Here is a 144,179-nt window from a genome sequence, read left to right on the forward strand (position 1 = left end):
GGTCTGAGGGCGGACTCCCATTCAAACATAGCACCTCACCAAAGTGGAATCAGTGCAGCTTAGGGAAAATGCTAGGCATTAGGCCAAGTAAAGCTGAAACCCTGGGGCTATGGGAGTAATAGGAACTAAGAATTAAGCTTGTTCTCTCTCTCTACCTCAGAATCATTTTTACCTTGTGGAAACCAATGTGATCTATACTGGACCAGAAGAAAGAACAAAGAACTAACTAGGAGCCAAAGAACATTACTGGCTCCACCACCAACAGTGAGTACTTGTACTTGGCATGGTGCACATAAACAAGCAAGGCTGTCAAGAGTGCTAATGGCAGGTCCTTCCTCTGTCATTGCTGGTATTCTACTTCTTATGTTAATGATCTTTGTAACCAGCACTTTCTGAATTCCAACAACAATCTTTAAAATTTACTTTTTCTTTACATTATATTCATCGGTTGTACTCTGAACTTCAACTATTTTAAAGTTTGTCATCTTCCATTAATGATTTATCTAAGGACTATTTTTTTTTCAAATGACATATTACTGCAAGTTCTAAACACACTAAACTCAGTTTTGTTTTGTTTTCCAAGTAGGTGATTATTTTCATTTAGGCTGTTTTTTCGTTTGTTTGTATTGTATCTTCTTTTTTGTATTATATCTTCTTTTGGCTTCAAAAGTGTATTAAAGATAATACACATCTAGAGATTGTATTGAAAATTCCAATAATTCTATACTCACTGAATTTCTGCCCTAAGTAAAGTTGTGAAGTATTTGCTTTGGACTCATCATTTTATTACTTCTTCACATCCAGGACTCTCAATCCGATATCTGGTTGCTCTGTCCTACCCTCCACTGCACAAATGATAGACTTCCTTGAGTCTGCCATATTTGGGCAGGTAGAAAAGAGGAAAAAAAAATCATTCTTTTATTTTTCATATTAAACTCAAATGTGGTAAAATAAGTGGTTTTAGGTACATTTATTTATTTATTATTTTTTTGAAGATTTAATTTATTTGAGAGAGAGAAAGAACAGAGTGAGGTCGGGGGAGGAGGGGCATAAGAGAAGGAGATGCAGACTTCCCACTGAGCAGAGAGCCTGATGCAAGCCTCAATTCCAGGACCCTGGGATTATGACTTCAGCCCAAGGCAGGCGTTTAACTCGATGAGCCACCTAGGTGTTCCTATGGTACTATTTTTTATTTGCTTTTTTTGGAAAATGGAAAATATGAATAATAGAGAAATAATGTTGTTATTTTGTAGTAGTGCTGAATAATAGAGAAATAATGTTCCAAGACTTATTTAAAATGTTACTGAAGAAAAAACAACTTTGTCTACTGAAAACAGAAAACAGGAATTGCCTGAATGTTAGATCTGTTTTCTCAGGATCTCAGATGAGCCCTAGCTGCCTGCCTTTGCTGATTCTATGTTTTGAGTTCTTATACTTTGATATCCTACACTTATCTCCATGCAGCACCTAGTTTTCTGAAGTTGCTTGAAACTTAAGGTTCACATAAAGGCAGTTCTTTCCTCTAGATAGAGAGATTGGTAGTTACAATACAACAATATGGCTCAGGTGAGGAGTGCAAACCTTAGACTTATCAGCTAGTTAGACTTATCAGCTAGGTTCAAATCTCTGCTTTGCTACATATTTGCTTTGTAAATATGCATAAGTTACTAACTGCCACAGACATTTTATTGTCAACAAAATATAAAATGTAAAAAAAGTCAACTGTGAAGTTTGGAAATAGTATATATAAAACACCTGGGAAATTTATAATGGAAGAAAAGGGTTCTACTTCCCTTTACTGCTAGCCATATGCATTTTTCTTCCACATTTCTTTTGCTAGGCACAGAGTCACTTCTGGTCTCTTGGATCACTTCTCAGCTTGTCCCAAATTGAGCTATAATTCTCATTCAATGTAAGTCAGGTGTATAACCCCCTTTACCCATGGTATATATTTATATGAGAATCTTGAGATATAAATATTTATTTAATGGATATCCTTAAATAAATTAATGTCATCTAAAATCTAAAACTATTGCATATAATACATATTTATATATTGATAAATTTTCCATTTCTAAAGTGATAGATTTAATCTTATACTTTAAAAGTATGATAAAAATCACTATACATAATGATCAATAGTATATGAGTTAACGTTGAATTACATAATTTTACTAGCCATGTGGCCTTGGGTAATTTACTTAAATTTTCTAGGCTTTAGAATCTTTATTTGTAAAACTGACAAACAGTAGCATCTGGCATATAAAGCTATTGTGACAATTAAATAATATAACACAAGCAAAGCACTTACCATGCTGCTTAACACAAAGCAAGCATGGTAACAAATATTAACACTGAAATCAAAGGTTAATAACATGATTAAGAGGGGACTGACATGTCAAGCTCCCTGCATGGAGCCTGCTTTTCCCTCTACCTGTGCCTGTGTCTCTGCCTCTCTCTCTCTGTGTCTCTCATGAATAAATAAATAAATAAAATATATATATTTTTAAAAGAGATGGAGAACTAGAGAAACTGTTTCTATTTTTCCCCAATAAACATATATCATGTAGTAACAATGACATACTAAAAATTAGAAATCAAAAGTAGATATTAATTTTGTTATCATTAGTTGTCTTAATTTTTCTTTGTTAATGAAGGGAATGACTATGATTCATGTTCTCCATGTGGCATCATTTTTTCCTCTAGGTCTGTGGAAGAAAGCTAATGATCTCTCTTTAATGCATTATCTAGTCATTATTCACCTTAACTAGTGAAGGGACTAAACAGATTCCACAGTGATAACCCTGATGGAAAGGCAATGCTTCTACATCTCTCTCTCTTATTATTATTTTTTGCTTTTAAGCATGAGAATTTGGATGCCAATATCTGAGAATACTGAGAGTCAATCAATTATATCAAAGATACATGTATGCTACAACTATGGCCATGAAGAAACAGCCCAGAGAACTTAGGGACATTTGTCCCAATAAACTTTGATACTGGGGGATCCCTGGGTGGCTCAGTGGTTCAGCGCCTGCCTTTGGTCAGGGGCATGATCCTGGAGTCCCGGGATCGAGTCCCATGTCGGGCTCCCGGCATGGAGCCTGCTTCTCCCTCTGCCTGTGTCTCTGCCTCTCTCTCTCTCTCTCTATCATGAATAAATAAATAAATAAAAATCTTAGAAAAAAACCCTTTGATACTGCATCTTTTAATTTATAAGAGAGCTACTAACAATTGACTGGAGCTTACATAATATATAGTCCCTGTTCATAAACCAGCAGAAATCCATGTTCAAGAAATCTTGTTTTTTTTTTTTTTTAATGGAAAGGATAAGAGGGGGAAGACCCTTGGTAAAGATCAAGTCCTTCTACAGCACATACATAAGCACACACATACACACACACACACACACACAAACACACAGAGATTGCAGGCAAATTATTCTGACTCTTAATTCAACAATTCTTGTGATGGATATTTTAAAAATGTAATCCTTTTATTAATATAAACCAATAGCATTTGATGATGAAGCCAAAGAGCTGGAAAAATTTTAAAATATCTATTTATAGATAGACTCATTTCAAATTGTTTTCCAAATAGGTTCAGTTTGTAGAATACATAAAAATAATGTAGGGTTTATAGCAATGAAAGCTGTTCTATCAGTACCATGTGGACATTTTTAGCAGTTTGTAAGAAAAGTTGATAATATATTCTGTATTGTCACAGAGGATTTGTTATGCAATGCAGAATGTATATATATAAGTTTCCAGAGTTATAATTTTGCAACTTTTTAAACATCTAAGAACTCCCAATTTAAAATTGAGATGGTTTAATAAAAAGATCTTAGTATTGGAGCATGCAGTGTCTCAAGAAACCACTTTATCTCCTCCCATGAAAAAAAGACTCTGAAAATAAATTTTAAGTCACTTCTCTTTTTCTAATAAGTATATAGGATATGCAATCATGTCCTATTAGTACTAGAATATAAAAGATTCATAAGTAAAGACATTCTTTCTTTTTTTTTTTAAAGATTTATCTATTCATTCATGAGAGACACAAGGGAGAGAGAGGCAGAGACACAGGCAGAGGGAGAAGCAGGCCTCCCACAAGGATGCAGGACTTGATCCTGGATTCCAGGATCACACCCTGAGTTAAAGGCAGACGCTCAACTACTGAGCAACCAGGCACCCTCTTATTTTGTTTAATGCATACTTAGAACTTAGCAAAAGGATCCTACAACTTCTGGATCTTTAGTAAATATCTATTGATCATGAGGATACTTGGCTGAGGCAATGAATCATATTACTGATAAAGAGTCAGAGATGCCAAGATGTTACACAATTTATACACACTTCAGGTCCATTTTCAACTATAATGTTAATAAACAGTTGTTTCTGATCACCAACGTTCATATATATCATCAATGTTCATCATCATCTGAAGTGAGATTATAAATGGTATTTGTCTCAAATGAAGGGGTAACATATTTGATTCTAACTATATGCCAACTATATCCATTATTTTTCAAAGAAAAGATACCATAATACACAGTACAAATTTAATTCAGATTAAAAAGGAAAAAGATAAATGTTCATTCACCTCTACAACCAAAAAAAAAAATACAAAGAATAAATTCTATGGGTTTGAATCACAAATGTAATCCCCAAGTTGTATTTCTAGGTGTCTTTTTAATGGGTATTTTGGGGTGGGGGTGACTGGAAGATCCAATATTTTGAACTAAAAGGCCACCAAACCAACACACACAACTATGCTCCTAGGATACTACTAGAGAATTACTCTCTAAAGAAATGGAACAAACTATTCAAAGAAGCCAGAGTGATTTCATGCATTATTCCTGTCTAGATTAAGGAGATGCTTATTCTGACATTTGTGAAGTAGGGTGACTTAGGCTGTCTGCATATTGTGTATTCACACCCAGGTGATGACTGTCAGTCTAAGTAACCTGAACATTCATGCCCATGTCATACAGTAAAATCTCAAGTCAGAGAGAAACTATAAGAAAACTATAATCAGCCTAGTCATAGGATCACTAGATATTTAAAGAACCAACAATACACACATGTACACACAAAGGAAAGGATGAGGATTGAGAAAAAAACTGATGTTAGGGATTCCTGGGTGGCGCTGCAGTTTGGCGCCTGCCTTTGGCCCAGGGCGCGATCCTGGAGACCCGGGATCGAATCCCACGTCGGGCTCCCGGTGCATGGAGCCTGCTTCTCCCTCTGCCTGTGTCTCTGCCTCTCTCTCTCTCTCTCTCTCTCTCTCTGTGACTATCGTAAATAAATTTAAAAAAAAATTAAAAAAAAAAACTGATGTTAAGGCAAACAGGTATTTCATAAAACACAAAAATATCTTAAAATTCTATTTAGATAGAGAATGATTCTGAATACATAAAAGAGAACACTGTCTTAATAAATGACTTTTTGTGGACTCAAAAAGATCTTAGTAAATATTAAAAATATGATAGCTAAAATAAAAGATTTAGTAGAATTGGCAAGAAAAGTCAAAGAAATTTTCTGAAAGAAGAGAGAAAAGAAAAAGAAAAAGTAAGGAAAAAAGATATGTATCACTGGTCAATTATTTCTTCAACTATTGTGTCTCCTTTTAGAACTCCAATTAACTACATATTGGTCAACTCATTTTTATCCTATTTATCTTAATTTGTCTTTCTCATTTTCAATTTCTATATGATGTGTTTGAGTCATCTCTTTAGACATCTATCTTCCAATTCTCTCTTCTGCTCTACTTTAATATCTATTGTGTTTTAATGACCATATTTTCCATTACTGTACATTTACTTTCTTTTGCAAACCCAACTATTCTTATTCCATAATGTCCTCCTTTGCCTTATGAAAAATCTGTAGACATTTACAAGTATTTCTTTCAGAATATCTCTATTATCTGCAATTCTCTGTGTATGAATTCTACCATTTTTGTATCTGCTGTTCTCTTGGCTGTTTATAAACTGTTACTGAACTCATCTTCAGAGCATTTACAGCGGGATTTATAGATTCTCTGGAATAGGAAGGAACTCCTATGATGTGGTTTTACATCGCCTTTTTCAATTTCGAACATGTTTCACTTTGGGAAAAGTGGTATTTTTATGATTATTGATGTTAATTACTCAGTTTTAGGTTACTCTATTGAATGAATCGTCTGGGCTATGAGTCCAGTTTTTTTTCTGGATGAGTAATTCTTTCCAGATATGCCTCAAATACAAAGTAAGCTCTCTTCCTATTTCTTGTAGCATCTTGACACTATCAGGTAAAGATTTTCTGACTTCTATTTCATGGAAAATAGGCTCTTACCTTTATGTAGGGTACTTAGGTTTAGCTCCTATTCATAGATTGGGCAAAAGCCTTATATCTAGGCTGCATGTATATACATTCAATCTAAATCAGGACTATTATCTTCCACAACTCAAGAGCCAGAACTTACGTTTGTTCACACTAGGCATTACGGAAGCACTGCTCAAGACTGTACTTTGAATACCTGATTTCAATATACTGTGGGATATTTGGCTTTAAGTGTTTCTCATTGTTTGGTTTTTACTCTCCCTTTCCTTTCTGCAATCTAGGACTTTCATGTTCTTAACTTCTTTTTTTTTTTTTTAAAGATTTGATTTATTTATTCATGAGAGACACACAGAGAGACACGGGTAGAGGGAGAAGCAGGCTCCATGCAGGGAGCAGATGTGGGACTCGATCCCAGGACTCCAGGTTCACAAGCTATATGTAGCTTACATATAAATGCTGAAGGTGGCACTAAACCACTGAGCCACCCGGGCTGCCCCATGTTCTTAACTTCTAACTCAAGTGAGTACTTTTTAAAATTTGGTTATGTTTCATCTGACATTTCTTTATGTTTAGAATAGTAGGGCAGATTTCCCTAATCATGTCATAGTCTGCGGGATCATGTTACATGACACATTTTTAAATGGTAAAACAAAATACTTTCCCACATTTAATTTTTCTGTGATTTTTATCTTTGACATGCAGTAATAAAGTACTAAGGTTTCCTTCATGAATATTAAATCATTTTTCTTGTACTATAGTTTATTTTATAAGTAGAATTAAGAATAAGTTTTACTTTGAATTAAGGGGGAAAGGTTAGACATGCTGTATTACACTTACCTGGCAAGGTGATAGTTTCTATTAGCTCACAGAATAGCCAAAACTACTCAGTCTCCTCATTGATCAAAATGTTTTATTCTCCCTATATCTAGTCAATATGGAATATGTAGGAAATTATAATCCTGAAGTAACTTAGAGACATATTTCAATTTTACCCTTAAAAATATTAGTCTTAAAAAAAATATTAGTCTTGTCTAGAGCTGCATATAAATAAGTATAATAAACAAAAATAAAACAAAATAGCCATAGTTTTAAGTAAATAATCTTATTACTATAAAACAGTTTACTTATTAAATAGATTCTACTTCTATCAAATATGCAACCCAAGAAGATTTTCTTCAATTTTTAGTCACAATTCAATTATGTTCGGTGTCAAATTTATGCATATAAAATATAAGTGCCCATTTACTGTTATTATAATTTTGGAAAAGTTTCTATTGCTTTCTGTAAATATTTATTTGCTCCTGAAAGTGATACAAGCCTATTTATTAATTATTAACATTATTAATTCTGTTAAAATATAATAAAATGTACACTTTTAATCATGTGTTAATGTATTCGTAGTTACATAATGTTTAAAAGAGAACACATTTTATTCCTCAATATGTTAGATCTAAGTTTATTATTTCCTACCATGTTCCTAATAGTAGTAAATAATTATATGATTAGATTACAAATAGGAGCATTTATTCTTATCAAAGTACTTTGACACATTTTTGTGATTGTCATAAAACCCTGAAATGTATTTACCACTTTCCCAATTTTGCCCATGAGGACATAAAGAGCTTGGAAAGGTCAAGTTTCCTGCCCAAGATCACAATGCTAGCAAATTACAAAGTCAGGTCCCTAATGCACATCTTCTGTCTCCAATGCCCACACTCTTACAGTAGAGTGGAATTCCTCTCAAGTTCTCCAATTAAAAATATTATGGTTTGATGAAATCACATTTTATATTCTCTTGTCTTACATAAATTATAAGTCATAGTTGTAATTCAACTAATACAGTTATGCCACTGGTCACAAGAAACCAAAGTTACTTTGAGTAGTGGATGACATTTGTTAAAAGTGAGATTTTTTTTTTATTGTCATAATGTTTTCTGGCTATTGTTACAGGATGATAAATTATCAAGATTACATCTTGTATTTGGGAAAGAAAAACCAGCAATAAATTGAAAACTTGGAGTATGAGCCTACAGCTGTGCAGGGTGACTAAAGGAGATAAGGTCAAGTCAGTGGAAAACCTGCCTCATTCCCTCTAACAGATGCAAACTTATTGCAGTGATCTAGTAATAATGGGACGTTTCTCTGTGGACCAGATTTTTTTTTTTTTTTGATAAGTGTAACCTACTGCTAAAAATTCTTCATATGCATATTTCCTTTCACTGGGAACTCAATGACACAATGAAATGCTTCAAAAATTATAAACTGAATTTTTACATTTTAGATGTATCATTATTTCTCTGTTGCCATAAGTGAATCACAAGACCTTATAGCTCACTTGGTCTTGCAGTACTAGATTCAAATGATTCTGAGGTTTTTGTTTGTTTGTTTGTTTGTTTTTAATGAGGTGCTAAACTTTTTGGGCTTTTAGAATCCTTCTCCATTATCACTCATCTTCTTAAACTCCAGACTAAAATACGATGTTCAAATTGAAATTGAACCAAAACAATCATGGTACCCAGGACTCACCTTCCTTTCCAGAATTTCATTCTAGAGGTATTTCAAGGGGAAAACACTTGCATTACATAGCACCTATATGCCAAGTGCTGACAAAAGTGTTTTACTTACTTTTATTTAATTACTCCAACAAACCAATAAGGGAGATAGACCACAGCAAAAGATACTGAGGCTCAGAAAGCTAATAAGCCATGCATGATCACAAAGGTAGTTAATGGAGGAAATGAATTCTAAAGCACAACAAAAATAATTCCATGTCTGCATTCTGCTAAGCTTCTACTATCTGTTTTCCAAATGTTAAACAGAGTTCACTACAATGTCTTGGACATCATCCAAAATAAACTCAATAGTGTGCTCTGATACTTTCCAGTGGTTATTCCCCTGAAATTTGCTTTCCTTTTGGAATAGACTTTGTCTTCTCTTTGGGAAGAGAAAGAGAGAGGCCCCTAAGTTGAAAAAATGTATTCTCCCACCCATAAGACGACCCAAGTCTACTCATGTCTCCTCGTCTCCTTGGACAACATTTCCCTTTGCCTTGTCACTCAGGCCAAGTCATCCGCTATTCTCTGGACACTTGAAGGCTTGCACTTGCTTCTACTCTATTAGTGCTTTCTCTTCATATCTCTCCTGTCATTAAAAACTAGCAAAACAAAAAAACTAAACCAATAAAACATAAAGATCTCGGAAAGGTCAAGTTTGCAAGAATAATAAAATTATTTGTTCTCATATACACCTTTAATTATTGCCTTCTCTTTTTACTTAGCTTCTTCTTTATTAAGAAATATATGTACTTCAGCTTGCTTTTCATCCATTCATCCTACTTAACGCTATTATTCCCTCTATTATTATCAGTGAAAACTATTCTCACTAAGGTTACCAATAGCCTTACTACTTACTACTATGAAGGGAAGGATTTGTCTTCCTCTTCTCATCTACAACACTTGATGTTGTCATTTAACTGTTCCTTCTTTGATTTTTATTATAGTAGTACCCTCTGAACTTCCTACCAGTTATCTTGCTATTTATTCAGTCAAAAATACTTGAAACTTAATATTATAAATTAAATTACAGTAAATGAGACATAGAAAGTTTCTTGATGATATAATCTTCATGATTATAATTGAGTGCTATATTAAATGAAGTACCAGATATTATGGGAGCACAAAGAGGTATTCCTAATTCAGGCTTTCCCTGATGGCCATATGCATCTCCTTTAACTTTCACTGTTTCAAAGAATGATGATTTCCAGTCTTTTTCTTCAGCTCAGATCTATCTCTGGAGTACACACCTATATGCCCATTTGTCCACTAGACAGCTCCAGTTTTACATCCCACAGACACTTCAAATTCAACATGTCCCACCCAAATTGACTTCAACATATTCCCTGTCAAAACAAACTATTCCTTGATTAGTGGCATCTTTGATCTTCAGAATTTGCCAAATATAAAACCTACATTATCCTTGGTTCCTTTCTCTCACTTATATATCACATAAATAAATATCTCACATCAACTCATTTTGATCCAGCCACTTCTTTTGTGCCATTTCTTTTCATTCCCATGGCTACCACTATTGTTCTCTCATTTAGGTAAATTCAAGAATATCATAACTGCTGTCCCTTCCTTTAAACCAGGAGTTAACAAACTACAGCTTATGGGCAAACTGTCTATGTATTTGTGTAAACAAAGTTTTATTAAAATACAGTTACCCCCATCATTTACTTACTATACATGTCAGCTTTCATACTACAACAACAGAGTTTAGTAACTGTCAGGGACCATATGTCACATAAAACCAAAAAGATTTACCATCTGGCCCTCTATAGAAAAATTTTGTTGATCCTGATATAAATTGACCCTCTTTAATCTCTCTTCCATACTGGTGTTAAAACATTTTTCCTAAACAGCAAATATGATCATTATACTCCTCCCATTTAAGATTAGGAAAGTTCTCTCTATATCAGAGTGTTAGAAGTCTTCTTCCAATTTGGGATAATTATTGCTCTGGTTAGTCTAGGATTAACAGGAACCCTCCACTATTGCTGGATTCTTAGAAGTGGAATTTCTGGATCAAGTGGTAAAGGTATATGTAACTTTATTAAATATTTTCAAATGTTTTACCTCTTTTATTTTGTTTTATATCTTTTTATATCCTTACCTAAAATGTATGTCTTATTTTCTCACAGTCTTATCAACAGTATATGTGTTCACTATCAAGAATTTTTGCACTATCTAAGGGCACCTGGGTGGCTCAGTTGGCGATAAAGCCCCATGTCAGACTCCAGATTGCTTAAGATTCTTTCTCTCTCTCTTTCCACCCTTCCCCTCTCTCTTTCTTTAAATAAATAAATAAATAAATAAATAAATAAATAAATAAATAATAAATAGATAAATAAATAAATAAAAAAAGTAAAATAAAATGGAATTTTTGCCCTATCTTGCCAATACTAATGCCATCAGCTCAAATAAGGTGATAAAAATGGGCCTTGGAGCCTTCTAACAGGTTGAAACTGGAGTTCTAATTTTTTTAAGTGCAATATAGGGATTTTTTATAGTAAAAGACTCATATAATACTACCTCACACAATACTTGCTCTCAAGTTGAGATATATAATGCTTTCTTCTCCAAGGAGGACATGATCCTGAAAGCAGTTTGTCTAGACCTGAAATAATAACACCATAAAATTCATCTTTTATTTAGCTTCCCTTTGTTCTTTCAGTAAGGGGATGGTGGAAGTAATAAGACACATGAAGAGCTGAAGTTTTATAAGTTTGGTCATATCATAATTTAAGATTTTGGACCCTATAGATATACATACACTAGCAGAGTTGCATATCAGCTCTCACATCAAATTCATTAACTAGCATAGAATAAAATTTCAAGTCACTCTGTGGTTGATGAAGCTCCTACCTAATTTTCAGTTCAAATTTCTTATGTTTGTAATACATTTCTTCCTCTTCTTTACATGGCCAATTAATTCCTTCATATTCTTGAGAACTCTTTTGCAGCACTCCTCTATCCGTCACACCAAACCCGGGATAGAATGCATTCCCTTTGTACTATCAGAGTACTCTGCATATGCCTAGCATTTATTTCAAATCATTCTAAATGTGTGCATAATTCCTTGTAATACATTCTATATATTATATTATACACATTATAGGTTATAGACAATAAAAGGTGGGTCTACTCACCACAATTCCAGATCTGTTATTTACAGTAGTTACTCAATAAATATTAATTGAAAGAATAAATGTCTATGAAATTACTAGTATAAAAAACTGAGTCTGTGATTATGGGCACTTTAGCATCATGGCAATGTGAAAGTACTTTTGATGAAAACAGGTCACCAGTGTCAAAGTATAAGCATATACTATTTATTAATTACTAATTTACTAATTCATGTGGAAAATACTTATTAAATGCCAATGATGTTCTAGATCAAAAATATGCTGGGGATATACAGAACTAAGAAAAATCATACAAGACTACTGTTCTTCATTCATGGAGCTTATGACTGGGAGGTAGATAATTAAAAATTGGGTTTATAGTTAGAACTTGAGATGAGTTATATGAAGGGAAGGAACATTGTTTTATAAGAATGAATAAAAAAAAGGAGCCTGCTAGATCCTAGGGTCAAGGATGCTGCCTTGAAGTAGTAACTTTAAACTAAGTTCTTAATGATAAATAGCAGTTAATCAGGCAAAAGGGGGAGAGATGGAGAGCTTTCTAATCTGAACACTGGAGAGTGAAAATATGCCATTTTGAGGAACTGAAGAAGGAGTATGGTTGGAGCAGAGAATGAGCAGGCTCCTGGTGGCACCGAAGCTGGAAAATTAGTTAGAAGAAGAATGTACAACATCTTTTTTTTTTTTCATTTTAAGGATTAATTTCTTACCCCCTAGGAGTAATAGATAGATAACATTGAAGATAAGAGTTCCAGTACCAGAGGGGGCTATTCTCAGATTGGGACATATTTATCCTTTGGCCCAGAAATCTTATCTCTAAGAATCTTACTCCCAATGACACACTGGCAAGGACACAATGAGCTGAATACATAAAACTACTGATTTTTCATTATTTGAAATAGCTAAAGACTGGAAACAAATATGTCTATCAATGGGGAACTGGTTGGGTGAACTGTGGTTTTTCTACATAAGGAGTACTATGCAGCTAAATAAACGAGAAGTATATTAGACAGGGTTCTCCAGAAAACAGAACCAAAAGGAAATATATGTATATATACATATATATGAGAGGATATCTATTATAGGAATTGACCTATGGGATTATGGAGGCTGAGCAGCATCACGTTCTGCTGTCTAAAACGGAATAACCAGTGGTGCTTATCCAGTCCAACTCCAAAGGCCTGAGAACCAAGGGAAGCAGCTGTCTGAAGGCGGTCGGTCTATAGGTCTGAATGTTAAGCGCTTCCAGGAATACCCTCAAAGACAAACCCAGAAATAATGTTTTACCAGATAGCTGGGTATTCTTTAGCCTAGGCAAGTTGACATACGAAATTAAGGGATCACATCATAAGCATTATCTTCATATACTCTATTGAGTGATTTCCAATGTCTTATAGTAAGAGGAAGATTATATGTACACACACACACACTTATATACAAATACACACACATACACACACAGATACACCACTTAGTAAAGCAAGGAAAAAAACTGAGAAAATTAGAACATCACTGTTTCCAAGCCCTAATGAACTAATGGATCCAAACAGTGATTACAAATTACTGCTAACATCAATACAACAAAGACTCTCAAACATTATGTAACTCAAGTGCAAGTAAAAAGTAGTTTTGTCAAACCTGTATCTGATAAAGCCATTTAGAGCTTATTATCAATTCACAGGAAATAGTGGGAACAAAGAAATACCATGAAGAAGCAAAAAAATCCAGACTAAGGGACATCTCATTCAATTTCTTCAACAAATAATTGCAGGGCAGAGGGGGAGAGAGAAAGGGGAAAAGGTGATGGGGAGACTGAGGGAGGGAGAGAGGGAGAGAGATGGAGAAAGGAGAAACAGAGAGATGCTGAGGGGGGACCTATAGATTAAAAGATTAAAGACATATATAAACCAATAGTACAACAGTAAAATATGGAACTGATTTGGATCCAGTCTCAAACCAATCAACTTTTGAAAATAAATTATGAAACAACCAGGAGAATTTGAACACTAATAAGACACTTGGTGACATTAAGGAAATACTATTAATTTATTTAGGCTAATATCAATATTCTTGTGGTTGTGTTTTTTTTAAGTCTTTGTATTTAGAGAAACAATTTGAAATATTTATGGATGAAATGATTTCTTGTTTGAGAGTACTTTTTCAAGGTAATATGGAGGAAAGATTGGCTATGAGTTGATTGTTGTGAAAGCTACATAACTGGGAATTCATTATATAATTGTTCTATTGCAGATATGGTTGAAATTTGCATAATAGACAATTACAAAACAAAAAGAATAAAATAATTTGATTGCCTATTATAAGCCTATTTTTGGATCCAGTGTAATGAATGCATTGAAAAGAGGCTGGGTGTATGGGAAGAGTAGCAGAGGTGTGGGAGACTTAGTTGATAGACTATTGACTAATCAATACACATTATCCCCTGCTCACATTATGTCTTAGCACATGCATTTCACTTTTTCTCTAGATCTGTATAATGTAGCCATCAGGCATAAGGATTCTGGAGTTAAATAAGACTTGGGTTCACATTCTAGCTCTGAAACTTAATAGCTGTGTGGCAGCTGCCTCATGGCAGGAACTGAAGGTAATGCAGTTATGTGGTTATGTGGTTAAACCAATAAATAACTTTTACCCTAAGAGCCTAGACACAGTATATAACAGGAAACCAGAGTTTCCTTTTTAAAAAGAACCAGGTCCATTTCATTAAGATGAGTAATTTTAAATGCTGTATCCTGAACTTAAATATATACATATATAATATATACATACATACATTACTTAAACTTTTTTTCTAAAAGATACAGACTTGACATTTTAAGCTGTCAAGTGGTTTACAGAATTTTAGATATCACTAAAGACCTTCTACTTCACTTCTCATTATTTCAGAGCCAAGTGAGTACCCTAGGTGATGGTAATGGCCAAGAATATAACTTATTCCTTAGTTCTGATTACTACAGCAGCTCATTTTGCAATTCCATCTTCTGCCACTGATCCCAGATTTCTTCATTTGTTTTTAAAAAAGTAAATATCTGGAAAGTACAGGAGAGTAAGATTTTTTTCTTTATAAATTTGGCAAATAAAATATCAGGAAAGCCAAAGAAAAAAGTCTGTCAGAAATATTTTCTTCTCAATTTCATTGATGACATTTCTGTCAGGTTTTTGGAAAGGCCCTAACATGCAGATGTTAAATGCTTAGTCGGAATTGAAAACTCATGTCCATTTCTTGTGGTCAGGAGTGAATCAAGCAGTCTGTCTGCAGCTCTTGCCCCGATTTTTATGAAACTGACCATACTGAATTTTACATTAAGGAGATTGAGCTATAAATAAGGTTAGCATCACCAGTACTTTGCTGCAAAATAACTCCCAACATTGCTTTGTATAGCTCGACAAGAACCAGTTTTTAATGTCTGGTTCAGTTAGAGACTGATGTGGAAAAATAATCCATGGCTCTATAATGGGAAATAAAAATTACTGCTAATTGTATCAGACAGATTGCTGAAATCAGACAAGGACACTGTCTTAATATATTTCAAAAAGTGGCAAGTACACTGATTGCACATACGAAAACTCCTGAAAAAAGATCTAAAAAAGGAATAAATCACAGAATTCAAGGCTACACTTTAAGCAGTGCCATTCTTAATATCTACCTAGTGATTTCAACCAATATAGAGAGCAAAAAAAGTGCATGCCTCACTGTAGCGTTCTTTAGTCTGATGTAAAAGGCTCCAATGTTCTGCATGTGTTCAAACTTACTCTTATCCACTTTGAACATCCTTGGATGGAGAAGTTGATACTTTCCTTCTTTCCTGAACTTATTCACAATAAATGAATCCTTCAAGGGTAATTTTTCTATGATGATTCAGTCAGAACTCTCAACTTTTGCTTCTGTAACTATTTGTATAAAGTTAACCTCCATCAGGTCTAGTCAGAGACTGGCCATCTCAACATCTGCACTAGATATCATGGCAATTCATCCCATCTCTCTGGGCAACCTTGGGCTATGCTCTGCACCTTATCCTCACTCTTCAAGCATTCTGCTTCTTCAACACTGAGCGATCATTCTTTGGCTCTATCCGCCCTATCAGGCACCTAGGACTCTGTTAAAGGAAATTTTTTCAGAAATATCAGTTGTTTCTAGAAACTACCATGTATCAGAACTGTCCTGAATGTTCTCATTTTTCAATTTCCCACATAAAAATAAAATTTATACAAATGGTGCTACTACTAAGTTTAGTGGTGAAATAAAAAATAAATGATTAATTCTGCTTATATAGGTCAGGAAATTCTTCACTGAGAGAAAAGTGATCTTAATTTTGATGAGAAGATAATCCTGAGTCTTACATAGGAAAGAAAAAAGTCAAGAGAGAGGGAGAAAGTTGCTTTCTTTATGTATTATTATGTACCACTCCACAAAACTTCACTAACAGGTCTCAATTCATTGTCTTCTGGCATTTATCTGGACAAAATCACCTTAAGAAGAGATAACTGGAAGAAAGATCTTCCATAGATCTATGACAATGAGGGTAAAACATCATCTACCAGAAACACATTAAGTTGGCATTTCGAAAATGCAACAAGATGAACTGCGGGGTATATAATTTATTTAAATTCCAGAAAGGTACAATCATCCAGTATTGCTGGTAGAAAGTTCTCTCCAAGAGTTGAAATATAAAAATCAGTGTGACATATATTAACTGATCATCATAAAGCTATGAGTAAAGAAGTAAAAATTTAATTCTAGACAGCCAACATTTTTATGGAGATAATAAGTACATACCTTGGATGCTTCAATAAAACATCTTTAAATTTTTTTTCAAATATGTTTTGATAAGGTAGATTTATGGACAACAATGTATAAAAGGTTTAATTCTAGAGTTGAAATGATAAGCATCGATATAATTATATTTTTTTCAATAAACATTTACAATCTAGTACTATAACTAATGAGGAATTAAAATTGATACTTGGCTCTTATGAATTTGAAATGAACATTTTAATGCAATCAATAAAAATATTTCATGGCTTGCATGTAGGAGGAGGAGAAAAAAATATATAATACATATATATATACACACAATATATACATTTCCATTAAATTCTTATAAATGGATCATTCTTCATATCTTAAAATACAGGTGAGTAGGAGACAAGAGTATAAAGATATTTCACTTGATGAATATTTCAAGTGAATTCATTTTCTTCAAGAAAATGAATGATAAAAAACCCCCAGATAATTATATAAATTCATTCAACCCACGCAACAAATATTATGGGTCAATTATCTTATATATTAGTTACGATTAAGTTTGGTTGTTAGAGAACTCCACCCTGCTCCAGCATACAAAAGAGCAATATAACTTTTTTACTTCTCTTTATAGAAAAGTTTGTGTAGGCATTCAGGAGTTGTATAGCACTTTTATGGCATGTTCCTCCAGGCACTTCTTCTGTTCTCTATCTCACCTCATCTTGTACCAAAACATATATATTTCTTATATAAATAGGTAGCTCCCTGTCCTCCATTGTGATGCTCTTTCCTGTTAAGGGCACATCTCTGTAGTTATCACTTCACTGTGTTTTTATCCCTTTGACACAAAATAGTTCCTAGGCCACATCCAGTTGCAAGGAAGAGTGGGAAACACAGTCATTTTTTTTTTCTCATCTGCCATGTGCAGAGATACTCTTCCTCCCAGGTTAATCTGCCTCACCAGGCTATTTGTGCAAAACACAGCAATCGATACAATCTTAGTAGTCCCTTCTGTCATGGAATTTGTAGTCAGTAAGTTGGAAAACATTTATATTATTGAACTCATACGATGTATTAGCTTCCAGGGACTGCTATACAAGTCATTACAAATTAGTGGCTTGAAACAACAAAAATTTATTTTCTCAGTCTGGGGGCCAGAAGTTCAAAATCAAGGCATCAGCAGGCCCACACTCCATTTATAGACTCAGGGGAAAAATCTGATCTTTGCCTTTTTCAGCTTCTGCTGGCAGTTGGCATTCCTTGGCTTGTGGTGATGTCCCTCTGCTCTGCCTCAGTCTTCACATCGATTTCCCATGTCTGTGCCTTTTCTTTTTCTGTCTGTCATAAATCTCCTTCTGCTTTTCTGAGGACATTCAAGATTAAATTTAGGGCCCACCAGGGTAATCTCAGCTCAAGGTGTTTAATTACACTGCAATGACACTTTTTCCTGGAATATTCAGAGGTTCCAGGGATTAGGATGTGCTCATATATTTAGGGGAAGTACTACATATGAAAACTTGGTACATATGAAAAAAAGCAATCACATTAAAAGTTTACTTACACTTCAAGCAAAAAGCTGCCCATTAAAATTCTTTTTCATGGGGAAATGTACACTTTTCCTGTGTCTCATGATATGCAGAAAGTAATTATATTGATGTTTCCCCTAAGATATATATATATATGTTAATAAATGAAAAATCATGAAAAAGTACGTTTAGAATTTTAAAATATTTTACCATTTAATTATATAGCTTCCTTTCAATTTTCTTCAATAACTTCAAACTATAGGGAGTTACAAAGGAAAGACCATGGTTCTACAGCTGGGTGTAGAATGTAATGTGTTTACTTCCTTGGTCTCCCTCAAATGTATTCTCTGATTTATTAAGCATTATTTTGGGGAAGCTTCTGGCTTGCTAAACCTAGATATATTAGATCCTAGCACATAACAGGAAGTAATACATAGAGTGCATTCAACCAATAATGCTGATTATTTTTAGTTGAGAAAGAAAAACCTTGAATCTACTCAGTAAAGCAAAATAAATTAAAGCTATTTGGTGTTGAGACTAGGGAAGAATGGAAGAGGGAGAAAAGAGATATATGAAGCAAAAAATCCTAATTTGTTTGGTGAGGATAAGATGAAATTAAGAAAACCATAAGAATCTAAACAAAAATTCTCATTTTATAAGCAAATGAGACAAATGATTCATATAACAGAAACTGACATGGTGTTTTATTTCAAATTGCCCTTCATGTGGTAGGTACTATTATATAATAGTATAGTAATCATATTATATGAGGGTAAAAGGGGAAAAAAAGAACAAATGCATTTTTAAATAATAATTCTATAATTTTATATAAATTACTTTGTTAGATTTAATATTATAAACTTTATATGATGTTATGTAAAGTATAAGAAATGCAGACCATTATATAAAAAATAAGAGCTATACTCAATTCAACTAATTATTAACATTTTTAAACTAAGGTTGAGAGTGAATTTCTTTAGATCTATATACCATAAATTTAACCTGCCATGACAGCAGATTCTGAAGTTAAATTATTCTTCATGGGAATGGTCAGGTTATGAGTTGGTGAACTCATCCTTGGACAGAAAAGAAATGACTGATAACATATTGGGGTAATTGTAATGGAGATTTGTAACAAATATAAGATTCTATGATTCTTAGAAAATAGATGTAAATGTATAAAGTATGCAGAATTTGCCTTGGACTAAAAATAATATATACATTTGAAATGAAATTTTTTTGAGAGAGAGCGAGAGCATGCAAGCAGGAAGGGCAAAGGGAGAGGGAACACCTTGCATTTTTTAAAGATTTATTTATTTATTTGAGAAAGAGAAAGAAAGATAGTATGCAGTAGGGAGGGACAGAGAGAAAGGAGAGACAGACCCAAGCAGACTCTGCACTGAACAGGGAGCCTGATGTGGGGCTCGGTCTTAGAACCCTGACATCATAATCTGAGTCGAAATCAAGAGTCAGAAGCTTAACAGACTGAGCCACCCAAGCACCCTTCAAAATGAGTAATTTAAACCAAAGGATAATGAAGAAAATCTTTGTGGAACACTAATACCTCTGTTATCTGCAGGTGTAGGATGCTGTAGGTTATTCCATCTGATACAACCCAAGAATTCTACACTACGTCTCCACTGTTGTATTCAGGGAATATTAGATACATTTAATGATCTAATTTAAAGTTAACTTGAAAGGTGCATATTCTGTATGAACTTATAGTAGGCTTATGAATGTTAAATACCTAGAAATATCCATTGTTTAAGAATATCAGCCACTTCATGACCTCCATAGGGTAATTAAGGTTTGACTGTAGTTTTATAACTCTTTATCTGTAAAAGGTTTTGCTTTTGACAGGTCCTTTAACAGTCATGTGGAATGCAGCTGTTGAATACATAACTGAAACAGAGATATGGGATATAAATAAAACTCAGAGTAACTTTCCAAAATGCAAATCACTGATATCCTACAGCTACCATGGAATAAAAATCCTAGCAAGAAAGTTGCACAGGAAGTTTCAGAAAGAAAATTTAAAAAACAGATTTGCTCTCTTTCTGTCTGTTTCTCTGTTAGTGATTTTCCAGATACAATGTAGAGGTTCTGGTTTGAAATAGCCTTAGGCACGACTTCAGAGAGGTTTTATTTCATAAAAAGCACACTATTTCTATTAAAATCCACACTGAAAGATAAAGAATATGTCATTCGTTCAAGGGAGCAACACTCATAAATCCTAGTAACATAAACAATTCTAAAATAAAATCAATTGAAATACAGAACCATTTGGGGGCTGCTTTTATATATATTTTTGAGAAGTCAAAGATTTCTTCTAAAATAGGACTGCATTTTCAGCCTACACAATATCTCACAGCAGTAACACCTGTTATTAATCTTTACTTTCTCAAAGTGATGTGTAAAGCATAAAGTCATCTGAATGACCCACTAAGGCACCCTCAGAAGTTTTGTGATAACATAAGTAGACCAATAAATGATTGTCCATGTGAAAGAGTAATGAACATCTCTTCATCAAGCTGCTTCATCTCTGTAATTTTTCAGACTCTGAAAATGGAATGTAATTTATAATTCTATGTATTTCATTGCTTCAGATTTTCATTTTTCTCTAATCACAGCTATGAAAGTAGAATTCTGAGGTTCCTTCTCAGTTTTTCTCTTAACCAAATAAATGAACGCATAAATAAACACTGCTAAAACTTTTGTATGTTTGGTGTCCCCAAAGAGCAAAATGGTTGGCTTGGAATTAAAGAGAAATGTAATGTTTTTTGATATGTTGAATGATAATTAAAAGATTGTATACAACAGTACACAGTGTGGTAAAACACACACACACACACACACACACACACACACAAAGTAGCTATTTTCTTTCTTTCTTTCTTTCTTTCTTTCTTTCTTTCTTTCTTTCTTTCTTTTTTTTTTGAAAGTAGTATTTTCAATATCGACATTTTCCCTTGGGTTTTGCATTTAGCAAAGAGAAATCCTTTGTGGATGTTTTGAAGGGTTTTTTAAAAGATTTTTTTAAAATTTATTTGAGAGACACAGAGTGTGAGAGAGATCACAAGCGGGATGAGGGGCAGAGGGAGAAGCAGACTCCTGCTGAGCAGGGAGCCTGATGCAGGATTCGATCCTGGAACTCCAGGATTATGGCCTGAGCCAAAGGCAGATGTTTAACTGACTGAGCCATCCAGGTGCCCTGGATGAGAGAGAAATATGTTTCTTCAGCCTCCAACTGGCATGTCTATTCATTCCTTACAAATAACACGAAGCCTAGAGATTGCTGTAGTCAATATATGAACTGGGAAACTTTCCAATGTTGGGGTTTCTTCATCAAGCAATCACCATCTTCTCCCTCTACTTTTTGCAGAATAAGTACCAACACTGCAGGAATTTAACAGAATTCCACAGCTGGAAATAAACAGAATGATTTGACAGTTGTGACTCGTATTTTTGGAAGGAAAAGATTTTATGGCTTTTCATTAGAAGGTAGACTAAAGTTTAAAGCTTAAAGAAACTGTAGTTACTTTGGTTGGGGCATTATTGACTGGACATATGACATGAGGCTTTGTTCTTCCTCACCCTGTGGCCATGCAGAGGGGTTGGGGGCTAACTGTAGGTAGCTAAATCCTTGAGTGGAAGTGGGAATTGTTTTCCTATCAGGTAGTCATTTGGCAAATATGCTGAAATTACTACAGTCCCTTACTTTAAAGGGACAATGTCACATCTTAAACTGAATAACGAGTTTGATTTCCACTATCTAAAAAAGTATTTAAATAAATGTCTAATTTTTTGTAATATAACCATAAAATGTGGTTTATCTAATATTCATAAAATGATATTAAACACAATATCCCAAAAAATAACTTGCAAGTGTATCTTATATTTTAGTAAGAAGTGTGCACAAGTATATAACAGATAAAATGTACTTAAAAAACATAAAGGACAATAGAACATCTCTTTTTTAAAGATTTTATTGATTTATTCATGAGAGACACACACAGAGAGAGAGAGAGAGAGAGAGAGAGGCAGAGACACAGGAGGAGGGAGAAGCAGGCTCCATGCAGGAAGCCTGACGTGGGACTCGATCCCAGGACTCCAGGATCACGCCCTGGGCCGAAGGCAGTGCTAAACCGATGAGCCACCCGGGCTGCCCTAGAACATGTTTTAAAATTAAGATTTGAAGCAATATGTTACTAAGGCCCAAAATACTTGGGGAAACTAACTTAGTAGAAAACTTAGTAGAAACTAACTTAATCTAAATATAGGAAACTCCAGTACACTTGCTTTGATCTAGCATCTCTGTCTTAGCTATGACTGAATAATCCTTTAATTGGTCCACTCTTTAGCTGACAAATATATACAATGACTGAATTATATTAAATGATCTTAAAGTTTCCTTCTATCTCTAAAATGTGAGTTTTAAGTCAATAAAAATAAAATATAATTTAAAATACAACTGTTCACTATTTGAGCAATTTATACAGCAAGCTAAATACATGAAAATTTTCACAGAGATTACAGAAACATCTCAATACCACCACAGATTGTCATCATCAGTCCAATTATTTATTTATTCTGCCCAGACACTTGGTAATATAGGAGGAATCCTATAATTCAATCAGTAGACATCTTATAAATAATTATAAGCAGTGTAGAATGGTTACACTATACAGTGATACAGTAGAGGCAGTTTAGTGATTAAGAACACAGACTCTGGATTCTTTCAGTCCCTGTATCTGTTAGCTACTGAGTATGATTTTGATCAAGTTACTGTACTTCTCCAAACCTCTGTTTCCCTAAAGAAAGACAATAATGAAGATTAACGGAGATATTGCATTATATTGTTCTTAGTAAAACTCAGTGTCTACTGAGCTCAATCACGCTCTTAGATGTGCTACTGGAACACAGAAGTAAAAAAGTTAATTCATGTCTGGTTAACTCCAGGAAGTGTAGGTCAAAGGAAATGTGATATTTGCTCCCGGTTTGAAAGAAATAGAGTTGAGGGATCCCTGGGTGGCGCAGCGGTTTAGCGCCTGCCTTTGGCCCAGGGCGTGATCCTGGAGACCTGGGATCGAATCCCACGTCGGGCTCCTGGTGCATGGAGCCTGCTTCTCCCTCTGCCTGTGTCTCTGCCTTTCTCTCTCTCTCTGTGTGACTGTAATAAATAAATTAAAAAAAAAAAAAAGAAAGAAATAGAGTTGTAAAGACTGGAGGCAAGGGAAACACATTCTAGAGAGAAGAAAAAATATGCACAGTCATTGAGTTGATAAGAAGTATGGCAAATTAAAGGAATGCAAATAGTTTCCTGGCTGAAGAAGTATGTGAGTGTATGTGTGTACTCATGCACATACAAATGCACACATGTGTACAAGTGTCCATGTATGCTGATATAAGGAGAGATTGGGAATTGAGTAGAGCTAATGCTTAAACAATACATGTGAAATGCCATGAGATGGATTGTGTGCATAGGATTTGGAGCTTAGTCCTTCAGTGAAATACCCAAGGGTTTCCCCCCCCCCCCCAAGGGTCTTAAGTAATAAGATAGTATAAATAGACTTACTGATGTAGAAAGGTCATGTTCAAAGAAGTATGGCAAATCAATGGATGAAATGAGACTGATAACAGTGAGGCACCAGTTAGGGTCATCCCAGGCAAGAGTTGATAAAAACAAAAAATAAGGAGAAACTGAAAATGGAAGGAAGAGATACAGATTTGAGAGAAAGATCTAGGCAGAAAGGTACATGTATTAGTGCAGGTTCTACAGAGAAACAGAACTGATAGGATGTGTGTGCATCCTAATATACCTAATATATATACCATATATATATAAAGTTATTTTAAGGGCTCTAATATACTATATATATATATATATATATATATATATATATATATGGGAATTGGTTCATGTGGTTATGGAGTCTGAAAAGTCTAAAATCTGCAGGGTGGACCAGTGGGCTGGAGAAACAAAAAGCCTACGCTGCAGTACAAGTCCAAAAGCTACCTGCCGACAAAATTATCCCTTGCTTGTGGAGGTCAGATATTTGTTCTGTTCAGGCCTTCAACTAATTGGATGAGGTTCATCCATATTATAGAAGGTAATCTGTTTAGTCAAAGTCCACCAATTTAAATATTAATCTCTTCCAAAAACACTGTCACAGAAACACCCAGAATAACATTTGACCACATACCTGGCACCATGACTTACATAAAATTAACTACCACAGGTATGTAATGAAGAATGAGGAAAGCAAGAAGCTGAGGATAAATAAGTTTTTCCCCTTGGTGCAGAAGGTAGCATTATCAGAAGTAAGAGAAAAAAAGAGGAGATAGACTGTGAATGGAAGAGATAGAGCTGAATAATTTTTTTAAGGATTTTATTAATCACACACACACACACACACACACACACACACAGAGGCAGAGACAGATGCAGAGGCAGAGGGAGAAGCAGGTTCCCCATGGGGAGCCTGATGTGTGACTTGATCCCGGGACCGCAGGATCACACGCTGAGCTGAAGGCAGATGCTCAACTGCTGAGCCACCCAGGCCTTCCTGAGCTGATTAATTTTTGATAAGTAGGTAGAATTTGAAGTAACTGGGTAATTAACGTGAAGATGTTTCTTAAAAGATATGAAAAAAAAAGAAAAAAAAGAAAAAAAAAGAAGATATGAAGTATGAGTCTGAAGCTCAGGATCAGAATACTCAGAAATCACTGGCCTATCTGACTAGATAATACATGAAGGTAGGGATTTTCAAACCTAAAGTTCATGAAGAATCATCTGTGAAGTAATTTAAAAAATAGATGTTGGTCTCCACCCCAAAAATACATGGACTCAGAAGCTTCAGAACTGGATAGGGGAACCCGCAAAAATATACATCAGTAAGTCGGAAAGGAGTAAAGCTGTAAAAGCCAAAGAAAAATAATTTTAAGGAGAATTGGATCAACAGTGTCAAACGGAACAATGATGTTAGTAAAGATAAGGAATGCAAAAATAAAAGATATTCAACTTAGTTTTCCTCAATTAAAACCTATGTGATCTACTGATAGCAAAAGGAATGTTCAAGTTTTAGAAGTAGTAAGCTCCATTTGTAGTGCTCAGTCCCACTTACAGGGTTCCAGAGCCAAAAGCAGCTGTTTCATTAGATGGCAGCTTGCCAGGACATTTTTTCTTCCACTGGGCTAGGATGCAAGACAGGCACAAAACAAGATACAAATTCAAAGAAAAAGACTAAATAAAATAAATGATATCATAGACATTGGCTGGACCTTGATGTTTTGAAACCAGCAGGATGACATGCAAAAGTCACTATATATATATCTTCCAGCTGGAAAACATTTCTAACTAAAGAAGAGGCCAGAGAATTTTCAAAAAGAATTGTTGAGACTATGAATTGTAAAAGGAATATAACAAATCCTACCTCAATGTCACTACAACAAATGTCAAGTTTTATCTCAAAAAAGCCCTGTGTTCATCTTAACTCATACTGAAGTTTGCATGAGCGCCAAGTTCTAAAAGAAGATGCTATAGAACCACAGCTAGAATCAAAACGTCTTTTAAAGCTTATGTCCATGTAACTAAACCTCTCAAAACAGCTAACTCAGAAAACAGACCTTTGTTCACCACCCCCCCCCCCACCGCAGACCCCATAGGGGAACAATCATTCATAACATTTTGTAATCATCCAGGTAGGCCAGTAGTGAAGTGCTTCAGTTGGGAAATGAGTGAGAATTCCCTGGAACTGAACACAAATTTGGGCCCTAATATACCAGGTTCTAACTCACTGAGGTAACCAATACATTCAAAAATTACTGACAGTAAACTATTCAAGCTATAGTGTGTGTGTATGTATGTGTGTGTGTGTGTGTGTGTAAAATACTATTATTAAAATTTAGAAAATTTTTAATTTGCTAACTTCAGTACATATATTATCACAGGTGTATATATTGAGAAATATCTTGCTTGAAAAATGAGCGAGGATAACCAATCCTATTTCCATCTTTTGTAATAATTCATTATACTCAAAACATTTGTTGGTTTGGAAGATCAACTGAAACAAAATGTAATAATTAATAATAGATTAAGGACAAAACTTAGCTGTTTTTAATACCTAAGATTACCATAACTGCCAATATTTTCCATTGTATTAGTCAAATTCAATAGTCTTGGAAAGCATTATTAGCCTACCATTTCAGTATTTCCCTCAGCCCAAAGTCTATTTTTTTTCCAATTCAATTCTTCTACTAAATGCTAGAGGTCTTACTGCTAAATTGTACACCAGGAGTTTAATCAAACAAGCAACATTCAGGTTTCCATTTGAAAACCAAAATCTTGTCTCACATCCTGAGTCTCGTCCTCCCAGTACCACAATTATGCCATTCACATTCTATATTCTCATAAAATCACTAAGAATAAGACCCATACCAATGGGTACACCCCAACACAGTCTGTCTGTATTACTCCCTGCTGATTCTCATAATTACAACCCACCAGATTGCTACTGCAGATTAAAACTGAAAGCAAAGGGGCTTGAGTGTCTAATTCAAATTTTCTTAATTCACAGAGGCAGAATTGGAGAACTGGAGAAAGAAGTAACTTAACCAACATCCTACAACCAGTGAAAGATAGAATCAGGACTTGAACTCAGATATGCTCCTTTTTTATTATGTCAGGATACTTAGAATAGTTTTCAAAGCAATTTATTTTTTTAATTATTTATTTATTCATGAGAGAGAGAGAGAGAGAGGCAGAGACACAGGCAGAGGAAGAAGCAGGATCCCTGCAAGGAGCCCTATGTGGAACTTGATCCTGGATCCTGGGATCAGGCCTTGAGCCAAAGGCAGACGCTCAACCGCGAGCCACCCAGGCATCCCTCAAAGCAATTTATAAGTTGAGAGCTCCTCCATGTCTGACAAGTCCACATTGCCGCAACTAGTCTATATTTTTTTCCTTCCTGTGCCTTTCCTTAGCATCTGCCTTTTCATTTGGTCCCTCTGGCAGATCCGTTCTCCATCTTTTCATTGTGATTTATTTGTTCCTTGGTATGTCTGAACATGTTTACATTTCTATACTGAACTTCAACCCTGAAGTTGTCAAGAAAAAGTGTTTTGGCTGGCTCTTCTCCCAAGGGCAGATCAGATCTATAAGGGTCTGAACTTAGTTATACTCTGGAGTAACCCTAGTCTCTAGGAAAAGCATATATCCTATCATAGTCTTTGGGATATGAAAATCTTAGTGGTATAATGGAAAGATCTGAGAAAATTGAGAATTTATAATAGATTTTATATATTTCACCTTATTCCAAACAGGAGAACCATGTTATATTTAAAGTGTTACTATATAAAATAGTTGTTCATTTCTTTATATTAATGTATATTACATATTAGCAGTTATTTGTGTTGCTCTGACAGATGTTCTTCTGATCCTAAAACTTTAAGAAAGTGAATATGAGATAAGCAGTTGCTCATTTCATAAATCCCAGAAAAAAATTTATGTACAGGACAGAGTTCTGTTGAGGTGCAAGAGACAACAGAAACACATACATGGGGGTGCCTGCATGGCTCAGTTGGATAAGTATCTGCCTTTGGCTTAGGTCACGACCTCAGGGGCCTGGGATTGAACCCCATGTCAGTATCCCTGCTCACTGGGGAATCTGCTTCTCCCTCTTCCTCTGCTACTCCCCCTGCCTATGTTCTCTCTCTCTCTCTCTCTCAAATAAATAAATAAAATCTTAAACACACACACACACACACACACTATGATTCTTCCAGATACAAAAAATAAGAAATAACATACCTTTATGTGATTCAATCATAAAGGCCTTTGTGTTAATTTTATATCAACCAGCCAGAAATAGCCAAAGTATTTTCACTAAATTCCTAATTTTAATTATTGAATAATTAAAACTTTGTAAACTGAGGTTCATGTCTTTACACTATTTTATTCCTGTATCTATTTAGGAAATAATAAGTGACAGACTACTGAATGTCCGAGAACCCTACATTACCTACAGCTGACCAAAGATAGGAAATCTGTTAAGGTGGTCTACTAGATCAAGATTGCTGAGATTAAAATAAATATTTTTTTAAGAGGGTAGGTCTTTACATTCAATAAAATCCCACTTATAAAATTTTATTCATTCAAGATTCTCATGGGATCGTTTCATGTGTAAATCCATCACACTTTCACTAGATACCTGATGAGAGGAGAAAAACTGTACCAGCAAAAAGAGGCCATTGTACAACCTGGAAAGCTGTTTTTCACTGGCTTTGATTGATGGTGACAGTTCAAATCTACCTCAGTCTCTCTCATCACATTCTTAATGCTAAAGAACTGCTTACTATGTTCCTTCAACCCAGCTATACTGAATTTATCGGTATGGACACAGGGCAAGCAGGAAAAAGAAAAGACTAGCAGTCTTGGAAAAATGTAAAGAGTACAATTGCATACACAGCTTTAACAAGCACAGAAAAATATTTCTATTTATCTGACAGGTGGAAGCCCACACTGAGCAAGATAGACATACAGATAAAGAAGACTAACCACAACAGGGCTGTGTGGGAAATGCACTTAGGGTGGTCATCCAATGGTCTTCCATGGTCAAATATAAAAGTAAGCCCAATACATGATCAGTGGTGGCCTTGATCCCTGACTTTCTCTAGTGAGACGTTCCCTGAGACCTTAGTCTACTGGCATTCAAAACTTTGCTTTTGAAAGTAAATTACCACTTAAATGAAAACATCAAAGAAGCATTAGTATGACAGAGGGAAAAGACCCATTATGTCATCCAGTTCACTTCCTTGCCAGTAATGAATTCTGCCCTCAATTCTCTTTTCTAAGAGTTAGTCTAGCCCTATTTTTAAAGACTCAAAGATGGGCATCCATCCTCTCCCTAAGAGAATATTTGTTCCACATTTTAATAGATTTCACAATTAGGAAACTTTCCCTGAAAGTCTGTCCAATTTTTCTTTGCTTAATTTCTTTCCTTGGCATTTAGTAATGGCTAAGAGTTCTGAAAATCATTCAAAGGCAGTTGATCTGGAAAAGTGTAGCTGCAAATATTCATGATGCCTGTCAAATAGTGAGAGCTTTAGAAATTGGTGGAAGTATGCCTATCATAGACATCTGAATCACTTTGATTTCCTCTATGAATTCCATTTATGTTTGCTTTATGACATATGATTTATATTACCATGAATTTAAGTCAGCAGAAATCATCCGAAACCTTCAATGGCATATTTTTTTAGCTTAACAGAAATCAACACAGGTCACAGAATACCACTAGAGAAAAGATCAGTTACTTGTAGAGAACTTCACCAAGGCTGTGGTCCTGATTTTTTCCAATATGGTAGGCCAAGCCTGGTTAAGAGCATCAAGGGCATAAGTTTCTCAAAGGAATAATTTCCTCCTCAAAAAACCTCCAAATGCCCAATTCAAGGAAATCAAATTTGGTCATCCAATGAGAAAAAAATACATATATTTTGAAGAAGCAGCTAACTTATCTCTATTTTCTTAGATTTTATCTCCTCAAGCCTTTAATTTCTCATACCTTGCAACAAACTAAAGACAATAATAACAGCGAAAACTGAAAACAAATAAACAAAAAGACATAGTTTAAACAAGCATTTCTGGTAATTTCTAAAACTATACAATTCATAGAATATAAATTGCAGATCAAGTTTTATATTTTACATTGCTTTAGTTTATTTTTTGACAAATACTCATCTAGTAATAGGAAACATATCCAATACATTAAGCTATGTAGTATCTTTATCTAGAGAGCATATGCTTACTTTCCAAATTAGGATTTTTTCTAAACAGTGTGATTTGATATAAAATATGTTTTAACCAAAACTCAAGTTCTTAATTTAAATATTCCTTTGGATTCATGTACATAAAACAAGTTTTAATGCAACTTTGAGTAGTTCCCTTGTAAAACATCTAAAACATAATGGAACTTTCATTAACAGCAATATCAGGATCTGTAGTTTTCTCTTCCAAATATATGATGAAGTCTATTCATAATGACTTCAGATACCAAGAATTTTTCTTTATCCTTTGGTGGCCTTTATTATCACCTTTCTGCTGTTTGTCAATAGCTTTTTCTAGTCTCATAGAATCCCTACAAATAAGAGATTAATACCGGTGAAATATTTCATGCTCTTAAGAATGCTAATATGCAAACAGTATCGAGTTATACTGTTGTTGTTGCTAGAGATGGCAGGTCACTGTGCAAACTAGAAAGAGATTCTTTCCTGTGGCACAAATGGGAAACATTGAAAAGAGTTGCCCCCTCTGAGCATGTCAATTAGGGAAAGTATATTTTCTTTTCTTCGGACCTAAGGCAGTTTCCCAGACTGGATAGAGGCGGGACACAGAGCGTGGCAAGGAGAATGCTCCCTGGGTTTTAGCAATCATGCTTGTCTGGCTAAGTGCCCCTATGTAAAACACAGGAGAAACTACCATATTCAGTGACTCTGGATTCTGCATGTCATTACCTGGGCTACCAGTCAATATGATGATAGACAATAAGGAAATGCCTACCAAAGACCTCCAGTTCCCATATTACTTGGACCCTGTTTTCTAAAATAAGATCTAGTTTCATTCACTGTGACTTGAAAAATGTGATATTTAAACTAAAATAAGCAGAAACAACCCCTTCTTGGAGAGGCTTTCATCAGCATGAAATACTAAAGAAAAAAAATTAGAGAGTTAGGCAGATCTAGAATCATGTTTTAGTATCTACTGGTGGTATCACTAGTCAAATTATTTAAACTCTCAAACTTCCCTGATCCATATAATGGAGGTAATAATGGCTGACGGGAAGACTAAATGAAATAACCATGAAATGCTTATTAAATAGTCTATAGAAAATAGTTGCATACAGTATCTGGCTTTAATTCTACATGGAAAGAAGACAGGGATATATAATAATCTGGCACAGTAAGTTGGCTGTTCCTTTCATTAAAGCTTGATTCTGTGTATGAGTTAGTGTGTGGTTGCTATGGAAATCGCCGAATAGTAAAGGTGATTACTTTAACAAATTCTTCTGTAGCATATTCACTGCAAAATACTTCTGTTTCTGAGTAGCCTGAGGTATGTGGTTTCTTTTGGAACATTCTCTAAGAAGTTTGTCCTTAAGTATTTGAATTCTTTCTCCCTTCTCCTCAATCCCCATATGGGATATGATATTTATGAGTAAAAAAATAAATAAGATACCCTTAGAAATTTACTGAAAAGACTAAACAAACTTTGTCGTTTTATATGCATGTTTAATTCTGGACAAACTGCCTATTACCTTGATCCTGTTTATTACATATTTTGCAACAGTTTAACATTCTATGACTTCTTAGCCAACTCTGTACAGAGAACTTTAAGTGGAGGGGGTTGAAATGGGTAAACACCCTAGGATAACTATTTTCTGGAGGAAACTGGTCTAGCTGAATACACAATACTAGATAGGCATTTCTGTCTTCCTTTTATGATTTAGTTTTATTGCTACCTTTCAAATAAGACACTTGTTCTTTAAAATGGAAATTATGATATTGTTATTGTATAAACATTTATACAATTGAACAGCATTTAAAGGGCTTCATGGGAAAATAACTATATTAACCTAATATCATATATTTAACAAATATGTCTGTTTAAATGCTTCATATATCCTTACATTAAATAGTTTAATTATTTAAAAAAATCTAATAGAGGAAAACCCTATGGTAAGGCTGGCCTTGGGGTTAGATTAGCAATAGGAGGATCCTGAGAAAGCTATAAGGAAAGAGAAGCATTTTATTACCTAAATTTCTTGTCCTGTAACAATCGGTTCTGCTATATGGCAGTCATTATGTTCTAAGCATTATAAATGATCATATCTAAAGTTAGCATTCATGAAGACTCACTTTTCCTAATGCTTTACTTTAAAATTACAAGAAAATCTAGATATTATTGTTATTCTCTAGGAGCCTTTCAAATTATGTCAATGTAATTAGACTATGGAACTTTAGTAGACAATTATAGTACATGTTTAATAGTCTCATCCAAGATCCATTATCCTCAGGATCCTAAAAGAAATTGTATAATTCCCAGATAAAAAAGAATAATGAAACTTGGGTTAATTTCATTCACTCACTCGACAATATTTATGGAGTGTCTACTCACATTGCACTGTGACATAGTGCTGGAGGTACATGTTAAGCAAAATAATCATGCTGAGTTCTTGTTCTTATGGAGCTTTTGATCAATCAGGGAGATGTTCATTAATTACATGATCACACAGAAATGTAAAATTGCAACTGTGTGAAATACTCTGAGGGAATGCTATGCTATAGAGCCCAATGAGTCTGCACAAAGGGGTTTTAGCATAGTGTGGTCAAAAAAGGGCTCAGTAAAAAAAATTAACACTGGACTAATATCTGAAGTAACCAGAAGAAGGAAAGGAAATTAGGGCTCTCCTGTCCAAAAGCCTTGAGGAGAGAAAAGTATAAGGAACTCAAAAAAACACAGTGCGACAAATCCTAGAGAGCAGAGCTTTAGAAAAAAGGTTAAGGTTTTGGTATTCAACCTGAAAGAGATAGAAAGACACTGGGATTTTTAAAGCAGCAGAAACATTATTAGATTTGTGTTTGAAAAAGTAATTCTGACTGCAAAGTGGAGAATGGATTAGAGATAGAGAAAGTAGAGGCTAATGCAGCAATGCAGAGGAGAGACAACCAAGCTTTAGTCTGCACACATCTCCATAAGAACTCTTTTTAAGGTCATGGGTGACCCCACATTGACTAATCACATACTCAAGTATCACTAACTTTATCTAACTGCCTAGCAGCATTTGATATTGAGAACTCCCTTCTTTTTAAAATATTTTTCTGCCAATGCTTTATTTTCCTCCTCCTCAGTCTCCTTGACTGGTTCTTCCTAGCCCCCTAGCAAGCTGCAATACTCCTGAGCTTTTTCCATGGACTACTCTCTCTATACTTCCTTCCTGGGTGATCACATCTAATCCCATGACTTCAAATATATCTACATGGTGACAACCTGTAAACTTATACCTTCATTTCTAACCTTATGTACTGAATTTTTATTATCTGTCAACATGCCTTTAATCTGGCCTCCACTGCTGACACCCTGTTTTAGACCATCACAAATAACTTTTTTACATTGTCTCTTGGCCTTTACCCAAGCCTCCTAAAATATAAACCAAATAATGCCACTCTTGCTCAATCCCTCTGAAGTCTTTCAGTCTTAAGAGTAAAATCCAAAATTTTTCTCATGATCTACAAAGTCCTAAATGATCTGAAATCTACTGTCCTTCTACCCTTTCTTTTCTTCCACCCTTTCTATTCTCTTTCTTGCAGACTTCATTCCAGCTGGCTTCCTTGCTGGTCCTAAAAATGCACTGAAAGCTCAGGGATCAATCCTTTACTATTTGCCCTACTTAGAAAGCACTCTCTGCCCAATATTAGAAGGCCAACTCCCAGAGTTCTCTCAGGTCTTTCCTCAAATATGTCTACAGGTAAACATTTTTGTCACCCTCTATAAAATAATACCCAATTTGAATCTCTCCTTTTTACTCCTACTGGCTTTGTTTTTCTTCATGAAATTTATCACATAATTTCTCTACATAGAATTTATACCTCACATTTATATGTACCTATTAGTTTATTGTAAGCCAACCTCTCCAAAGACTTTGAGTTCTGTGAGACCTGGAAGTTTGTTCTGGTTATTACTTTATGAGACAATGTACATGGTAGGGATCCAATAAACACCTGTTGAATAATAAATAAATTCATAAAATTAGATTAAAAGTAAATTAGATGCTGAGAATTTGAACTAAAGTGACTTACATACAGTGGACATTCAAAAATCACGGTTATCAATAATTATTCACATATATTATTATATTTATCCTCAGAAATCCCCAAGAGGTAAAAACTGTTAGTCGTATTAGGCAGATAAGAATATTGAGGGTCAAAAAAAAATCGGAATTTTGCCCAAGATTCCACAGTCAGTACATGTTTGAATAAGAAGTCTAATCTAAGTCTTGTAATTCCTTTTCACTGTCTCCTATAAACAACCTGGGTATTGCAAACACAGTTTATCTTTGTATATTCAGGTAGTTACTTGAAAGAAAAAGAAAGAAAGAGAAAGAAAGAAAGAAAGAAAGAAAGAAAGAAAGAAAGAAAGAAAGAAAGAAGAAAGAAAGAAAGAAAGAAAGAAAGAAAGAAAGAAAGAAAGAAAGAAAGAGAAGGAAGGAAGGAAGGCCTAAGAATTCGGACCTAACGCAAACCACATCCCGACACTACCCTCCCTCCCTCCGCCCTCCCTCCTCCTTCCTTCCTCCTTCCTTCCTTCCTGCCTCCTTCCTTCCTCCCTCACCTCCCTGCCTTCCCTCCCTCCCTCCCTCCCTCCCCCCTCCCCTCCCCCCCCCCTCCCTCCCTCCCTCCCTCCTCCCCTCCCCTCCCTCCCTCCCTCCCTCCCTCCCTCCCCTCCCTCCCCCTCCCTCCCCCTCCTCCCTCCCTCCCTCCCCCCCTCCCTCCCTCCCCCCTCCCTCCCAAGAAAGAAAGAAAGAAAAACCTTGGCACAAAAATAAGGTAACAGCTTGTGGAATACGATAGGGAAAAAGAGTCAGAAAAAAGTACATGTCAAACTCTGGCTCAGGCAATAACCCAGGTTATGACCTTAAACACACTCTTCACCTCTCAACTTTAATATTTGCCTCCATAAACTGATAATCTTAAAACTTGCATAGTACACAGTGGGATACCAATGATTAATAGTTACTGCCTGCAAAGAATTATCTAAGTGCTAAATAATATTATCATTACTAACAGACTTGGAATTTTGGTTCAGAACATTTGGCTGCTTATTCAAACCTTATCTAAACTATCTTAAAGTCTTAAGTCTTTAAAACTGGTCTTGCTAAAGCTTTCTCACTGCTTACCGTCTAAAGTGATTTATTTAGAAAAGTTTATCCTGTGAATCTTGTGAAATTTTAAAATTTCTGCTTTTAAATTTATTCCTCAAAAGGAAGTAAAGAAATATCTATTAGGAAAGCAAAAACAACCTGCTAGAGAAGCGATTCCTTTTGAACTTGCCATTTGGTCTCAGCATCCTGCGGTGGATGCTGCTAATTTTCTGAATCTGTGAGCCAAATTTCACAATGGGAATGGAATTCTTGAACACTTCCTGCCCAAAGTGATATAAAATCCAGGTACAACAAGCAAGAGGAGAACCACTAACTGGAAAATGGGACATTAAAAAAAAAAATCAGTGTAGCCATTCAGTAACTTTCCTTGATAAAAATTTTAGATAATTCAGGGATGCCTGGGTGCCTCAGTGGTTGAACATCTGCCTTTGGCTCAGGGCATGATCCTGGAGTTCTGGGATCCAGTCCTGCATCGGGCTCCCTGCAGGGAGGCTACTTCTCCCTCTGCCTCTGTTTCTGCTTCTGTGTTTCTCATGAATAAATAAAATCTTAAAAAAAAAAAAAAGAATTTTAGATAATTCAAAGTAGTACCAGTTTAAGTGTTATTTTTCACAATGCGTAAGCATTATTTTGACAATCTTATATCACATTTTCCATATATGTTGTTTACTTAGATATTTATTGATTATTTAATGGATAATAAGGTTTTTATTAGAACTGGAAATGTAGAAATATAGTCACAGCCACTAACATTAGAAAAAATGCTAATGAAAATGAACACAGGAGATTTTATGAAAGGCTCTAATTTAAAGTTAGGATATATAGCACCTATGGCTTTTAAGCAACATAGTATAGTGGTTAAAGCAGTAGACTCAAGCCAAATTCCTGGTTACATTCCAACTCTGCTTCTTATTAGCTGTGTGACTTTGGGAAAGTTATTGAATTTCTATGTACCTTGTTTCTCCATTGTGAAATGGAGATATTAATGGAAGCTACCTCATAGAACTACTGTGAAGATTAAATTAGTTAATATATTTCCCGTAAGATGAACACAGTTATTGTAAGAAACAATCAATTAAAACAATCAATTAAACAATCAATTAAACAATCAATTAAAACAATCAATTAAAAACAAACATTTTATCAAATCTATAGTGGAATATATATATATATATATATATATATATATATATATATATACCAGGTGACAGCTAATGAATAGTATGATCTTTTTTGGAGTGTGTTGGACAAGCTCTTTTGGGTAGACATCAGTCTTTTGAATTTATATAGCACCTACTGACTAGCCTGAAGCCCTTTACAAGCTGTGACAGGGGATGATTTAAAGCAGTAACAAGGAAAAGAAAAACAAAATAAGGAGCGGAAGGAAAGAGCATGCTACTTTGCAGAATTTCACAATCTGGACAATGGCCTACTTAAATCTTAAGAGCTATACTTGAAGCTGCTGAGTCTTGTTTAAACAGTTAACTCTAAGTCCCAAAGAAGTTAGAGAATCAATGTCTATCAATATAACTTTTTACCATAACTTATATGAATCTTCTATAATGACCAGCAAATATATTTGGGGGAGATCATTTTGATTATGTACGTACTGGCAAGGTGTAACAAAAGCCCTTCATCTTCTCACAAATGGAGTTATTTTCATGTAAAGCTTAGGAGGTTAAAAAATCATCACTTCCTACATTGCTGTGTGTAAAAACCATGGTTCTGTCTATAGTCCCATCCACCCAACTCTCCCATTTTTTCTAAACTTTTAAATTATTCTTAACATCCTCCTCAGCCCCCAACATACACTGGCCTACCTCCCACTCATTTCTAAGAGGAAATGGTATTTCAATGTCTGTACACACTGAATATATTCAGAGAAGATTTCACCCTTGTTAAGGCCAGGATGATAGGAAATTTCCTACTGTTACAGCAGATAAACCAGCCTTTATTTACTCAGCATGCTTGATGACAGACTTCTCATGCTGGAATGGACATTCTTGGGGTGGCCTGGCTCAGAATCTAAGGCAGAATAGTTTCTGTGGGGCCGCACAAATCCTGCAAAATTGTGTGTGGTTTCCTCTTAAAAATTGTTTATTAAAAGCGTTACCAATAGTTAGGAGTATCCCAGAGATGTTGGCAAGGAAATTCCACTTGTACAAATCATGTAAATATGTGTTTTTAGGTTTTTTTTAAAATAATAAACTAAACCTGGTTTATATTGTGGTTGCATTTACACTTACTAAAAAATAAGGTAATCAAGTCCTCCTTATTTTTACACAGTCAACAAAAGTTTTGACCAAACTGGTTTTGAATCAGACAATATGGGAATTGCATATATCCCTATGTCTAAGATAAGCCTCTAAAAATTCATGAGTATAGAAACAACTAATCCTTGATCTGCTTCTCTTGTCTCTTTGGATTGTGACTGCTTGGATGAAAACAGAACAGCAGTTATAGAGTCTGCCTCCAGTTTAAGAAAACTGTGGGAGTTAACACAAAAATAGTAATATATAGATATATAGAAACACACACACAAACATATATATATATATGTGTGTGTGTATATAAGTATGTATATTAATATAATATATACACATATACTTTCCTGATTCTTCAGTTTCTACAAACTCCTAATTTGAAGTAAACCACCACCAAAAACAACAATAACAAAAAACAGGTAACTCTGTACTCCTGGCTAAATATTTTTGTCTACTCACAAGATCATTTTATTAGTGGTAACCCACATATTCCTGCTTGATAAAATAATATATTCCAGACAGCCCCTGGGTGACTTAATGAAATCAGTTAGAAATAACCTAGTAGATGTGTGCAAAAATATTCAAGATAATGTTTAAAGGCAAACAGTGTTTCTTAGTAATAGAAAAGTGGCTTTGAAAAAGAGATGGAACATATTACTTTGGAAAATGTAGCTTTAAAATACTAAATTCAAGCTACTCTTATGGAAGATATACAGTTTAAAAGATTAAGGCTCACATCAAGCAACGCAAAAACTGCCCTGCTAATAAACAGCTGCATATAAAGTGAACTTTCAGAATTTGAATATTTAAATGTATGGTATCTAAAGAATTGTATGGGACTCTTCTTTAAACGAAGAGCTTTCTTGCTGTCTTTGTTTTGTCATTTTCTGTGATAATTTTCTGACAATATATTTTTTAAAGATCTTATTTGTCTGACAGAGAGAAAGCAAGCACAAGTAAGGGGAACGGCAGAGGGAGAGAGAGAGAAGCAGGCTCTGGATCTAGCAGGGAGCCTGATGCCAGGCTCCATACCAGGGTCCTGGGATCATGACCGGAGCTGCCTACCAACTAGGCCGCCCAACCACCATTTTTTTTTAAGAGAAAGAGAGAATAGGCATGTGTGAGCAGGGAGGAGAGGGGCAGGGGTTGGGGGGGGCGGTAGATAATCCCAAGCAGGCTCCACACCCAGCATGGAGCCCATGTGGGACTTGATCTCAAGACCCTGAGATCATGACAGGAACCAAAATAAAAAATCAGACACTTAAACAACTGAGCCACCCAGGCAACCCTGACAGAATTTTTTAAAGCAAAGCACACTTATTTTCAAACATGAAAAACAGGGAAATCCATGTTGTGACAATTGTAACCGATCAATTAAGTGATTATTAACAGAGCTATCTAAAATTGAAAATGGCTGGAAAAAATTTCTTTGAACTTCTATCTCATAGAAATCTCCATTTTATTTCACAGCCATTTTCAAGTTGATGTACTTTTGCTATCTACAGGCAGCTCCCACTTCTGATTGTCCTCAAACTGCTTTCTTCCTAATGACAGACCTAATGGAAGGGCCTCAGAAAATGATTGCTGAAACCACTAATGTTGAATCTCCCAAAATAAGGGACATAACAGTTATTCTCACCTGCTTGCAAAGAGATATTAATCTAAAGTATTAGATTAATAGTATTAATCTTGAATAAAGACCCAGTACAATTGCATTTAAAATAAACCAGTCTCATGGGGAGTATATGGAAAAACACATTTTTCAACACTGGCGATGTTATTGTTACTTAGATCTTTTTTTCAAAAAGAGACAGAATGTACCTTTCTTCCAAGAAGGGATCATAAAAGTGAAATAGGAACAAAGAAAGGAGAAACACTGCACCTTTCTCAGGGTGCAGCTTTTATAAGGTTCTGTACACTAGGTTATTTAACCACTTTGTCTAGAGCAGTACTTCCCTTCCTCCCAGCAATTTGGACCAGAAAGACTGTAGCAGCAATTGGAATATGAGTCACAGGATGCACTTTAGGTCAAGATAGCACTTAAGGAAGACCAAGTCAATACTTTTTTTAAATTGTGGAAGTTTGGGGATTTTTCTTCTCTCTTTCTCTCTCTCTCTTCATTTGTTTGCTTTCTTCCTTTTTTTTTTTTTTTTTCTTTTTTAAAGTATTGATTTTATGTTTTGGCCTAGAAGAACTTTAGGAGCTAGAAATGGAGCTAACTTTAAAATGAAATGGAGCTAACTTTAAAAAAAAAAATCAGAATTTTTTTGATGGTATTACTGCAGTTACTTTTAAATAATTTTAGGGAATTCTGTTCTATGTGGATAGATTAGATTGCCTAGTCTTTCCTGATCAAAAGTCCCGATCTAAAGTTATCCTGATCTGAAGTTCAAGATAAAAAATATTTCCAATGAAAGCACATTTAAGTTACTGTGGCTGTAGCATATTTCATGGAATAAAACATATTCAGCAGTTTCATGTTACTTAAATTATATTTCTAGAGATTCTTTTATTGAAACCTTACTTTGAAAGTCAGAATTCCTGGGATCAGGAAGCTTTTTTTTTTTTTAACTCACTGGACTGACTGATGAATGTGCAAGGAGCATTCATGGTAACTGTCAGGACGTGTATTAAGCTTAGAGACAAGTGTTGATAAGATATATTGTTGGCACCACAAGTGATCCGTGGGGGCGGGGAAGGAAGAAGGAGAAAACACTGCATCTGGCAACAGTCTCTTAATTTCCAAGACACCTATCACTATGATGATGAGATCTGTAAACAGACATACTAACTTAAAATCAGTACATAATGTGCTAAATTCTTTATACTCTGTTGTAGGAGGCAGGGGCAGGGAAGGAAAGAAAGGAGACTATGTCATAGATTTAGTATGATTTCAAGGAAGTATGATTAAGAGTAAACACTTTCCTCAGGCCTTGGCAGTACCATGAGGACACGTTTTCCCTAAACAACTTGGTTTTGTTTTTTGGAAGACATTGGGTCTGGGCAGTGGGATAGAGATGTAATCAGAACACATACGGACTGGGGAATTCTCCTAAGTGCACTTAGTAAATTTTATTGCTATTGGGGTAGATAGCATATTTGTTTCTCAACAGTTCACTTATGATGGAACTGGGTAAACTGGAATACACAGAATATTAAGTAAATTTCAATAGATGACAACACAGTTGATTTAATTCTCTAAAATTTAATTTTTAGAGAAAAATGAGCCACTTCCACGTGGTGTTCAGTAGAAATCTAGGGTATGTTATAAAATCCGTATCATATAATATGGATTAGAGAGTAATAATGCATAATGGCCCCTATCTTAAAGAGCTCTGGTTAGTAGTTCATCAATGAAATTTTATGGTGGACAAAATCAAGAGTTATATTTGAATAAATAATGATCTCAGACTATTGTTTTTCTTTCTTCATAAGGAAGAAAATAAAATTGGTCTGCTATTATCTGCTAATCATAATTGATTGCTAAATTGTATCCATTTTCATTCTTCATTATGTCTCAGGACACGTGAAAGGCATTGTACCTTGAAGGTTGCACTGTAAGGAAGAAATATTCTTTCAGAAATTAATTACCTAAAGTAAACCCATTGAATTTCTCCCCATCCTGACCCATAGAGAGGTATGGCTCCATCTTAGATTTTTCCTTATTGATATGGGGAACAAAGGTAAAAGGGAAATGTAGATAAAATTAAATTTCCTACAACCTGCAGCCTGTTGACAAATACTTGAGTCAGGCAGAGTATATAACATTTCTCCAGAATCTCCCAACTGTCTTACCCTTAATGCTTTGCTAGAGGGAAAAACCACCATAGCTTGATGATATCTAGGCCTCCAGGATCCTGTGAGTCTTCTTTAACATGTGAAAGTCCTTTAGGAAATTTCCCTTTGTCTTTAGCCCCCTCCCCAACTCCCAAGTATTTAATAACCATTCTGCACAACCCCAGTGCAGCTCTTTCCTGCCCATGGGTCCTGTCCCCAAGCCTTAATAAAAACACCGTTTTGCACCAAAGACCACTCAAGAATTCCTTCTTGGCTGTTGGCTCTGAATCTCACCACTTCAAACCATATCACTTATTATCTTATTCTCAAAAATAAACTTTCTTAATTCCCATGAATCCAAAATATAATGAATACTGACCTTTGTTTCAAGTGGAACATGAATTTAAATGCTGCTTTTGGTTTTATTCAGCATTCCCAAAAGCAGGGAAAACTTTTCTGTATTCCTTACTGTGTTCATACCTCTCATTCATAGAAAGATGGGAATTGAGGAAATTCATTATCTTCCACAAAATTTATTCTCAAGTTAATAAGACACCTACTCAGGGACTTCTAAAAGCCTTAATTCACTGACTATAAACCTTCCCTGAGCGTCCCTCAGTTTCTTCGGTTCCACTTAAAACAAAAAGAACCTGCTCATAATATTGGCCTAACTAGAGTAATACTGGGAATTTACTCATTATTATGGAATATGCTGGGAATATTGCTCATTGTATTTCTATTTAATCTGCCTTTAAAAATTCTTCTCTAAAAAAAATCGTTTCCAAAAAAAAAAAAAAATAAAAAAATAAAAAAATAAAAAAAATAAAAAAAATCGTTTCCCTTATAAGACATAATGCAAACTTTCTATTTTAAAATTAATACAAATTCAAAATAAAAAATTGAGGAAAGAATAGTGGGAAAAAATGTGTAAACCAAACTACTCTACCTAGAGGCAAAGTTTCAATTTGTATATTTGGTGCATTTTTTTAAAGAGGAAAATGAAAATATTGGATTGATACAAAATGTGTGACAATTTTGCATCTTTCATCTTTTCAATTTTTTCTATGTTGTTAAATATTGTTAGAAAATATCATTTTTAAATGAAAATAAGACAACGTTGCTTAGATGCAGCACACTTTTAATAAAAGCTTGGATGATTCTATTTTTCCATTTTATTGTTAAATATATTTGAGATGTATTTTGTTTTATAGTGATGTGAGAATCTAACATGATCTTTAAAAAAAATAATTTCCTATCAGTTTTTCTTTTGAATAATATAGTCTTTCTCGCCAGTTTCATGTTTTCCTTAGTTTTGTGACTGATATCCTCAAGTCTGCTGTCATTCTCTTTTAATACATGATATAAACAGAGTGATCTTTTTTAAAACCTAAATCTGATTACTACATTGTCTGAACAACTCATGGGATGTTGGAAGACTGCAGGAGAGGTAGATTTTGAGTGAAAGTAAACCAGTGTATCAGTTTCTAAAATTTGAGTTTACTCATTAGATATATGTATAAGATGTTGAGCTTGGAGTTTAGGGATGGACAACATGAATTTTTAGGGCATACTATTGGATTGAAATTAGTACAAAGAATTTCAAAGTTTGAGCTCTGAATCACTCCATTGTTTAGAGGTAAAGTAGTTCTTAGAAGTAAAGTAAGCCAGGAACTAAAATTCTCAAGAATTGAGGGAATAGTGTCAATCATCTGAACTGTGTCTTTTAAGAGGTTGTTGAAACTTCTTCTTTAGGTATGTTTGCAATTTTTTGTTGGTTCCTGTCTCTTTCCTTAATTTCCATAAACTACCTTATCATTTCACATCTTTGTCACTTTTCAATTAATTCCATTAATTCCTAAGTTTCTTAGGTTTGTTCTCCATCCTGCCAAATTTCTGTAATGTCATGTAAGTTTTTTATGACCTCAAATGGAGATCTTCATTTTCTTCACATTGTCACTTCAATGGGTTCTCAAATTATACTTTCCTGTTCTTACTTTAAAGTCCAGGCCTTCTCATATCATATTGAAAATGCAGAACATCTTCCAAAATGTTATACTGGTTTTGTAGTAAATCTTTTCTTTTCTTTTCCCCAAGAGATATGCTTTGCCTTGGATCTTTGGATGATGATGTTTCTTTTCCTTTCTTCTCTAGGATTTCTTCAAAGGCTCTAAGTTTGTTTTTCGTTTTTGTTTTTCACCAGCCTGTCCTCACATAAAGACTTCAAGTCCAGTTTTGCCAACAGGATAGTGAAAATTATCCTTGACTGTACTTGGTGGCTAAATGAATCTGTCTCATTGAATGTTATTTGAATCATCTTCTTATTAGCTTGATCAAAAGCTGTTATGTGTTGCTCCAACTGGCACTTTAAGGAAGTTTTCTTAGTAAGTACATGAAAAGGGTCCCTGGGTGGCGCAGCGGTTTGGTGCCTGCCTTTGGCCCAGGGCGCGATCCTGGAGACCCGGGATCGAATCCCACATCGGGCTCCCGGTGCATGGAGCCTGCTTCTCCCTCTGCCTGTGTCTCTGCCTCTCTCTCTCTGTAACTATCATAAATAAAAAAATATAAAATAAAATAAAAAAGTACATGAAAAAATGTTCAATGTCAATTAAGGAATGCAATTTTAAAAATGAGATATCACTTTACACTCAGCTGTATGCTATAATAAAATAGAGGGCCAATTAACAAGTGATGAGGATGTAGAGATCACACATCGATGGTGGGAAAGTAAAATGATGTAATCTCTCTGGCTTTTGATAATTTGACTATAATGTGTCTTAGTATGGATCTCTTTAAATGTATCCCACCTGGAGTTTTTTGTGCTTCTTGTATGTGTAGATTTACATATTTCTTCAAATAAATAATGTTTTGATCATTATTTTTTCAAACATTCATTCTGCTCCTTTCTTTCCTCTAGCACTGGGATTCCCATATGCATATGTTGATCCAACTAATAGTGTCCCATAGATCTCTTAGACTGTTCATTTTTCTTCAGCCTTTTCTGTTTTGGCTTCTCAGACTGGATAATCTAAATTTCTTTTTTCTGCTCAAATCTGCTGTTGCAATCCTCTACTGACTAACCTTTCATTTCAGTTATTGTATGTTTAGGCTCCAGTTGTTTATTTGGCTCTTTAAAAAGAAAAAATTCTACCTCTTTGTAGAGAACAAAATGGAGCTCTCAAGTCAAGCAGGAGACTATGTCACACAGGGGCCTGTGTCAAGCAGTGATGCAAGTAGTGAATGTACTGAAGCTAGGAGATATTGCTGGGACCAACAGCAGCTGACACCCCAGAACTGATAACAAGCAGAACCACAGGAGGTCTGCAAGGACCCAAAACCAATTAAATTCCTTTAAAAAGGGAAGGATGTTGGCAGCAAAGTATCAGACTCTTCAGACATGACCCCTCTATGTCAGACCACTTAAAAAAGGCAACTGTTTTCAAAGGCTCTGTCTGATTGATCTCCAAACAGAACTGAGATCCTTCACTGCTTGATCATAAGAAGCAGTAAGTGTTGAGAGCTGACCCACACCAGACCAAGGCCTTATCTCAACTGCGTGCCCACAAACTGACTGCGTTTGGTTTGTTCACTTCCTGCAACTGTTATCTTGTATATTGTGTGGTTTGTCTTCTGTCCTGCTTGGCATGCTAGCAAGACAAGGGCAACAGGGCAAGATTTTTTTTGTTAAGATCTTATTTATTCATGAGAGACAGACAGAGAGAGAGAGAAAGAGAGAGAGAGAGAGGCAGAGACACAGGCAGAGGGAGAAGCAGGCTCCATGTAGCGAGCCCGACATGGGACTCAATCCCAGGTCTCCATGATCATACCCTGGGTTGAAGGTGGTGTTAAACCACTGAGCCACCTGGGCTGCCCCAAGGGCAAGTTTAATCACATGGTGAAATACCATTGAGTTTAGAATCCTGCACCTGTTTTGTACTTGTGATTTAACTTTCCTGTATAATTGAATAAAGTTGACACTGTGGAAAGACACAACTCGTGTGTGTGCCTTCATAGTGTGGTCATGACACTCGATTAACATTTTCTGTTTGGTGAGACATTATTCTGGTTTCCTTTCATTCTATGTCCATAGTTTCACAGGACTCCTTGAGTATATTTAAAATGGTAAAAAAAAAAATAAAAATAAAAAAAAATAAAATGGTGACTTAAAATTTTTGTCTAGTTAGTCCAATACCCAGGATATTCCAGGGACATTTTCTTTTAATGTCTCCTCCCACCTATGAATAGGTCATACTTTCTTTTTTCTTTGCATGTCTTCTAATTTTTTGTTGAAAACTGGGCATTTTGAATATTATTATGTAATAGCTCTAGAAATCAGATTCTCACTCCCCAGTGTTGTTGCTGTTTATTGTGAGTTGTTTTTTTTATTTGTTTAGTGACTTTTCTAAACTATTTTTGTAAAGTCTATATTCTTTGTTATGTATGAGCACTGAAATCTGTGTTCTGCTAACTTTGTGGTCAGCTAGTGTTTAATAGAGTTCCCTTCAACCTTTGGAACCAAAAAAAAAAAAAAAAAAAAGAGGGGAGGCGAGGAAGATGCCCTCTGTCTTTACACATTGTCTCTGTTTTGGGGCACTGTTCAACAACTTAACCAGACTATTTACAACTCTGCCTTGGCCCTTACTTGTGCTTGGTGTAAAGCCTGAAGATGAGCCAAAGATAACAGCTTAAGGTTCTCTTAGGCCTTTTCTGAGCATGTGTCCAGCCCTGAGCATGTACAAGGCCTCTTTGATTATTTGACACAAGCAGGAGCTTTTAAAAGCTCTCATTCCCTCACATATCTCCTTTCCCAGCCTTTTTGATCTGTCCTTTGTCTTGACTATAAACCCTTGCCCCAGGCTGCTGTGGCCAGTACTTTTGCCTTTGTATATTTTCTACAAACACCTTCCCGGAAGCCACCCTAGCCCTGGGAATATTCCAAAGCAGGCAGAACAATGGCAAACCCTTGTGCTGGTCCTACAAGCAGCAGCCAAACAGGTTGAAATCCACAGCCACAATTATTTGAAAATAAGGTCTATATTGCTTTGGCACCAGCAACCTTTGGCACCAGCAACCATTTCAGGCTGCCATCCCCACAGCCACCACTGATGTAGGAGTGAGGACAATGAGCAAGAACTTAAAATGCTGGAGCACTCCTGCTGCAGTGCAGCAAGTTGCTTCTTCATTAAACTTTCCCGTTGGAGAAGTTTCCAGAGTTTTAAAAAAGTTAATTATGACCATTTTTGCTAGTTCATTAGTTGCTTTTGCAGAATTACAAAGTTTTGGAATTCTCTAATCTGCTTAATCAGTGATGTCACCATATTAGTATAGTCACTTTTTAAAAACAGTTTGAGTCGCCTCAAAAAACTTAACATGTTACTATATGACCCAGTAATTTCTATTCCAGGTATATACCTGAGAGAAATGAAAGCACAAGACCACAAAAACTTATACGTGAATGTTCACAGTAGCATTATCCAAAATAGTACCCTCTCTCAAATGGAAACAATCCAAATGTCCATCACTAATGAAATGGATAAGCAAAATGTGATATATCTACACAATAAATACTATTCAACCATAAAAAAGAATGCAGTACTGATACATGCTAAAGCATAAGTGAATACTGAAAACATGCTAAATGAAAGAAATCAGACAAAAAAAAGGACACATATTGCATGATTCCATTTCTATGAAATGTCTAGAAAAGTCAAATCCATAGAGACACAAAGCAGATTAGTGGGTGCCAGGGGTTTGGGAGAAGGAAGTATGGGGAGTGACTGCTAATATGTATGGAGTTCCACTTACGGGAGATGTAATGTTCTGGAAATGGGTAATAGCAATGTTTGTACAAGTTTGTGAATATACTAAAAGTCTCTGAATTGTATACTTTAAAATATTGAATTTTATGGTATATGAATTATATACCAATTTTTTTCTTATAAGTAGTAGTGTCTTATCCAAATTATTTCTTCTGGATATATTATAGAGCTCTTAGATACCATAAGTGGGATGGAGATAGATGATGATAGATAGATAGATAGATAGATAGATAGATAGATAGATAGATAATCTCCCAAGGTATTTCCTGAGTGATAGTGTTATTTATAAGGAATATATTCCAAGGATGTATTTTCAAGGTGAGACTAGTTCGTGTGCATTTTGTTTTCTTTTTCAGGAACCAACAATTTTTCTTATGCCCAAGTTAATATCCTAAAATATATTGCACCATTCAAACATATGGAATTAGATAATTTATAAATACAAAAAAATTGAATCTAATAACTAATCATCATATTTATATAAAACAAGCCAAAGAAGCTGTTCCTATGATAATAACATTGTATTTTTATACCTATGAGGTATTTTATTTGTTGATGGACTTGCTATAATATATTTTAACATTGGATTTTTTTATACCACATATTAACAAATCATCTTTATGTTTAACACTAAGAACATTGGAAACTTTCCCTCTCACATAAAATTAAATTATTTACCTTATGGTAAATAATATGGTAAATAGAAGTACTCAGTCCCAATATTTTTTCACATGCTAATTACACTGTGTACCAAACAGAGTGTGGACTTTACACCAGAATGTCTACCAAAAGTTTCAGCACCTTTTGTAACCTCTTTCATAAGAACTAAATAAATAGAAAATGAAGATAGGTCATTCTTGACTAACACCACATGGATTTTTTTGAGTCTAGAAATGAAACAAGGACTAAATTATAGAAAAGTATACTTTTTAGAGTGAAATCTTTGATTCTAGTACTACAGTAAGTGAATCATTTGCCCTAAAACACTACTAACAAATTACTACTATGAGTATTTGTAACAAAGATTTAGAGAGAAAACAAACAACATTTACTGTAAAGAAAAATAATGGCTCTTATACAAGAAATATGAAAGAAATAAGAAAAATGCTCTAACATTATGACTTTTTATTAAGCACCCTGAAGATTACTATATTTTGGAAGCCTATTCTCATTGATAAATTATTTCTAATCTTTACATTCCTATCAAATATACATATATGTGCTGTCATGAATTGAATGTTTCTGCCCCCAAGATCTTATGTTGACAATTTAATGCCCAATGTGATGGAATTAAGAGATGGGGCCTTTGGGAGGTAATTAGAATTAGATAAGGTCATAGGCTGGAGCCATCATCATGGGATTAGTGCCCTTTTAAGAAGAGATAAAGAGAGAGTTTGCCTGATGCATTCCATGTAGACAGACAACTCTAGCAGGCATAAGCAGGTGGTATTTGTGACATCTAGTAGGATTAATTAAAGGAAAGATCAATTTACACATGAACTGAATAAAGCTTCTTACTAAACCTGCAAAATGCCTTATAACAATTTGACTAATATTTCTTTACAAGGCACCTATACCTAATGATGTACTTGTTACTGTGTCCATAGTTACTGTAGAAGACTCTGAATTCCTCTTAAAAGATGTCTTAGGAGACTCTTATTAGAGCAATTAATACTACTTATTGTATATCTCACAGTGTTTAAAATCATGTTGTAATTACTTAGTGGTTTGAAATTGGTAAATTCAGGGTTAATTTTTAAACAAATACTCAGTGACAAAAAGAAAGCAGGTTTATTTTAGAGCAAGCATTCAAGTTTTTGATAATACAGTCTTTTGGTTCTGTCAGAGTTTGCCTGATGCATTCATTCCATGTAGACAGACAACTCTAGCAGGCATAAGCAGGTGGTATTTGTGACATCTAGTAGGATTAATTCTTTGTAGTTTAACAAGCACAAGCCATATTATGCATTAAATCCACTCAATGTCAGGCTCCTAAAGAATTATTTAGCTTATATAAGACATAATCTGTTGCTAACAGAGATAAAATAATAATTATTATTAGGCAGGAAAGTGTTGTAACCTTCTGACCAAGACCTTGTTGACATTTTAGCTTCTTACATGAATTGAACTTGTCAAGTTTATATAGTCAGTGTTTACACTGATTTCATTTCACATGTGTTATTGCAAAGCTTAGGTTGTATTTTTCCAACAAAGTGTAAAAAAGCCTGTCAAATAATATGGAAAATCCTGGAAGGACATGTTCTGGATACTCATGACAGACAGGTCAAAATAATAGTTTGTCTTGGTCTCATCTTAGTACTGCAAAATTTAGGACCAAAGGAAAGGCTTTTTATAATAGTATTTAAAACTATCTTTTGTCTAGCTTTGACTGATATTAAGGATTCAACATATTTGAGAAAGAAGCCACACAGTACATTCTGTAGCTTTACTGAGCCAGCAGTATGCTCAGAATATTTCTCTTGTGTAAAAACATAGCAAATATAGATACTGATTGTGATTGAATTAAAGTCTGACAGACCTGCAGTCTTCAAGAACATGTGATTGACCACTACTTACCTTTGGTATATTACATACAGAATATGTTTCAAGTACTGTTTAAATGAAGAGAAATCTCCCAGTGTACAACGGTGTTATATTTAATACAAATCCTCTAGGGTAGAGGCTAAGCAATTGGATCACTATCAAGAACAGAATGTTTTTAGTTTTGATGAATGTTCTGACCAAGTGTAGGATCTCAAACGAAACCCAAGATATTGGATAGGACTGACCAGCAAAAAAAAAATGAATTCTCTATCAAAACCAGGAATTAATTAAGTGAATGAATAAGAAATAGCTTTAAAGATTAAGGATTTCATTTAAAAAGACTTCTTACTAATAGGCACAATGCAATTGATAGTTTCCATACATTAATTATCCTTCTATGTAGTTATGCCAAATAACTAAATGGTCTTGTGATTTTGAAAATGCTACTGGTTATACTCTTGTCATAATCAGAAGCTATACTATTTTCCTATTAAATTCTATACACATTCTTTGTAACCATAATACTAAGTGTGTTTTCCAATTATTTAAGGATTTGTTCTTCACTTTGATTTACCATTGTGTCTCATCTTTTCTGTTGATTTACAGTTGTCAGAGTTGAACTACAAAGCAGCTAGGACATCATGATAAATGAGAATATGCATGCAATAAATAGCAGACTAAAATGATGCATCTGTTTTAGAGATCTACTCTACCACTTGGCTAGTTTCATTTCCTGAGTAAATAACTATAATTTTCTTATTATAAACCTTACTGAACTCATGTTCAGGCAGCTGTGAATTTCTAGAGTTGCTCCACTGAGGGATGGTTTATTAACCATTTAATATGCCTTCTGTACTAAATTTCTATGGCCATAGAAAAAGTTCTAACGACACAACTATTACTATAATGTTCAAGTTTTAAAACTCAATTCTGAAGGCAGTCACGTGAGTTTGCTGTTCTAAAATTGTTAACATTTGTCCTTAGCTTGATTTTGAATTATATAGGTCATCTTTAAATATTCACTAATTTTTCTGAATAATAAAATTTAAGGTTAATCTAGTTTGTATACAGTATTCTTATATACTCCCATCTGTAATGTGGAATTGATAGGTAAATGAAAACAGGATAGGATTTAAAAATGGTACATATGTGTTATACTCCTACTTATGAATGCTGCCCAAAAGATTGGAGTGGGTCTTCTTTTTTTTCTAACTTGTAATTTTTTTTCACGTAAGAAAATGTGTATGCAGATATTCATGTATGTGTTATATCTCAGGTGCTTGCATCCTATTAGAAAACTGAATTTGAATAAAATTATTAAGTACTTATTAAATATGTTTGCAATTATGACAAATTTCATGTACCATGCAGATAGTATGCAAGCCAAGAGCATCTTTATTATGAACACCAGAGGATTTTAGAAATAATTTATGCCTTCAATTAGTGACTTATGTGTGTTAATAGTTCAATTTCCTCTTCATACTAATTTCCATCAATTGTCACACTTATTCAAAGATTTAATCAGGAAGAGTCCAGTCATCCTAGTACTCTGCTTTTCCTCATGATGTATTTTAGTCATTCTCACAGATCAACACTAATGAACAATTATCGTTCTCTACAATCTGAAATACAGCAAAGTTGGCTGAAAATGAAACATCTGATATAGAACTATACATACCCATTTCAAAAGACCAAAATAGGTAGATGGCCTCATATTGCTTGAGCTACTAATTAAGTCAACTTACTTCAGAAACAATGTGGGATATCATAGCAAAAATTCAAAGTAACATGTTGTATGCAGATTACAAATGTTTAACTAGCAATCAAATTGATTTCAAAAGCTTTTAAATGTAATTTTATTTTATTAGAAATATATGCCTTCTAAAATTTTTACCTAATTTTTTATATCCTTTATTATTCTAGGAAAATAGGTATGTCATATTAAGTGATTGGTTTCACTGAAAATTAAAGATTATTTTAATCAACTTGAAATTCTTCTTTCTAAGGAGAGATCATTACCAACACCAAGGAAATACAAACAATTTTAAAAACATATTATGAACAGCTATATGCCAATAAATTAGGCAATCTAGAAGAAATGGATGCATTTCTAGAAAACCACAAACTGCCAAAACTGGAACTGGAAGATATAGAAAAACTGAACAGGCCAATAACCAGGAAGGAAATTGAAGCAGTCATCAAAAACCTTCCAAGACACAAAAGTCCAGGGCCAGATGGCTTCCCTGGGGAATTCTATCAAACATTTAAAGAAGAAACCATACCTATACTACTAAAGCTGTTTGGAAAGATAGAAAGAGATGGAGTACTTCCAAACTCGTTCTATGAGGCCAGCATCACCTTAATTCCAAAACCAGACAAAGACCCCACCAAAAAGGAGAATTATGCACCAATATCCCTGATGAACATGGATGCAAAAATTTTCAACAAGATACTAGCCAATAGGATACAACAGTACATTAAGAAGATTATTCACCATAATCAAGTAGGATTTATCCCCAGGATGCAAGGCTGGTTCAACACTTGTAAAACAATCAATGTGATTCATCATATCAGCAAGTGAAAAAACAAGAACCATATGATCTTTTCAATAGATGCAGAGAAAGCATTTGACAAAATACAGCATCCATTCCTGTTCAAAACTCTTCAGAGTGTAGGGATAGAGGGAACATTCCTCAGCATCTTAAAAGCCATCTACGAAAAGCCCACAGCAAATATCATTCTCAATGGGGAAGCACTGGGAACCTTTCCCCTAAGATCAGGAACAAAACAGGGATGTCCACTCTCACCACTGCTATTCAACATAGTACTGGAAGTCCTAGCCTCAGCAATCAGACAACAAAAAGACATAAAAGGTATTCAAATTGGCAAAGAAGAAGTCAAACTCTCCCTCTTTGCCGATGACATGATACTCTACATAGTAAACCCAAAAGACTCCACCCCATGATTGCTAGAACTCATACAGCAATTTGGCAGTGTGGCAGGATACAAAATCAATGCCCAGAAATCAGTGGCATTTCTATACACTAACAATGAGACTGGAGAAAGAGAAATTAAGGAGTCAATGCCATTTACGTTTGCACCCAGAAGCATAAGATACCTAGGAATAAACCTCACCAAAGAGGTAAAGGATCTATACCCTAAAAACTACAGAACGCTTCTGAAAGAAATTGAGGAAGACACAAAGAGATGGAAAAATATCCCATGCTCATGGATTGGAAGAATTAATATTGTGAAAATGTCAATGTTACCCAGGGCAATTTACACATTTAATGCAATCCCTATCAAAATACCATGGACTTTCTTCAGAGAGTTGAAACAAATTTTATTTTAAGATTTGTGTGGAATCAGAAAAGACCCCGAATAGCCAGGGGAATTTTAAAAAAGAAAACCATATCTGGGGGCATCACAATGCCAGATTTCAGGTTGTACTACAAAGCTGTGATCATCAAGACAGTGTGGTACTGGCATAAAAACAGACACATAGATCAATGGAACAGAATAGAGAAACCAGAAGTGGACCCTCAAATTTATGGTTAACTAATATTCGACAAAGGAGGAAAGACTATCCACTGGAAGAAAGACAGTCTCTTCAATAAATGGTGCTGGGAAAATTGGAGAGCCACATGCAGAAGAATGAAACTAGACCACTCTCTTGCACCATACACAAAGATAAACTCAAAATGGATGAAAGATCTAAATGCGAGACAGGAATCCATCAAAATCCTAGAGGAGAACACAGGCAACACCCTTTTTGAACTCGGCCACAGTAACTTCTTGCAAGATACATCCACGAAGGCAAAAGAAACAAAAGCAAAAATGAACTATTGGGACTTCATCAAGATAAGAAGCTTTTGCCCAGCAAAGGATACAGTCAACAAAACTCAAAGACAACCTACAGAATGGGAGAAGATATTTGCAAATGACGTATCAGATAAAGGGCTAGTTTCCAAGATCTATAAAGAACTTATTAAAGTCCACAGCAAAGAAACAAACAATCCAATCATGAAATGGGCAAAAGACATGAACAGAAATTTCACAGAGGAAGGCACAGACATGGCCAACATGCACATGAGGAAATGCTCCGCATCACTTGCCATCAGGGAAATACAAATCAAAACCACAATGAGACACCACCTCACACCAGTGAGAATGGTGAAAATGAACAAGACAGAAAACAGCAAATGCTGGAGAGGATGTGGAGAAAGGGGGACCCTCTTGCACTGTTGTTGGGAATGTGAACTGGTGCAGCCACTCTGGAAAACTGTGTGGAGGTTCCTCAAAGAGTTAAAAATAGACCTGCCCTACGACCCAGCAATTACACTGCTGGGGATTTACCCCAAAGATACAGATGCAGTGAAACAGCAGGACACCTGCACCCCCATGTTTATAGCAACAATGTCCACAATAGCCAAACTGTGGAAGGAGCCTTGGTGTCCATTGAAAGATGAATGGATAAAGAAGATGTGGTATATATATACAATGGAATATTACTCAGCCATTAGAAACTACAAATGCCCGCCATTTGCTTCGATGTGGATGGAACTGGAGGGTATTATGCTGAGTGAAATAAATCAATCGGAGAAGGAAAAACATATGGTCTCATTCATTTGGGGAATATAAAAAATAGTGAAAGGGAAAATAAGGGAAGGGAGAAGAAATGGGTGGGAAATATCAGAAAGGGAGACAGAACATGAAAGACTCCTAACTCTGGGAAACGAACTAGGGGTGGTGGAAGGGGAGGTGGGCGGGGGGTCGGGGTGACAGGGTGGCGGGCACTTGACGGGATGAGCACTGGGTGTTATTCTGTATGTTGACAAACTGAACACCAATAAAAATAAATTTATTTAAAAAAAGGAAATTCTTCTTTCTAAAAGCAATATACATATCGAAGCAACCTTCAGGGACATAACACACTATAAACAAATCCTATTCCACAGTTTACTGTGGAAAATTATTTCTTCTAGGCTAATTTTGTACACTAAATTTAGTTATTGTAAAAGTGCACAATTACATATTTATTGTACAATATATTGATAGATTTAAGTGAAAATAAGTATACATGTATACTTTAGAAACAATTGCATATCATAGCTAAATTAATTACTTATTTGATCTTTTGAATCATTTTAAAATAAACATCTCAAAACTCATTTACATAACATATCACAGTTCCTTATTTATTTTATTCTAAGTAATTAAAAAACATTTTATCTTTGAGGTTTTGAAAAATATGTTAGATTAATAGGTTAGAAAACATCTGAGATTTTTTTTTAAATAAAAGTAATTCAACTTGTTGGAATTCAGTTTTTCAAAAACACTTTTAAACATCTTTTTAAAAAAAAAAAAATCTTTTTTCCCCAGGGTCCCTGCACTTCAGTTTTCTATTTACGTAACTGGGCTGTTTACATCAATTGCACGAAATAAAAATAAATATGTTGTATCCTTTTTTTTTAATTTTTATTTATTTATGATAGTCACAGAGAGAGAGAGAGAGAGGCAGAGACACAGGCAGAGGGAGAAGCAGGCTCCTTGCACCGGGAGCCCGATGTGGGATTTGATCCCAGGTCTCCAGGATCGCGCCCTGGGCCAAAGGCAGGCGCCAAACCGCTGCGCCACCCAGGGATCCCAATATGTTGTATCCTAAAAACGAAACTAAACAATATGGAAGCCCCTTAACGTTTATCATAAATTGAAAATATAAGAATAAATATACTCATAATCTGAATAATAACCTCTGGATGACTATGACTTCTAAGTGGTTTTCCTCCTATTTTTACCAATCATATTGAGGAACAATCATATCCTCCTAAGAAAGGGCTGATTGTCCTTTGCCATAGCAACAAGTGACTACCAGAACCAAGTTTTTAAATATTCCATCAAATAAATAAAAACTCATTCTGTCACCAAACCTCTGAAAAGCCAGCCAATCAGTGACAAGCAGCTGTTTCTAAAGTCAGCGAACTAGCAGCAGCCTCACCGAAGTGCATGTATTTACACAAGTCATTAGTGATAGTCTTATGCAAATAACCATTTTTGTAGCTTAAAAAAAAAAAAAGATCAACCAATCCCTAAATTCTACTCCTACTTCTGAAAGTCCATCAATCCTTGAACACCCAATTCCCAAACCCCTAGGCAAAATTAGGTCTCTGCTTTCTCAGAAAAACTGTGCCTTAAGAGTATTAACTCTGCCTGGGACAGTTGGGTGGCTCAGTCAGTTAAACAATCAACACTTGATTTTGACTTAGGTCATGATCTCAGGGTTATGAGATCAAGTCCCATGTCAGACTCCTTGCTGGCTATGGAGACTATTTAGGATTTTCTCTCTGCCCCTCCCACCTTAAAAAAAAAAAAAAAAGAGTTCAACTTTGCTTGATTTAGCAAGCAGTGAGTACATTTAGATTTTGTTAGATATTGAATGATTGTCTTTCTTACACCATAATTAAGATAGGTCAATGTGAAAAGCAGTAGCATTATCCTCTTTAGAGATGAATAAAAGCTTAAATAAGTAAAGGCATTTCTTTTTCTCAATTAACAAGGAGGAGGAACCAGTAGGGATCAACAAAGTAATCAAAGGCTCAGGTATCATTGCTCACATCTTAGGGGGAAAAACAAAAAGGAAAACAGATTTGGGTCAGGTGGCTAACAGTGACTACAACGATAGTATAGCAGTTAAGAGTTCCGTTTCTGTAATTACTTCCTCTGGGTTAGATTTTTTGTTCTGCAACTTATTAGTGGCATGATATTGGATAAATTATTTAACCTCCCCCTAAACCTTAGTTTTGTCTGTCTTTTCTCTGTCTCTACAGAGTACTGCAGTAGGAATAAAATTATATAATACCCACAAGGTAAAACAGTAACTGAGTAAAATATCAGTAACATTATTACTATATAAATGTACATATATGTTCACTGCAATTGGTTTTTCATGAAAAGTAGCATCACAGGTAATATTAACTTTGGTGAGTTTTCTACACAGAAAAGATAGAAAAGCAAACTAGGTATATTGTTGCCCTGCCAAAATTGACTTAACAATTTTTAAAAAACAGAAAAAAATTGCACCAGATGATGTTGATAAAAAGTAAGAATAAGATTGTTTGCATTTTAATTTTAGCTGTCTTTGACTTTAAGCTGCATGTTTTCATTTTTAAAGAAATCTAGTCTAAACATGGTGAAAATTATTGACTAGTCTAACTTCCAACACACACACACACACACACACACACACATTTGATGAAAGTTCATGAACCTTGGCAAAACTTTTGTTGAACCTCCCTGAGTTTCAGGTTTATTTGAAACTGGAACCAGGTGAGTCTCAGATTTTGTTATGAATGTTTCACAAAGTTCTAAAAAAACATGATTTACGCAACAAGTAGGATTTGATCCCTACCTATTGCTGTCTCCTTCAAAATTTCTCAGAGCTTAAAAAAAAAATTTCTCAGAGCTTATGTCTGACTTTTTATGCTTTATACAGTAATTTTCAGGCTAAATTCTCCTTTATATTTTTAAAGTTTATTGTCAGGAACAGAGATAATACATTCTTATTCCGTAAGAAAAATACCTTTCCATGGTAAGATTTTTCATTGATAACTCCCAGAAATTTACTCTTTCTTGGAGAAGGGTATAATTGCACAGGGATTTCTTCCTCATAAATAAACTTAGATGCAAGTATAGTTTTGCTTACTGCTTTTTCAGTTTTCCAATGTACACATATTAATCTCAAATTGGTGAGCTTCAGTTGAATAGTTACTTCTTACATATGTTCTATACATAATGATCTCAATGTTCTATACTGACGTGTCATTTCTTGTTTTAATACATACCAAAAAAATAGTAACAAAAATGACATGATATATATTCTAATTTGTTCAGTACTATTGTTATATATGACCCAAGCCAAAACATTTATTTATTTTTATACTAATTCGTCTTTTTATATCAGTGAAAACAAATCAGTGACAAAATTCCTGTGAATACAGATTTCATAATTATATCAAGTGGGTACTGAAATGTTAATGGGTTATAAAATTCCCCTTTTCTAGGTAATAGGGCATAGAGAAGACAGCATGCTAAGTAATTTGTCATTGATTCAATGGGTACTTCTACCATTGTAAAATGCATGGTGAATAAGACAGATCATGTAAAGGCCCTTGAAAGGCCTGCAGTGTAACATATATGTAAGAAAATAGATCAGTGAGGGCAAAATTGTATAATATAAATTCAATTAAATACTAAGAAAAAAATCATCCAAAAGCAAGAAGAAACTTTTTTACTTGTTCTCTGTCTTATTACAAGTGTGTGCCTGTATTCATTTATTTATTTCTTAAATGATACTTTCTATAGCTTTGTACTGAAAGAAATAATGATAGAAAAATTATCAAAAACATGAAGCTCAATGAAGTCCCAGATGGTGAACATTCCCATGTAACAAGAAGTAAGATACAAATAGAATCCTATCAGTATGTTAAAATGTCTTGAGCTCCCTTCTAATCACTACCCATCCCACGTTTGAAGGGTAACAACTGATCTAATGAAACAGATTTGTTTTATGTGGTTTTTGAAATGTACATATGTAAAAATCATACAGCACAGACTCTTCTTGCATCTTACTTCTTTCACTTAACCATTACATTTTTAAAGTTCATTGATCTTTGAAATAGAAGTTATTTTCTTACTTTCACTGGTGTATAAAATTCCACAATTTCTTTATCTATCCTATTGTTCATACACATTTTGGCTATCTCTAATACAAATTCTTATGAATTTCTATTGTGTATGTATAGAGAGTAGAACTGCTGTGTCATAAGATATGCATATATTCAGCTTAGAGAATACTGCTGTACAATGGATTGATTAAAGTAGTTTTTACCAATTTACACTTCCACAATTTACACTAAGTGTAAATTTACCAATTTACACTTCCACTAACCTATTATTCTATGTTCTTTCTTTTCATCTAAGCTTGTCTTATAGGTACCTAGTAATAGCTTACCATTTTTAATTCGAGCCCCCTTTCATGTTTGTTGGGCAAAGACTGTGCCTTGTTTTATTAGATTGGTTGTCCTTTAAAATTATTTTAGGAGAACTTCACATATTCTGAATATGAGTCCTTTGCCAGAAATATGAATTGCCAATATCTCCTTATTCTATGTGATTTGCCACTTCACTCTCTTAATGTCATTTTCTGATAATTGAAAGTATTTGATTTTATTTTAAGGTAGTCTAAGTAATTATTTCCTTTTTTAGAAAACAATATTTTCGGGATCCCTGGGTGGCGCAGCAGTTTGGCACCTGCCTTTGGCCCAGGGCGCGATCCTGGAGACCCGGGATCGAATCCCACATCGGGCTCCCGGTGCATGGAGCCTGCTTCTCCCTCTGCCTATATCTCTGCCTCTCTCTCTGTGACTATCATAAATAAATAAAAAAATAAATAAATTAAAAAAAAAAGAAAGAAAACAATATTTTCTCTTCTAGCAAGCTTTTCTATATCCTATTTATTTGTTTTGCTTAGGTCAAACAATACACAATGCCCTGATATTTTAAGCATGTCAGCAGCTAGTTTGTGACTTCTAGGCAATTAACAAAAAGACTAAAGTGCATTTAGGAGAGAAATATAATTAACATTGTGTTTTACATATATCAGTGATACTGACTGAAATGGATTTAGGGGTGAGAGCCTTACTGCACGTAGATCACAATGAGAGACTATAATCACTCATGTGAGAGGTAATATGCTTACAAAAGACAGTAGCAGGGAAATGAGAAGTGAAATAATTCCAGAATTTAGACAATTAAATAGAACAACTTGGTGGTGACTAAGGAAAGAGAAAAGAGAAATCATGAATGTTGGCTATCTGCCTTGGGTGATTAGATAGCAATATCATTAACTAAGGATCAGAGACTATTATTTTGATGAGTACATTTGATGAAAATTAGTTTAACTTAAGCTATATTGAGTTTGAAGTGCTTATGGGATGTATATGAAATACAGATCTGGGTTAATTGTTTTTTCTTCTTTCTGTCCCTCTTCATTTTCTTTTTTTTTATAAATTTATTTTTTATTGGTGTTCAATTTGCCAACATATAGAATAACACCCAGTGCTCATCCCGTCAAGTGCCCACCTCAGTGCCTGTCACCCAGTCACCCCCACCCCCCGCCCACCTCCCCTTCCACCACCCCTAGTTCGTTTCCCAGAGTTAGGAGTCTTTCATGTTCCCTCTTCATTTTCTATTTTTTAAAGCATTAACACATAATAAATTGGTAACAAGACCAAAAAACAATAAAAATACATCTGTTTCATTCTTCTACCCATTCATATAATCAAATATGAAACTGAGTGACATCTCACTGACCCAGAATCCTACTGCTTAATTGTCATTCCTGGTGCCCATGTGGCCCACATTTACTTAAGTCTTCTTCATGGAAAATCAGATTCAGGATCCTTGATCCAAAAATAAGTCCTGTTTCCACATAGTTTTTGAGGCTCAATAATCAGAAAATCTTGGTAACTTTCATCTACTGGACTGCCTATATCCTCATTCCTTTGTTTCTGGTCTATTCTGTTCCCAGGTCCATCTAGGTCTGTGGCCACTCCATGAATCTGTTCCCATACAGTTCACTGTCAGCCTTGTTCTCATTTTTCTCCTCTGGGGGAAGAGGCTTCTCTCTCTTATGTATAGACCTTTTTGAAGTCATAATTAAGTATTGGCTGATAAATAGATCCTTGAAATTGCCCCTGTCTACTGTTTACAAACCCCCACATTGAGCATTCAATGTCTTTTTTGTGTAACTCATTTCACTAACTTGTTACTTGTTTGGACCCTTTAGGCATTTTGGTTTGCTACGCCAACAAAATAAATGCTTTAAAAAAAAAGGAACACTGTAGCCTAGACTATAAGTTTAGAGAAAACTATCCAGCATAATTAGTATGTGAGTTATTCAGTAACTCCGTTGATGCTGATGCATTGAGCAAAAACTGCTTTCCCAATGAACCCACACAGGAGGAGTCAGATTCAATTAGTTCTGAAAAAATAGTTATCCTTGAGAGAAACCCTAATTACTCACTGTAATAAAAATAAATATACTTCTTGACACTTGAAAAGGTTCTACAAAAGAGGAACAAAATAAGAGAACTGGAATAATCTGAATATCCCTGTTTAGGGATATTTTGGTGAAAAGTGTTGAAGGAAATGATAAATAGTTGCTTGTAATTTAGCATTATGACACCTTGGCTAAGATGTTATATAGTAGGTCTTACCATCAAATCTTGGAAGGAAATCAGACCCTAGATTTTCCTATATTTCACATTTCACCTCATTCGACCCCCAACCATACAAAGAGCAAAACGATTTCCTGGGATGTCGGCATCACATATGTTACCACCCAGCTTGACTCGGGTGCTCACATATGGGGCTGCCACAGAACACTGTGCAGCTCATGCCTACCCCACTCTAGATGCACTACTTGCCACCATAAAAATGAGCAGTCAGCAGCCTTGCCAGTGTGAATTAACTCACACTTTTAAGAAACAAAATCAAACGGGCACCTGCATGACTCAGTGGTTGAGTGCCTGCCTTCAGCCCAGGGCATGATCCCGGGATCCTGGGATCGAGTCCCACATCAGTCTCCCTGCTTGGAGCCTGCTTCTCCCTCTGCCTGTGTCTTTGCCTCTCTCTGTGTGTGTCTCTCATGGATAAGTAAATAAAATATTTTTAAAAAATCAAACTCTGAAGAAACAAAATCAAACTCTGAAAATCTTCTACAGGGCTTTCATTTTTATGTCTGAGGATATAATCTGTCATTGGTTATAATATAATAAAGAGACACTTCAGATGAGAGTTTAGGCCACTTTAGCTAGTAATACTCCTTTCTTAATTTCCTACCCCCAGTTTGTACTTCCTTGACTTTAGCATTTTATTCATGTTTCAATTAACAGTCATGAGAACTTAGAAACAGAAAAGCTTATTGCCTCCTCCACTAACCCAAATGACAAGCTCTCATTTGCTTTCTCAAGAAACAGTTTCTCCTGATCTCTGGAAACACTCCCAGCCAATATTCCCTCTGTGTCTCATAACAAAGCCAGCATCGCAGCCCAGGCAGCTATGCTCTCAAAGGTTTTTCAGTAGGTTCAGTCTGGTTGGGAGGCAGTGCCTGCCATCTGACCTTTGTATTGCACATATACACAAGCTAGATGGAGAAACAAGGTGGGCAGAGCTGAGAACTGGGTCACGAGAAGGAAGAGAAAGAGACAAAAACAGAGTCTGGTTTCCAAAGAACCCCAACACTATTTAGTTTGGCTTTCAGACATGGCAACTTAGCAACAGGAAATGTCAGCTTATTAAAGACTTCACATGGCATCATCAGACGACAGCCATCAGACCCCTTGGCAAGGTTCCCAAGATCACACTGAGGGGAGAAAAACAATATGAATGTCTATATTTCCTTTCTGAGAGAGGAGTTTACTAGGCTGGTTCATTTGGCAAGCTGTTAACAGAACTAATTTGATTGCATTGGCAAGGATAAGGGGATGCGTAAGGAGATATCTCAGCTCTTATGCCAGCTTTGAATTCCAATGATTATCCTGTACTCTGTTGACCTGATGTCACTGATGAGATAGAGGTGGCTTGGGTTGGCGATTGCAAAAACATCACCAAAAGAAACCACTGCTGATTAAAGTTGGCCATATGCACGTGTAAAGAAAAAGTCTTTTCTGTCAGAAGCAGGCTAGAGCCAGAGCCACCCTCAGGCCTACTATTTTGGGGGTCAAATTTCAAAAAAGATGCATGCATCATGCTTGTCACAACTGAGAATATACCACTTGTGTTATCATTACACTGTACAACTTTGCTCTTAAAACTACTGGCTAAAGCCCTTCCTATCCTAGATCTTACTTACGTAAAGTTCAGAGACTGTTGAAGTATTTGTTGCATTAATAGAACTTTAGTTTCTTCTTGCCCAAAGGGAAAAGAAGGAGGACACTCACCTCTGGTACTGATTACATGGCACTAGTTATATGTGTTTCATCCCCTGGAAAGGAAGGGAACACTGAAGGAGAGACACACTGAAAGTTCCATGAACATCACTATTGACTCATCTGTGTGCTTTTGTTTCCCTTGGCATATTTGATTAACAGCTTCACTAACCAGTATCTATAGCCTCTGAAGTTTTGTTGCTACTAAAACCCATAGCTAAACATAAAAGAGCAAATAGAAATCAATATACTCTGTCTTCACTAAGATTTTTAGGATATTCCCCAAACAGCTTCTTCACTCATTACAAAATATGCCACTGAAGCAACAGACATGGATTTATTCACAAATGAGGAAGTTGCCTTTGCCGTCAACACCCATGCTGGTATCCTTTATTCTTGGCATCTATCTATCCCTTCTAATCAAGCCATCCTTAAAATGCCAGGTCAGGCAGATTTAGTCACTGAGAAAGCCCAAAGGGATCTGCTAGAGATAGATAGAATAAAAGGGCATCTGTGGCTAAGCAGGGACTCATGACCTCAATTTCATCCCAGATGCTTGCAAAGCTTCTTCATACCTAGTGAACCACAATGAACGGTGGGACAATTGTCAATTTCTCAAAGAAGCTCAACTCTGCAGTCCTTGGTTATTGTTTCCAAAGATATCCTAGATTCTAGACCACACTTGAGAATATGGTCCTTTCCTCCAAGGAAAATATATTTTCTTTATTTTATATATGTTCACCTGTCTCAGGCTACCACCCAGTGCTATAATGATAACTACCACTCTAACTTTCCTCAAATACTCACTACTGCATTCTGTTAGTATAGAATAGGTGATAAGTTAAAGATCTAGGATATATTGAAATAGGTGATTCATTTAATGGCATGAGTCACATTAATATTGCTCATTCAACCAACAGTACTTATATAACTCATGCTACATGTGCAAGTCACTATGCACAGCAAGGAAGAAGATAAGAAATGCATGAGTACATTTCCAGGCATTATTTAAGGGAATACATATATTTTATTTTAACAAGCCAAACTACTTTACTGAAAGTTAAAACTGACACTTATTCTTCATGTGGTGCAATCCATACATGGGTATATAAATCAAGGCTTTTTTATAACTAACAGAAACAATTTCGTGATAATTTCAATCAGAAAAAGTAATTAAAGTACATTGTGTAGCTCACACAACTTCTAGGAAGGTCAGAGAACTAGGTTAAGAGGCTATTTGCATAATCAGAATTGACCATAATGCAGAACTGTCCAGTAAAGCCATCACTGTTGCTATCACCAAATAGACCCTTGGGTTGTCTTTAGAACTTCAGCTACTATTGGCCCTGGAAACTAAAGAGTTTCCTCTTCCCATAGCAAAATGAATTTTACATGGCACCTATTTCTTTTAGTTATTGATCCTAAATCAAACTTTGGGGTGAGAGTATCTGATTGACAGATCCTAATTCACGTGCACACATCCTAACTGCACATGCAACAGTTCTGTCTTGAAGTTAGAAGAAGGATATTGCCAAAATTTAGAGATAGAGAAAGAATAATTATTTGATTTTTTGACAAATAATTAGTGGCTTTGTTCCAAACATCCAGAGCCCCTGCTGCTATTCTTTTATCAGGGTTTGCGACAAACTCCCTGGAGATCTTTATCACAAACTTATTAGTAACTATTCCTCAAGACATAAATAGCTTCAATTGCCAGAACCAGGTGGGAAAACTTCTCTTGTTCTGAACCTGATTGAAAGTTGGTAGATTTGATACCAATCTAGTAATGGAGCAATCCATCCAAAGGACTATATGTCCCCCCCCCCAAAAAAAATCTAAAGATATCATAAAAACGTTATGCTTTTCTTAGTGATCTGAGAATAAGGTGCAGCAACTCACACTGCTGTGAAAATCTCAGACTACTGGATCAATATTACTGATTTTTTCATCCTACCTCAGTTTCTAATATGAATGTATGAATCCTCCCTTTATTTAAAATATTTATATCTCATTCATCGTGGATTATCTGGCACTAATGATGTTTTTCTGATTATTGCATTAAAATATTTTCTATCTTGATTACTGAGTTTTTTAGTGCCCCCCCTCCCAAAGTGTACCCTCAAAGAATGCCTCACTAATGCTGGATCTGCTTTGAGCCCATTCTCAGGGATATTCAACTTTCTTTTTTTAATTTAATTTTTAATTTATTTATTTTATTGGAATTCAATTTGCCAACATATAGCATATCACCCAGTGCTCATCCCATCAAGTGCCCCCCTCAGTGCCCATCACCCAGTCACCTCATCCCCCGGCCCACCTCCCCTTCCTCCACCCCTTGTTCATTTCTCAGAGTTAGGAGTCTCTCATGGTCTGTCACCCTCACTGATATTTCCCACTCATTTTTTCTCCTTTCCCCTTTACTCCCTTTCACTATTTTTTGTATTCCCCAAATGAATGAGATCATATAATGTTTGCCCTTCTCCGAATGACTTACTTCACTCAGCATAATACCCTCCAGTTCCATCCACATCGAAGCAAATGGCGGGCATTTGTAGTTTCTAATGGCTGAGTAATATTCCATTGTATATATATACCACATCTTCTTTATCCATTCATCTTTCAATGGACACCAAGGCTCCTTCCACAGTTTGGCTATTGTGGACATTGTTGCTATAAACATGGGGGTGCAGGTGTCCTGCTGTTTCACTGCATCTGTATCTTTGGGGTAAATCCCCAGCAGTGTAATTGCTGGGTCGTAGGGCAGGTCTATTTTTAACTCTTTGAGGAACCTCCACACAGTTTTCCAGAGTGGCTGCACCAGTTCACATTCCCAACAACAGTGCAAGAGGGTCCCCCTTTCTCCACATCCTCTCCAGCATTTGCTGTTTTCTGTCTTGTTCATTTTCACCATTCTCACTGGTGTGAGGTGGTGTCTCATTGTGGTTTTGATTTGTATTTCCCTGATGGCAAGTGATGTGGAGCATTTCCTCATGTGCATGTTGGCCATGTCTGTGCCTTCCTCTGTGAAATTTCTGTTCATGTCTTTTGCCCATTTCATGATTGGATTGTTTGCTTCTTTGTTGTTGAGTTTAATAAGTTCTTTATAGATCTTGGATACTAGCCCTTTATCTGATACGTCATTTGCAAATATCTTCTCCCATTCTGTAGGTTGTCTTTTAGTTTTGTTGACTGTTTCTTTTGCTGTGCAAAAGCTTCTTATATTGATTAAGTACCAATAATTTATTTTTGCTTTTGTTTCCCTTGCCTTCATAGATGTATCTTGCAAGAAGTTGCTGTGGCCAAGTTCAAAAAGGGTGTTGCCTGTGTTCTCCTCTAGGATTTTGATGGATTCCTGTCTCGCATTTAGATCTTTCATCCATTTTGAGTTTATCTTTGTGTATGGTGCAAGATTGTGGTCTAGTTTCATTCTTCTGCACGTGGCTGTCCAATTTTCCCAGCACCATTTATTGAAGAGACTGTCTTTTTTCCAGTGGATAGTCTTTCCTGCTTTGTTGAATATTAGTTGACCATAAAGTTCAGGGTGCACTTCTGGGTTCTCTATTCTGTTCCATTGATCTATGTGTCTGTTTTTGTGCCAGTACCACACAGTCTTGATGATCACAGCTTTGTAGTACAACCTGAAATCTGGCATTGTGATGCCCCTGGCTCTGGTTTTCTTTTTTAATATTCTCCTGGATAATTGTTTCTTTTTTCTGATTCCATACAAATCTTAAGATCATTTGTTCCAACTTTCTGAAGAAACTCCATGGTATTTTGATAGGGATTGCATTAAATGTGCAAATTGTCCTCAGTAGCATTGACATTTTCACAATATTAATTCTTCCAATCTATGAGCATGGAATATTTTTCCATCTCTTTGTGTCTTCCTCAGTTTCTTTCAGAAGTGTTCTGTAGTTTTTAGGGTATAGATCCTTTACCTCTTTGGTGAGGTTTATTCCTAGGTATCTTATGCTTTTGGGTGCAAACGTAAATGGGATTGACTCCTTAATTTCTTTTTCTTCAGTCTCATTGTTAGTGTATAGAAATGCCACTGATTTCTGGGCATTGATTTTGTATCCTGCCACACTGCCGAATTGCTGTATGAGTTCTAACAATTGCTGTATGAGTTCTCCAATCTTGGAGTCTTTTGGGTTTTCTATGTACATTATCATGTCATCTGCAAAGAGGGCGAGTTTGACTTCTTCTTTGCCAATTGAATGCCTTTATTTTTTTCTTTTTGTTGCCTGATTGCTGAGGCTAGGACTTCTATTACTATGTTGAATAGCAGTGGTGAGAGTGGAAATTCCTGCTGTGTTCCAGATCTTAGGGGAAAGGCTCCCAGTGTTTCTCCATTAAGAATGATATTTACTGTGGGCTTTTCGTAGATGGCTTTTAAGATGCTGAGGAATGTGTCCTCTATCCCTACACTCTGAAGAGTTTTGATCAGGAATGGATGCTGTATTTTGTCAAATGCTTCCTCTGCATCTATGGAGAAGATCATATGGTTCTTGTTTTTTCTCTTGTTGATATGATCTATCACATTGATTGCTTTACGAGTGTTGAACCAGCCTTGCATCCCAGGGATAAATCCCACTTGGTCATGGTAAATAATCTTCTTAACGTACTGTTGGATCCTATTGGCTAGTATCTTGTTGAGAACTTTTGCATCTGTGTTCATTGGGGATATTAGTGTATAATTCTCCTTTTTGGTGGGGTTTTTGTCTGGTTTTGGAATTAAGGTGATGCTGGCCTCATAGTGAGTTTGGAAGTATTCTATCTCTATCTTTTGGAACAGCTTTAGTAGAATAAGTATTGTTTCTTCTTTAAATGTTTGATAGAATTCCCCAGGGAAGCCATCTGGCCCTGGACTTTTGTGTCTTGCGAGATTTTTGATGACTGCTTCAATTTCCTCCCTGGTTATTGGCCTGTTCAGGTTTTCTATTTCTTCCTGTTCCAGTTTTGGTAGTTTGTGGTTTTCCAGAAATGCGTCCATTTCTTTTAGATTGCCTAATTTATTGGCATATAGTTGCTCATAATATGTTTTTAAAATAATTTGTATTTCCTTGGTATTGGTGGTGATCTCTCCTTTTCAATTCATGATTTTATTAATTTGAGTCCTTTCTCTTTTGTTTTTAATAAGGCTGGCTAATGGTTTATCTATCTTATTAATTCTTTCAAAGAGCCAACTCCTGGTTTTGTTGATCTGTTCCACAGTTCTTCTGGTCTCTATTTCATTGAGTTCTGCTCGAATCTTTATTAACTCTCTTTTTTCTGCTTGGTGTCGGTTTTATTTGTTCTTTCTCCAGTTCCTTTAGGTGCTAGGTTAGCTTGTGTACTTGAGTTTTTTCCAGTTTTTTGAGGGATGCTTGCACTGGGATGTATTTCCCTCTCAAGACTGCTTTTGGTATATCCTAAAGAATTTTAAACGGTTGTATCTTCATTCTCATTAGTTTTCATGAATCTTTTTAATCCTTCTCTAATTTCCTGGTTGACCCTTTCATCTTTTAGCAGGATGGTCTTTAACCTCCATGTGTTTGAATTTCTTCCAAATTTTTTTCTTGTGATTTAGTTCTAGTTTCAAAGCATTATGGTCTGAAAATATGCAGGGGATAATCCCAATCTTTTGGTAGCGGTTAAGACCTGATTTGTGACCCAGTATGTGGTTTATTCTGGAGAACGTTCCACGTGCACTTGAGAAGAATGTGTATTCAGTTGCGTTTGGATGTAAAGTTCTGTAAATATCTGTGAAATCTATCTGGTCCAGTGTATAATTTAAAGCTCTTGTTTCTTTGGAGATGTTGTGCTTAGAAGATACATAATATACAGAAAGTGCCGTGTTGAAGTCTCCCAGTATAAGTATTATTATTATCTAAGTATGTCTTAACTTTGGTTATTAATTGATTGATATACTTGGCAGCTTATACATTAGGGGCATAAATATTCATGATCGTTAGGTCCTCTTGTTGGATAGATCCTTTAAGTATGATACAGTGTCCCTCTTCATCTCTTACTACAGTCGTTGGGATAAACTTTATCTGATATGAGGATGGCTACTCCAGCTTCCTTTTGAGGACCATTTGAATGGTAAATGGTTCTCCAACCTTTCATTTTCAGGCTGTAAGTATCCTTAGGTCTCAAATGAGTCTCTTATAGACAGCAATAAATGGGTCTTGCTTTTTTATCCAGTGGCCTTTTGATGGGATCATTAAGCCCATTCACATTCAGAGTTACTACTGAAAGATATGAATTTAGTGCCATCATAATACCTATTCAGTACCTGTTTTTGTGGATCGTTTCTTTGGACTTCCTCTTTCTTTTACAGAGTTCCCCTTAATATTTCTTGCAGATCTGGTTTGGTGGTAACATATTCTTTGTTTCTGCCTATCTTGGAAGCTCTTTATCTCTCCTTCTATTCTGAATGAGAGCCTTGCTGGATAGAGTATTCTTGGCTGCGTGTTCTTCTCTTTTAGGACCCTGAATATATCCTGCCAGCCCTTCCTGGCCTGCCAGGTCTCTGTGGAGAGGTCTGTTGTTAACCTAATACTTTTCCCCAAATAGGTTAGGGATCTCTTGTCTCTTACTGCTTTAAGGATCTTCTCTTTAGGGCAGCCCAGGTGGCTCAGCAGTTTAGCGCTGCCTTCAGCTCAGGATCTGATCCTGGAGACCCGGGATCGAGTCCCACATTGGGCTCCCTGCATGGAGCCTGCTTCTCCCTCTGTCTGTGTCGCTGCCTCTGTGTGTGTGTGTGTGTGTGTGTGTGTGTCTCATGAATAAATAAATAAATAAATAAATAAATAAATAAATAAATAAAATATTTTTAAAAAATAAAAAGGATCTTCTCTTTATCTTTGGAATTTGCAAGTTTCACTATTAAATGTCGGGGTGTTGAACAGTTTTTATTGATTTTAGGGGTAGATCTCTCTATCTCCTGGATCTGAATGCCTGTTTCCCTCCCCAAGTTAGGGAAGTTCTCAGCTATGATTTCTTCAAATACACTTTCTGGTCCTCTGTCCCTTTCGGTGCCTTCTGGAACCCCAATTAAAAGTAGATTTTTCCTTCTGAGGCTGTCATTTATTTCCCTTAACCTTTCCTCATGGTCTTAATTATTTCTCTTTTCCTCAGCTTCCTTCCTTCCCATCAGATTGTCTTCTATGTCACTCGTTCTTCTACCTCATTAACCCTCATCGTTAGGACCTCCAGTTTGGATTACATCTCATTTAATTGATTTTTAATTTCAGCCTGATTAGATCTAAATTCTGCAGTCATGAAGTCTCTTGAATCCTTTATGCTTTTTTCCAGAGCCACCAGTAGCTTTATAATTGTGCTTCTGAATTGGCTTTCTGATATTGAATTGTAATCCAAATTCTGTAACTCTGTAGGAGAGAGTGCTATTTCTGATTCTTTCTTTTGTGGTGAGTTCTTCTTTCTAGTCACTTTTCTCAGTGCAGAGTGGCTAAAAACAAGTTGTATGGAAAAAGGAAGGAAAAAAAAAGAGGAAAAAAGGAAAAAAACAAAAACAAAGAACAAAAAATGAAAATGAAAACAAAAACAAAAACAAAAAAAGGAGGGGTATCCTCTGATTCTATATACTGTAAATCCCTCTACTTCCCCTGGGGCTTTCCAGCGCTGCTTGGTCAAGAATCTGCTCTTTCCCTGTCCTTCAAGCTGGTCTTCTGGGGAAGGAGCTGCTGTGCTGATTCTCAGGTGTGTGTACCTGGAGGAGCTGCCCCGCCCCCTGCCAGGTGCATGGCTCAATGGGAGTTTTTTATCCTGTTGGGCCGCTGTTTCCTGGCAGCCCGACCCTCCCAGGCACAGGGTGACACCAGGAGGAACAACAACAGTGGTAGCAGCCAGCCTTCCAGCCCTGGAGTCAGCTCCCACAGTAACTACCGCAGTCTCCCAGTCCGCACTGGCCTGGATGCTCCCAGGATCTCGGGAGCGCTGATCTCCACAGCTCAAGGGTGCCCAGTGGCAGGAGCATCCTTGCTGTCCTGTGCCTTCCTGGCCTCCGCCTGTCCCAGGGGAACGCAGGATCCTGGGCTGTGTTCCCTGGTGCCCTGGGATCCGTGGCCTGCCTCAACTTTCCTGTTTCCAGGAGCTCCTTTTATATTAAGGGAGACAAATAGAACATGTAAAGCTCTGGGTAGGATGTGTATATGAAATAGGATAGCAGGGATGGTCTCAGAGAGTAGGTGACATTTGAGGAAAGATGAAAAAGGGAACAGAGACCTAGATTTGTGCATACACAGATCAGTTTGGATCTTAAAGGACTACTCATTGACATGGATTTACGGACCTTGGTGGTCAAGTAATCATTGCCAAATATCTCACAAGGTCACATATTTGGCTTATCATCCAAGTCATGTACCTATTAAGATAAGCTTTCTAGGGGTGCCTGGGTGGCTCAGTCAGTTAAGAAACTGTTCGTTTTGGCTCAGGTTATGATCCTCAGATCCTGGGATCTAGCCCTCACATGGAGCCCTGAGTGGGGCTCTGCCCTCAGCAGGGAGTCTGCTTGAGGATTCTCTTTCTCACCCCCTGGCCCTCCCTCCATTTGTGCTTTCTCTTTCTCTTTCTCTAAAATATTATTTTTTTAAGTTAAGCTTTCCCTTCTTGCCTCAGTAACTAAGGTCTCTGCCCCATTACCTGGTCTCTGACACTTGGTGATTCTGATCTCCCCACTGAAATCTGGTCCCCATTTAATACATTAACTCCCACCAGCACTCTGGCCAACACAAAACACTAAAGCTCATTCACACCTTTAACTACAGTCAGTTTCCAGAATGACCTGAGGGTCAAATACAAAGTCAAATCTTAAAGGAGAGGGTTTATGAGCTTATATATCTATAAGCTATATATATATCTATATATGGAAAAGTAACTACCAGATTTTGGAATTAAATATGTATATTTATATATGTACTATTACTTTATCATTAAAGTATTACATTATTACATATATTACACATGTAATTTTTATAAATATAAAAGTCTGAAGGTTGCATATAGAAAGGGATTATCAAGAAACTAGACCAAATACGGAAAAAGATAATTTTAGACTGAGCTGAGTTTATCAATACACACATGCATTAACCAGTGACTGAATTCAATGTGCAAGCTCAAGCAGCTGGGAGTGCTTCTAACTTGTTGGCCTGGCTGTTTTTGCTGAACCTGGACTCAACAGTGATCTGAACTACAAAAAAAAAAAAAAAAAAAAAAGATGTCAAAAATTCCTTAGAACAGTGTGAAGAAAGAATCTACACATTTAGGGAACTCTACCCATTAGACTATATTTATCACATGTAATTTATCCACCAACCCTTAGCCTTTCCCTTCAAGAAGCTTGGTTGTCAAGACACCAAGAAATAGCTTTGTGAGAAACATACTGTTATTTTATTAAATGTATATTTATTCATGTGGATATTTTCAACACATGCTGAAATAAAATTACTATTGCCTGAAGAACATCCTTGTTCCCAAAGTTATAACCAATTAATATCAGAAACTAGACATAAGTATCATACGGCAGGATTTGCCCCAGTTTATAACTGATGTGAAAAAATCAATATGGAAAATTAACTTTCTTGCTTTAAGGATTGGTGAAGTTTCTCCTAATAATATTTATGTATCTGAATGTTTTCACTATAAGACAAAAAGCTTATTTATTTTTATTTTGCAAAATATTATAAGTTGAACGATTCCCATTCCAATGAGTATGACTGTTTTTCCAAGACCTCAGAAGAAGGTAATAGCTAACTAAATAACCCACCTCCATCTCTAGGAAAACAATATCTGTTTTGCAGGACAAATACTTAAACACTAAAATAAATTCTAAATGAATATTTGAGAGCCATAATAAAATAAAGCAAAAAAAAAATGTGTTTCTGATAGATATAAGTTTCTTGACACGGTCTTGAAACATGTAAGGCTTTTCACTTCCACTCCATCTGCTTCAAGAGTTTACTACTGGAATGCCCAATTAACACATTAATACTCCAGAGGTCACCACTCCAAAAGCTGAGGCCAGACTCTCAGACTACATATGGGTTACCTGGATCTAAAGTCCTCATCATCTTCAAGGCTCCTCCCACAATTCTGAATTATATGCATACCAGATTAATGTTGGTTTTTACCTTTTCACTTTCTCTAATGCATTATCTCATTTCTCCTATTATTCACAATATTTTTATTTTTTTAATCTTTTTTTTAAATTTTTATTTATTGGGATCCCTGGGTGGTGCAGCGGTTTAGCGCCTGCCTTTGGCCCAGGGCGTGATCCTGGAGACCCGGGATCGAATCCCACGTCGGGCTCCCGGTGCATGGAGCCTGCTTCTCCCTCTGCCTATGTCTCTGCCTCTCTCTCTCACTGTGTGCCTATCATAAATAAATAAAATAAATAAATAAATAAATTTTTATTTATTTATGATAGTCACAGAGAGAGAGAGAGAGAGGCGCAGAGGCAGAAGCAGGCTCCATGCACCGGGAGCCCGACGTGGGATTCGATCCCGAGTCTCCAGGATGGCGCCCTGGGCCAAAGGCAGGCGCTAAACCTCTGCGCCACCCAGGGATCCCTCACAACAATATTTTTAGATCAGTTTTTTGCTACTTCTTTCCACAGGCATAATCACTACTCAGTGTGGCATGATTTCCCTATCCCTTTGACTATTAAAGGAGATTTCTACAGAGTATGTTGTGCTTATTCTTTTCCTCTTGTTCAGAATTATCTTTTCCAAATGTATTTCCCATCACCACGTCCCTGCAACTTACCTTGAAGTTAATAGTTACGTTTCATTGCTTGGCAATTACATTAAACCCCTCTGCCAATCTTTTAAGGAAATTCAAATAACGTATTCTCTTTCTTCTTTAATATGGCTTCTTGCTTTAAGGAAACGAGCCTCTCGGAGAAGGACTCCTGGCAGACCTGCCCAGAGAAGAAGCCCCAGTCTGCCAGGAGGGCACTTCCAGGTCCTAAAAACACCACCCCTGCCAGTCAGTCCTCGGAAGTCTCGGAGGGGCCTTGTCCCTAACTCTCCAGAAGGAAGAGGCCAGCGGCCTGTTCAATGGCCGAGTCGTTCCGAAGTAGCCTACACGGCTGGAATTTGACTTTAGATGATGCCACCGGCACAAAGAAATGGGGAAAAGACCCGGCCTCAGACCTCCGTCAAAGAGACTGAAGACGAGGCAGGGAAGCCCACCTCCATCCCCCCCCCACCCCCGTGCCCTCCCCCGCCCCAGCCGCGCCTCAGGCGGGCCTTCCAACCCGGACTAGGTCAACGCTAACCGGCGGGAGGTGGCACGGAGCCGCCTCCCCCTCCCTCGCCTCAGGTTGCTCTAGCCGGGCCGGCCAGGCCTGCGGGTCAAGCCCCGGGCACCGGGCCCGCTGCCATAAAGGACTCACCTCCCCGCCAGAGGACGGCAGCCTGCGGTGCGGGCGGCGCAGGCGCTGAAGGAGCCGCGGGTGACAAGGGAACCGCCGACTCCCGGCGCATGCGCTCCTGGCTCCCGGGCTCCCGCCGGCGCCCGGGTCCCCTCAGCCGGGCCTGCACCAGCCTCAGACCTGAGAGAGGAGGGAGGACTTCCGGGACCCCAGGTTCCGGGAACAGGGCCGACGTGCTTCATCTGAAGCAATGCAGGACTTCCTCTTTATTTTTTTTTTTAATCTTCTCTAATTCTTCATTTTCAGGATCACTGGAGTTACTATTTAATTTTTATCATAAGTAGCTGTAGTTTTTTTTTTAAATAATAAATTTATTTTTTATTGGTGTTCAATTTGCCAACATACAGAATAACACCCAGTGCTCATCCCGTCAAGTGCCCCCCTCAGTGCCCGTCACCCAGGCACCCCCACCCCCGCCCTCCTCCCCTTCCACCACCCCTAGTTCGTTTCCCAGAGTTAGGAGTCTTCATGTTCTGTCTCCCTTTCTGATATTTCCTACCCATTTCTTCTCCCTTCCCCTCTATTCCCTTTCACTATTATTTATATTCCCCAAATGAATGAGAACATACACTGTTTGTCCTTCTCGGATTGACTTACTTCACTCAGCATAATACCCTCCAGTTCCATCCACGTTGAAGCAAATGGTGGATGTTTCTCGTTTCTAATGCCTGAGGAATATTCCATTGTATACATAGACCACAGCTTCTTTATCCATTCATCTTTCAATGGACTTCATCTTTAAAAAGCCAGCCCTGGGCAGCCCCAGTGGCCCCGCGGTTTAGCGCCAGCCTGGGGTGTGATCCTGGAGTCCCGGGATCAAGTCCCATGTCGGGCTCCCTGCATGGAACCTGCTTCTCCCTCTGCCTGTGTCTCTGCCTCTCTCTCTCTCTCTCTCTCTCTCTCTCTCTCCTCTCTGTGTCTGTCATGAATAAATAAATAAAATCTTTAAAAATTAAAAAAAAATTAAAAGCCGGCCCTGAAGAAACATCCCACATACCTCAAGTCCAGCTGCTCCTGAAGGACTGCCCTCAGACACCGGTGGATGCCCCTGAGACAGTGTATGGGATGTGGATGCACCTGCCCCGAAGTCCAGGAGTCGGCCTGAGGCAAGGCTGGAGGAGGTTGGCCACCTGCGAGCCCCAGGGGTTTGCTGTGCTGCATCCACTTTGATGTGTTCTCGCCCGGGGACCTGCTGCTGCCCATGTGGCCCATGGTGGGCTCGTGGACATGCTGCAGCACACCAGGAGGACCGGGAGCCTGCCACACGAGGGACACAGAAGGAGAGCCTGTGCTGAACAGCAGGGTGACGGGTCTGTGTAAAGTGCCTGTGGATGGGAAAGATCATGGACGTGGACAGGTTTGGGGGGATTGTGTACCAGGCAAGGAAGGAGGCCCAGAGACAGAAGGAACTTGCCAAAACAGAGATCCAGAAGATGCTGAAAGAAAAGGACCAACTTACAGCGGACCTGAACTCCATGGAAAAATCTTTTTCCGACCTCTCAGAGGTGTTTGAACAACTAAAGGAGTTGATCAAAGGCTACTCAGTAATGAATGCTTCCTAACCAATGAAGGATTGCCAAAGTACACTGATTACATTGTAAGAATTGAAAAGGCAGGCCAGAGATACCAAGCACCTGAAAGTCCGTGCAGAAAAGGAAGACAAACCGGCAGATGAGAAGATCAGCCGCATCCAGAGCAAGGCCCAAATAGAGTCCTTGGCCTTCCAGGAGTGCCCAAGGAAGGAGCAGGTGTACATCCACTTGCTGGAGAAAGCCACTGAGCAGAAGACATTTTTTTTTGTTTTATTTATTTATTTGAAGGGGGTGTGGCAGAGGGAAAGAGACTCTGTAGCAGACTCCTCCCTGAGCAGGTGGGGTCTCTATCCCACGACCCTGAGATCATGACCTGAGTCAAAACCAAGAGTTGGGTGCTCAACCCTCTGGAGCCACTTCTGAGCAATATAAGAATGCAATGTAAGAAAATAATGAACTGACCAGAATCAGTTGATGACCTCATTTCCAAAATGGAGATGATCTGAGATAGAAGTTCCTGACCAGTTCCCATCCTCCCTTCAGTCTGTCTGATTCTGTTAGAAGTTTCCATGCTCTTCTCTCTTAAATTCAACTCATTTTAATACTAGATTTTTTTTTTTTAATTTGCACTTATTCTATGCAGAATTTACTCCCGGGCCATAAGTTTTTGTTTCTTCAGTTTCTTCTGGGATATCTTTTTCTTCTGTGCAACCTCCTCTTCTGGTTTAGGAACAATCTGCTCTTTTTCAGTAAGAATCATCTCGATGTAGCAGGGAGAGTCATTTGTGGGTTAATCTGGCCATGAGCCCTGTTGGTTCTATGTCGCATCTCGGGGGCTTTGTTTACCTGGATGTGCTCAATGACCAGAGAATCTACATCTAAACCCTTAAGTTCAGCATTACTCTCTGCATTTTTAAGCATGTGCAGTAAAAATTCAGCACTCTTCTTGGGCCACGGACCCTGTGTCCAGCCCCAGTGTTTGGCCTGCACACACCTATCAACTCCACCATTGTAATGATGGGATGGTACACACTACTTCTGCAAGGTGACATCCTTCAGATACTTGGTGGCTTTTCGGATATGCCTACCCTTGATGGCCTGGGCAGTTTCATGCATGTTCTTAAAGTGAACATGAAGATTTGAACCTCTTGACTTGCATGATTTTGTAGTTTTCTGGGCTCAGAGAGTAGCGAACCATCTCCGGAGACCTCCAGAGTGACCCTTCAGGCCGCTCAGGGGAAGAGGAAGAGCCTATACTAGATTGGTTTTATTATTTTTCTTATTTTTTAGATTGTTTTTAAAAAGAAAACTAAATACAGCTTCCCTTAAGTGAAAGAAAGAAAGAAAGAAAGAAAGAAAGAAAGAAAGAAAGAAAGAAAGTGCCAGATGTTTCTTATAATACTACTGAAGTTTTGACTGTTCCCTCCCTATGCTTCCTTACATCTACCTGAAATACAGTTTTTCCTTGACTTGAATCTTCACTCTTTCTGGATCCATGTCTCTATTCTCTGTGTTCTTCTATGTGCAAAGTGCCTTCAAGCCCATGAATGTAACAAACACATGGAAGCATCCCTAGGTCTTTTCCATAAGTGTGCACACCGTGTCTTCCACATGGCATCATTTCTTTCCTAAATACAGATGTCTCCTGTTTGTTTTTTAATACTCTCAAAACATGGGAATCAAATTACTGTATGCTACCCTAGAAATGATTAATTCTGGTATTTAACATAAGGCCCATGGATCCCAGAGAATTAATGAGTGGGTTTCAGAAAATCCATGAACCCCCTCCCTGCCACAGGATTGTGTTTTACAAAAAAAATGCCAAGAATCACTGATCTATTCTAGCACTCATAACTTTACAGCTGAAGAAACTGAAATTCAAGGTCAGAAAACTAAATTACTTGAAGGGAATAGACTTTTTGAATCCTGTTCCTTTCAACTTCTGAACTCAATTTCACATACTCTTGGGGGTATAAAATTCCATGAAATGTCTTCAAAATCCATTACCCTGCCTGCAGGCAGAAATTGTCATAAAGATCCCAGCAGATGCAACTCATGATACTGTTAAAGATCTCCTGGGAAAGGGATTTCATAATTTCCTTCAGTTTTCTTTCACAGAAACATAAAATCAGCCTCTTAGAGCAACCAATAGATTCTATTACTTCTCCTTCTTATATCCTGAAAACACACACACACACACACACACACACACACACACACCCCTGAGGCTTTCATTTAGGAGATCAAGTAAAAGTATAATTTACCTCACGTATACTCTCTATCAAATATTATTTCAACTTGAGCTTTATTTGAATATGAAAAATAAACAAAGCAATATTAAATTAGTTTTTGTGTTTTTGTTACATAAAAGCTCAGGTTGATAAACTCAAGGTAATCCACAAATCCTTTAACCAAGGTAACAACTGTTTGTAGTGTTAACATGACATGTTTATTCTGTCTTTGTGAGATCATATTGAAAATGAAAATCCCTGCCCTCGCCTGTGCTCATGGAGTAACAACAACAGTAGGAAAGTTTCTGGACCAGCCATTGGATCCCTAAACCATCTCCAGGCTACAGAGTTTGGGTGGGAATAGAACATGATATTTCTTCCTCCTAAGTTTAAATGCCTTCGGCAGTGTCCAGGAATCCCTACCCTTCTCTCATACTCCTTCGGACAGTTTGTTGTTACTCTGCAACGAAGAGTAGGATTTTGAGTGACTTGCACTTCCTCAGTTCAAGTGAAACTATTTCAAACCATTTCCATTTCCATCTCCAAGTATCTATAGCACAGGAAAACAATAGAAAATATTGAACAAAAAAAAGAAAATATTAAACATAATGAATAGCAGTCAAACAATCTCTTGACAGCATGATCCATCAAAATAGTATTGTAGGTCTGTTTATGTACAGAATCAAAGGGGCCAAGTCTAAAAGTGGCAAACCATTTTTGCTTTTTCTCAGCCTAAATCAGTATTGATGTTATTGGGGGGAAAAATAAACTGACCAAGCGAGTGCAATCTTCAGTGCATGGAGCCATACAGAAAAAACAGACAATTCAGCAGTTGGAGAGAGAAGAGCTGAGGGAGATGGATCAAACAAATCCTAGCTACTGCTAGGAAACCATCCAGATGATTGTTTGGGATCAAAAAGGGAACTGAAGCTTGACCTGTAACAATTTGGGAAAGGATGTAGAGCAAGCTGACAGAATCATTGAAAAAGAGGATTGCTTGAATATGGATATGGGAATAAGAAGTTGAATAAGAGAGTTGGCATGGATAGATGTCTGGAAATAAAATCACATTCCCCTTCAGCACGTTTCACTAACAAGGAAAAAGGTGTGTAAGCAAAAGTAAATTGTGCTGTTCCTTTCCAAAGGGAGACTCGGAGATCTCTGCCTGTCTGCCTTCCTAAGGTCCTGACATACCTAAAGAGATTGTTCAAGGTGTGTATTGTTGCATTTTAGAAGATAGTCTAAACTCTAAAAACACCATGATTGAATACTGCTCAAGCACTGAAGAGTGGCTAGTCAAATGCTGCTATTTTCCCAGGATGCTTTCTCTGTAGGGAGTAAATAGCCATTTTCCTTTTTTCACTGGCACTATGGTAGAGTGAAGTGGTTGAGTGGATATTCATGACATAGGAACTCTACTGCTTTTGGTCAACTGCTATTCTTATCATTTGACAGTGTCTTTTGAATAAGATTTGGTCTGAAAGGGTACCTAGAGAAGTTTCATATAAAGAGGCAGTCTGTGTTTAGATGGTCCTTTCTAGTTCCTCTTGTGCATGGTGTGAGAAATGTCTTTCTGAAAGAAAGTCAAAAGGCATTGTTTCTTCCTCAAGCATCAGTTCCCTACCAAACTGCATAGAAAATTGATAGCAAAAGGGGGAGTGTTGGGGGCAGGAGGAAAAGAGAGAAAACATTCTTAGTGTATAAGCAAAGACACATATGCATCAAAACAGAAAGGCAATGTTGGTTTTTCACTATGAAAGTTAAGGGTAACTTTTTAACATTAAAGTGTGACTCGTTCTTGAAATTTCTCAGAATATTTTTGTAGTCTCAAGAATATATTTGTAGAGCTATAATTGAGTTACAACATTAAATTAGTTTTAGGTGTAAAATATAATGATTTGATATTTTCATATATTGCAAAGTGATTACCATAATAAATCTAGTTAACATCCTACTTAACATCCACTGTACATGGTTACAGATTTTTTTTCTTGTGATAAGAACTTTTATGATTTACTTTTAGCAACTCCCAATAAGCAAAACAGTAATTTTAACTATAATTGCCTTGCTGTATATTACATCCCGGTGACTTAGGTATTTTTTAAAAATTTTGCCTTTGATTCTCCTTAGCCATCCCCCCCCCACACACACACACACATTTCTGTATCTGTGGGGTTATTTTTGTTTGTTTTGTTATTTTTTAGATTCTACATATAAGTAAGATCATATGGTATTTGAGTTTTTCTATTTGATTTATTTTACTTAGCATAATGCCCTATGTTGTTGCAAGTAGCAAGATTTCATTATTTTTGATAGCTAAATAATATTCCATTATATAAGGATAGATAGAGAGATTGATTAATCACATTTCTTTATCCATTCATCCATTGATAGATACTTGTTTCCATGTCTTGGCTATTGTAAATAATGCTGTAATGAACAGGGGTGTGTATACATTTTCAAATTAGTGTCGTCATTTTCTTGGAACAGATGCCTGGAAGTGGAGTTGCTGGATTATATGATGGTTCTATTTTTAATTTTTTGAGGAACCTCCATACGTATCATTTTCCATAGTGGCTGTCCAATTTACAATGCCCTTGACAGTGCACAAGGGTTCCTTTTATTCTACATACTCTCCAAACTTGCTATTTCTTGTCTTTTTAATTCCAGCCATTCTAACAGATGGGAGGTGATTATCTCATTTTGGTTTTGATTTGCATTTCCCTAATGATGAGTGATGTTGAGCATCTTTTTCATATACCTATTGACCATCTGTATATCTTCTTTGGAAAAAAGTCTACTCAAATCCTTTGCATATTTTTAAATTGGATTGTTTGGGGCTTTTCTTGCTGCTGAGTTGTATGAATTATTTAAATATTTTGGGTAATAACCTCTTATCAAACATATGTTTTGCAGATACTTCCCCCATTTAGAAGGTTGCCTTTTATTTTGTTGATGGTTTCATTTCATAGTCTTTATTGTTCCATATACATCATTTCTCCCATTGATAAATCCCTTAATACTTATAAAAACCTTAATATTTATAATACTTATACTGTATAATAAAATTGACTTCCATAAGCCATTTATAAACTCAGCAAAAAAGAAAATGATTTAAGAAGTTTTCACACACAGTTAAACTTCATTAAAACTCAGATGCTAATTTCAAAGATAAAATATATTTCTATCTAATATTTTAGTTTGCTTCTTATATATTAAGGGGAATTGGAATTGCTATATAATAAAAGATATTGTCAAATAAAGCTTTACTTTTACACTTCTAAATATACTTTGTTTTTTGCCTTTAAAAATAAATGGCTATGACTTTTTCAAAAAGGATAATGTTTATTATCCTAAAATTAAGTAAATTAAAGGAAAATGTAAACCTTTAATATGGAACAAAGGTCTGAAAGTGAAAATGAGAAAAATTGAAGAAGAGAATGATTTAGGAAATTCTTAAAAAACAAATGGTGGAAAGAAGAAAAAAGAAATGATGCCTTATTGACTTCTAAGCAAAATGCACAGTCATATCATCATAATTATAATATATAAAATTATAATATAAATACAGATTTATATTTTATATAAATATATATTTAAAAATATAATATATAACAAAATATATAATATATAATATAAAATATATAATATATAAATATATTTTTTAATATTTTATATTATAAAAGACTTGTTATAAGAAAATAATTAACAGGATAGATACAAAAAATATGAAGTTAATAAATTACTCAGAAGTATTTGAGTAAAAACTTACAACTAAAGAGGCATAATAAGGCTCCTTTTATGACTTGAAAGATACAAGAAAATGATATATATGAAAAACTGCCTCTATCACATTGCTTTTTAAATGGTCTAGAGATGAGGAAATGTAATTTTTTTTAATTCATGAGAGACACAGAGAGAGAGAGAGGCAGAGACATAGGCAGAGGGAGCAGCAGGCTCCCTGGGGTGAGCTTGATGGAGAACTCAATCCCAGGACCTTGGGATCACGCCCTGAGTCAAAGGAGACGCTTAACCACTAAGCAACCCAGGCATCCCATTATTTTAAAAAATCCTGAATGAAAAGTTGATAAACCCAAAAGTCATTTTTTTTTTTCCTGCATAGATTTTTACTACTAATTCAGTGTGGTGGAGAAAAATATATTTCAAGCTCCAAGAGTATTTTTCATGTCAGTGCCTAAGTGAAGAACTTGAAACAAAGAGACAAGTACTTCCGTTTGTAGTAGACTAATATCCCTAGGTAGGAAAGCTGTCACAAAGGATGTCAAGGATAACCACAGGTGGCTCCCACCAGACATCTTAATTTAAATTAATATTGGTGTGCCAAATGAAGTTTTAATTTAATCAGGTAGCTATTATACTCTCAGAATCCTAACTAGGAAATAATTTATTATCTAATTAACTCAAAAAGGTATAAGCCATAAATGTACACTTATTTTTTAATTAACACATTAGATGTAACAGGAATCTCTGTGTATTTTATGTTACCATTTACTGAGATAACACATAGGAAATTATTTTCATGGATATGGAATAATAGCCTTTTCAACATGATCTTCAATGGAACCATTCAAATAAAAGCCAATGACTTAATCATCTCCAATATTTTTAAAGTATTTTTTAAATTTAAATTAAAAATTACAATATTCCTTTTATGAGTAACTAAAGGTTATTTAGTCGTGGTTATGATTTTTTCTATAAGTACATACTTCTGGGATACCTGGGTGGCTCAGTGGTTGAGCATCTGTCTTTGGCTCAGGGCATGATCCCAGAGTCCCAGGATCAAGTCCCACATTGGCCTTCCTGCTTGAAGCCTGCTTCTCCCTCTGCCTGTGTCTCTGCCTCTCTCTCTCTCTCTGTCTCTCATGAATAAATAAAATCTTTTTTTAAAAAAAGTATATACTCCTACTTTATCTCTAAGATCTATAAAATGTGAGAATCTCTGTTCTAGAAAAGAGTCATTTCTTGTCAAATTATCAATTTTAATGAATGTCTTTTGAGTAATAGCTGTGTGCCCAAATCCAGATTAGTGCTTAGTGAAATGAAAGGCAGCATGACATGATCCCAACTAGAGGAGTTTAAAATTTATTTGAAAATATAAGCCTACTTATATGACAAGTTTTATGGTAAAAAGTAAAAAATCCATGAATGTTGGTAAAAATAGATTTCAAAATGTAAACAAAACAAAAAGCAAAAAGGGGAATAAATTTCATGGCTTTGTATAAACAGTATCTCAAGAAAGCTGAAAGAAATGAAATTGATGCTATTAAGAAGAAAAGGGAATGACATCTAAAAATACAGAAAAGCATACAGTCATATCATTCTGAAGGTTATAAAGGATTACAAAAGTGTCCTGATTAAGCCACCTACTCATGGTTGTGCTTAAAGGCTAAAAGGCAAAGTGTAAGTGTGTGTGTGTGTGTGTGTGAGAGAGAGAGAGACAGACAGACAGACAGACAGAGAGAGAGAAAATGGGAGGGGAAGAGAGAAAATGTGAGCTAATGTTCAGTGAATTCTAATTTTATGTCAAAGACCCTTCCAAGTACTTTAAATTTGTTATTTTATTTAATCATTACACAACTGTATGATATTTTTAGTATTATTTTAATCTGATTTAATATATACATTTTTAAACTGATTTTATGTTTGAAGAAACAATGTTCTGAGGGGTTAAATAGCTTTTCTAGGTTACATCATAAAAGTTTTAGTTAACATTTGAACCCCAGCAGCTTAATTCCAGATCTTACTCTTTCAAATAATATACTACAGGTATATAGCCTAAGAGCATGAGCTCTGGATCAAGGCTGCCTGGATCTGAATTTCTGCTCCAAATTTACTTCTTTGGGTTCTGGCACTAGTTACTCGAAAGCTCTGAGCTTCAGTTTCTTTGTGTGCAAAATGGGAATAATAATGGTAGTTAATTCACTAGATTGCTAAACAAATTATAGATAAAATAACATAAAGGTACCTGGTCCATACTAAGTACCTTAAAAATGTTAATAGTGGTAGTAGTACTCTTATATTAAATCTTTGTAAAAATTTAAATGTCCCATGTAAGAAGAGATTGATTAATTGAAAACAGAGTTTTGTTCCTAAGCTAAGCAATATTTATGCAGCTTATTGTTTCCCCAGAACCTATGGTATTGATTCCAATGGCGAATATGTCTATCCCCATTTATAGAACAACACCCACTAATCAGTTAAGTGAGGTCCACTGTCTTCATTGAGACCTGATGTCGGGCACAGTCCTCACAATCTTTAGTGATGCTCAGTTTGGTCCATTAGCACCAGATGACAGACACTGTTCTTGCAGGACCCTGTTTCATGTTTCTACCCAACAACAGCTAAGACTTCCATTTTCACTCTGTGGTATAGAACTAATATAGAAATAATGTCAAACCATCATGCCAATATCAATGTGCCACTAGGGGGGCTTAGAAATTCCAGCAATAGCTACAATTCTAGCCTGAAACCCTGCTCATCTCTGTTGGTTACACCCAATCACTGTCATAAGCCAGGGCCCCTCTTTGTTCTGTTGTGTTTTGTTTTTTACTTGTTATGTGCTTATATTTTTCCCTACTGTGTCTTTCATATTTGTGAATCTAGATTGCATTTTTTCCTTTGTTGTTCCTATTAAAGACACACACAGACAAAAGCACATGATAAGTTTCTTATCTTGATCAATTAATTTTCAAATGTTAATAAGTAAGAAGGTAATGGATATGGATGAGTAACCTGTCATATAAAAGTAGCTAACTCTGGGGGCACCTGGGTGGCTCAGTCACTTAAGCAGCTCTCTTCAGCTCAGGTCCTGATCTTGAGGTCCTGGGATCAAGCCCCAAGTCCTGCTCAGCAGGGAGACTGTTTCTTGCTCTTCCTCTATGTTCTTTCTCACTCTCTCTCTCAAGTAAATAAATACAATCTTTTCTAAAAAGTAACTAATTCTGAATAAAGTATAGTGAAAAACCAATAGGTTTTCAAACATGATTCTATTTTTTTAATGAAAATTTAAAAGCCAAACAATAGAAACATCTTCCTCTAATTTCTTATATTTTGCCAATATTAAGTTTTTTTCAAAACAAAATGGACCAAAAGTTAGTGAAATAGTCATGCTAACAGAATATCTCTGTTAAGGCATTTAAATGTAAATGTCTTTTGAAAAAACTCATAGATTGCACAAAAAGTGTTATTTTTATTTTTTTTTTGTGTTTGCAATCAGAAAAAATGTTGAAAGCACAAAGGAAAAACAAAAAATTACTCCAATATGATTACTTATTATAATGAACATTTAAATGTTAGTATAAATGATCCTAGTCCTTTATCTATGGGTGTACAGAATCATATATGAATCATATATCATACATTTCATTATCAAGATGTACTGAATGCTTGTTCTTGGTCTCTCTTTGTCATGCCTCTATGTTACTTCTATTGATAAGATACAGGCTTACCAAGAGTCAGTTGATTTTTGTTCCCAAAAATGTAAGTGGGAACTGTAAAAAAAAAAATCACAGACTGAATGTGTACAGCCAACATAACTATAAACAATTGAGGTGGGGATGATAAAAATCTGGAAGTAATCTTTTTTCAAATCATTTTTCTACTGTTTTCAAGTTCTTGCTATAGTTAAAAAAAATTAACATTGGTAGTATTTGTTAATCAATTGATTCATTCATTCACAATTTTGTTCATTCAACAATCACTTATAAGCATTTTGATTATGCCAAGGAATAATTTCTGGGAATCAACAACCAATAAAGCAATACAAATTCTTGTCCTCATAAAGCTTGAGTGGAAAAGAGAGGCAATGAACCTATAAATATGTTTGTGGACAGTGCAGCACTCTTTGAATGAATAAGAGGAAGTACTGTTTACAAAGGGTGCTCAGTGAAGATCTGTTAAAACAGCATGTGAGCTGGGGTACCAGGATGGTACAGTTGGTTGAGTGCCCGACTATTGGTTGAGGCTCAAGTCGTGATCTCAGGGTCATGAGATCCAGCCCTGTCTCGAGCTCCACGCCCAGTGCAACGTCAGCTTAAGACTCTCCCTCCCTCCCTTCCCTCAAATAAATAAATAAATCAATAAATAAATCAATCAATAAATAAATCTTTAAAAAAAATCAGGATGAAAGCAAACACCCAAAGGAAGAAGAGGAACAGCCATGTGGCTCTGTGAGAGCAGAGCTTCCCACACGGGAAGGAATAGAACCACAAAGGACTAGCTTAGGAACCCTAAAGAGGACATGTGACCAGGGGGCAGGGAGAGAGGGGAGAGTGTGAGTAGGTGAGGTCAGAGAGCCAGATGGAAAGGTAAATCAGCACAACTTGGCAGAAAGCGATAAGGAATGAAGATTTTTCTGTGTGAGGTGAAAACCATTGGAAAGTTTCAGCAGAGTGGCCAGCTCTGACTTCCTTTTAAAGAATCATATTGGCTGCTGGGTAGAAAAGAAGGGGCAAAGGTAAGCTAGAAAGCTTTAGGAGGCTCATGCTGTTTGGAATAAAGTGGCAAAAATTAAGGGTTGAGAAGTGGTTTAATTTTGGATATATTTTAGTTTCGCTGAGGGACAAGATTTAACAATTCCAAGTTTTGGGGAAACTGGGAAAACTAGAATGCAGTTTGAAGGATGATGATGATGACGATGATGATGATGATTCAAGAAGAATGCCACAGAAGAAATCCCTGCTTGGGAAAAAAGAAAACTCTCCTGCACCGAAAAAAATGATGAATTATAATACATTTCTGCTTCCAGTGAAAATTAAAATTTTAAGACAAATATGTTTCCTTTTAGTGATTATTACTTGGCTAAATTTTCCTATGAATCCATCAATTATGAACCTAATCTCATCAGGTAAAGAGCTTTCTATGGTTTATTACTGTTAATTATAAAAACAACCCTAGGGACACATGGTACTTCGTGAAGTATGGTATTTTGTGAAGTAGATACTATGTGACTTCAAAATCCACTTTTTAAAGTAAGATTACTGCTTTTTTACTTACTCTTTCTGTCACCTTTTTTCTTCTTTCCTTCATGTAAGAAAAAAAAAATCATAATATGAACACACTTCGTTTTCTGTTCTGGATGCTGCCTCAGTCAGCTCTTGTTGAAAAGTTACAAGTTCCTTGTTATCATCACTCCTCAATCCCTTTTTACCCAGCTGGCACTCCAAAACACACTATAATCAATATAGATATGTGTTGTAAAATTATATTTCCATAACAGAGTCAATTGACTTCCACCCAAGTTGAAAAAAACAAATGTCCAAGTGTTCAGAACCTTTTTTCTTCTATACAGAAGAAGTTGTTAATGCCTCATAAACACTGAGGAGTCTGCACAGTGGAAAGAAAGGGGAGGATTTAGTAGATAACTGGGCAACTGCTTGGACAGAGAGTAGAAAGGGTAGTTGTCAGCATGAGACATCAATACCTTCAATAGTTCTCTGCAGATTCCTGAAGCTTTGGAGCACTCCAGACAGGATGTGAGAGCCGTACAAAGTCATCTGGAGAGCAGAACAGCATGGCTGCATCAGTCATAGAATTGAACTTCACATTTTACATTAAAATGTGTATTCCAGGATGACAGGAGGTTCCTTAATTACAGAAATCACTAGAAGTAAAGAGCAAGAAATGAGAATGACCTTCTGGGAGATAATGGTACATAACACTAACCCTCCCCACTTCTCTTACAGCATTATTTATTGTCAAGTAAGTTTCAGATATGCACTTATATCAAACCTAAGACTGAAGGAAATAAAATTTCTGTCATCACGGCATTATTTATGTCTGTGTGGACTATGACTGCAACACTGCCCTTTAGGATAAACTTGCTTCAACCACAGGGAGCAATATTGAAACTGATCCACTGAGAAACATATTCCTATATAAATTGTTTTTGTTGTATTCATTTCCACTCTAGCTGCCATGACTTAATAGCTGTAACAGACTCATGATATCATGTTGTTTCCAAGAATTGCTTCACTTGAAGGTCTGAAGCACACAACTAAAATATTGAGTGTGTGAGAGTCATGCATGAGCTATAAAAAGCAGAAGGGAATTAGCATCAACACCAATATCTTGGCTGAGTGTCTAAATGTTATCCTTTGACAGTGGCAGACTATTAAACAATTTTTAAATAAGACATTTTTTCCACCACAAGGAAAACATTCATTTATACTTTACAACTCAGGATTTAAGGCTTTAAAATAAAATACGCTGTCTGTACCATGAATTATCTAAAGGCATTGAAAAGACCTGCCAATACAATCGGCTTGAGATTGGAAGGTTTGAAACTGCTTTTAAATGAAAAAATGGTGTCTAACAAATGAGTCATAGACAAAAGGCCAAATCATCTCATTCTGAAGAAAGTGGGAAATGTCAAAAAACAAGTATTGCATAAGAAAATATGAATAAAGAGTGGCAAAAAGATTACTTTATACTTACTAACTTTTGCTATCTGTACCATGGTCTTAGACATTTCAGTTATAGTTTATTTAATAGCAAGCGTCACGTGTTTTACAAGCCAAGCTCATCTCCCGTGGCATTTCATTCATCTGTGGCACATACTTTGCCAAGGTAATATGACAAGTAGTGTTGCCTATAGCCAGAGAACTTCACTGTGATTTCATTATCTAACTCAGAATTTCTCAGCAGAGGTGCTATTGACATTTGGGGATGGATAATTCTTTGTTGCAGGGCACTGTTCCTGTACGTGCAGGATAATTAGCAGCAGCCCTGGCCACTGTGTACTAGGTACCAGTAATATCTCTCCAGTTGGACAATCCCAAATGTCTGTAGAAATTGTCAAATATCATCATGGGGTAAATTCACCCTCAGTTGGGAACCACTAATCTAAATCAAAAAGTTATGCAATTAAAAAACGATGCTATATGTTAAAAATTTTGCCATGTATTTAGATACATGTACACTTGTCCAATTATACCTTCTCCATGAATTCTTTAATACTCTATATAATGAAATTTACTTATATTGCCCTATGAAATTAGAATTAAGTAAAATGTCTTAGGTGGATCATGCTTCTAAATAAAGGAGCTTGTGCTTTCTGAACAAGCAGAACTGTACATGTGGTCTCTAGTCCTTAAACGCAGATTGTGTGGGCTCACGAGTCTCCAAATGGCTGTCAAGATAATGAAAAAGGAAGAGGAAGTGAAGACAGAAATGAAAAATTAAATGGAATGAAAATCTTAGTGAGGAAAGAGTGATAGAACTGCGAAATCAATAGAGTTGATAGTAATCAGAGGGTATTGTAAGAAGGTTTTTCTTGGAGATGGAAAGCTGAAATAGTAGATTTAACACAATTTAGAAATATTGTCCAAGTCACAGATCACATATTTCTCTGAATATATTGTGATGACTAAAATAATACAAAAAAAAAAAGTCACCAGAAAGAGTTTCTACAAGAGAAATGGTGCTTATACAAGGGGCTTAAGACAAACTTCCAGGAAGGCTCTGGAGTTCGAGGATCTTTGTCCTCTCAAGAGAACTCTCAATAGATGAAATGTCTTGATATCATTTCAATATCAGAATAAATTGGATAGTACTTTGAGGAAGAATGTTAGAGGATAAATAAATTGTATGTAAAATGTGTTTCCTAGTCTGCCTGTTAGTCTTATTCCTTAAAAAATCAAGAATGTGAGAAACACATACAAAGGGAGACAGAGTGCCCAAGGAGAGCTCTGCTCAGAGCAAGAAGCAAACTGGGCTATCAGACTTCAAAAGTGATAGGGAGCTGTGGCAAGCTGTTTGTAACAGACACTGCTAATTCAGACCAAATATCCTCTTTAAGCAGAACTGCACCCCTTGGTTGAGATCTAATTATTAGAAATGCTCTACCCCACCTCCCACCCCCACCCATTAATCTTTGATTTGGCTAAACTAAACCAAATGGCATTCAAAAGAGATTCTATTTCTCAGATTCATAGACGGCTTTTACAAATGAATTTTGCGGCTGGATGCCAGATGGATGAATTTAGGAATAAAAGGCTTCTATCGACAGAGTAGATAACATCTATATTAAGTTTAGAAATAAAACATCAGACAAAAACATAGAAATGTGATTTTCTCACCACAGCAAAAAAAAAAAAAAAAAAAAAAAGGAAAAACTGAGGGCATGAGAAGAGATGGTGGTTTACTTGAAAAGGACATCTCATGAACTGCCCACCTACTCATATTGGAGCTGCCAGTTAGGTTTCAAACAGGATACTTCAAGGTTTGCTCTAAATGTGGTGAGGGGAGGGGAGCAATTTGCCTGCAGACTCAAATAAAAACTCCAATTGCTTTCAGGGTCATCTTTCCAGGCTTCAGTTTTCTCATCTGGAAAATAAGGATGGTAGACTTAGATAATTATTTCCCGAAGCATGTTCCATGGAATATTATTCCTAACAGTCTTTATGAAAAACTATTCTTCATCCAATTGGCACACATTACATTTTTTATAATGCAGATACATACTGTGGATAATATTATGTACCAGCGTACTACAAGTGTTTTTCATCCACCTGATGTACCAGTATCATTAGGCTAATTTACATATAAGCAACTTGACCAAGATTACACTACATGTAAGTGAGAAGAAAATCCGGTATTGTTCCCTTCTTGCAGATTTAGAAAGCACATTGGAGTAGTACAGATTTAAAAAGCTTTTAGTAAAGAAATGTGTTTTATTTATGTGTACCAATATTTTCCAAATTACTTTGACCACAGAACCTTTTTTTTCTTACAACAAATATTTAGACTCTGCAAAACACTCTGAAAAACAAGTCTCAGTAAGTCTAACATCTTTTTAGGGTCTAGCATATTATAAATATAAGGTTAAAAAGAAGTTTATCAAGAGACAATCTTATATAATCTGTTCAGAGACAGCAAGTATGTCTTCCATTCTGTCCATGAGACTGTGGTTCTTCAATTTTGAAACTAGACACTGAGAGTGAAATGAGCATACTTCATGTCCAGTAGAATAATATTGAAAAGGGATCAGTGAAATAGTAATGCAGCATATGTCCAAGGAACTAACACAAAAGGCTATGTCTGCAGATCGCAGTAGTTATGTGACCAGAAGGAAAACCCTGATTCTGTGGTCTACAGCCTTTCTGGCTCTCTGCTTACCACTCTGATGTTGCAGGCTTTCCAACTGCATGGTTGGAAGGATGGAAGTTTTCCGGAGAACTAGACAAATTTTGCTTTTGCTAGTCTTTCTTGCACCTAACAACTATTTGGCTAAAAAATTATATGGCATATGTAAGCACACAATTCATGTTACATGTGCAAAGCACGTGCAATTATATAAATGATGTTATGCATGTAAAGCACTTCATGTAATGCTAATACATGGCAAGAACTAATAATGTATAATAGTGTGGGCAGTATTGTGTGCCAACACACTACAAGTTTTGTCATCTACCCAATGTAGTAATATCATTATTCTCACTTACATTATTCTCAAGTAAGCAACTTGAACAAGATCATACTATATGTGAGTGAGAAGGCAGCTGAGTACTATCCAAATACAAATTTATTTTTCTGAATCACTGCCTCCTGCAGGAAATATACCTGGTCAAATTTCAGTTCCAGCTCAGAAGCTAGTAGCTGCTCTTCCCACTGTATCAGGCAGCTTGAGGGTACAACAAAGCTGTCCACTCCCCCCATATTTAGGGTCTAAGTGATTGGCTATTGTTATTTCAGTTGACAGTTCTAAATGGAAAGACTAGGGTTTTTATTCTTCTCAAAGTCTATCCTTGCAGAGTCAGTTTTGTACACAAATAAGTTTTGAAATAAGTAGGGCCAAAAAGTACTATTTCATATTTTTTAGCATGTTGCATTTTATAAAATGATTATATACCAGCTTTGTCTTTTTCAACTCTAAAAATACTATGATATAAATAGAGGAGAATTATATTTTTATAACTTTATATTTTATAATTTAATAGTTATACACAAATTATATTCAAGAACATGGATATACACCTTGAGTATTGTGTGTTGTAAAAATCTGTGTAGATCCACCATACAAGTAAACTTATATTTAAAACGTCCAAAAATTAAGAAAATATACTTTGAATGATCACTTTTCAATTTTCCTTCCCATTGTTTAAAAAAAATAGATTTCCAAGGAAATACTAAGGGAATTGGTCAGAATTCAGTGTCTTACAGGTTGATAATTTTCACTATAATTGCCTTCTAGGTGAATGAATCTTTTACCAAAAAATAGGATGTTGAGAGCCCTGAGTTAGAAACTACAGTCATGAATAAAGACAAAATTTTCTAAGTATTCCACAATCTAAAGAAAGCCACAAAGAACTTCCTTCCTACAGGGCTACCAGTCATCCTACCAAGCTCCATTCCTCCTTTCTTCATTTATATGACCATCACCAGTAAGAAACCTTGGAAAAATGACACAAACTGTGGGGAAAATCACTAAAATAAACTGAAGAGTTACTCCAAAGTCTTCTTAAAATCTTGTTAAAATCTTATAATATTCCTTACACTTCTCTAAGAAAATAAATTTTAAAAAATTAGATTTATCTCAGGGTGGAGAAAGGAGGCAGAAACAGAATAACATGCATTTCCACCATTTGTTATGGCAAAAGTACATGAATTTCCTGTGGATTAGGTGAATACTATAGAAGGTAGATGGAGGGACCCCTGGGTGGCTCAGCGGTTAAGCACCTGCCCCTGGCTCAGGGCGTGATCCGCGGTCTCAGGATAGAGTCCCACATGGAGCTCCCTACCTAGAGCCTACTTCTCCCTCTGCCTATGTCTCTGCCTTTCTCTCTCTATGTTTTTCATGAATAAATAAATAAGATATTTTTTAAAAAGTGGTAGATAGATTCTAGCCAGACCCTAAGAAGGATGCTAGTGTATCCTCTGCTAGGACAAAAGAAATTAAGAAGAAAGCACCAGTGAATCTACCAGTAGGGTCAGATGCTTAGAGGAGTTGAAGGGGATCTTGCTAAAGGCTGATTTCCCTTGTTTGGGAATTGGTGTGTGTGCGTGTGTGTGTGTGTGTGTGTGTGTGTGTGTAAGAGGGAAATTCTTACTGGGTTCTCTGAACTCACACACCCTCCCCAGGAGAAATCCAGAAATTCAGCACAGCCACAGAATAGACGTGAATCACATGCCCTCTTCTTGAACTCCTTCTCCCTGACCCTAGACAAGAGGAAACAAATTTAGCACACGGTAGACGGAGCCAAGTACCACATAATTAAGATGTGCTCGGCACACATACAACCATGCTCTAAGGTAAAGGATAGGAAGAGGAAGTAAAAGGACATGCTAGGCTTCTTTCCCACTTTAGAACTGGCCATTAAGAGGAGGGCAAAGAATGTCATCAGTTTATCAGTGACAAACTTTAGATTATGACATACTTAGAACTTTTGGTTTCTAAATTTTTTTTATACTATGTGAGGTTTCATATACCTTCTTAAAGGGTCACATTCTATTCCCTGTATTTATCAGAATGAGGGCTCTGTTATGTTCCTGAAAATTCATTATTCTCTGTCTTCTCTCACCAGGGAAGTCATAAGGAAGCATAAAAAATGATATTTTTGTCAACACTTACTGATTTCTGTGTTTCTGTATATTTGGATTAAAATATTTAAAATAATCTTAGTGTAAATTCAGTGATTAAAATCGAAACAGAGAGTCATTAACAAGGGTGATATTTAACTTCTTTATTAGAGCTAATGGTGGAACTGGGTGAAGCAATTTAGGAAATCACAAATGTGATGTAAAATAAATGCATATCAGGGAAAGAGAGCAGGTGATGAAGAACACATATGCAAGACATATTTAAACATTTAGGTACCTGGAAATTTATGAATTGGGTTCTTTCTTGCCAAACCTGATTCAATTATAATTATTTAAGATTGAAATTTGTTACTGGGCAGAGCTGACATCTGTTACAGGCTGAATTATGTACCTCCCCATATGTCGAAGTCCTCATTCCCAAGACCTCAGATTGTGACTGTGACTGTATTTGGCAATAGTGTCTTGGTAGGAAGACAAAAACAAAAGCAAAAACAAAACAATTTTTTCCTCCTGAGTTTGGAAAACCCAATCCTTTCTCCTGTGTGTCTCCTCTACTCTCACACCACTACCTCAGACTCATGACACTTCTGACACTAGATGTGCATGGGTTCCCCTACCAGGGGATTTCTGTGACACCTGTTCAGTGTTCTACAATTTAACTCTACCAACTGGAGATGGTATCAGATTCCAGAGGGTAAAGGCTCAATTCCATGATATTGCCCTCCTCCTTCAGATGCCAATAGCAAGTAGTAGGTCCCCCAGTTACCCACAATTTCTGTCCAGTTTGGCTGCTAATCAGAGGTTCCCATGACCCCTTCCTAGGGTTCATTCACTAGAGTGACTCACAGAACTTGGGAAAACAGTTACATTTACCAGTTTATTAAAGGGTATGATAAGGAAACAGATAGATGAAGAGATACATAAGGTGAGGTTTGGAGAGTCCTGAGTGCTGGCATTTCTGTCCCCATGGAGTTGAGGTGCATTACCTTCTGGTACATGGATGTATTCATCACCTAGAAGTCCTCTAGGTCCTGTACTTTTGGAATTTTAAGGAGTCTTCATCATGTAGGCATGATTGATTATAAACTCCATTTCCAGCCCTTCTTCCTTCTTCTTCCTCAAGAGATTGAGAGAGGAGCTAAAAATTCCAGGCTTCTAATTATAACTTTCTGGGGACCAGCCCTCATCCAGAAGCCATTCAGAATTGCCTCGTTAGAATAAAGAACACTCTTATCACCCAGAAAGTTATGGTTTCAGGAGACATGTGTCAGGAACTAGGGGAGAATAGACCAATATATATATTTCCTATTAGATCACATATCTTTAAAAAGGTAACTAAGTTATAATGAGGTGATCAAAGTGGGTCTTAATTTGATATGACTGACATCCTTTTAAGATAAGGAAATTAGGACACAGACATGTATAGAAAGAAGAGCATATGAAGACAAGGAAGAAGATGACCATCTGTGAGCCAAAGAGAGGCCTCAGAAGAAACTAACCTTGGAGGTATCTTGATCTCAGACTTCAAGCCCCCAGAATTGTAAGAATATAAAATACTATTGTTTAAGTCACCCAGTCAGAGGTATTTTATTATGACAGTCCTAGAAAACTAATACAAGATCTATATCACAAGATTCTGAAGACAGTGGATTTGCAATTTTGACAAAACCAGATTATCTAAAAGGACAGGAACATATTACCCTGGGGATTAAATATATATCACACAAAGTGTTAATAAAAGGGAGTTTTCTAACACTTTTCCTGTTTGAAATACATTTCAAAATTTAGAAATAAATTTTCTTAGTGTTTCAGTATTATACTTTCTCCATGCAATTTTAGCTTTTATTGGTTTATTTTCCCAAGGATAGAACTCTTGAGACATAACTGATTTGCAAAAGCATTATTAATAGCCAACTCAAACAATTGCAAAATCATCAACACTTACATGCAATCTGTGGGAAAATGAATCCAATTTTTATAAGAACTTTTTTTCTTAAGAAAAATCAAACAGCTACATATGACAGGTTTATGAATCTAAGCTGAGATACAGAAAAATAGTTGCAATGAATGAATGAATAAAAATCCTCACACATACCAGGCAGTCATTATTATTTGTATTTAATAACAAAGCGACTCTGAAATTGGTTAATAACTTATTCTGATCCAAGATACAGCAAAGAATTACTCCCACATATTCAAGGAAATGCTGAGCTTGTTCTAGTGGTTTGATTTTTGGTCACCAGAATTCCTTCCCTGATATTACATGAAAAGCCCTTTTGGATAGATTTGGAAGACTTGGATTCATATTTTGATCCATAAATTAACATTAGCTGAGAACCTCTTTACATACTGGTTTCTTTATCCTCAGACTTTCTCTTGATTTTACCTCCACCTTGTAAGAGGCTTAGAGTTAAAGAATATCTTCCATTTCCAAGTGTGATACAGACTATAGATTTTATTGCTCTCTGATGTCAAGGAAAGATATTAAATACATACATACATAGCACCTTTTACAAAGACAGAGAACTTGACTCTCTTAGCTGTCTATTAGGAAGTTCCATTCCAACATGGGGGCTTTTCTTGTCCTTGATCTATATCATAACTTTTCCTAAGACTATACATGGGACAAATAACTTTCTACTCTCCCATACCAATTTTAATCATATCTAATGTGCAATTGTAACTTCATAGGTAATGGGAAAAAGAACCTGTGAATGTTTTTAAATGTGTTTGCCCATGGATCCCACATGTCTCATTGAATATGCTTTAGGAATATAATGTTGGAGATACTGTGAAAGAAGGATCAAGAGGATTCAAAAAACATCCTAACTGAGAGTAGAGAAGCACAATCCTCTTAGCCATGGAAAATCATAGTTTTATTTTTGTTAAGAAAAGTTATCTGAAAGTTGAAAAATATCTAAAACATTAAAGAAGAAAAAGGAAGTGGTATGTCTTTTCAATGACAGATGAGGGTATCACAGTCCCAGCCAAAAATTACTTAAGTACTTTTGAGAATATTTTTTCCAACTCCCCGTTTATAACTGATTAAAGTCTCAGACTTGCTGAACTTACATGTTCACTTGGAGATTTTGTCTGGTAGATATGCAAATAATTTCTGTCTAAAATAAAAGATAACTCCAAAGATTTTTTTTGTCTCTTAAGAGATTCACTAACATTGTGTCTAACCTTGCAATCTTATTCAAACTGTCCTTCATAAAAAAAAAAAAAAAAAAAAAAACTGTCCTTCATTAAATTTTTTTAGTTACTCAGTTTTTTGAACCAGTCTCGTATCTGACTGATTCTATTATTAATTCGTGAATTGAATATAATTGTTGATATGTATTCATTTTATGTTTGCATAAAAGTCTTGTTTTACATTTTGGAAGTTACACTTTAACAAATTAAAAAATGGTGTCATTTCTAAGAGGGAACATTTCATAGAATAAAATTTCACCTTTAAATATTTTGCCTTTCAAATATTGGATATATTTTTATTTTGGACCAAAAGTCTTCATCATGACAGTTCTTTTTTGCTTGAAGCATGCGTAGCTACAAAATAAGAGACTTTAACATTGCAGCTAAATTTATTAAAGAAATTTAACAATTCATAACAAATTATTATGACATATTTATAACGCTGCCTTTCCAATATCTTCCACATATGTTGAAACTTGTAATTCTATACTGGTCTAGAAACTTAAGTACTTCCACAGTAGAAGCCCCATAGCCTTCCAGATAAAGATGTCTGGGTCTTGCCTGCTATCTAAAAATGTATTCCAAAGTTCATTACCCAGTACACTTCTCACTATAAGATCTGATTGGAAACAAAATATGTCTCTCATGTTTCCACACTGAAAGAAATAAAAATACAAAAATAATAATGACCAGAAATTATTTCATGTTATTCTGCATATTAATTTTAGTGGTTGACACAGGCCCTGAGATAAGATTTGTAAAAATCTGGGGGGAGGGGGGCAAAGAATCTTGCACAGGCAAAAAGCAACAAGATGGTTTTCTAAAAGCAAGCCCTTGTTTTAAGAATTTGTTGGCTTAATAAATGAAATAACCTAAGGCTGAACACATGCCATAATGATTACATTTTGCCGGAAAAGTCAGTGCCTCTGGCTTTTTTGCTTTAGAGCCAAAAGTAATCCTCTTTCTGGTCTGTAGTTGCACCTCTGAGTCATTCCTTCTACCAGAGATAAGGAGTAGAGATCAGAAAATAACAGGCATATAAATATAACTAACTGAAACAACATGAAACTGACCTAGTCAAGTTATAGAAACAGTCTATGATTGACAAAACAGTCATTTTTTATAATATAGTGAAGATTGATAGTTTCTTATGCCTAAAGCTGTTGTTTAATTTAATAAAGCCAGTCATATTAATTTGGCCATACTCCTGGTCTGGATTGAGACTCAGTTATGAAAGTGTCTATGGATCCTTTCCAGATGCCCATGGTAATGGTGGTGATGTCCTCAATATCATACACATATGTCCTAAACATACATACACACGTATTAGCATTATGTGTGCTTACATGCATGCTAATTGATTAAACAAAACATTTATTTTAGGTGTTAAAATATAAGTGCATAAATCAAAAAATAAGCCAAACACATGCTGTCTGTTTTATTCTATGTTTATTTCTAACTCCCTTTGTTTAGTCAAAAAGTCTTAAGTATAACCAAAATTGGGGATCTAAATTAAAATTCTGCTTCTATTTTAAAGCAGTAAGAACAAAGCTAGGCAGTGAAATCCACGTCCAATCTGCAAATCATTTGACTTTCATGGCCAAGGATGACAGTCCTACTTCATAAGTATAGTACTTGAATATATCATTTATGCTGATACTTCTCCAAACTGCCAAATTAAATATATATCTTAAATTATGGTAAAAATTAGCATTAACATTTTTGAGTGCTTCTAATATGGTTATAACATAACTTGGTTAAACACTATATCAATCTTTTATTTTACTATACTTATCTTACTGTTATTTTATTCTAGTTTATAAATAAAGATATTGAAGCTTAAGGAGATGAAATAAATTGCCTAAAGTCACACATCTATGGCAAACTCAGGGAATCAGACTCCAAAAGTAGATCTCTAAGCACTAGTCTACATGAGCTCCTTGGAATCCTGTGGTACCTTTGTAAATTAATCTTGGTTAAGAAATGCAATTAACATTTAGTTACCTTATGCCTGCATGATCTTTCACTGCAGGACTAGTGATAATTATAATTAACCATATCAACAGAAAATTACAGTTAGAGAAATCTAAACTCACAATAATTAATTTACAACTAGTCATTTCTTATGGCATGTTTCAATTTAGTGTTTTTGTTTCCACAAGTAAATAACATAAAGAAGCTCATAATTCATGATTTTTATCCACACCCTACTCATAGCATGCTCTATCCTCATAGGAAATTACTATTAGTATTTTTAATTAGTATTTTGTAATCAAAGAAAATATGTGTTTTAATTTCCAAGAATGTGCTGTTTTCAAATTCTCAGTTGTATTTTCATTCACCCATTACAAGTACCATTGTTCTATATTTTTAATGGAAGGCAGTTAAATTCCCAACTTTTTAAAAAATTATATATGCCCTCTTAAAAATACATTTCTTTAGATATCTATAAAACATATGAAAGATAATCAACATTTTGATAGGTTTCTACCTCAAGTGGCATGGAAACGCCCCATGATCTGAACCCTCTCAAAGCTTTTGTTGTAGCTTCTTTTTGAAGTTTTAAGAAGTTATGACTTCCTACACACCGGTGCATTGGCATAATACCCTCATGCCTGCAGGTCCCAGCACCATTGTTACCACGGTGTTTTGATGGGCTCCACATTCGCAGCTCTCCAAGGATCCGTGACTGAGTAGAATGAAACCTTTGCTACTTGGCAGGAGTAGCAAGAACACATAAAACCTGCCAGCTGTCAAGGATGTAAATGGTGATTTTGTTTCACTTTTTAATGAATTAAAGCAGGATTGAAATCTATCCAAAGACAGCATGTTTGGCCTTTTACAGGAAAAAAAAAATGAAAGAGAGGGATGTTTTCTTCTCTTCTGGCAATGGTGTGCAGTGAGGTGTTGATGATTAGTATGGGTAGTCAACACTCCAGGAAAGCCATCTAAAGGCTGTTTTTGTTGTTGGTTTCTTTTACCTCTAATCAAATGCACCCTACTGGCCTGAGGCAGACCCTCCCCATTCTTTCTTAGAAAAAAATTTTATACCTCTTACCTTTCCCAAAGGCAAAAAAAATGAGAATGTTTCCTTAAATGTTATTATCTCTCAAATCATTCAGCAGAGTATGTGTGTTTGGGGAAGAATACCCTAAAAACTATGTATTTTTTTGCTTTCATTTTCCATAGCCAGCAATGAGTGAAATTTATTTATGCAACTTTGAGTCACTGAATCACAGCAAGTACTCATAGGAACTGCTAAAACACAATTGCACATCTTGCAAATGCACTCAGAATTGCATTATTTTGTTAATAATTATAAGGTATTTTGTACACAACCATTTAAGTTTTACCCAATTTTGTGTTCATCTATATAAGAAAATGTGCAGGAAAATGTACAGGTTTGCTCTTGTTGTTTGTGCCAAAGATCTTTAATTCTCCAAAAACTTTAGCTTTTGCTTTTTAATATGAAAACAGTCTTCTGGTGACAGTTTGGGGAAAAAAAAAAAAAAGAGAAAAGCAATTTTACTGTCATTCGACTTTTATTTGCATTTTTTCTCTATTATGTAATAATATGGATTCGGCACTCCCCCATCTTCTTCTGTGAAACAAATGTACTTTTTAAGTTCTGCTCTGTGTCTCTCTAGAATTATCGTCTGTCACTAGATTGAAGATGACAATGTCCCTTTGTCTCTACATTTGTATTCACTTTATGAATCATTAAGGTCAACTCAACTCTTATCACCAGTAGTTCATCACCTGACCACATGCTTTATTTGACAGAGAATGAATAAAACAGAATCAGGGAATTTTACTCTCTTTGATAAAGAACATTTCCACTTAGACTTGAGCCAATTTATTTAAACATAAAATAAAGTCTACAGGTGTAGAGATCAAGTAGTCAAAGTCTTTTAAGAAGGAACCAGTGCTACTGCTTCCCAGAAAACTGATCAAAATCAGAAAAAAAAAAATGTCTTTTTGAGGGCAAAACTGAGATTGTATCCATTCAATGCAACAATACACTCAAGGCTCAGTAATGGGCCAAACCAAGCTCTCTTGCATCCAACCACTTCTGAAGTGAAGCTAGCTAGGACTTACTTAAATAGTTTTGTCACTTTTGCTTACTTGTGAAAACTGATGGCATTTGTCTTTTACGCCTCACTATTGCCTTGGTTGGAGAGATTGTCTTCAAAAATCAATCTCCCCTTCTTCCCTTTTCAACATGGCAAAGATTGCCATAAGGGACTATGAATACTTAAGGAAATGTAGTAAGTTTATAGTCATCATCTCTTGAAGTACACACCAGATATTTGTAATTAGTATACACTATAGCACATACAAATTTTAGAAGTTTATTCATGCATTATAGCCAAAAATTGGACGTGCTTAAATTGATTTAAAAGAATGGCTTACAATCTCCCAATTTCAAAGCATTTAACTCTTCTCAATATTTGGAGGAATGAAGTCAAAAGATCAGAAATGTATGTTGAAATCCTTGATCTTAAGCTCCTATCCCTCATCTCTCATGTGTCAATGAAATTAATAGCATAACAGGATTGTTCTCCACCAGAAGACACAATATGTGTAATAACATGTTTTAAACAGTCAAGTTTTCTATATACTTACTATATGAGCAAAGAGGTTTTTTTGGAAAAAATAATTTTTACCTGAAGGCATTATAAAATATCCTTATTTATGAATATCAAGTTAAATTTTTGTTTAATTTTTGGTCAGTTGATTATACAGACAGGTACTTCAGTTGTAGCAATGCATACAGAAAATTATTCCTGAATTTGTTTAACAGAATTCAGTTATTTTGCTATGAGTCTTTCATTTAAGAATCTAGCTGATTTTGTCATTGGCTGTAAAGTTTTAAAAATTTGCTACTGATAAATAGTTTACTAAGAACCAATCATATTTTAATCATATGTTCTTTATCCATAGGTAATCTCAAAACTCATAGTTGAAAATCTTTTATGTTTTCTGAAGCTAAACATAATTAGACAAATTGCCATTATAACTTTTATTTTTAAAGATTTTATTTATTTATTCATGAGAGACACAAAGCAGAGAGGCGTTTGTTATCTCACATCTTTTTTTTTTAAATAGGCAGAGGGAGAAGCAGGATCCCTGCAGGAGCCTCCCAGGAACCCAGGATCACAACTTAAGCCAAAGGCAGATGCTCAACCACTGAGCCACCCAGGTGCCCCATTTATAAACTTAATATACTTTAAGGAAACATTTTTAAAGAAATATTTTTGCTCTTTTTTATTTATATACATATCTTCCAAATCTCAAGTTAAAGTTAAAAACTGATGTAGGAATATAGTTGAGAAAAAATGTAATGGGTAACATTTCAAAACTATACTAAGTATATAATTTATTTAGGGTTGAATGACCATTGTTTTTAAAAGTACAGCATAGGGATCCCTGGGTGGCGCAGCGGTTTGGCGCCTGCCTTTGGCCCAGGGCGTGATCCTGGAGACCTGGGATCGAATCCCACGTCGGGCTCCCGGTGCATGGAGCCTGCTTCTCCCTCTGCCTGTGTCTCTGCCTCTCTCTCTCTCTCTCTCTCTCTCTCTCTGTGACTATCATAAATAAATAAAAATTAAAAAAAAAAAAAAAAGAAAAAGTACAGCATATATATTCCACTTGGCTTTATAAGAAAACGAAAGAAGGAAAGGAAAAAAGAAATGACTAAATGCTATACACATGGGAGACATTTGCAGTGGATAAGAACATAGAAAATCTACCCATGTGATTTCTACATCAATTTAAAAACTAATCTGAGCTTAAATGAGTCCTAATTATATATAAATCCTAATACATAAAGCAGAATTTAGTTTTCTGACATTTAAACATACCTGTGAGTACATGTGACTACATTACCATTTTGCTTGTACAATAAAATATTAGAGGGTGTAAATGTAATTAAAACAAATACATAATCATTAAATAATACCCAGTAAAATGGTATCTAAATGATTACTGTGTCAACATTTCTAAGTATTTTACACATACTGACTTTCTTAATCCTCACAAGAATCCCAGTAGAAAAATATTATTATCATTATCATTTTACAGATGACAAAGCTAAGACTGACTGAGATAAAGTAACTTGCCATGGGGTCACACAGCTAGTAATGGCAGTCTACATATGAGAATCAGCTGTTTTCTTAACCATTAGGCTACACCTACTCCTTAATATTGATTTATAATTGGACCTTAAAATACAAAAATGTTTATTGACTTTATGAATCACAATCTAGTGAAAACACACACAGACACATGCACACAAACTTATTTGTGTGTGTGTATATATATATATACATATATATATATATACATATATATATATATATAATCAGCTTTAGGGAAAGGCAAGATAATAAGACAATGTAATGGAAGTGTTTCCTAACCATTGTTACAATAGCAATAAGGCAATTAATTCATGTTGTCACAAGTGGAAAGATTTCATTCTTTTTTATGTCTAAATAATATTCCATCATGGTGTGTGTGTGTGTGTGTGTGTGTGTGTGTGTGTGTGTGTGTAGATAGAGAGAGAGAGAGAGAATAGCAATGCTGAGATGAACATGGGGAATGCCTGTATCTTTTTGAGATAGTGTTTTCATTTTCTTTGGGTAAATACCAGGAAGTGGAATTGCTGAATATATGGTAGTTCTATTTTTAATTTGAGGAATCTCTATACTATTTTCTATCATGGCTGCACCAATTTACATCCCCACCAACATTGCGCAAGGGTTCACTTTTCTCCCTATCCTCACCAGTGTTTGTTATCTCACATCTTTTTTTAAAATAGCTATTCTAACAGGTGTGATGTGATACCTATTGTGGTTTTGATTTGCATGTCCTTGATGATTAGTAACGTTGAACATCTTTCCATATACCTGTTAGCTATCCATATGTCTTCTTTGCAAAAATGTCTATTCAGATTCTCTGTACATTTTTAAAACATAACATTGCTATTAAAATTTGCTATTGAGTTGTATGATATATATAATGAGATATATGATTTGCAAATATTTGAAAATATTTTCTCCATCCAGTAGATTGCCTTTTCATTTTGTTGATAGTTTTCTTTGTGATTTCTGTAAATTTTTGCAATAAGCTTACTCTCTCTTGAGTAGCTTAACTAGAAACGTTTTTACAAATAGTTGAAGAGAAGGGATTTTATAAGTCAATTCTGAATATAAAAAGGACTTTCTAGTCCCTAAATCAGATGGCTGCCATCTAATAGGTTTATCATCTGTGATGCATTCAGTATAATTAGAAGCAGAAAATAAGTAGGAAAAAATTATCATTGTTTTCCCTCTGCAATGAGAAATATTAAAAAAAAAATATCTGTGAAGAGGCATAGAAGGAAGAGTGGGAAATCTAACTGCTTATTGGAGTTCTGAGGAGATGCTACAGTGATTAGGGAAATAAAGTATTCAGACCTAGTGTTTGACAATTTTCCAAAAATTATGAAAGACATATTTTCAAAGTCAAGAAGCACAATGAGGGATCCCTGGGTGGCGCAGCGGTTTAGCGCCTGCCTTTGGCCCAGGGCACGATCCTGAAGACCTGGGATCGAATCCCACGTCAGGCTCCCGGTGCGTGGAGCCTGCTTCTCCCTCTGCCTATGTCTCTGCCTCTCTCTCTCTCTCTGTGACTATCATAAATAAATAAAAAATAAATAAAAAAAAACTGTTTTAAAAAAAAAAAAAGAAGCACAATGATTCCAAACATAATAAATAAAATGCACCCAAGCATATCATAATTAAATATTAGAAGAAAATCAGAGAATAGGATTTAAAGGCAGCTAAGGCAAAAAAGAGATCAATTGTGAAGGAACATCTATTGGATTCATTACTGACTCTTCAACTAACAACGATACAACCTGTGTGGAACATTTTCAATGTACAAGACAGAATAACTGTGAAAATGGAATTCTGTGTACAGTGGAACTATTTATTAAAATGAAAGTGATATAAAGACATAATCAAAGAAACAAAAACTGTGCAAGTTTATTACCATCTACCTTCTCCAAAGGAACTTCTAGACTCTAGAATTTAGATAAGGTACGTGAAGTAGTAGAATAATCCCAGAAGACAAATATGAAAGAAAGCAATGGAGAGTAGATAAAAGGTTAATTATGTGGGTAAATCTAAACAAATATTAACAAAGATGTGTCTTAAATATACAATATACTACTCAGCCATAAAAAGGAATGAGATCTTGCCATTTGGAATGATATGGATAAATTATGGTAAGTGAAATAAATCAGACTGAAAAAGACAAATACCATATGATTTCACTTATGTGCAACTTAAGAAACAAAACAAATGGACAAAGAAAAAAGAGACGGACAACAGCAAAACCAGACTTTTTAAAAAAGATTTTATTTATTATTCATGAGAGACACAGAGAGAGACAGAGACACAGACAGAGGGAGAAACAGGCTCCCCAATGGGAGCCAGATTCAGGAGTCAATCCCCTATCATGCACTGAGCCTAAGGCAGACCTCAACCCCTCAACCACTGAGGCACCCAGACATCCCAAAAAACAAACTTTTAAATATAGAAAACAAAGTGGTGGTTGCCAGAGGGGAGGTGGTTGGGGGGATAGTACACTTCTCTTGATGGGCACTGTGCAATGTATAGAACTGTTGAATCATTATATTATACACCTGAATTAATTAACATTGTGTGTTAATTATACTTTAATCAAAATTATTATGAATTTTCAAAATATTAATTGTATAAAATAATCTTTTCTCTTCTGAGGAATAAAAACTGATAGAACTAAAGGAAAAGTAAAAAGTATATAAATCATTGTTTTTTGTATTATTTGAGAGGATGATAAAGATGTTGAGCAGTTTCCGATTTTGCTAAGAATAATTGTTAAAATTTATAAACTGATAGATTGCACTAAAATATACAGCAGTAACAAATTACAATAACAAAGGATTGCTTTGGGATGCCTGGGTGGCTCTGCAGTTGAGCCTCTGCCTTCGGCTCAGGGTGTGATCCCGGAGTCCTGGGATCAAGTCCCACATTGGGCTCCTTGCGTGGAGCCTGCTTCTCCCTTTGCCTATGTCTCTGCCTCTGTGTGTGTGTGTCTCTCATGAATAAATAAATAAAATCTTTAAGAAAAAAAAAGGATTACTTATCTCTCATTTATACCTTTCATGGGTTGTTTATGGCTCTGCTCTATATCCTCTTTCCAAGTCAAGGCTGAAGGGGCAACCTCCTACCTAGTATATCAGAAGGACCAAGAAAAAAAAAAAAAAAAAACGGCAGATACACAACTTGATCATTAAAGTTGAGTAAATCTACATCTTGAGGGAGACTTTCAAGAAGAAATTAACTGATCTCTCATCTAACTCAGAGGTTTTAACATAATCCTGTCAATATTTATAAGAAACCATTTCTTAAAAAAAAAAAAAAAAAAAAAAGGTTTGGCAAGGATCCTTTTTCTTTTTTTTCTAAAAACTATTGACCAATTTCCAGTCAATATTTACTGGGTAACCATATTCTCCCTAATAGTTTTTATCATACTGGAACTCCTTTTATGCATTTAGCTTTGCTTTAGTATTATCAATTCTTTTCCATTGGTTTGTCATATTATACTTTTTTGTAAATTTTAATTTTATAGTATTTCAATAAATCCCAGGGAATATGTCTTATTTCTTCTTTCTAAGGAAAAAAAGTGGTACTATTATCACCAGTTTCCAACTGTTGATATGTTTACAAAATTGACTCTTCTGTAACTATTTTATTTATTTTTAAAGTAAATATTAGTATGCCCATGCTATTTTTGTTTTTGGTTTATTTGGGTGTGTGTGTGTTTTTTTTTAAGACACTCATGTTATGCTTCTCTTAAGCATCTACTAGGCAGCCTTTACCTATAGCTGCAGTTCCTGGAGCTTCTGGTAACCATTCCCTTTCCTCACCCCTTCAGGTGTAAAGATACTAATTGTTTCCAGCTGGTGCTGATTTCAGTTTTTTCACCCCCTTGCTGGTTTCTCTTTAACCCCACTCACAAGTCTATAAATAGTCCCTTCATTAAGCTCTTTTCCATAGACCCCACTGAATATGCCAACTTTTTCCTTCCAGGTCCCTCACTGGCATGGATATACAATATATTATTAGCCCTATTTCTTCTGGAGAAAGTGATGATCAAGGGTGAAGTCATTTTCCAAGCTTGCACAGCAAATGAGGGAAGTAAAACTCAGATTTGAACCTATGTTTTCAAATGCCAATTTTCATAGATGATACCATGTAGGTTGGTAGATAAAGACTGACCTATAGCTGATAGTTGGCTATTGAAAACTTACATATGATAAAATATATTTTTGCAATATTTTAGAAAAAGCAATGACTACTAGGAAAGTATTATATCAGTATTATGGGTTCTTAGCTGTCTGGCAACAGCGATATTTTTCTGAGAGCTAGCCATATCATAAGAAGATCAGGGACATTTTAAGGGTGAGATTTAGTACAGGAGACAGATATCGGCAAAGCAGATTTCAAAATGTGAACTTCTTTGGGAATAGATGTCCACAAAGAAAGCCTGAGAGTTTGCTGCTTGTTAGCCTTCTTTCCAATTCTCATAAATCCAAGGCAAAATTGCCAAAATCTCAATGTCACAATTGATGCAAAGGGGAACATGTGGTGGTGGAGGGAGAGAAGATGGGTATTCCCCCCTGTAATACTTGGCTAGTTTTCTGGAAAATAACAATAAATTTGCCAAACATAATCTGAACTTGCTTGGCTCTGCTGAGCCTTTCATCCATAATTAATGTGAAGTTTTCACCATCACTGTAAGGCTCACATGTCTTAATCCTGCTTTTTTTGTGGTTTGATGATAAAAACCACAGGCCTTCAGAAGTACACAGAAAATTCAATAGAGTTTTTTTTTTTTTTTAAGGATTCTGGCCTTCTTCTTCTTCTTTTTTATTTTTGCATATAGATTTTGCAGTCTGGAATAGGGAAAAACTGAAATTTCAGAGGAAGCTTAATGAGTTAAATCCATAAGAACACAAAATCACTGAATCAATTCAGTCAAGTTCATCCAACTTGAAACTGCCAGACACACAATTCTGGTCATGATCTTACCATTTACCTATACAGATATTGAAGATCATTTTTTTTAGCTTTATTGAGATATAAATGACACATAATATTATGTAAGTTGAAGATGTACAATGTGATGATTTGATACACATACATGTTGAAAAATGGTTATCATAATAAGGTTAGTTAACCTATCCATCACCATATGTGATTACTTTTTGTTGTGAGAACGTTTAAGATTTATTCTCTTAACAACTTTCAAGTGTACAATACAGTATTGATAACAGCTATAGCCACCATGCTGTTTATGAGATCCCCAGAATTTATTTATCTTAACTGAAAGTTTGTGCTCTTTGATCAACATCTCCTCTTTTCCTCACGCCCAGCCTCAGAAACCACCAATCAACTCTCCATATCTATGAGTGTGACTTTTTAAGATTTCACATGTGATATCATATAGTATTTGTCTTTCTCTCTCTGACTTATATCACTTAACATAATGCCCTCAACATTCATCACAAAAGTCACAAATGCCAGGATTTCCTTTACACCTGAATAATATTACACTTTTTATCCACTCATCCATTGATGGACACTTAAGTTTCCAATGTCTTGACTATTGTGAATAATGCTGCAATGGACATGAGAGGGAGGGCAGATAATCTCTTTGAGATAGTGATTTCATTTCCTTTGGATATATAAACAGAGGTGGGATTGCTGGATCATATGGCAGTTCTATTTGCAATCTTTTGAGGAACCTCCACACCATTTTCATGGTGGTTCCACCAATTTATAATCACACCAACAGTGAACAAGGATTCTCTTTTCTCCACATTTTTGCTACCACTTGTTATCTCTTATCTTTTTGCTATTCTAATAGGTGAGGTGATATCTCAAAGTAGTTTTGGTTTGCATTTCCCTGTGTTGAATATCTTTATTTAAAATATTATACAGCCAATTCAAAACTCTACATTATTAAAATAAATTAGTGTTTTAATAATATATATCTGTTTTAACATAAATATCAACATGTATATAATTGAGTTTTCCTCATAAACAAATGCATTTTCAACATAGGTAAATTATTTTGTTAATTTTTTGGAAATAGTAAATACAGTCACATAATACAATGTTCAAAGGTTACCAAATAGTATAGAAATAAAAGTATATTTTCTTTCTACGCTCTTGCCTGCCATGGCTCTTCTCATTGGAGATAACCCCAATTACCAGTACTTGAGTACTAGAGATAGCCTAGGAATATGCAACAAGTTGTTTGTGTCTGTGGTTCTGTAGATATATACATATATTTATTTATTATTTTTATTTTACACAAATTATAACATGCTCTATAGTGCTTTGCATTTTGCTTCTTTTCTTCCACTTAAAATATATTTTGGATATCACTCCATAACAGTGATTCATTCGGTTTTAATGAATAAAGAAGTCAATTGTATTAATGTATCACAACTATAATACTAGCCAATACTTTTACCATTTAGTTTGACTCTGGCCCTGATCTAATGCTTTAACCAATTCAATTCTTTAAAAAAAAAAAATTTTTTTTTTTTAAGTAATCTCTATGCCCAATGTGTGGGGCTTGAACTCACAACCCTGAGATCAAGAGTTACATGCTCTACTGACTGAGCCAGCCAGGCATCTCAATTCATTTCTTAATTGTACTATTATTAAAATCATTCTACAGATGAGAAAACTGAGGAGCAGAGAGATTCATTAACTCACACAAGTACAAGGTAGCGGAGGTAGCAGAGGTGGAATAATTTCATTCTAGAATCTGAATTCAGTGCGAGGCAATTCTTCAAGGTTGCCTTGTATTGTTGCACATTTTGTGAACAGGGGAATTGGTTGCTTTTATCCCAGACTATCTTTTCAAGGGTGTTTGCATAGTAAACAGCTTTGGGAATATAAATTGTGAATTTTTATGAGGCAGAGAGAAAATTCAGTTATGGACCAGCTTAATAAAGGTAGCATCTCCCTCCATTTTTCTTGCAGCTAATTATAAAAGGTTTGAATCTGCTAAGCTTGAGATTTCTAAGCCATGATGCAAATCCACTGTGTGCAGTATCCATATTGACCCTTGTGCATTGCCTCCATTGAACTATTTGATTATATTCAGTAGGAGTTCACCTGGAGCTTGAGACATCCAAGATGGTCTCATTCTTATGTCTGTTGCTTCAGTTGGGGTGGCTAGAATGTCTGAGGATTGGCAGGGCAGTTCTCCCTTGCAAAGGGACTGGGCTTCTTACATGATTCTCAGAACACTGAAAGTATAGAAAACATAAGCTTCCAGACTCTTAAAGGCTAGGTCACAACTGTCATAGCTTCACTCTGCCCCAGTATAATGACCAAAGAAAGCCACAAGGCCAGGCCAGATTCAGAGAGGGGAAAGATATTCTGTCCTTGGCTAGGTGGTATATGCAAAATACAGGGATAGGGAGAATAATTAGCGGCCATCTTTGCTGACAATCTGCCACAGGTTAAAAAAAAATCACCTATGTTTTCTTAAGTAATTTTATGGCTTTATTATATATGTTTGTATAACATATGTTTATGTTTGATCTCTAATTTACTTTGCCATAAGAAATGTGTTAGCGATAACCCTTTAATTTTAACCCATGAGCTCTTCTGGAACCAATTAAGTAATGAGTCTTTCCCCTAATAGTTTGGATGAGTCCTTCATAATGATTAGTTTCCATACATCCTTGTCCACTACTTAAATCTAGATTTAAATCTACTAAATATAGATTTATATTCTCTGTAATACACATACCAGCCCAAAGCCTGTTTTAATCACAATACATGTACTGGTACAAAACCTGTTTTCATTCAAAATCTTAAACTCCCCTCAGACAAGCTCCTGTCCCTAGACTTCCCTGTCTCAGTGCACATGATCAACCAAAGCGTAGGAGTTATCAGTGAATTATCTCCATAAGCACATACCCTAATCCAAGCCATTCATCATTTCTCACTATACTACTAAAATCGCCTCTCACAGGTCTCCTTTCTCCTACTCTCCACCCTTCAATAAATCTTCTATATGGTAGACAAAGTAATCATTTAAAATTATATATTAGATCTTGTTACACACTTTTCTCAAAACATCTCAAGGCTTTCTATCTCACTCCAAATAAAAGGTAAACTTTCCATGGCTTATAAGATTCCCCCTTGGTCTTTTACCAGGGCCACTCCTCAATCTTGTTTTCTTCCACTCCCTTTTCTCACTCAGCACCAACCACACTGAGCTCCTTGTTTCTCAAGTGTGCCAACTTGCTTCTAATTTAGCACTTTTGAAATTCCCTTTCCTGTACTCTTATATTCTCTTCCATTAAACACTTGCATGGTTCCTTTCTTCATTTCATATGCACCTCTCCTGAAATATTCCTTCCTCAGACAGGCAGGCCTTGCCTATTTCATCAAAAATATCCTCTTCCAGCATTACTATCTCAGAGGCTTTTTCCTTTTGTAATAGCATTTATCATTACAGGATACTATAGTAAATGTGTGCTCTTCTTATTATCCATCTCTTCTACTAGAATATAAGTTCCATGAGAGAGAATCAATTCCTTCACTCCAAGGACTCAGAACATTAGCAAAAGCACAGTAGGGGTTCAAGTAATCCCTGTTGAAGAAATGGATAAATAAAACTGAGGTAAACTACTTTTTTTTAAAAGATTTTACTTATTCACGAGAAACACGGAGATAGAGGCAGAGATATAGGCAGAGGGAGAAGCAGGCTTCCTGTGGGGAGCCCTATGTGGGACTCATCCTGACTCTCCAGGCTTATGCCATGAGCTGAAGGCAGACGCTCAACCACTGAGCCACCCAGGTGCCCTGAAGTAAACTTCTTAAATAAGACCATTTCTCCAAGTCAGATTTGGGTGACTCTATCTCATTTATAAATAAAATGTATAAGAAATAATATTTTTATACTTTCAGACCCTTTTTACTTTTGCAAAATACATGCCTTAAATATAGAGAAACCAGATTTACTTAAATCGAATGTTTTCTACTCCCAAAGTTCATTCTGTAACTCATATTCCCATTGCGTTTGCTTCTCTTATTTTTTCATGATTTAATATGTTAATTAGATTGAAGCCTTTTGAAGCAGTGCAGAAAAGAATCATCAGATAATGAGGATGCAATTTCTAAATATAATCTCTTCTAGGGGTGCCCGGGTGGCTCAGTTGGTTAAGTGCTGGCCTTCAGCTGAGGTCATGATCTCAGGGTCCTAGGATGAAGCCCCTCATCAGGCTCCCTGCTGAGCAGGAAATCTGCCCCTCCCTCTTCCTCTGCCTCTCCACCCCTACTCATATGCTGAAGCATGCTCTCTTTCTCTCTTAAAGAAAATAAATAAAATCTTTATATTTATTCTCTTCTTCAGACAATCAATACAGAAGAGAAAATAATGACATATGAATTACATGAAGAATGGGAATTTTTATACAGAATAGAACTAAAATCAAAGCAGATCATTTTAGTAATTCTGTGTTTTGAGTATATCCATATGGATTTCATATAAACATGAGAGCATAACTTTATTAAAAAATAAACCTCCCCCCCAAAAAAAGCTCAGATTATTTCTGACATAAAGGATTTGGTAGCTGTTACTCTTTGCTTGAAATTAGCTAGCCCTTGTATCTCTCCTTCCATGCCTACATCCAATTTATCTATGTTATCATTAAGTGAAAATTTTTACCAAACCAAAGATATTTAGCCTCTAATCTTGACAAACTTTTGACATCCATAAATCCATTCTGATTGTTCAAATCCTATAGCACTCTCAAATGACTCTAGCAAGTCTTCCTTCTTCTGCTGTTGTAATAGCCTATTGTTGTGTCATATATACTTCTATTTGACATCTGCCGACTTTGTTGTTTCATACAAGGTATAGTTCAAAAGTAGAAGTCTGAAAAGTACCTGTGCATATAATTAGTGTGTCTGTGTATTGCATTCAAAATATCTCATAAGTAGTAATGCTAATGTATTCTTCTGTCTTATATCCAAAAAGCTTGGATGAAGTCAAGTTTTTCTGAAAATGAAGTTTATCTCTTTTTTTTATCATCACATTATTTAAAATCTTTAGTGTTCCTTTCCTTTTTGTCAAAGAGGAAGCCTAAAGACAGAAAAAAATATGCTTCCATCATGTTTAGGTAAATTTAAATATTTTCATGAAAAGAAAGACTGAATGAGGGCTTAGAGATTTAAAGTAAAGGTAATTATGTGTATGTGAATATATACATTGTCTGGCATTTATGTCAAAGATAGTCAAGGAAGAAAAGACAGGGAGACATTGTTTTGTTGAGCCACAAAACAATACTTTGAAGTGTTCTCTTTGAATCATTTTCCAAATTCATGAATGATTGTTAAGAGAGAGAAGAGCGTGGGAAGATAAATGAAGCAATAAAACAATATTAAGATAGTCAGGTGTTGTGGCATGAGTGTATATTTTTTAAATGTTTTAAAAAGAAAAGAATGACCTAGTGGCTACACAGAAGAGCAGGAGTCAATGTCCTCAGGCTGAATTCCCATCTGACTTATCAATGAACTTGGAAGGTGAGTTTAGTAAGTGGCATTTTTGCCTCTTCCACCCTAAACAAATAATGTGATGGAATCCATAGAACTAAGTCAGGAAAAAAAAGCTACATAAATATGTCTTTCAGCTACCACAGAAATAAATCAAAAAGGTATCTTGCCAAAAGTGGATAAGAAACATCCTCTATCTCAGTAGGCTATCTATAATAAAAATGCTTTTTTTGTTTTGCATGTCATATTAAAAAATTTCTAAAGATGAATTTGAACTGGGTTAATCAAATGTCTTATTAGAAAAATGCAGTCCATTATGCTATTATTGCTCTCATTCTTATTCTTTTTTTTTCATTTTATTACATTGTCTTTATGTCATTTAAAGACTCTGAACTCTGTATGTATCTCCTACAATCGCAAACGGCTATGTCTTTAAAATTTACCAAGTTAATCTATTTTCTAAGACTTGGACTTAGAATTTCTTAGACTTCTGCTTAGACTTTTGGACACCCTTTTTGAAAATAATGTCACATATTTTATAAAAAATATGAAATACAGCTGAATATACTGAATATTTTATTAGTAGCTGCAAGTCCCACATATATATAGTCCTTCAGGAGCCATCAGGATATTTACTATGCAAATGCTTAGTCATATTAAAGTCTTCTTCAAGCAACCTAACATGGACACTCTGTGGAAGTCTGTGTCTCATTCTCTTAAATGTCCTTCAGAGGACCTCAGGTTGAAATAAACTCATGTGGACCATTTATCATCTTCCAGTTACCTGTCCCAGGAGGAAGATCAAAACCAGGATGTGTTTCCCAGCCATTTGGACTTTGAGGGGAATCTTCTGAATGAACTAAAAAGATATTTTCTTGCACTCTCATTTCTAGCACTAAAGTAACAATGGCTGCTTCAACTGTGAAGAACTGTTCCTGCAATAAGATTTGCGCTTCACTTTGGTCATTTTGCCCTGAGACCAAGTAAAACTTATGAAAAAAACAAAAATGAAATAAATAACAATAACAATAAAAATATTTAGCATATGTCAGGCACTTCGCTAGTTTGTATATATACATTATACATCTTTATTTTTAAATTATTAAAGCATTATTAATTATTAATTTAATTATTAAAACATTATCCAACAAGAAAACACTTAATTCAGAAAATAATTTTTGAGGACTTTTTCTGGGCCATTATAACCTGATGAGACAGTTACTATTATTTTTCCTTTTATGGAAGGAGACACTGAATTTTAAAGAGTCTAATATTATGTATAAGGTCACATGCTAAATATAAAGTGGAACTTGACCTCAAGTGTTCTTGATGCCTGAGAACAAAGGTAAAGCTCTCATTGCCTCCCTTGATGCCATCTTTAGCTGCTGAGCATGTTTTTCCAACTTCACCTAGGTCTCAGATATACGTCTTGTATTTTTTTGGAAACAAGCCCAGCCAAACATTCACTGTGACAATGTAGAAAGGTCAAGGTTTGGGATGTATTTTTTTGCATACCACTTCTCTCAAGCCACTGTTTGCAAATTATTGCACAAGGTGCCATGATATTCCCTGACTGCACCAGAGGCAATTTCTTAATAGATCCTGTTCCTACAATAACAGCCATAGGTCAGAAAATGAGGGAGTTATGGAATGAGTGGTTTGGGGCCTGTGTTTTTTGGCCTGGCACTGGTGAGAGTGTATAATCTGGATAGATGTTAGCTTTCTAAACAAACATAACCTCTGGTTGCATTAAAGGAGGAAATAAAGTTTAAACTTGTTCTCTTCATTAAACAGTTTTGCAAAACTAGCATTTATTGAACTCAAAATGGGCATTAGCTCTGATAAGCAAAAATGACAATAGAAATGTTAGATCTACCAGAGCCATTTTAAGTCTTTACTTTTCTCAAATAATCAGATAGGATATTTCACCAAAAAGTGTGTTCAGAAAATGCATTGAAATATCAAAGAAAAAGTGGTAAATTTGGGTGTGTCTGTGAAAAAGTCCTGGACTAGAGCAGAGTTTTGACATAAAGGCTGTGTTTTATTGATATTCTTTTAGAAGACCTTTTTAGAACAGATACTACCATTGCATTGTGATGGTGGCATTTAGCATGCCTCAGCTCTTTAGATAAAACTTCAAAGATTTGTAGAGGAAAAAAAGAGAAATCACTGATATAAGAAAGAACTACCATTTTATTGATGAACAGCTGCCACCAAGAAATACTATGAGGCACAGTAGACCCAAATTGTGACTTTCTTAAAACATGTTCTGTAGGAAAAAAAACATGGGTGGAAGCATCTGGCTTAATTTTTATTCAGTGTAAGTCAGTCATATCGTGAAAGGACACAATAAAATAACTTACAGCATGAAGTTGCCTTTGATTTTCAAGTACGTAATACAATCTGTAACTAGGAAAAAATAGGCCTCCGAAATAAAATAGTTCATATATGAAAAGATTTTACACAAAACCTAATTGTGGCTCTATAATTTTAGTCCTACTTGCTTGAAAGACATTATTAATAAGTAAAATGAGGATGCAAATAAAGCATATTGCTTATTAATCATGTTAAAATACATAATTTTATGCACTTTAAAAATTTCTAAGTTTATACTATCTCTACAAAGGCAGTAGCCTAATCAAAAGAAAAGTGCAGAAAAATACACATGTAATTTCATCGCATTACCAAATGACTGTTGTATACTAATACGGAGTAAAGAAATCTAAAGTCTTACATGATCAGTATTGGGTATTTTTCTTTGACTACTGTAACTGAAGGATATCTGATGTCCAGATACTGATAAAGACTTGATTTTCTCAGTGCATTTATGCAGCTAAAATATTTGTTAAAGCATGTCTGTGATTTTATAAAATATCTATTCATTAATAAATTGCTAATATAAAGCTAAAACTAAACATTGGTAAAGAACCACTTCTTAGTGCTGAAAGAAGGAAAACAAGTGTTAAAAGATCTCAGAACAGACCTTTCTGCTACAAACTCTTTGTACATTCCTGAAAAAAAAATTGCATCATACAAAATACTGCACTAAAATTAACAGGGTTATGGTGCACTAGGGGTAGAAGCAAGCCACTGGAATCTTTATAACTTGGTAATATGATCGTTAAACACCAACAGTCTCAGTAATTATACTAGCACAGCTATATCTCCTCAAGTATTTGCAGACAGAACCAAGTCCACAGGTGATTTTTGCCTTCTTAAACTCTGGGTTTGTGCTTTTTCCTATAGATGTGGATAATGGAGGGCTTTTACTGAGGCCAGTATTACTAAAAATTAAAAATCCAGGAGGTAGATTTCTACATCATTTGATTTTTTTAAACCTGGGGAATGACTTCACAGCCCTTTCCTTTATATAGCCAGCTTCCACAGATAGCTTCATTCCGAAAATGTGAGAGTTTTTGAAGCACGTTAAACAAACACATATTGGAACAGAACAGAGCAGTTCAGTATAATGTGTCAAGAGGGGAGATCGATTTCACACAGGTTGACCGAGGGGATGGAGGTAGTTTTTGTTTTATTTAAAATCAACTTTACTAATGTAACTTCAACATACAATAAGAGGCACACATTTTAAGCCAATGAGATTTGACGAATATTTTATGCTTGAGTAATCACTCCAATCAAGATCCTTTAAATTCTGCATGTTTTGAGTCCTTTAATTTTTTGAAGGAGGTACTATTAGTTTCTGGCATTCTCTCTGGGCATGAGCTACTGGTTTTAATTTATTATCTTGGTGAGAGAAGAGGAACTGCTTCGGGGGGGGTTCTACTTGGCCTCTCCTATTACAGCTCTTCCTACACAGGTCAAGGGAACAGTGGAAGGGTTCTGCTAAGGGCTTACTATGTTCATCCCAATTATGCATTCAGAAACTAAGGGAACACATAGCATGTGGGCCTGTGAGTCCAACAGTTCCAGTGTGAGATGGACCGGCATAACAATTTCATTTATCACCTGACCCTCATAGGTGCCTTCTCTAACAACGATGTTGCAATAGCACATTGGGGTGCCTAATATCATCAGCAACTCATCAGTTCTCGAAAGATTTAGGCTCTCCCTTGTCTGATGTGCATTTACTTGAGTAAATGACCATAGGTCTTTTTACAGAAGGCTGAGGTGATCACTACTGTACAGATATACCATGGTGTTACAGTCCTTCCTTATGAGTATCTGGCTCCTCTTCCAGTAGGTAAGTTTTGTGTCTAATATCTAGCTAAGGTCTGGAAACTGGAAAAATAACTGACTTTCCACTGAAGTAGATGACCTCAGTCCTCTGCCTACCCACTTTTAATCTTGTAACTACATACCTCTGTCATTTAGCCATACACCACCACCCACCTCCCGCCCCACCTCAGGTGCCATTGCAACCTTTCTGTCCTATAAGGTAATTCTTCCCTGTTGCTTCTGATAGGTAATCACTGCCACGGGTTCCTTCTGTTCTGCGATCTCATCCCCCATTACCAGTAGGGAGCACAGTTTTGTAGCAGCCTTTCCCAATGTCAGTTCTGGAGGACTGATCCTGAGCTGATGTCCTCCTCTCTAACCCATTCAATTATTAGCTTGATAAACAGAGTAACCTTCATGGCATCTGAGGAACATAATCAGCTAGTAGAGATTCTGGTCTGCTATAACATGCCCACTTCTCTGAGCCTTTTTTTAAAGATTTTTTTAAAATTTATTTATTCATGAGAAACAGAGAAAGAGAGAGAGAGAGAGAGGCAGAGACAGAAGCAGGCCCCACACTGGAAGCCCAATGTGGGACTCGATCCCGGGACTCCAGGATCATGCCCTGGGCCAAAGTCGGAACTAAACCACTGAGCCAGCCACGCAGCCCTTCTCTGAGCCTTTTGATCCTCTTTTCCATGGTTTGGCATGGCAATTCTGGCATCTCTACTTTGCCGAATGTGGGTCATCAGTTTTTGCAAGTTTCCCAGAGCCATCCTAGTATGTCAACAGGAGTGGTTGTCTTTTGTGGCCTTTTGCCAGGGTATTAATTCTGAATTATGAGAAATTGCCCTTACATTGACCAAGTCTTCATTTTCTAGCTTTATGGTCTTCTCTCCTCAATTCAGCACCCTCAGGATGCACTTCCAGGCATATCTGACACCCAGGTCCTGTAGTTTTACAGCATATGGTCTCTCTTCTGACTTGGCAGGCCCAGCACTTCTCCAGTCGGGTAATGCTAAGATTTGAGCCTCAGTCTGGAGCCCAGGAGGAGATACCAGGATAGGTACTGGGGAATGCAATCCTTGTGGTATCTGTGCCCACTTGAAGTCTCCTCTGAACAATCTTCCATCAAGGGGTCTCCCATTAAGGGGGTTGGGCCACTTGTGCATCATGCACACACATATTCATCCACATAACAGTTTAAATTAATTAAATATGTCACAGGGCACATTTTTACCCTTGTAAAGTCTCATTCAAGTATAGAGACTAAGAAAATCTTTTATCTATCCTATGCCACAACCACCCTTCTGGATTTCATTGGGATTGATTTATAACTGTCTTGGTTCTCTAAATGTGGATGCTATTTGGGGCAGTTTAGATGAAGTTCAGCAAAGTCTCATGCAAATAGTGATCGTTTCTCCCACTACACATTTTAAAATCTTTGGCTAAAGCAAAACCTCAATTCCCTGCCCTGCTCAGGTTCTACCTTTGGACTTTCAAGAGCCTACTTTGGGTGAAAAATATGTTTTAACTGTTTTTGGTTTTCTCCCCATTTCTACTATGACAATCCTAATCTTATTCAAAGCAATGTGTTTGTTCCAATTGGCAAGATTCAGAAATGAAAACAGTAATGCAGAGATGAATATTTCAAGACATTATCTCATTATATATGTATGTACACATGCACACATGTGCCTGTGTGCCTGTCTGAATGTTGATATCATTAATAACCTAAATTTATTGCAAAATTCTGAAAGTAAAAAGAAAAGATATTAAGCAAAAAGAGCATCGCCATAATGCAAAATCCTCCCAGATAAATATGCTGATTTAATTATTCTCTTAGCACAGTTCAAGCTAAAAGGCTGTCTCTCAAAACAAAACATCAGAATGTTCTAGCCATCATAACCTTTGATTTGCTCATTCAAGCTCCTTGTCTCACATGCCCTTTCACATTATGAATCTCTGAATCACTTCTCAATAACTGCATATTTTAAGGTGAAATTTTCAAAAAATGTATTAATTATTTTTTGACTTTTCTTTTAAAAATCATAGTATGAAATTATTCCACAGATGATTGTTTACACACATTCACCTAGAAAGCCATAAATAAAATCATTTAACAAAATCTTGAGATCACTTCTTCATATTATCTGATATTTATTTAGAACTGTAGTCTTCAAGGTAAGGGGACATAGATGATCTACTGGAGTGCCAGAATTTTAAAATAGTACTAAAGCATACTAATATTTAATATATGGCCGATGCAGGTGTCCTCACTGTGTCAGTGTGCCAGATAATTACACATCACTGTTGGAGGAAAGCAGGAAAACTGCAACCCCCAAAGGCAGATAATGGTCTTCTTCTTTCTTTGTTTTCAGAGTATTGTAGTTTATGAGACACTTAAAGTGAAGTGGATTTTCAGACTCAATTATTTAAAATAATAAAGTTCTGTAATACTTTATATTAGATGAAAAATGGCAATTATAAATCTCTCCTTTTTTAACCATATAGAGGTTCACTGCTTATCTAAAGCTTTTCCCCCATAGACCTCATTTACATAGCTTTGAATTAATCACACTCCTCTGTGACACAAGTGTCATTGGTCCCCTATCTTATATTATTTACCCATCTTATAAGATGTCCCCTATCTTATATTATTTACCTTTTTATCTCTGTACCCTGTCATCTATCCTAAGCAGCTATTCTAATGCTTTTAATGTAGCATAAGTACTTTTATAAAACATATATTACTATTTTATATTCATGTATTTTCACTTACATAAATATTAAGATATTTCTTTTTTTTTCCTACCTATTTCACCCATCAGTGTGCTTTTAAAATTTATTCAAGTTTGTTTCTAATTCTATGTGCATTCTGAGGCCTCTAAGTGATGCTACAGTATTCAAGAGGGTGCACTCCCCATATTTTACTTAACCATTCTCTCAGTATGTTATTTCTGATAATTCTGGAAATTTTTGCACATATAACCATTTGAATATTATCTTTATATTTTCTAGACTACAAATCTAGAATCAATATTGATGTGTCAAAGAATGTGCATTTTCTGTATTTAACTATCTTTTGCTTGGTTATTCTCCAAAATGACTGTCAGAGAGGTGGGAGTCTAAACTCCTGGCAGCAATGCATGGACTGTACCTATAACCCCACATAGCTACTAGTATTTTTAGCTTTCAAGAGTTTGCTGAACTGGTAGTATAAATAAGTATAATCTATAGATATATATTCATATATTTTATCTATATAATGACATAGATTATATCTATAAATATAGTTTTATATCTATAAGTTGCTAAATAAGTTTGAAGATATAATTTCATCGGTTATTTAACCTTCCATAGTCTTCATCTGTAAATTGTCTCAAACCCATTGCCCATTATTCTAGTAAAATTAAAATTTTTTTCTTCATAGAAAGTTTATATGAAAAATTCATAGAAAGTTTATTTTTATTTTTTTAAAGATTTTATTTATTCATTTATGGTAGACACACAGAGGGAGAGAGGCAGAGACACAGGCAGAGGGAGAAGCAGGCTCCATGCACCGGGAGCCTGATGTGGGATTCGATCCGGGGTCTCCAGGATCACGCCCTGGGCCAAAGGCAGGCGCCAAACCGCTGCGCCACCCAGGGATCCCGTTTGTTTGTTTTTTTAATACTTGTTTGCTTTTTTTTTTTTTTTTTGTGCCCAGAAACTTTATTGAATTCTCTTATTTTAACTTATTTCTATGATTCTTTGGGTTTTTTTTTTTTAATAGATGATCATATGTATGAACACAATATAGTTTGTTTTCTCTCCAAGACTTACACCTCTGACTTTATTTTCATTTTTTGTTGTTTATTATTTTTTTAAAGATTTTATTTATTTATTAATAAGAAACAGAGAGAGAGAGAGAGAGAGAGAAGCAGAAACACAGGCAGAGAGAGAAGCAGGCTGCATGCAGGGAGCCCAACGTGGGACTCGATCCCAGGTCTCCAGGATCACGCCCTGGGCTGAAGGCGGCTCTAAACTGCTCAGCCACCTGGGCTGCCCTGTTGCTTGATTATTGACCAAAACCTTGTCCTATGTTAAATAATCCAGTGGTAGAGGCCACCTTTGTTTTATATGTAGCCCTAATATTAAAGGAAATACATTTCAAGTTTTCCTACCAAGAGTAATATTTACTGATGCTTTAGTATATGAGACCTTTTGGAAAGTAAGAAAAACTTCCTTTTCCCCTAGATTTTTCAGTTATTTGTTATTAGTATATGTTGAACTTTATCAAGTTATTTTCTTATACCTTTCAAGATACTCATACAACTTTTCTCCCTCAGTTTATTAATTAAGATGTTTACACGGAAAGAATTTTTGCTATTTATCACCTGTTCATCTCTGTGATTAAAAATGACACTTAACCAGAATTTACTTAATGTTTTGTTTAGGATATTTCCTTCCCTGTTTCTAGGATAAATGATCAATACATCTTTTTTGTTTGTTTGTTTGTTTGTTCTTGGTTAGTTATAGAATCAAGATAACATAACTCTATAGAAGCAGCTGAGCAGCTTTTGTAGTTCTCTATATCTTAGAAACACAAAGTAATACAGAAAGTCACTATTCCTTAAAAGTTGTAAAGTATACATGTAAAACAATCTGAATTTTGAGAAGTTTGTAGAGGCTAGTACTAAAATTACCACTTCAATTTCAATTTAAGTTTTTAATTCCTTTTTGTATGTTTTGGGAATTTTATATTTTCCTCCATAATTTATTCTCTTTAATTAAGTATTCAAATTTATTAACAAGTTCTTGTTCATAATACTCTTAATTATTCTTTATATCTCATTTCTTTAAGTCTTATTTCCTGAAAAATATTTTTATAAGTACCATTTAGCTATTGTACACGTTTTGCCTTTCATTTCTAAATAGTTCACAATTTTCCATATTATTTTCCTTTTGATATAAAGGATATATGATTTTTGTTTTCATAAATGTTCAATCTTGTAGGCTTTTTATTACATTATAGCCAAAGAACATGGTCTGGGGATCCCTCGGTGGCGCAGCGGTTTGGCGCCTGCCTTTGGCCCAGGGCGCGATCCTGGAGACCCGGGATCGAGTCCCACGTCGGGCTCCCGGTGCATGGAGCCTGCTTCTCCCTCTGCCTGTGTCTCCGCCTCTCTCTCTCTCTCTCTGTGACTATCATAAATAAATGAAAAATTAAAAAAAAAAAAGAACATGGTCTGTATGCTATTTATGTTTTATTTTATTGTGTTTCTTTTAAGATTTTATTTATTTATTTATTTATTTATTTATTTATTTATTTATGACACAGACAGAGGCAGAAACATAGGCAGAGGAAGAAGCAGGCTCCCTGTGAGAAGCCCGGTGTGGGATCCGATCCCTGATCTGGGGTCATGCCCTGAGCCAAAGGCAGATGCTCAACTACTGAGCCACCCAGGTGTCCCTCTATGTTTTAGAATGTATTCAAAATTCCTTTGAGCAATAATAGAGGTCAATATTTATAAATTTTCCATGCATGTTAAAAAATGTATATTTACGCAGCCCAGGTGGCTCAGCAGTTTAGCACCTGCTTGGGCCCGGGCCGTGATCCTGGAGACCTGAGACTGAGTCCCGCGTTGAGTTCCCTGAGTGGAGCCTGCTTCCTCCTCTGCCTGTGTCTCTGCCTCTCTCTCTCTCTCTCTCTCTCTGTTTCTCATGAAGTAAATAAATAAAAAATTAAGAAATAAAAATCATTTAAAATATGTATATTCTTTCTTTGTTAAATTTAAAGGTCTATAAATATCTAATAGTTTGAACTTAGACATTGTATTTTTTATATCTGCTATTTTTTCCTTTTTTCTTTTATTCTTAAATTTCTTTTCTTGTGGTTGTTCTGCTTGATTTTCTTAGTTCCTAAAAGGTTATGCTAAAAATCTCTAACTACAGTAGTTTATATATCTATTTCTCCATGTGCATCCCTGTTAGTTGTAGCTTTATGTATTTTGAAGCTATAATATGGGATATGTCATCATGATGAACCATTATGTCTTCCCCCAGTATTGTTTCTTTTACCAGTATATATGGATCACATTTGTCTCTTTTGAAAATTTCTTCTCCTAAATTCTGTTTTGTGCGATATGAGTATCTAAAAATGAATTATAATCTTCCCTTTAAAAAAAGACACATGCTCCAAAGTTTCTGACTTCAGTTGTGAAGTATTTTATTTTATTTTATTTTATTTTATTTTATTTTATTTATTCATGAGAGACACAGAGAGAGGCAGAGACATAGACAGAGGGAGAAGCAGACTCCTCACAGCCTGATGTGGGACTTGATCCCCAAACCCAGGATCACACCTTGAGCCGAAGGCAAACACTCAACCGCTGAGCTATCCTGGAGTCCCAGTTGTGAAATCTTTTGAAAAAAGATTCCTATTTACCAGTAAATAAAACAATAATTACTTTTTAAGAAAAAGATGTGCTGCAAAGAGAGAAACTCAAAACTGGATACTTGTGAATTTTGTTGTTTTAGATTTTAGTTGTCAATAATAACGTAGAAGAAAAATTTGTTCCCCAGAATGACCCTGTGACTTATTTTCAGGCCTCAGTCACCTTTCCTCAGAGTGATTTTCCAACTCCGTGAATGAGAAAAGGCATGCATGGGTCAACCCCTGTCTATTTTGGATATCTGTCTTTTGGTCATGCAACAATTGCTTCTGGCATGCAACAAGCTTAGCAAGAAGGCCTAAAGTTCCAGAGATTAGTTCAACTCAGAAGGATGGAAGAGAGAAAGTTGATTGGATTGTTTAACTCAGCCACTATTTAAGCTTAGATTTATTAGTAGTAAAGCTGAAATTTTAATCTTATCAATATGGCTTTTACATTTATATCATAAATCATTTCACACTTTCTGAAAAAAAGTACTGTTTTTATTTTTTTTTGGATCCTCAACTCCCAAAAATTTCTATTATGGAAATAAAGAAACATATTATGATTGTTACATTTCCATTGCTATTACTCAATTAACTGGCTACAAATATTTAATGATGGCCACAAAAATGGCAGTGAAAGTCGGTGGTTGATATTTGGCCTCTGATTTTTTGAAGCTCATTAAAGGCTTCAAAAGGTCTGGAATCCAGGGGAAAGATAATCAGAAAATGGAAGTCTGAAAGAGTAAATAAAGATGCCTGATGATCAATTATACTTTTTTACTTAACAATGGATTTATTTTTTTGCATTCTATCATCATACTGCCTTAATGTCTCTGCCAGTAATGGAAATAGTTAATTGGTTCATTCTCCAGTTTATGAATTCTGACATAGAATGGGAGTAGCTCCTTCACATTCCTCCAGCTTTGTGGAGAGCTAAAATTTGTCAAAGGTAACCTTTCCATCTTTGCGGTATTTTGAAAATGACCAAAGATTTTTTGACACTCCTCTCATCAAGAGGTGGGGGTCTTTGTTCCTCACTCTAAATCTAGAATTTTGTGATAACAGATATGTCTCTTGAAACATTCCTTCTTAGAACCCTGAACCACCAGTACAAGCAGTCTGACACTTCCATGTTACAAGCAATACCAAGCTAGCCACGTGGAGAGGCCATTTGGAGAAGAATTAAGGAATCTTGCTGACAGATAAAGCCAATATGATGCTCATAAAACCATTTCTATTATCTCCAACTCTTAGAGCTACCCAATTTGAGGCTCCAGACATCCTGGAGAAGAGACCAGTCACCCCCACTGTGTCCTGCCTAAATTCTTCACCCACAAAATCATGAAGATAATGAAATAGTTGTTGTTATATGTGACTCTTTTTAGAGAATTTGTTTCATAATAATAGGTAATGGAACAGACATTGAGGCAGAATCTATATAAACATATATACATATATGTGTGTATATATATGTACACACATATGTGTATATATAATGTGTGTGTATATCTTAAAGGAAGTATTTAAAATAAATTTCAATTATCCACTCAATTTTGAGTTATAGTTTATATCATGCATGTTTGTACTATTATAATTTTCAAAGATATTATATTGTCATTTAATTACTTAGTATTTTCATTTGGTAAATACCTGAAATCAAACTGGTATGCCAACTAAGATTAAAGAAAAAATTCCAATTCTCTATACGATGACCTTTCAATCAAACCTCATTGCTTTATCCATCTTTCATGTTTTATAAATGTCATGCATTTTTAGAATGGGCCAGTCTGAAAGACACTGATTCAAAAACTTTATTGTGTCTTAAAGTGCTAACCATTTTTGGTCTTCGCTTCTTATTAAAAAATCTATCATCAGAAACGACAATGGATTTTATCAGAAAATTTGCTTAAAAACAATTAATTTTAACAATTAATTTTAATACGGTGAGCAATATTATAATTCATTACAACAAAGCATTGTGTTTTGTAAAGCATATTTATGAATATGTATATCATTTCTAATGCTGAATGTCCTCATTTGGAAAAAAGGCTTCAATATTATGTTAATAGGAGTGTTCCAGAAATGCGTTTATCCTTTAACATATCTGTGACCACAAAAAAACTTCTATTGGAAAAAAACTAAGTTATAAGAAAGCACCTAGTAGAAAATGAGTCAAACATCTTAATTATACAGACATTCTCTCCATTTAAAGGTGGAATTATAGAAGCAGGCACTGATGTCCCTTAACAGCAGCAACAAAAAGTATATTTTGAGGATTAAATTCTCATGAAGAAGTGACTTTAATTCTAAGTGGGAGAGGGGCTCTCTTTTCCAAGATCAAACGTGGTGCTAATGAGTAACTCTTCCTCCTGCTGTTTAGTTCTGAGGTTCAAAAGATTAACCAGGTGGCTTTTACCAATGTATGTTAAGCAAAGGATTTTTGCCTCAATTAAATGGTACTTTTCCAATCTATTTGTATGAAGGATTTAGCATTGAAGTTTCAGACTCACTTTAATAGGTGTGACTGGATTTCCATTTACAATGAAAAATGTACCTTTTCAACTGTCCTCTGAACAATGACCCATGGGGTTTTGATCTGTTAGAATGTAATAATGTAAAAAGTGTCATGGCTAACCGATTCTAACTTATCATGTTGCTGCTTTAAGTAGTCCTGCAAACAAATGGTCCATCTATCCTCTTGAGAGACAGGAATTTCATCCCTTTGTGATTACTCACAGTGGCCACTAAAGGTCACTCTTACTCCATTTCCTTGGTCCAGTTTTGAAACCTGAGCCCAGGTATTAAAATCTGTGAACATCCATTTTTGCACTAGAAAAGGATGCATTTGGGATAGAATTTTGAGGGAGCCAAGAAATACTAGTTAGCACACCCATCCAGTTCAGGAAGGAAAAAAAACCTACCTGTGTAAGCAAACCTACCTGAGGTTCGAAACAGGAGGTTTGTGTTACATTAACGCATTTCTAGGGAAGTTATCAAAATTCATAAAAACGTCATTTTAAAGTAAATATGGGACAGATGTGAAATTCAATGATTAAATTCTGACCAAGAATGAAAATATCTGATTTAAAAGAGTAATAATTCATTTTTAGGAAACACATTTAAAGCCTCAAATGCTTATTGAGTCAATAAATTATAACTGATTTGATTTGAAGAAGGGGGAAGGGACGATTAGAAATAGCACTTGCCAAAAATTCAGCAGCTTAAATCATCTGAAAAAGTAAAGGCATTACTTAAAAGAGTCATTTCCTTTTTGCACATAAGTGTTTGGGATATTTAGGAAATGCCTTGTATTTAAAAGTTTTGGATTTCTTATGTATGTGAAAGCCCCGTACAATCTACAGAAGACTCGTTTCAAATAACCAATATAGATGCCTAAACTCACTAGGAAGAGGGTGACACAAATTTAAACTTTTTGAAGTTCTTTAACTTCAAAAATGATTTTTAAAATTTTAATGGGAAAATTTCAAGTATTAAGATTGTGGAAAAATCAAATACACCTTGTTTTTCTGGGATTGTAAGCACATGATATTTTACAATATCTAGTAAAAAAGAATGCTTATTCTTTTAAACTTAACAATTTACTTCTAGGATTTACCTAGAAACACTCATTTGTTTAAGGAATTATGTACAATAAGCTATAGTGATAAGCATAAGACAACTTTCTAAAAGGTCATTATTTACAGACTAGCTAAATATTCATTAGTTTAAGAAAATCCTTTATGAACTATAATGGAAAGTTTTTTTAAGACATTTGAGTGATGAAAAACATAACTGCCATTCGATAAAAAGAGTAGAATAGTATTTTAAAAATCTCAAAATTAAATGTTAGTTTGAACCACATGCAATTATTGATATTCAGCTATTTTTGATTGACAAAGAAGTAATTTAATATGGTTCAACCTGTACATAGAAATAAGAAAGGAAATTAGTTTTTTCTGTGAGTACCCAGTTTATATGAAGGTACCTTTAGGTAATTAACTTTTTTTTTTCAAATACAGTGTACTCAATATTAGGAAAATAAAAACTATTAATTATGTGATTTCCCTCCCCCTCAACTTTAACATTTTAAATCCTCATTTACATTTATATGTATACAAGTTATATCATATGTATATATACCGTCATGTCTAGCAAAATATTGGCTTTGCCATTAGTGGATGTCAGCTAAAGTCAATGTGTCCCTCAATATAATATGTTGGATAAGAGTAGCTTAAGATCCTACTCTGAGTGCTGCAGAAAAGCCAACCCTGTCTCCAAGACTTATCATACAAATTTATAGGGCTGATTTTGCATGGGAACCTCTAACTCAGATCTTAGGATACATAGTGTAAGCCCATTATATATACTGTATAGCAATAAAATATCAGCAAAGGCAACAGGCTTGGTTCTTTCCCTTTTTACCCACAGAACAATCCCCACAATAACGAAGAACTTTATAGATATTTTTGGTAATTTAGAAAGTTAGAGGAGTTGACATCACAGCAGATAATTATGTTTAAAGAGTGTATTATACATCCTTTCTCTTAAAAGTTTCCTTTTGTACTTCTGCCCACACAGGCTCTGACTTCTCTGCCTATTTTTCACCTGTCTTTCCAACCACGCTTTGCGAGTTGTCACTAGAAAGCCCAATTACCCATCACTGTATTAGAACAATTCAACTCTTGCCAAAATCTTGTTCCAAATTCCGCTTAACATTCACCTTTGCTTATCCCAAACTTCCCGGATTCTGTGAGGAACAATGCTATTTTATCCTTTAATATTACCAACTCTTTCTAGAATATAACTGTGAATTAAGTTGTAGTTTGACCTTCTCATATTTAACTAGTATATAGATTAAATAAAACTTAGCCTCAACCTTCATGGTCTTAGAATCTGGGAAAAAAAAAATCTTTAAAAAGAAATTTAGAAATAGACAAATTTAGGTAACTTCGAACCAAAATGAATTAAATGGTTTTCTTAACTGCACTTCTGAGAAGGCTGGGAACATTTATAATGCATGGGGATTCTTCAACAAATGGATCTAGTATATATAATTTCAAACCTCCTTAAAGGCAAAACTCACAGAAAGGGAGTTCTATAAAACTTACAATTGAAAACTGGAAAACACTCAGTTGCAGTACAATGCAAATGTGTGTGTGTGTGTGTGTGTGTGTGTGTGTGTATTATACTGCTAATAAACACAGTGAAGGAAAAAAAATCAATAATTGCTACAGGGGGAGAAATCAGAAAAAGTTCCCCAAAAAAGTAATTTTAAATGTGAACTTGAAATATAAGTAATTTTCTGAGATCTCCCTTGCTCCGATAAATTCTACAAATTGTTGTCAAAATAATCTTCCTAAAGCACAGTTCTAATCAAGTTATTTCTGAGTTCAGCATCTATTTCTTTCCTACATTGGATATCATACTTAAGGTTCCTCTTATTCTCTTTTTAAGATATATGTATTTTTAAGATTTACTTACTTAATTAATTAATTTATAAGAGAGAGAGAGAGACAAAGAGACTGCATGAGTGAGAGGAGTGGTAGAGGGGGTGGGAGAGAGAGAATCTCAAGCAGACTCCATGCCCAGCACAGAGCCTGATTTAGGGCTCAATCTCACAACCCTGAGACATGACCTTATCTGAAACCAAAAGTCGGATGCTTAACCAACTGAGCCATCTATGCACCCCAAGGTTCCTCTCACTCTTGTCCAACTTGTGACTACAGTTTTATTTTCCTTCTCCCTCTCATATAGTCAGTAAGCTCTACAAACTAAAACTGGTCAGTCCCTCACCTGTTACGAGTGTTCACTAAAGCTATCTTTTCAGTAAGTCCAAATAATCGTTCCAAATGATAGCAAGTTTATAATGAGCTTCATATTTTTTAAAAAATGCTTTAACAGGGGAAACCCTGGGTGGCTCAGCGGTTCGGCGCCTGCCTTTGGCCCGGGGCGTGATCCTGAAGTCCCAGGATCAGGTCCCGCATCGGGTTCCTTGCATGGAGCCTGCTTCTCCCTCTGCCTATGTCTCTGACTCTCTCTCTCTCTCTCTCTCTCTCTCTCTATGTCTATCATGAATGAATGAATAAACAAATCTTAAAAAAAATAAATAAATAAAATGGTTTAACCAATAATAACTTATATAATGAAAACAATTATACAGAACAGGTAGGGTTTAGTAATTATTAACTGTGTCACTGGAATACTCACTATATTTTTGCCTCATTCTGATCCTTCACTTGTATTCGGTGGAGAATAATGCTCTTCTATCCCAGAGTGAGAACTCAGTTAGTGGCAAGGCTTTTCTGCTGATTTTTAGTTAATAAGATGTCTTTTGGCCACAAGTGGCAAATAGTGCCACTCCACATTTAACCTAGCATTTCATCTCTCTTGCAGGTGAAATCAGCCTTCAGCTAGAAACCAACAAAGAAGAGGCCATGGGCCTTCTGGTTCTAATTGTTCCTTCCTCCCTTCCTTTGTCACCTCACTATGAGTTTCACTCCTACCAGGATCTAACATGGTCAGGAGGAGAAGGAGATGAGGGTAATAGGACACTTGTCACTTCACACAGAAAACTTTCTATCACCTAGGCACGTAGAATATTAAAAAGAATTCTCACTTTTCCCCAGATTCTTATTCTGAATCTAGCAGGATCCCGGTGGATGTGTCTATTTTCCCTGGCTAGTCTACTGGGACTCTCTTCTCATCCTTGGGTAACTAGAAGTAACCAGGCAGTCTCTTTCTCCTGAGATTTCTTCCCTCTTCCAGCCCTATTGAACAGGACCCCAAATTACCCCTCCATCTTGTATGGCTACCTTCTGGATGGAGTAGGTACTTTTGAATCGCTTGACCAGTGAAAGTGAATAAACTCTGAGCCTGTAGGGTTCCCCCACCACACACTTAGTCAGCCTTTCAATTGTTCTCAAGATTTCCTAGAACAAGAGATGAATCTAGTTCAGAGTTCTTTCTGCCCCATTCTTGAATTCTCTTTTTCTCCACCCTCTGGATTTTCTTATATTTTCTAATAGGTAAAGAGAGTTAGTAGCCAGCTTCCTGGTTATGTCTTATGAAAATTTTCTCTTTTTTTTTAAGATTTTATTTATTTATTCATGAGAGACAGAGAGACAGAGCGAGTGAAAGAGAGAGAGACAGAGAGAGAGGCAGGGGGTGAAGCAGGGTCCCTGCAGAGCAGGAACCCGATATGCCCTCAATCCCAGGATACCAGGATCATAACCTGAGCAGAAGGCAGATGTTTAGCTGCTTAGCCACTCAGGCACATTTGTGAAAATTTTCATATGTAGACTTATCTCACACATTGATCGGTGATATATGGGACTTCAGTGGAAATTTAAAAAGGAAGGGTCATATTCTCACCTGCCCTCCCATCCATGCTCACAAAAGAAAAACAAACAAACAGAATTTGGTTTTCTAGACCTTCTCAAGTATGTCACAGGTTAAATTTTTTTTTTTTTTTTGGAAAAAAAAAGTGATCCTGGTACCCAGGATAGAGGGAATACAGCTAGCTGCCCAGGAGGAATTAACTGGGGAAGTTGCATGGTGGCCCTGAGGGCACAGGGCCGAGTCTGTCCCTGGATTTTGGCACTGTGTAGGCCCTGATAATTACTACGATCAGACCACCCAATATTCAGAAGGGTAAAAAAGCTTACAGTACCTTTAATTTGATTTAGAGAAGTAAACGAAGGTGGCATTTGTTTATTCAAGTGTTTTGGTGTCAAATTTATACTGGCTCCAGAGAGATAAACCCAGGCCTCCTGCCTCCTTCTCCTGTATTTTCCCCAGGACAGCATGTTTAAACACCCAAGAAAAAAGATGTGCGCATCCTGCATGGCACTTTATAGAAATGAATGCAGCGTGGGTTATTTTTAACCTATGCTGTAAGCATTTTACATTTTTTGCAATTAAACCAGAAACATCATGAGAACTCATTAAATAAAAGTCCTAAAAAAAGTAATAGTTATGTTTTTAAATCAATTAAGACTTTCCAAAAGTGAGAATAATGACCTAAACAAATGGACATATGACTTACTGCTGTGCAAGGTGAGAGTACTTGCTGACTTTTTCATAAGGAACATTACAAAACCTCCATACTCCATATGAATATGCTATGTTAAAGCAAAATTAATTTGTAAAGAGAATATAGTATTCTTATTGTTTACTCTAATAGCATTTGTTAAAAACACTATTGCTATTAATTACAAGTGGAAAACATTGATGCACACTCCAATAATTTCATATCAGAGCTTGATTCCTAGAATATACATTGTTGGCATTTCTATTCAGTATTCATCAAGTATAGGACCTTGTTCATAAAAACTTTCTCACACAAATATAATGTCTGTCCCCAAAAGGAAATCAGTCTGTTGAAAATTAGAGCTCTTTTCCAAAATCGGCATTTATTTAATGAAACAATCTAACTCCTCACACTTCTCTCCAAAATAAAATAGGCAACAAGAAAACAATAAAAATGGCAAAAGATTCACCAGAGTTCAAAACATCAGTAATTTGTACCTTTGCCTGTAACTTAGGATTTTACTTGCCTTCTCTATGCAGTTCAGCTTGACTCTTGCTTCAAACTTTCCCTTACCCAGAGGTTTCATTTCAAAATATAAAGGACTTTTCCTATGAGGTGTTATCACAACTAAATATCTTTAAAGCATTTAATTCAATATTTAAAGAAATAAATGTTCCTACTTCATAATCATTGGTACCTATGATACCCATGTCAAGTTGAATATTTCTAAGATTACCATAACTTCTGGTCTCTGCTTTTTAGTAGTGATTTTCCCTACCCAATCTTATATCTCCTTTTCCCAAACCAAAATAATTCTATAGTCCTGAGCAAAAGATGTCATTTTATTAATGATATTCTTTCTTAATGACATTAACTGTGTCATTTTCTTAAGGCATTGCTTATGTCTCAGACTTTTTATTATTTCTCTCCTTACTGATCAAGGAAACATTTAAAATATGATATAATAAATTATTTGAAAAAAATGACGTATTTGAACCAACCAGGAATATGACAGAATGGAATGTGCACTGATAAAAACTAAAAGTTTACAATAAGAGCTACCATGAAATTTATCTTGGTAAAATCTTTACTGACTATAAAAAGAGCTATGAGTGTTAGCAGAAACAAAATAGAGAATCTAAAAAGCCCATATATGAAAGTCCTTTATAACAAAAACAATTCTGTAGTAAATGGGTAGGAAAACATAAGATCTTATAAAAATGTGTTTCACCAATTGTATATTTGTATAAAGAAGAAGTATCTTGACATTTACTTCATGTTACACAAAAAAGCCAATGCCATGTGTACAAAAGATGTAAATGTGAAAAGAAAAACTTGGTTTTTAGAGTGGTGCTGTCCCATATAATAGCTACTAGCCATTGATTCTTGAAAAACAATTTGCAAAATCAATTCCTTAGTCAGACTAGTCACATTTCAAGGGCTCAGCATAACCGTATGTGGCTAGTAACTATATATTATTAGAGAGTGCAGAAATAGGGTATTTTAATCATCACAGAAACTTCTAGCAGACAGTGCTGTTTTAGAGGAAAACATAGGATAACATCCTAGTGACCTTGTAAATCCTCTTGTAAGCAATGATTTATTTAATAGGATACTTAAAGAGTTAACTATAAAGAAAAACATTATATACAAATTGCAGATTAAAATAGACATTTCTGCCTATATACTGTCATAAAACTATAAAAGTGAAAAGAATTTTAGTGCTATATAACTATAAAACCATCATTATATAAAAGGACATCATTAATTTAATTTGACATGTGAGATGTTTCACATAAATTAATTTGCTATTATTAGATTTAAGAGGAGACAGTTATAGATTCAGGTCCAGTTCTATTTTCAATATTCTATCATATTTTACTTTTTTAATTGAAGTACAATTCATAGAGTGTTATATTGGCTTCAGATGTATAATACAATGATTCAACAATTCTTTGCATCACTCTGTGCTCATCAAGATAAGTGTACTCTTAAATTCCTTTGTCTATTTTACCCATGCCCATATACCCACCTCCCCTCTGGCAACCACCAGTTTGTTCTTTGCATTTAAGAGTTTGGCTTTTTTTCTTGTTTCCTTCTTTTGTGTGTGTGTGTGTTCATTTGATTGTTTCCTAAATTTCACACGAGTTAGATGATACAGTACTTGTCTTTTTCTGACTAATTTCACATAGCATTGTATCCTCTAGTTTAATCCAGGTTATTGCAAATGGCAAAATCTCATTCTTTTTTTATGGCTGAGTAATATTAACATATACACACATATATACATATGCACATGCACACACGCATCCCCCTTATCCGTTCATCTTTGGGTGGACACTGGGGTTGCTTCCATATCTTGGTTATTATAAATAATGCTTCAGGAAACATCAATTTTTTTATATTTTATTTATTTATTCATGAGATGCAGACAGAGAGAGAGAGAGAGAGGCAGAGACACAGACTGAGAAGCCCAATGTGGGACTCGATCCCGAGACTCCAGGATTACGCCCCAGGCCAAAGGCAGGCACTAAACTGCTGAGCCACCCAGGGATCCCAGGAAACATCAATGTTTTTATATGAATTTTACTGATACTACTATAGAGAATGAGTACTCCATAATCATATTATTCAGTAAATTAACAAACTCAAACATTTGTCTACTAGTTTAGGATAATTTATCCAAGCCCTGGCCAGTTCCTCTCCAAGTTTATACCATCTTATTAGGTAGTACTACCATTCATTTCATCTGGTTGCTAAATTAAAAACCTGGTAGTCAACCAGGATCCTTTTTCCCCTCACACACACATTTAATCCATGTCTGGATGAACTTAAGGGCGCCGGCCACATGCACTGCCATGTTTATCTATCAATAGGAAATTTTTTGAAGTAACGATCCAGACTTAAGGATTCAGCAATTCAGCAGAATTTGTTTTTCCCTCAGGCCCTCTCTTGATAGTCCTATAATGAAAAACAAGAGAAGATGGTAAGAAGCCAAAGTTTCAGACATTTCAAACAGACATTTCAAAGTTCAATTTGTGCCATATTGTTTTTACCATGCTAAATCTTTTACCACTCACTTGGAAGTGAATTTATTATGTTCAAAGACGTTGCTCAGATGTCTGCTCTGCTTGGTTTTCAGCAGCACAGGGAAGCTGAGATGAATAAAACTCATGAGAGAGCACATCAGAGAAAGGACTTAAAGCAGTAGTCTGCGGAAGTTCTTTACCCTGGGCCAAGATGAGAGGAGAGAGCAAAGCTCAACAGGAATCACACATCAGTCTCTGATGGAACCTCAGGAAGATGTGCTCCGGGGCAGGCACAGCGTCATGCCGAATGTGGCACACCTTCTGAGGAGATTTTATCAGGATATCATTGCTGCTAGGTTTGAATGCCATTAAAGATCTGACGTCACTCTTTGGCATCAGGACAAAAATACTTCGATTCTTTGGTTTTCGCCATTGTCTTTTTTCAGCAGTAGAGTACAATTTAATCTTCATCTGATTGTCTAATATCAATAATAATAATCGTCCTAGTAGCCAATATCTGTTGCTTACTATATGCTAGGCACTATTCAATGTGCTTCACGTACACTCAACACCACCTTCTCTGAACAATGAAAGCAGGAACCAAAATTGTCTCATTTTATGGATATAGAGACCGAAGCATATGGAGAGTCAAATTGTTTGTCCTAAATTATGCAATCAGTGAGTGACAGAATGTGGGTTAGTATCCAGGCACCTGACTTCAGAATCTGTGATCTTAATCACTGAAAGGGTTTAATTGGAAAGGCCTAGAGAAGCCAGGCAGGTATAATAGGAGTTGAATGGGACTGATAAAGTCTGAAATCTAAAGTAGGGTGTTGTGGGAATCTCTGGCAAATTGGAAAGATTTGGGCCAACTCACCAACAAATCATATCAGTAGTTGTAATATATTTATTAAAGTGTAAACAATTTCAAGAGTTTAGCTTTATCTAAGTTGTTTAGTTATAGATACAGATACAAACCTCTTTTCCAAGTGCCCTAAAACGTTATTACCCCTTCTTACTACTACTCTTAATGAAGTTCTAAATATTTTGAAGATTCAGGTATAAGGTTTCTGCAAGCTCTGGAGTTCCTGGATTTAGGGTGAGCTATATTCTAGCTTCTTTGTATGTGCTATATTCTCTCGTCTAAGCTTTGAGAATTTTCTTTTGTTTTTTGATAATCTTAAATTTCACTATATTGTATCCAGACATAGATTTTCTTCCTTATCTCTCCTCTTTGGTATGTTATAGACTCTTTCAATCTGAGGTTTTTATTCTTTTATTAATTCTGAGAAAGGTTTCTTTACTATTCCTTCAAGTATTTTCTCCTCTTGATTTCTTGTCCTTCTTTCCAAAAGTATTATTTAGAATGTTTCATTTATGTTTTTCTCCCACATACCACTTCTCTTTAAGTTTTCTATTTATTTAACTTTTTCTGATTCCTTCTGGAATGTTCCTTAAAGTAAACTTTCAATTCTGCACTTCATGGATTATTTATTTATACCATTATATTCTTTATTTAATCTATTACACCCTTCACATGTACTTCTGCTTGGTTCTTCTTATGGTTTCTCATCCATGTTGCATATTTTTTTTTTTTTATTTATGATAGTCACACAGAGAGAGAGAGAGAGAGAGAATGGCAGAGACACAGGCAGAGGGAGAAGCAGGCTCCATGCACTGGGAGCCCGACGTGGGATTCGATTCCGGGTCTCCAGGATGGCGCCCTGGGCCAAAGGCAGGCGCTAAACCACTGCGCCACCCAGGGATCCCCATGTTGCATATTTTAAATAGCTTTTCTTATCTCTTTTAGTTATTATGCTAAACTATATTATTTGGTCATTTATTCTAATTTTTCTACTTCCATTGGAATACAAATCCTAATTTATTTGTAGTTTTGAAATAGTTGTGCTCTGCAAATCTTTTCCTTCCTCTCTCCCTCTCCCTGTGTGCCTGTGAGATCATATTCCCCTGGGGTTATTGGATAATCTATCTGGAAATGCATAAGGGGGAAGGGAGGTAGATCCTATAGTTCCTGCTGGCTCAGCATTTTGGTAGAAATTGGAACTTAAACCTCTCTTCTACTTTTTTCTGTTCTGTTTTCCAGATATGATAGAGAACATATGCTCTGACCACAAGGCAATAAATTTAGAAGTTAATAACAAAAAATATAAATAAAATTAACTTATACTTGGAAATTTTTTAAAAATTGCCAAATAGCTCAGTAGTTAGAAAGAAATCAAACGGAAAATTTTTTAAAAGGTAGAAGTGTATGATAATAAAATACTACATATCAAAATGTATAAGGCTGCATCAGCCATGATTTAAAGGAACATTATTCTTTTAAATGTAAATATTCAAAATAAGAAAGGCTGTATCTAATTTATGAATTCAGAAAATGAGTAACAAAATATGCATAAGTATAGTAAAAAGAAAAATTATAAAATAGAAAGCAATTATATAGGAGAGTATCAAAAATGCAATTGAGTAGGGGTGATGTGAGCAAAATGGCAGAGTAAGAAAGTAAGACTTTCCTTCTTCCAACAGGGAAAATATTTCGACAATAATACGTAGACAAATTCCTCAACAAATACAGGATATCAAGTTTGAAAATTTATTTAAAGTAGACAAATACTTCGAAAACTGTAACTTACCAAATCAGATTTAAGAAGAAAATAAAAGCTTGAACAGTCTTGGAAATACTATAGAATAAAAGTCATAGTTAAACAAAAGTACACTCCAAATAAAACTTGAGGCACAAATAGTCACACTGGCTATTTTATTAAACCTCCAAAAAATGGATAATCATTAATGTGGAAAAATTCTAAGACCATACTCCTAGAATAAAAGTGCCTTTTGTATAGCCAGATAACAAACAAACACCAAAAGTGACTTTAACCATATTTTGTTGATCTAGCTCCAATCAACCAGTGTCAGAAAGTCAACCAATAAGTGACTGCCGTACACTTTGGAATTCAGTCAATTGGCAACAAACTCACTACAAGTCATGCTTCTGAAACTCACATTAATCTACTTCTACCTGTGGAATGACAGCAACAAAGCACTTAGGTAGCTAATAGAAAACACACTTTAAAGATTAATAGCAATCCATTCCTGTCTCTGTAACCAATATACACCTTGCTCTAAGACTCACTTCTGCCCCGATGCCCAACACAACACAAAACAAACTCTTTTTCAATATATTATATAGGCAGCAGTTTACTTTTTTCAACCAGACTATACGTGACTCCCATAGCCCTTCAGTTTGTAACATTCTGTGGAACCCTCAAACCAATAAGCATGTTGGCTTGATATGCCACGCTCAAATACCACTTGTCCTTCAAATTTGCTGCCAGGTGAGCCTGATTAAAAATGAGCACTCCCTTTTTTGTAGCATTTTTATTCCTAACATTTTTTTAACTAGAATTTATAACCAATAGGTCTTTATATAAAGCAATTAAGTCCAAATCATGGTATATGACAATTGGACTTTTTGGTTTGGAGGGACATCATATGGTAAAGAAAATTAGACATATGCCTTTGTACAAAATCATTATTTTTTGTTGCAACATCAGATAAATTTTTTTCAGTTAAGCTGATTTTTCCTTTCTTCCCTTTTGTTTGACTCTTTGTACAAAGTTTAGTCTCATATGTTTTTATTTTGCCCTGGGTTGTCTTGTATTGAACATATAAGAGAGTGCTTCATAGGGGAGCTCGGAAAAAATATGCTAGCAGATCATTAATCTTAACAGGCTGTAGTGACTGAAGTCTTTAAGCAAGGACTCCTCTTAGAACAGAAAAACAAATCCATGGAGATATTCCGGGTTTGGCCCCAAATTCTGCAAAGAGACAGTGGAAACAATCAAGTTGTAAAATGCATGAGATTAAGATAACACTAGATAGTTCCAAATTGGCACTTGACAAATTCTTCCATGAGGCAACCCATCATATTTGGGACACATTGGCCTTTTTAGTGAACAAACATTAAAAGGCATTTTTTCTAGGATAGCAAAGGATATGTCCAATTAATGTCTCATCTGTAACTTTACTTCCTTGACCAGTCCTGGGAACTCTTCCAGAGAACCTTCCAATCCCTTTTAATAATATTTTAATTATACATACCTGTTTCCTCATAGTCTTCTAATGTTATCTGATAACAGTTGTCCAGCATATTAAATGATTCTACATAACCTTTGTCCCAATAGATGACACAACAAATGACTCAAAGCCAAAAAGAGGATAAAATCATGTTGACTGAAACTCAATGGAAAATCAGACTTCTGCAAATAACAGAGCACTTCTCAAGAGGAATCAACAAAAGTAGTTGAAAGTGGGAGTCGTTGGTGGTCTCATAGGCAGCTTTGGTTGATGGAAAAACAAAAAAGGGACACTGAGAATTTTATAAGCTCCCACTCTACTAAGGAATGGTTGATTGTTCTACATCCAGGGGCAGTATAATAAAATAGGTATATTTGGTTTTTGCCCTGTGCTCCTGGCACAGAGCTTCCAAACCCTTTGGAATTTTCTGAGTGATGGAAATGTCTTTTCTAACTCAAAACAAGCTCATCTTGACAATGAGTTTATGCTAACAGGGTGACTCATATTGGGCCCACAGAACGCTCAACAGAGGGCCCAGCTAAACATATCATTAGAAGGTTGAAGCTTTCAGCCCTAACTCCCAACCTCTGGGGAGAGAAGAGGAGCTAGAGATTGAATTTAATTACATGGCCAATAATTTAACATACACATGTAATGAGGCCTCAATAAAAACTCCTGAATAGGGAGGTTCAGAGAACTTCCAGGTTAGTGAATACATTGATGTTTGGAGAGGGAGGGAGGTATGTCTGTATTCTGGGAGTGGAAAGCATGAAAGCTCTTCACCTGCCTCCCCTTATCCAACCTTGCATTTGGAAACCTTCCATTTTGAAACTCTTGAGTTGTATCGTTTATAATAAAACTGTAATCTTAAGTATAGTGCTTTCCTGAGTTCTGTGAGTTTTCCTAGAAAAGTATCAAATCAGAAGGCAGGAGGGTTGTGGGATCTCCAAAATTTGTAGAAAGTCAGACAGGAATGCAAGTAGCCTCAGGACCTAGGGTTTTCAGCTGGTGCAATCTTGTGGGACCGAAATCTTTAATCTGTGGGATCTTGTGTTAACTCTGAGTAATTAATATCAGTATTGAACTGAGTTGTAGGGCATCTAGTTGGTGCCAGAGAATCAGTATAAGAAGTAGTTTTAAACCTGTCTAATTAGTTGATGACAATTTCTGTGAACACACCTTTGAAAGCTAACCAATCAGTGACAGCTTCATATTATGAAAGTCAGCCAATTTTCAGCACACTTACTTCAAATTATGCCACTAAGACCATTATTATCTCACTCCCATCTCTGTAACCAACCCAAATCATGCTTCTATAATGTTGTTAGCACCTCTTTCCTGTCCCTATATCCATCATACCCCTAAAGTAGAATTTCCCCCCAAAGCCATGTGTCATCAAACATTTGTTTTCAATGTGACTATATCTGGCCAGTGTTGCTCTCTGTTAGTTAAATAAGGCATAAATTAAGCTTTTTGGTTAGAGGTATGGACTGATGGTCTGATGTTTTGACACATATGTAAACTCTTTCATAAATGGTAGAAGGAACACTCCTCACCTTATTCTAAGATGTCAGTATAATCTTTAAAATAAGAAAATACTGAAAAGAAACTTTACATACCTCTTTATCTAATGACTGTAGATGTAAAACTTCTAAAGAAAATATTAGCAAATGTAACAATTTTTTGTTATTAACATAGCAGCATAGTCAAAACAAAAACAAAAACCACATTATGGCCAAGTTCAGTTTATCTTAGGTATGTAAAGATAGCTCCATATTAGCATTAACAGATTGCATCATATCAGTAAATACAGAAAAGCATTTGATAATGTAAAGAGTATGCTTAAAATTTTAAATAATTTTTTTTGTAAATTAGGAATAAGAGGCAACTTCTTCAACTTAATAAACCATTTATGAAAATTTAATACAAGTATGATTCCAAAATGGGGAAATTTAAGAAGCATTCCATTTAAAATTAGAACAAACACATCTCCTTTCATCAATTCTATTCAATTTTTTTTTGTTTTTTTTTAATATTTTATTTTTTTATTCATGAGAAAGACAGAGGGAGAGAGATAGAAACATAGGCAGAGAGAGAAGCAGGCTCTAGGCTGGAAGCCTGATGTGGGACTCGATTCCCAGACTCCAGGATCACACCCTAAGCCAAAGGCAGAGGTTTAACCACTGAGCCACCTGGGCATCTCTCTATTCAATGTTATATTTTAGCTCAAAATTCAGGAGACAAGAGTATTTTTTAAAAAGATTTTTATTTATTTATTTGACAAAGCGAGAGAGCACAAACAGTGAGCCCAAGAGGGAGAGGGAGAAGTAAGCTCTCTGCTGGGCAGGGAGCCCAATGCAGGGCTCAATCCAGGACCCTGGGATCATGACCTGAGCCAAAGGCAGCCACTTAACCAACTGAGCCACCCAGGAACCCTGGACAAGAGCATTATTATCTAAGGAATGAAAAAGAGAAAATAAAATTGTTGTAACCAGTATATGATACAATTTTTTACCTAGAAAATCCAAATAAACTACAGAAAAATTATTGGAAATAATAGAAAAGCTTAGAAAGGAGAATGGATATAAGATTAATATATAAAAATCATTTGTTTTCCACTTACTAGTCATCAGCTGAGATCTTAATAAATATTTTTGTGATGAATGAGTATGTAATATCTAGAATGTAGGTAAAAATGAATGGTATTGAAATTAAAAAACCAACTCTCAATTCTATATTCTTATTTTTTAAATTGGGTAGTTTTTTCCTGTTGTTGTTGCTTATAAAATTTCAGACTAAGAAGAGGAATGATTCTACCAATAGGATATATATATATATATATATATATATATATATATATATATATATGCATATCAATAGGTCAATAAATCATTGAAAAAAGTATTTAATCTCATTTAGAAATATATTTTAATAATATTTTATTTATTTTTAATATCATATATCAAATCTTATATTGTTACTTTCATCAAAAACCTCCCAAGACACAAGAGTCCAGGGCCAGATGGCTTCCCAGGGGAATTTTATCAAACGTTTAAAGAAGAAACCATACCTATTCTCCTAAAGCTGTTTGGAAAGATAGAAAGAGATGGAGTACTTCCAAATTCGTTCTATGAGGCCAGCATCACCTTAATTCCAAAACCAGACAAAGACCCCACCAAAAAGGAGAATTACAGACCAATATCCCTGATGAACATGGATGCAAAAATTCTCAACAAGATACTGGCCAATAGGATCCAACAGTACATTAAGAAAATTATTCACCATGACCAAGTAGGATTTATCCCTGGGACACAAGGCTGGTTCAACACCCGTAAAACAATCAATGTGATTCATCATATCAGCAAGAGAAAAACCAAGAACCATATGATCCTTTCAATAGATGCAGAGAAAGCATTTGACAAAATACAGCAACCATTCCTGATCAAAACTCTTCAGAGTGTAGGGATAGAGGGAACATTCCTCGACATCTTAAAAGCCATCTATGAAAAGCCCACAGCAAATATCATTCTCAATGGGGAAGCACTGGGAGCCTTTCCCCTAAGATCAGGAACAAGACAGGGATGTCCACTCTCACCACTGCTGTTCAACATAGGACTGGAAGTCCTAGCCTCAGCAATCAGACAACAAAAAGACATTAAAGGCATTCAAATTGGCAAAGAAGAAGTCAAACTCTCCCTTTTCGCCGATGACATGATACTCTACATAGAAAACCCAAAAGTCTCCACCCCAAATTGCTAGAACTCATACAGCAATTCGGTAGCGTGGCAGGATACAAAATCAATGCCCAGAAGTCAGTGGCATTTCTATACACTAACAATGAGACTGAAGAAAGAGAAATTAAGGAGTCAATCCCATTTACAATTGCACCCAAAAGCATAAGATACCTAGGAATAAACCTAACCAAAGATGTAAAGGATCTATACCCTCAAAACTATAGAACACTTCTGAAAGAAATTGAGGAAGACACAAAAAGATGGAAAAATATTCCATGCTCATGGATTGGCAGAATTAATATTGTATGTAATTATATTTATAATAATAAGGCAAATAATAACTCCAACCACTTCAGTAAACTCAAATGTCATTCACTGTTTTCTTTGCCCAGGGGACCACCACTCTCTGTGCTCCAATTACCTCTGCTATGGCTTGGAAAATGCCCCAGGCAGAAAGCCAGGGTGAACTTGGAGGTCATTTTATATGTTTCTTTTCTTTCAAGGATCACAGCCCTGTGTTATTTGGGGTCCAATGCTTAAAAACAGTTGCTTTATATATTTTGTCCAAATTTAGAGTTATTTGCTTAAGGGTAAGCTGGTATGTGTTACTCCCTTCTGGCTGCAAGCAGAAATTAAGAGTAATGTTTTTACATGTCACTCTTTATAACATTCTAAAAACTACATCCTTTGCAAATATTCAATTTGTGATGAAAATTTTTAGATGCAAACTTAATGTACAACCATTTGAGTGGGTTGCAGAGATTAAGGGGAGGATTATAAGATTCATTTGTACATTTTTACATGTGATACTTGTAGATAAAATCAGTAGATTGTAGGCTATGAGGTTCTAAAAATTGGAAGAAGAGTCCCATGCTAGAAATTGGTATTTTGGAGTTGTTGACATACAGTCTCATTTTGGATTTCTCAAAGTAGATGAAATCACCTAAGTAGACACAGTATATTAAGAAAGAAGAAAAGTACCTAGAAACTAGTTGTGAGCAGCTCTAGTATTTAATTTTATTTGAAGAGGAGGAATCAGAGAAAAGAAAAGAAATAAGGAGAAAAGAGATAGGAGAAAAATAGGAAAATTCAATTTCCAAAAGCCAGGTAAAAATTATTTGAAAAGATGAGTGGTCCACTATGCTAAAAATGCAATGAGATTAAGTAAAACAGACTGGAAGGAGGCTGATGGATCAGTGTGCAATCATTTTAAGTATATTTACATTGTGATACTAAGTTTTCAGAAGGAAGTATGGAGATTCAGAAAGGATAGTGCCATGTGCAAGATTGCTTAATGGCACAATAGGATGTGGTCCAAAGCACACAGAACAAGATTAGACTTAGATAGGAGAGTTTTGGCAAAATTGCTTCTATGGGGATTAAGAACAGCTTTCCTTAACCCTCTCTAACCCAATCACATGTCTAGATATAATCAAGAGCACTTTTAACATCAAGAACATACTTTTTAACAAATGGGGAACCAACCCATT

The 144,179-nt window shown here is 35.6% G+C and overlaps 1 long non-coding RNA gene across 2 annotated transcripts; it reads right to left on the reverse strand.

Moving 5' to 3' along the window:
* Window positions 1-16,470: 16,470 nt before the first annotated feature.
* Window positions 16,471-74,124, reverse strand: LOC111091115. Of its 2 annotated transcripts, XR_005373953.1 has the most exons (6): window positions 74,029-74,124; window positions 73,398-73,551; window positions 71,715-71,823; window positions 20,054-20,208; window positions 18,342-18,443; window positions 16,471-18,227 (listed from the first exon to the last, which is right to left on the reverse strand). It is a non-coding gene; the product is annotated as an uncharacterized LOC111091115 (long non-coding RNA). The 2 variants fall into 2 exon arrangements; XR_005373952.1 differs by lacking the exon at window positions 74,029-74,124 and having other exon boundaries at window positions 73,398-73,814.
* Between the last annotated feature and the right edge of the window lie 70,055 nt (window positions 74,125-144,179).

The sequence above is a fragment of the Canis lupus genome, chromosome 19, assembly GCF_011100685.1.
Source record: "Canis lupus familiaris isolate Mischka breed German Shepherd chromosome 19, alternate assembly UU_Cfam_GSD_1.0, whole genome shotgun sequence".
NCBI lineage: Eukaryota > Metazoa > Chordata > Mammalia > Carnivora > Canidae > Canis > Canis lupus.